Source organism: Chelonoidis abingdonii, chromosome 9, assembly GCF_003597395.2.
Source record: "Chelonoidis abingdonii isolate Lonesome George chromosome 9, CheloAbing_2.0, whole genome shotgun sequence".
NCBI lineage: Eukaryota > Metazoa > Chordata > Testudines > Testudinidae > Chelonoidis > Chelonoidis abingdonii.
This window is the reverse complement of record NC_133777.1, coordinates 37,379,984-37,524,162: the sequence shown is the minus strand read 5'-3', so window position 1 is coordinate 37,524,162 and position 144,179 is coordinate 37,379,984. Positions and strand designations below refer to the sequence as shown.

At 48.3% G+C, this 144,179-nt stretch overlaps 1 protein-coding gene across 2 annotated transcripts; it reads right to left on the bottom strand.

The window, feature by feature from the left end:
• Positions 1–39,379: 39,379 nt before the first annotated feature.
• On the bottom strand, positions 39,380–138,248 carry SRL (sarcalumenin). 2 transcript variants are annotated; one of them, XM_075069377.1, is made up of 9 exons: positions 138,095–138,248; positions 75,918–77,345; positions 75,570–75,857; positions 71,749–71,847; positions 70,094–70,189; positions 64,299–64,334; positions 44,668–44,784; positions 41,733–41,966; positions 39,380–40,464 (listed from the first exon to the last, which is right to left on the bottom strand). In XM_075069377.1, exons 1-9 carry the CDS (start codon positions 138,153–138,155, stop codon positions 39,653–39,655), a joined length of 3,171 nt encoding a protein of 1,056 aa, XP_074925478.1. In that variant the 5' UTR covers positions 138,156–138,248; the 3' UTR covers positions 39,380–39,652. The 2 variants fall into 2 exon arrangements, with proteins under 2 accessions (XP_074925478.1, XP_074925479.1); XM_075069378.1 differs by lacking the exon at positions 64,299–64,334.
• Between the last annotated feature and the right edge of the window lie 5,931 nt (positions 138,249–144,179).

The window sequence follows — 144,179 nt, the reverse complement described above, 5'->3', positions numbered from 1 at the left end:
TTTGGGCCAAAATAGCTCCTGCCATAGCTTGGAACAACCCCACCCTGGCCTGCCTTGACATGCTCCCTACATTGTTTTTCTTCTAGCCTAGGGAAATCCTGCTGACATATTTGCTGCCTCTACAATTTAATGTCTCACTACTTGACTTCATATTTCAGTCAGTTCACTTTTGGTTTGGGTTGACGTGTACCATGCCGTAAGTGAAACCATTTTAAAATGCTTCCTTAATACTTTGTTTTCTGCCTGACTGAAGAAACTGCACATTCCTTCTGGTGCTAGACTTGCCAGACACCAAATGTTTTGCCTTGTTCAAGCCATGATGAGAGACACAGTTACAGCTGGATGCAGCTTTTGATGGTTTTCTTCACTGTTATACCTCTGGAAGTTATTTGCGTGTGCCTCAATGTTTGCTTTCTTCTTGGTCAGGATGCTGAAGAACTTGGCTGCACGTTAATGAGAATCTCCATGCTGTTCAGAGTTGACATGCTCTCTTGCTGCTGCATTAAACTCCTTGGGAGAGAATTTCCGAGGCACATATTGTCTGCAATACCATCTCTGTTTCTGTTGAGCTGAATTGCTACAAATCTTCTGGTACAGAATCCTCGTGAATCAACCAGTCATTTGAAGCTTTTTGCTTCTTGGAGTAGCCAAATGGATAGGGGGAAGTGGTAGATGTGGTACAGTAACTCCTCACTTAAAGTCATCCCGGTTAATGTTGTTATGTTGCTGATCAATTAGAGAACATGCTTGTTTAAAGTTGAGCAATGTTCCCTTATAATGTTGTCCGGCAGCCACCTGCTTTGTCCACTGCTTGCAGAAAGAGCAGCCCATTGCAGCTAGCTGGTGGGGGCTTGGAACCAGGGTGGACCAGCGGCCCCCCCATCAGCTCCCCGCTTCCCTAAGTTCAGTGTGCGGCAGCCACCCAGTAGGCTATCAATTGCCAGCAGTTCAGCTGTCCTTCCCAACACTGCTGTGTGCTGCTCCTGCCCTCTGCCTTGGAGTTGCTCCCAGGAGCCTCCTGCTTGCTGTGCAGGGGGGTGCAGAGGGGAGGCTAATGTCAGGGTGTCCCCCTCCCCTCTACTCCTGCCCCCGCTTACCTCATCTCTACAGAGCAGGGGGGACACACAACAGGGTTCAGGACGGAGGGAGCTTTCTGGCAGCAGCTGCTGTCTCAACTTGCTGATCTACTTAAAAAGGCAGTGTACTTAAGAGTGGGGTCAGTGTACTTAAAGGGGCAATATGCATCTCTCTCTCTCTCTCTCTCTCTCTCACTCACACACACACACACACACAGTGTGTGTCTGTCTCTGCCTGCCATGCTGCCTCCCCTCCCCTTCCTCCATTTCTGCTGCCTTGTAGAGTGTGAGGCTACATTAACAATGTGTTAACCCTTGAGGCTCAGCAGAGTGCTATTTCATCATTTAGCAGTAAGGCATTCCCTGGAAAATCTCTCATCCTCTTCCACCCTCTGACTCCACCACCTCAACCAAGTTTCACAATCATCATTGCTGTGCACAGCATTAAATTGTTCATTTAAAATTTATACTGTGTGTATATATATGTCTTGTCTGGTGAAAAAAAATTTCCCTGGAACCTAAGCCCCCCTATTTACATTAATTCTTATGGGGAAATTGGATTTGCTTAACATTGTTTCACTTAAAGTCACATTTTTCAAGAACATAACTACAATGTTAAGCAAGGAGTTACTGTATATCTTGACTTTAGTAAGGCTTTTGATACTGTCTTGCATGACCTTCTCATAAACAAACTAGGGAAATAACCTAGATCAGGGGTCGGCAACCTTTGGCACGCGGCCCATCAGGGCTGCAAGACATTTTGTTTACACTGACTGCCTGCGGCCACGGCACCTCGCAGCTCCCAGTGGCCGGGAATGGTGTACCACGGCCAATGGGAGCTGTGGGAAGCGGTGGCCAGCATGTTCCTGTGGCCTGCACCACTTCCCGCAGCTCCCATTGGCTGGGAACGGTGAACCACGGCCACTAGGAGCTGCGGGGGGCCATGCCTGCGGGTGATCAACGTAAACAAAATGTCTCACGACCCGCCAGTGAATCACCCTGATGGTCCATGTGCCAAAGGTTGCTGACCCCTGAACTAGATGGAGCTACTATTAGATGGGTGCATAACTGGTTGGAAAACCATTCCAAGAGAGTAGTTATCAGTGGTTTACAGTCAAGCTGGAAGGGCATATCGAGTGGGATCCCGCAGGGATCTGTCCTGGTTCTAGTTCTGTTCAATATCTTCATCAATGATTTGGAGGATAGGATTATAATTCAAAATGACCTGCACAAAGTGGAGAAATGGTCTGAAGTAAACAGGCTGAAATTCAATAATGACAAATGCAAAGTACTCCACTTAGGAAGGAACAAACAACTGCACACATACAAAATGTGAAATGACTGCCTAGGAAGGAGAACTGTGGAAAGGAATCTGGGGTTCATAGTAGATCACAAGCTAAATATGCATCAACAGTGTACCACTGTTGCAAAAAAGGCAAACACCATTCTGGGATGTATTAGGAGTGTTTGTAAGCAAGACATGAGAAGTAATTCTTCCACTCTACCCTGCGCTGATACGGCCTTAACTGGGAGTACTGTATCCAGTTGTGGTCACTACATTTCAGGAAAGATGTGGACAAATTGAAGAAAGCCCACAGAAGAGCAACAAAAATTATTAAAGGTCTAGAAAACATGACCTATGAGGAAAGATTGGAAGAATTAGCTTTGTTTATTCTGGAGAAGAGAAGACTGAGGAGGGACATACCAGTTTTCAAGTACATAAAACAGGGACAGAGAAAAATTGTTCTCATTAACCTCTGAGGATAGGACAAGAAGCAATGGACTTAAATTGCATCAAGGGCAGTTTAGGTTGGACATTAGAAAAAACTTCCTAGCTGTCAGGGTGATTAAGCACTGGAATAAATAGTCTAGGGAGGGTGTGGAATCTCCATCACTGGAGGTTTTTAAGAGCAGGTTAGACAAACACCTGTCAGGGATGATCTAGAACTTAGTCATGCCATGAGTGCAGGGGACTGGACTGGACGACCTCTCAAAGTCCCTTCCAGCCTTACAACTCTATGATTCTTTGACTCTCCATGGTTAACCTGAGAGGAGAAAAATTAAAATATGCTTTAATTCTAAAAATGCAAATGGGCTCTTAATACTTTACATGTAATCCCAAGATCCATGGTGATGACCGATTGTCACAGTAGCAAGGCCTCTCCTCAAAAATCACAACTGAGGCACCATATATGGAATTTTTACACATGGTCAACTTCATTATTTCAAATGAACTCATACATTCAATTCATAGACTCATATGAAATATTACAAAATTATCCAGTCTTCTCCTTTCTGTTATCATCTTTCCATGAACACCCATTTCTGACTCCATATATGCCCCAGCCCATATGATCCCCTATCTCAAACAAATCCACTCTCAATAAAAGACGCCCACTGTTCAGGACCCTCTCCCATCTCTGCTCCTTCCACATATAAGAGTGGCCATACTGGGTCAGACCAAAAGTCCATCCAGCCCAGCATCCTTTCTTCAGACAGTGGTCAATGCCAGGTGTTTCACTGGGAATGAACAGAACAGGTAATCATCAAGTGATCCATCCCATCATCCATTCCCAGCTTCTGGCAAACTGATGCTAGAAACACCATCGCTGCCCATCCTGGCTAATAGCCACAATCTCCCAGTGTCCACTTTAACACATTGTAAGGCACAGAATCACAGTTTAAGGTCAGAAGAAACCAACCAACCATCTAGTCTGACCTCCTGTATGTCACAGGGCACCAACTCTATCCAGCATCCGCACAGTAAACCCAACAAGTGAAACTAGACCAAAACATAGGCGCCGACTTTCCAATGTGCCAGGGGGTGCTTGACCCCCAGCTCTGCCCCAGACCCCACCACCATTCACCCTGCCCCACCCTCTCCCCCAAGCTCGCCGCATCCTTGCTCCTCCCACCCCCCACCCCGAACCTCCTGCATGCTGCAAAACAGCTGATCACAGTAGGCAGGAAATGCTGGGAGGGAGGGGGAGGTGCTGATAGGAGGGCTGCCGGTGGCTGCTCAGAACACACCATTTTTTTCCCCCATGGGTGCTCCAGCCCCAGAGCACCAACAGAGTTGGCACCTATGAGACCAAAGTCTTCTGGCCCATAGGAGAATAAACCATTATGTACCACAGGCAGAGAATGGGAGCGACTAAGTAAGGGGTAGTGTCGTGTCTTCTGCTCTGTACACTGCATGGATAATATATATGAAGGAAGCACAAGGGCACAATGGGATCTCAATAACCAAGCTGACCTACTATAGACAACAGGCAAGGCCCAGCTACATATACAGGCAGCTACTTTGGCAGGGTTCTGGTAGCTTCTGAATCATAGAAGATTTTGAGAGCCACTAGAGGACTCCAGTTATTTAAAGGGCTACTATGTAATTCTTCTATATTATAGAGTGGGTAGAACAGCCACTCATTCAACAAAACAAATTGCTTTCGAGCAACTCTGTCTCATTCATGTCTTGTTGAAGACACTGCTCTAGGGCTCTTTGGCACATTACTGCATTGGTTTCCTTCTATGCTATGGTATTGGAGGCTGCTTCGGGGTAGAACTTGGCAAAAGGTTCATAGTGAACAATTTATTAAACTAATTTTGCCTTTTTCTATTCCTGAATAGTCCACAGACATATATGAATGTTGCAAAATTTATTTGTTAGTTTGCCAGATAATTTCTGCCAATAATTCTTGAAGCTTGTTTGTGGGCAGACTGTTGCAAATATTCTATATTCAAAATTTAAGCTGCTTTGGCTGGATACATAGGTTATCGAGTAGGTTTCTGATTTCTTACTACATGAGGATAACTCTTAAAATAAAATTTCTAGAATAAATACTCGCAATTACAAATTCATAATTCACTTTCAAATATTCGTGGAATATTTTCTTATAATTTGCCTCTTCCATGAGCATTCATGACCGTCAACTCATTCACCCGGGGTACTGATGGAAAAGGAACACAGTCAAAGCAATTTTGTTTAAACATGTGAATTCACTGATTTTTTGTCCCAGTGTTTGTCCAGTTCTTCCAGGTTACATACCCAAGATGAAGGAAAACATCTTTGAATCACTACTGCATAGACCAGGGGTAGGCAACCTATGGCACGGGTGCCGAAGGGGGCACGCAAGCTGATTTTCAGTGGCACTCACACTGCCCGGGGGGTCACCAGTCTGGGGGGCTCTGTATTTTAATTTAATTTTAAATGAAGTTTCTTAAACATTTTAAAAACCTTATTTACTTTACATACAACAATAGTTTAGTTATATATTGTAGACTTATAGAAAGAGATCTTCTAAAATCGTTCAAATGTATTACTGGCACTCGAAACCTTAAATCTGAGTGAATAAATGAAGACTCAGCACAGCACTTCCGAGAGGTTGCCGACCCCTGGCATAGACTGTTGAGAGTGATCTTTCTAATTCTTTCTACCAGTCATTTTTATATGCATTATTGCTCTGGTGAGTACACACAATGGTGTTGTAGCCATGTTGGTCCAGAATACTGGAGACATAGGTGCCGAATCCGTGGGTGCTCCAGGGCTGGAGCACCCACAGGGAAAAATTAGTGGATGCACTGCACCCACGGGCAGCCAAGCTCCCCCTTTCCCGCCTCCTTCTCTTCCCGCCCGTGTGCTGCATCCCCACTCCTCACCCTCCCTTCCAGTGCTTTCTGCCACCTAACAGCTGTTTGGCAGCATTTAGGACTTTCTGGGATGGAGGGGGAGGAATGGGGATGTGGCGCGCTCAGGGGAGGAGGTAGGGCAGGGGCAGGACTTGGGGAAGGGGGTGGAATGAGTGCAGGAAGGGGGCGGGGACTTTGGGGAAGGGGTGAAATGGGGGTGTGGCAAGGGCGGCACAGAGGCGGGGGGGAGGGGAGGGGTTGAACACCCATCAGGAAATGGGGAAGTTGGCGCCTATGATTGGAGAGAGAGTGGGGGTGAGGTAATATCTTTTATTGGACCAATTTCTGTTGGAGAGAGAGACAAACTTTTGAGCTGCACAGAGCTCTTCCTCAGGTCTGGGAAAAGTACTCAGTGTGCCACAGTTAAATACAAGATTGAACAGCTAGCTTAGCAGAAGTAGTTAGCACATATTGTAAGGGACCATTCCAGGTGAAGTAGCCTGCTAACACCCTGTAAATAGGACAAGAAGGGGCTTACTGGATTACAGATGGTTGTAATAAGCCATAAATCCAGTGTCTTTATTCAGACAATGATTTAGCAAAGTTCTGAATTTAAGCTCCCAGGCTCATCTTTTGAAAGTGCACTAGATGCTCCAATAACAACTCTGTGGGTGAAACCAGACACTCACTAGGCTCTCGAATGAACTCACACAAGAAAGAGATAAAAGACAAAAACATCACATTGTCCGTTGGCAGGGCCGGATTAACTTTTTGTGGGCCTAGCGCCAAACATATTTGTGGACCCCCATTGGGGAAATAGGGCATGTGACGGAGGGGGGCTCTGCAAAGTGAGGGGCTGGTTGGGGGCAATGAGGCGCAGCACAACAGCACTGTTTACAAACCCAAACCTGCTAGACGCACACTGGCCCACCCAGCCCTGTGCTACCAGCGTGCCCCTACCACATGGCCCCCCTACCCAGTGCCATGCCCTTATGCCCAGCACCCCCTCACCCAGAGACTTCCTCCACAGATCCCTATGCCCAGCACCCCCTGCCCAGAGACCCTCCTGCTGACCTGCACACCATACCACCTGTCAAGCTCCCCCAGCTACAGATCCCCTACTGTCCAGCACCACCTTCACAGTCCCATCATCACTGCTGTACAGTGCTCCATATTCCTGAGGGAATTCTGCATCAAATTCTGTGCACATTTAAAAAAAAAATTGCAGAATTTTAAAAAACACAAATAAATGTGGAACACTGGCTGCATGAAGGTGGGAGAATACCCTGCAGCCTCCCCCACCCCCCTGGGACAGGGTCTTGGCAGTGAGGCTGAAACTGACCCTGACACAGCACAAGGGCCATGCCTGCTGCAGAAACACCCTGGGACCCTGCCCCTTTTGCACCAGGCACACCAGCTGTGGGCAGGGAGGCTCAGCCTGGCAGCAGGATCCAACTGCAGAGGGACTTAGTGTGGGGGGGAATCCAGATGGGGGCAAGAGGGTTCTGTGTGAGGTAGTCTGGGCACAGGCAGCTCAGTGGGAGATCTGGATGCACAGGGAGGTTCCAGGTGCAGGTGCAATGAGAGTCTGCAGGGGGCACCAAGTGAAAGTGGTTGGAGCTCAGTGGGGAGGGATCTGGGTGCAGGGGAGGTGGGGTTCATTTGGGTAGGGGTGTAGGTGGCTGGGGCTCAGTGGGGAGGGTGTCGGGGGGGCTCATCAGGGTGGTACAGATGCAGGGGAGGTGGGGCTTGTCAGGGTGAGGGCTTGATGAGCCTGCTTAAACAGGGGAGCCCTAGCTGCTGCCAAAGGGATCTGCATGCTGGGCCCTCGCTTCCCCATCCCATGCCCCTGCCCCACCACTCTTCCTTCCCCACTCCCTCTTTCCCCCTGCCCTGTCCTACCGCAGGCACTCACTATTGTACAAAATGAAGGATGGCTGCCAGCACACAGAAGGGAGCACAACCAGCACTAGGACCGAGAGGGTGGTGTCAGCTTCAAAGTCCAGGGAGCTGAGCAGCACCTTCTTTCTTCAGCCAGGCTGTGCAGCTCTGCGTTCACAGAAATGGTGTGGGGCACACTGGCATGCGATCTTGCACCCCATGTGGCCCCCACCCCCTCATCTCTATTTGGCGGGCAATGCCCCCAAACTGTGCCATGAACATTCCCAATCACACACCCCTGTTCCTCCTTCACTTTCTGCAGAGAAGCAAAGAACGCTGAAGGAGGGGGACCTGGGCTGTTTTCATTCCCCCTGGGGCCCAGTGTACCCCACACAGACCCCCACTAGCCAGCGCCATCTCCAGAGACCCACTCCCCCCACTCTGCCTGCCCCCCAGCCACACTCACTAGCCCTCTGGGCGGGGCTATTTGCCTTGCCTGGACTGAGCAGCATCACAGCTAGGGCTCGTCAGGGATCAGAGGGGGAGGGGCCTGCCCAGGCCAGGCTCCCTCAGAAGCCCCTTGCCTGGGGCCCAGATGAGCCCCCTCCTCCCCACCCGCAAATGCTGGCCGAGAATGACCTGGCTCCCGCACTGGTCCCGGGCGGCTCAGCCCCAGGAGGTGACAGGCAGAGCAAGACTGCTCGAAGCCAGAGCTGCGCAGGCAGACCCCTGTGGGACGTGACTCCCAAGAGCCCTCCAGCCCAGCCAGCAGAGGAGCGAGTGGATGGAGGGGACAGGATGGGACGGGGATACCTGGGCTGGCCGGATAGTTGAGAGGAGGACGGGGGAGGAGCTGGAGAGGAGAGGAGCCAGCCTGCAGTGGCCCCTTGGCTGGCACCACAACTGAAGTGCAGCGCCTGCCCGGCTGATGGGCCCCTGTTGAGCATGGGCCTGGTGCCATTGTAAACCCAGTACTGTCCATGTGGGTGAATTCTTTTCACTAAGTGATCACTTTATATCTGAAATCTCACTCCTCATCTGCAAAGGAAACCTGCACAACACTTTCAGAAAACGAGCCTGGAACCTCAAATTCATAACTTTGCTAGACACCAACAATCATGGACTGAACAGACACATTGCTGTAATAAGCCATAAATCCAATCTGTAACCCACAACCACCACTGTTTGTCCTATGACTACAGGGGTGTTGATGGGCCACTTCACCTTGAATGGTGTCTTTGTTAGAATATGTGCTAGCTACTTACTCTAAACTATTTGTTTGATCTTGTATTTAGCTGGGAGCGGGGCCAACCCACAACATTTTGGCACCTGAGGTGGAGAGCTCAAATGACCTTCCAAGCCCTCTCGCTTGGGCCAAAATTTTGAAAGGTCTCAATTCTGCCTACTTCCTGTTCTATTTCTCTTATGCTACTGCTCTGCTACCAACCCCAATAAAGGAGAACAACTTAAAATGCCTTGTTCAAAAATTTTAAGTAATATTTAACTTTTCTTGTCTTCAGAGTAAACATTAGCATTTTTATCTGTTTGAATAATCAAAATGGTGCTTTCTGTTTCTTCTTGGTTGCAAAGATTTGAACTGCTTCCTGAAGGTCCACAGTCTGGGCCAGCTCATGCTCTACTGAGATAGTTGCAAGGCCAACCAGCCTCTCTTGTGTCATTGTGGAGCGTAGATGTGTTTTTATTAACTTCAGCTTGGAGAAGCTGCGTTCTCCACTGGCAACTGTTACAGGAAGTGTTAGAAGTATGAGCAGAGCCACAAAAGCATTTGGAAAGAGGGTGGTCATATTATTTGTGCACATATATTCCAGAACACCCTTTGGACTTGATCCTGCTGAAATGGGCTTTCAGTTCATCACCTAAACCACTCGCGTCAATATCGCGCATGTCATCATGCATCAACACTATCTCTAGCGCCCTGCATTGCTGATGTAGGTCTTCTTCAGGTATAGTGAGAAGTTTTGGAATATCATACAACATTCCAAATATACTGCTGTGTTCCTTGAGCTGCACAAAACGTTCAACTGACTGTATTGCACAATCTAGCACCTGGTTAAAGAATTCAACTTTGAATTGTTGTTTGGGGGTCTCTTATGGGATTATCATGTGCCTCATAATCAAAATGTCTTCTTCTTCAGTGACTCTTGTATTCTTGAATGGGTGGGAAAATAGCTTCAGTGTGAAGTTCCTCTGCCAACTTCTGTGCACTCTTCAAAACGTTTTGAAATCCCTCATCTGACCAGTAAGACTGTAGGTATGACTTTGCTTTGTCCAGTTGTTCCATTGCTCCACATATATCAAGATCAACACCTTGGAGTCTCTTGCTTACAACATTTATTTCAAACAGTATGTCATGCCACAACACTAAGCCACACAGAAATTTGAAGTTATGTATGCTTCTGGTGATTCCATTTCCCTCTGCCACTGTTCTCCCACGAACAGTTTCTGTCATAGCATTATCCTCCCTAATGGCAATTATGACATCTTCTATCTTCCCAATCTGATGTTTGATAGGCTTTATCGCCTCCACTTGACTTTCCCATCGTGTGGCACTCAGTGGTTTCAGGGTCAGAGAGGATATTCCCAGATGTTGCTTCAAAACTTGCCATTGATGAGCTGATGCAGAGAAAAAAATACATAGATGCTTTGAATTACATTAAAAAAATTCAGCAGTCTCACTAGAAGCTGATGTTGCATCATCGACCACCAAGTTCAATGATTGAGAACTGCATGGGATAAAAACGCTCAAGGGTTTAACTCTTGGATCCGTGTCTGCACTCCTCTGTTCTTTCCTTTCATGTTGGCACCATTATTGTAGCCCTGACCTCTCATGTCAGCTATCGCAATTCCAGTATCTTCTAGCTTTTTAAAAGCACATTTGTCATACTAGCTCCTGTAGTATCATCAATGTCAATAAATTCTAGAAAGTGCTCTCTGACAGTCACCATTGCTGGGATATTTTCATTAGGTTCTGTTGTTGTTACAAAAAGCACCATTAAAATCATTTGTTTCATATGGCTGATGTCAGGTGTGCAGTCCAGAATAACAGAGTAATATCTTGCTGACTTCAGATCTGCCACAATCTTCTGTTTGACTTTTGTTGCCAGTAACTGTATGATTTCATTTGGAATTGTTTTTCCAAGGTAGTGCTGTGTGTACATTTCTTGGGTGGTGACTCTTCTTGGAGGCTCCTGGAGTACAGCATCAGACTCAGCCATCAGCTCCACAGTTATAAGGAAGTTTCCATTGTTTGGCACATACAGCTGGTCTGAAGTGCCACGCAGTGCTAGGTTTTGGGTAGCAAGCATTCTCACAATGGCAACAAGCCAGCAGAGCTGGCTGGGGCAGTCATGGCACCAATGGGGAGAAATACCACTCCCCTTCTGGAATCTCAACCTGTGGGGGTCTTGGGTGGAGCCTCCCTCACCCCTCATCAGCACCGTGGCAAGTATCACCTCGGTCACTGGCGCGGAGGACTCCAGGGTAACAGGTGGGAATTTTTCCTCCATCTTTGAGGAGATTGAGGCCCTGGATCTGACCCTGGTTACCAAGGGGGAAAATGACCTTTTGCCAGCAGGTCTCTACATGTGTGGCAGTTCCATCATGCTGCCCTGTCTTCTCCTCTCTCCCCTCCCTTTGACTGCTGTCCCTGCTCTTACTTGCAAGGTGCCCCTTGTTTCGTCCATCTGCCTGGCCATAGGGGGCACCTTGATCATGGCCACTGAGACCACTGGGATGATGGCTGGTGGTGAGTGGCCAGGCTCCTAGCCATCGGGAGTGTCCCCTGTTGATGCAGGGCAGCTGCCACCCTATCTGGTTGGGGACCCTACCAGTGAAAACTCCCTCCCTCCTAATGCCATGGTTGCAGGTACTGAGTTGGTTATGGCATCAGAGTCTGGCATCATCAAGGGTCCCTTTCCTGCTCCTTCGACCCCTGTGCCTAGTCAAGAGATGCCTCATCCCTACTGCCGGGGTTCCCAATTCTGTCCCTGATCCTGGTTCTGCCCGTTCCCAGTCCTGTTCCTGACACTGCCCTTGCCTCCTCTCTCTCGTTGTTGCCGCCCCCGGGATCGTCTTGTTTCCCCTTCCATTGGGCAGCCCTTGGAAAGAGGTGTGGCTTTTGAGTTCCCTTCTCCTAACTCCTTAGGGGCTGCTGTCCTCCTTCTGCCACCTCACCCCATGCTAAGGTCTGAGATGGGCGATGCAGTACCGGTAGAAGGGGTACCAAGCTGATTGTCTGCCCCATTTGCCTGTCTCCTTAGGCCATCGCACAGTCCATGTACGAGATTTTACTGAAAAAAACTGGAACTGTTTAGAGAAGAGAAGAATAGGCAGCAATAATATAGGTTTATCAAATAATGAAAGGTATGGGGAAGATAAATCAGGCATTCCAGGCAATTCTTGACCGATTTCCCTTTGGGGCCATTACAAGTGATTTAGGCTCTGACTCAGGAAAGCACTTAAACACATGCTTAACTTTAATCATGTCTTAAGCAGTGGGATCCAGTGTTCTGCTGAATAGGGTAGTGTTCCTGCACTGGGGCTTGTATGAGCAATGATAACATCTACAGTCACATTCAGTAGGATAAAATGAAATAAATTAGGGATTTCGTGCTTCAGGACATGAACCAGCCTCTTACTGATAGGATCAGGAAGAAAACTACCCTACTGTAGATTATTCCTAATTGTTGATTATGGGTTTTCTCTGAAGTACCTGGTGCTGGACCGTGTAACACACAGGATACTGGATTATATGGGCCCTACTCTGTTCCAGCATGGTGAGTAGGGCCCATATAATCTGGGGATCCTTATTTTTTGTGATTGTGAGAATGGTGGAAATATAACACTGCAGTGTGCTTTTACAAGTGGGTTATAAAAGGGTATTTCCTAAGGCAAGGCTGGCAAAGGCCGTAAATTACTGCTGTGTTACTAGATGTGACTGTCTGTCATGACAGACATAAAACCATTCCAAACATTTTCTGTAATATTCTGCTTGGGAACGTGTCTCCTATGAATGTACTGAAAGTAACACAGGTATGCATGTGCTGAAACTCACTCTCAATACATTTTTAAATGCAAAAAAAAAAAATAGCAACTTGTGTGTTCAATTGGCACACCTCTGACTTTAAATATCTGGCTCTAGGAGACTGTGGGAACCTGCTCACAAACAAGCTGCAGACCAAAAATTATTAGTGAAAAATATTCAACAAATAATTTCACCCTCTTACAGAACAGGGCCCCTGGCCATTTCCATTGGGCAGCAATAACAGCCTCAATCTCTTCCCAAGTAACTCCATAAATAATTACAGGACACTCATGTGCCAGTCAAGATTTGCCATCAAACTTGTGTACCAAATATACAATGGTAGCTGCCGGCCTTTGTGTTCATGTGTCCCTTGAGGACTCTGTGTTTCAAAAACAGATCGCTAGATCCTCCGCTAAGGACACTCCAGTGAAGCAGTATAATGGTTTTAGGAGACAGAGACGCTTCCCTAGAGAGAGAGATGGCTCCAGGATAAAGTGAGGGTTGAGCTACTCCCAGAGAGGAGCAGCTTTACCGGACTTTTCCTGTCTAGCAATTTCTCTCCCTTATATAATTTGCAGTTCTTCCTTTCTAGGTTTTAGGCTCTATGGACAAGTATTGAACATGTTCTATACCTCTCAGCTGCCAGGTGTAATTGACACATATTGCTTTTATTAAGCCCCAAACACATGAGGGGTATGCTATATAGTTTTTCAATGTAACCATTCTTTTGTTGGACATACACTGGGCTGTAAGGGGTCCCCTGTCAGGCGAGGGGTCGCTCTTCGCCCTCCAGCATGCCTGGGAACCAGACTGCCTCACTACACAGCGAGCAGTTCGGTCTATAAATCTATAAAGCTCAAGCCCTGGCTCTCGGTGGGGCAACAAACACAGATACAGGGCTCAGACCCTCAGGCGGGGGCTGAGCAAGCAGTCCAGGTTGGTAGGTCTATAAAGCCCAAGCCCTGGCTCAGGGCAGGGCAACAAACACAGGTACAGGGCTCAGGCCCTCAGGCAGGACTGAGCAGCAGTTCATGTAGGTTTAAAGGCCTCCTCAGGCCAGGGAGAGGGGAAGCCTGCCACCCCTGGAAAGGTGGCAGGTTGGGATGCAGGCCCTCCCACTCCACTGCGTCCCAGCCCGGGGCCCTAACAGCGGCAGGCAGCCTGCTGCTGGGTCAGTGGGGATCCTGGCCGCAACACACTGACATCGGTTCTGCCAATGCTGCAGCCAGACTGGGGTCGGCTGCCCCTGGGCTACTTCCACTCTCCCCCTCCTCGAGTACCTGAGTCGTCGTGATACCAGCAGAGGGGTCAATCACCATCGGCTCCTCAGGGTAAGTGTCCATAGGTGGGCTCAGCGAGTCCTCCGGGTCAATGGCCCCTGTCCGGCTCGGCTCCTCCTCCAGGTAGCGGGAGCGGGGCAGGCTCGGCCAGTCCTCCTCCGTGTAGCGGGAGAGGGGCAGGCTTGGCCAGTCCTCCTCCGGGTAGCGAGCGAAGGGGAGGCTGGGTCGGCTGCTGCGTTCTGTGGCCTCCCCAGCGGGAGCTTGTTGTGGATGTCTGGCCTGGCTGACGGCTGAGGCCTCACTAAGCACGGAGGGCCCGCCTTTGTACTTCTGGGTCGGTGCTTGACCCTTTGTGGGGCAGGCCCAGAGCTCCATAGCTCCACCCAGTCCGGCCTCCAGCTGTGCTCCTGGTCCTCAGGGGCACCTGGGAACCAGGCCGCCTCACTACATGGGCATACAACATTCTGCACTGAACTGACCACTGGGGAGAAGAGGTGGTGGGAAGGATTAGGAAGCAATTGTGCTTCCACTTATATCCCAGTCCATAGAACTAAAAATCCTTTGCATATTTGCCACTGTGAATCCTATGGTGCCTGCCCGTTTTTCAGGGACTCTGTCTCTGAAACACTCTCAATAGGCTCCAGAGGGATGCAGTCCAGCAGTGAACTCTGACTGGAGTTCAGGGAGATCTGGGACTGAGCACAAGGCTATTCCCTGGGGACCACCTCAAGCCCTCCTCACCCCCTCTGGTTATCACTCCCTCCAGTTTTTGGTTTTAATCTTTTTATGTTGCATGTTTAGGAAGTAATAAGGAATTCCAAGACAGCACAGATGACTATGGCTGGAGAATATATGCGAGAAACATACCAGCAGTGCAGCATAAACAGGAAGGCCAGAGGCCAACTAACATCATAGCCTGAACCAGTTTATATTCTGTATTACACTCAAGGATTTGTACTTACTGAGTCTCTTGCTTCATTTTGATGTATCATTCTTCTCAAACCCTGGGAACTTGCAATATGACTTAGTTTGCTCCATCTTGATTTTTATTTGTTTTTCCAAATGACCCATCAGGCTTCATCCCACCACATGTCCTCTCTCTTACAGGATCAGGCTGGTAGTTCCTTTCTGTTTGCATAGAGAGAAACCACCTAGGTGCAACCTCAGTGTGTTACTTTTCCGTGGGTAGATCTGTTGCATGCATAATAAAAACATTCGTCCCTTGTGTGTAAATGCAAACAGAACCTTTATTCGAAACAAGAAATCTTGGCAAGGCCCTAGCAGAGACTAGCACAGGGGTCGGCAACCTTTCAGAAGCGGTGTGCTGAGTCTTCATTTATTCACTCTAATTTAAGGTTTTGCGTGCCGGCAATACATTTTAACGTTTTTTAGAAGGTCTCTCTCTCTGTCTATATATTATATAACTAAACTAGTGTTGTATTGTAAAATAAACAGGGTTTTCAAAATGTTTAAGAAGTTCCATTTAAAATGAAATTAAAATGTTGATCTTACCCTGCCGGCCCGCTCAGCCCGCTGCTGGTCTGGGGTTCTGTTCACCTAGGCTGGCAGCAGGCTAAGCAGGGCCTGCGGCCGGGACCCTGGCTGGCAAGGATCCATCAGCCAGAACCCCAGACCAGCAGTGGGCTGTGTGGGGCTGGTGGCCAGGACCCAGAGGGCTGGGGGCAGAGGGCTGGAGTCAGGGCTGGGGGCTGGGTATGCAAGAGGGTGTAGTGTCAGGGCAAGAGGGCAGGTGGGGGAGGAGAAGGTCAAGTAGAGGGCATGGGTATTATGAGGGAGATACAGGCTCAAGGGCAGGGCCTGAGAGGGTTGCGGGCTCAGGCAGAGGTTGGTGAGGGGGGTTGGGGCTCAGGGAGGCTGGTGTGATGCTTCCCTGAACTCCCCCCCTCCTTTCCCTGCCCCAACTGCCCCCCAGGACGCCACCCCTATCTAAGCCTCTCTCTGGACTCTACCTCCTACTTGTCCCCTGACTGCCCCGACCCTCATACACACTCCTGATCCGCCCGACCCTCCGGGACTCCCTTGCCATCCAAACCACTCCTGCCCCTGAGAGACCACGCAAACCAACCCATCCAACTACCCCCCTCCTGCCTGCCCCAACCCTTCCACACCCCCGCCCCCTGCAGGACCCCAGCACACCAACTCATACAACCCCCGCAGCTCCTTGTCCCCTGGACCACCCCCCCTCCCCATCTAACTCCCCCCGGACTTCCTTGCTCCCGGTCCCCTGACCCTTATTCACCCCTGCCCCCTCACCAACCCCGGTTTTCCATGCTCACTCACCCCCCTGGGATCCCACCCCTTATCCAACCCCCCACCCCTGGGCCCCTTACCATGAGGCTCCACACAGAGCTACATACGCTGCTCCGCGGGAGCACACAGCCCCGCCCCTCCGGGTGGGCGGGGAGCGTGTCCGCCTCCCCGCGGAGCCAAACGCTGCCCCGCGGGAGCGCGCAGCCCCGACCCCTAGAGCACTGCGCGTGGCGGCAGGGCTCCAGGGAGGGGATAAGGTGGGGGAGGGGCCGGCAGCTTGCTGCGCTCGGCCCAGCGTTCCAGCCCGGGAGCATGGGGCCATTTGCCCACCCCGTGCGCACGGCTATGCTTCTGCTCCCTGCCTCCGCGCGGGAAGTGGAGGGCAGAGGAGAGCGCGCCGGGCTGGGCAGGACTTTTAGTGGCATGCTGGAGTCCCGGCAGGCTCCAGTGTGCCGTCTTTGGCACGCGTGGCATAGGTTGCTGACCCCTGGACTAGCAGTTTCCTGACTGTATCCTGAACACTCACCTCTGAAAACTCCCATGACCAACCTCTCCCCTCCTCCTCCTACTTAAAAGCGAGAAAGCATCATTAATCGCACATGAACAGTCAGACACAGCCTCTAGTGAAACAACGGATGGACCTTACATAGCTCTATGCCAGTGATTTTCTCATACATGGCAACATAGATTAGCAATAATTAATCCTTAGTAATGAATGAATAGCCTTTCCTCTGACAGAGGGTGGCTGCACGTTGCTTCTGCTCCATCCATTAGAGGATATATATTTATATTATATACTTATATATTGTATATGATTGATATATTTATTATAGGTTTCAAAGCGACTCTGTTTAAAAAAAAAAAGCAGCACTTTTTTTTCAGTAAGAAGAGTGTATTTTTTGTTAGCCTGACACAATTCAAAAACAATTGGAGGGATTTTGCTTAAACTTCCAGCAAACAAAAAACAAACAAAACAAAAAAAAAATCACCTTTGGCTGAAACAAAAACATGAAGAATTTCAAACCCAAAGCAGATTTTTTGCAGAAAGTTTGGAACTAGTGAAAATGGGGGATTATAATTTAAATTATTTTGCACTCTTTGACCCTACTCTTGCAAACACTTTCACACATGCTGAATTGAATGGAATTATCCACACACGTAAAATTAAGTACAGGCCTAAGTGCTTACAGGAATGGTGCTTTCACCATAGCATTTGCTACCAAGAAAATGCTCTTGTGCCAACATCTCTATAAATGGAACATTAATTTTGAGATTCATTAAATCCAGAACAAACCAAGAAATTAAGGAATAAAGATTCCCAAAACAACCTTAATTTTCCCTCCTGTGTGAATAGGATCTTTTGTTAGGTGATCCCAGGCTTTGTGCAAGGGAACATACTTATTCAGCCGATATTAAAAACCACCTTAAAATAGCTTGAATCTATTTTATTGGAAGACGCTCTCAGGGTTTCTTTCCATTCTGAAGCATGAGCCTTTAATACAAACAGACTGATTCAAGCTGAGAAATTTTTTTCGCTGGTAGAAAGCAACTGTTCATGACCATTACGTCAGAGAAAAACATTCTAACTGCCATGAAACAACACACAGGGAGGTTTTCAAACTGTAATAAATCAACTCTCATTTTAACAAACATTTATCAGCTTGTTTTTATGTACTAGCTACACTGCCATTAAGATGACTCATATCTTGGCATTTCATGTTAATATACAAAGTGAGGTTTGCTAGTGATGTGAGGAGGGAGGGAAAGCTCAGCTCTCTTTAGTTTCTTCATCACTACTTCTGGGTGAAACTAGTGACGGTCTCCTGCAGCACAGGCTTACTGTACCAGCCTGCAAATCTGCAGCTATCTATGGAACATGTTTGCAGATCATGGATCGGATCCGGGTACAAATTTTGTATCTGCATAGGGCTCTATATATTGGCTAGAATCCAGGCATAATGCAGGCAGAAACCATTGTCATATACCTAGGCTGACCTACTGCACCCTTGTAATTCTGCGTGTTTGCACTCACACAGCTCTGCCCATGCCCCTCAATCCTGACCTGCAGCCCCCACTGCTATTGGAGTTCTGAGACACACGCCCCTCCCAACTCAGTGCACTTGTCGGAGGACCTGCATCACCACAGGGGCAGTGTTTTAAGCATAGAAATCTTGGAACCAGCAACTTTTTTGCTCTAACGTTAATTTTATTTTTTTCCTCCCCTTCCCTCCTGTCTCGTCCTCCTAAGTCCTTTTTCTCCCTGTACTGCTTTTCCCACTGTCATGTGACAATGGTAACAAATCAGAGAGTTACTAGCTTCTAAAACTGAACCAGGAACTCTATTAAAATAAGGTAACTGGTATAATTTCTAAGTCACTATCTCTCTCTTGCTCTCTCTGCCAAAAACCTGCTTAGCCCACATCCTGCTGGGCTGCCGGCTGCTAATTTAAAGAGCCGTATACACTTCCTCACACTTATCCTGCTAAAAGAACAGGAATACTTGTGGCACCTTAGAGACTAACAAATTTATTTGAGCATAAGCTTTCGTGGGCTAGAACCCACTTCATCGGATGCATAGACTGGAACATACAGCAAGAAGATATTTATACATACTTATCCTGCTATTTTTCTATGTGACACATATCCTGGGTGAATCACTCATGAGACCTTGTATCTTGTACAGGCTCTTCTTTCAGACCGTGCCTTCATGAAAGCGTCTCTGCTAGCTTCTGCATCACTATATCACATCACATGTGACATCAGCCAGCAGAGTTGAAGGATACTGACCCCTGCCGTGTCAAAGGGGTGTAAACTTTTGAAACCCTGATTTGTGTGATGTGACTGGGGCTAGGCAAGAAGACCAATCACTGGGGCTAGGCAAGGAGACCAATCACATACCAGCATTCCAATGTGTCGCATCGTTATCACAACAGGCAGAGTTTTGAAAGGACTTTGATGGATGCAGCTCACCAGAGTCCCTAATGAAGGTAACGGGAGCCGGAGTGTGGGAATGAAAATTATTTGTGGGACCTTTCATCCCCCTCCATTTGGCATTCATGCTCCCGTCCTTCCTTTGCCTCTCCTCCCGTCTTTTATTATCTCCTTGCCCTCTCTACCCTTTCCCCGCTCCCTGTTCTCCTTATCCTTCACACTGTTCTACTCTGCCCTATCAGAACCAGCAAGGAGAGCCCAAATTAAAACCACTCCATTGAGAAAGGACTGTCCAGCCTAGGATCACCATCAATCCAGGATTTTGTAGCAAAGTCTTGATTTCCTTGGGGCAACCTTGTGTCTTACCACTTGCTGGAAATTCAAATGAATTGATCTTTGACATGTTGTGTCGCCTTATGATGCTATTTTGACATACCATGATGATGTTGATGCAAGGTCATTATGTTAGGTCATTGTGGGATGTTTTGGTGGGATGTGATATTGTGCCAGGTTGTTACCATCTGGTACGCTGACTTCCTAATGTTGGGGTCATCGGGGAGACAAATACCAGAAGGTGACAATCGTAATTCAACTCCCTCTTCTTTTCTTTATAGATTACACCAACATAGGGCAAACCTGGTTTCCTAGGCCTGGGTTTATAAACTGGATTATGTCTCCCTTGATGCACCATGGTCTCCGCACTGGTTGAACTGCTGCAGTGCATCCTGGGAGATGTAGTACAGCCAGGGAGCCTGACCCATAGAGGAGAATGGGGGCATGAAGCACCCAAATTACAACTCCCATAAAGTACTACAGCAGCTTAAGCGGATGCAGGTGAGCCAACCCAAAGGCAAATATATTGACATTTCGGAATCATGTTTCTGAATTTATATTAAAAAAATTTACATATCTTCCCAATTGAGGCTCCCTGGTCAAAGCTGCAGCAGCTTCTAGCATGGACAAAGCTCCACACAAGCAATCTCAGCTCCTCTCCAAAATGGAGCCCACAACAAACTCTCCCAGCAGAGGAAGTCTCTCTCTCTCTCTCTCTCTCTCTCTCTCTCTCTCTCTCTCTCAAGGCATTCTGGGAGTTGTAGTCTCCAAGGGTGGATTGTAATGCTCAGGGTCTACCCAACTGGAACACTTCCAATTAAGTTCAGAGGCCCCAGCACAGTAAAGGGAGCCTACAGCACTGTACACAAATATAGACTAATAATAACCATGGAAGCTGAAACTGGGTGGATTGTGTGGTTCACTGTCTCCTAGACAAGTGACAGTCCCAGGACAGGGGATGGCCCCAGCACACCTGCCAGTAGCCTTCACGGCCGTGGAAGCCTAGATAGCCCAGCTCAGCACAGAAGGCCTTGCACTTTGTTCACTTTGGCACACGTAAACCTAATCTGCATAAGCAACACAAATAAGCCGTGGGACTTCAGCAAACACTAACCATTTTCTTGGCACCCCGCTATGAATGTTGACTCCTGTAATGCAAACACAGTCCATTCTGTTCAGAGAAGCAGACCTGAATCACCATTGCTGTCGAAACAGTAACAAGCAAGTGCGCCTAACCAGTGCTGAGAGGTCTCCAGCCACGCCCACATGTGTCAGAGCAGGCGTGTTTGTAATAGGGAGGGCAATGGGTGTCAGTTGGCATTCTCTCAAAAAGCAGCTGAAAACCAATCCCAAGCCCTCAGCAGTCCAAGGATCCCAACATGCTTTGCAGCGAAGCTGGCCAAGATCAAAGACTTCCTGCAGCTTTCACCAGGGGGATGGATGCTGACTCTGCTGAGATCACGGTGGAAGTTGTGAAATTCTAGGTGTGCTGTAGCAGGTGTGTGTGCAGAGCTGCCTGCCGAGGCAGGAGAGGAGCTGGAGTAAGGGAGAGCATGCTCAGAGAGCTGTCAGCAGCCTGTGCCTTCAGGCCCCTGCTGCAAAAGGGCTTGTCTCAGCCACATGTGCATGGAATGTTCCAAATTGCTCATAATTAGAAGAGAATCTGAACAGCAGCTTGCTGCTAAATCCCAGGATCTATCTGTGGTAAACTTAACTTCCTGTCTACGGAGCCTTGTAAGCACATTTATGGCACATCATTGATCACATCCCCTTATGCACATTAATGATCCAATTGAACTCAGTGAGATTACTTAGTGTGGATAACTGTTTGCAGGATTGGGGCCTAAACATGCAGGTAAAATAGACAGGGCTGACTATGCAAAAATGTTTGCAACGTGTCCTAATAGCTGCAAAAGAAAATAAGCAAAACGAGGTGAATAATTCATCAGATTATTTCATCTAATTTTCTCATTGTATCTTATCCTCAGGTTGGAATTTTCTCAAAAGACACTTATCTAAACTATTAGCTGACTAAACTCTGCAGATCATTCTTACTCCCAAGTGTGCTCCTGAGCTGTTTGAGGAATTCATATTTTGCTTGGACACATCGGTTACATGCACGGTTCTGTCTCAATCAGAAGAATGTACCTCTTTGGAGTCAGGTTCACAATGTGCACACGTGATTATCATCTAAAAATTCACTTTCTGAGAATATTTGGCAATATTTGCCACTGCTGCTGAGAACATTCCTGCTACTAAACTGGTGGCCAGTTCAGTCACTGGTATATTCCTGGAAAGTGAACAGTCAAAGCAAAGGTGTTTAGAAACCTCTAATATTTGTGGGAATGTTTTAATTCCTATGCCCACTAATAAATAACCAAATCTGAAGGATGCCCTAGGGTAAAACAAAGCCATAAAGGAGTTTGTGTGGTGTGGGTTTTCTGACAGCTCCTCTGATTCTAGTCAATAGACAGTTGTAGTTTTCATGTAACTTCAGCGGGCTCTGAAGAAGACAGCCAGAGTTCCTGCTGCTTTTGAACATTCTCCCTTACTCCATGGCATTGTCTACACTAAGGAAACTAATATCTGAGATCACCCCAGTGCAGGCCCTACGGGATGGCAGCAATGGTGAATGTGCTGGTATAGACAGAGCTCAGGGATGGAATCCCAGCTCCCCAGAAGTTAATGACAAGGGCAAAACCCCATGGGGCCAGGATGTCACTGCAAGAATTTAACCCTGTCATTGGGGCTTGATGGCTTAGTTGAAAAAACATTAAGGCCGCCCATGTTGGAGCAGCCCCGAGAGATTATGAATTGTGGCCTAGAACTGCCAGAACCAGCATGTTTCATTCCTGCAATTTCCTTCTGTCCTTGATATCAAGGCAACAGCTTATCGTGGGGATGTGCATGGCGGTGGATTTTGCTGGGTGTTTCAAGGAATCATTTACAGACATCCTTCCTCAGGCAGTCTCCCAGCAGCAATCCCTTTCTGCTTCCGCCCCAGGGGAGGCCAGCTGGCAAGACAACTCAGAAAGGTGATTCCTCCCCCCACCCCCAACCCTGTGTATAACTTGTACTTTAATATCCCTCCCCTCCCCTTGCACCCAACAAAATACCTTTGTGACGAGTCTATTGTCCAGCGGTCTGCTGCATTCGGGGTTTTCCTCTTCAGCTAGTTTGGGTGAACAAAAAGGAGTCCCAGGCCTCAGTCACCCCCTCTGCCCCTGACCGAAGCACTCTGCCTGCAGTGCTGTGTAATACTTGCCCTCTACTCTGGGGCCCTGCAGAGGCCAAAGACAGCAGAAGGACGTCCAAACCTCCAGTCCTAAGCTTTCTGCCTTCCGTGCCCACCTCCACAGGAGACTGAGGAGGTGCACAGTGGTAGGTCCATTGGCTACATCCTCACTCTAGTCCCACCCTTCTTGCAGGCTCCCCAAATTCTGCCTGCCACCATGTGCACTCATGCTGTGAGCAGTGCAACTGTCCTGATCTGTCAAATATGAGACAATGCCTGTGAAAATCTATTGCCTTGGATTTAGAAAGTGATTCTGGATGAGAGGTGCTTCCTGTCCGCAGCTGGGGACCAGGAAGCACTGGCACTGAGGGCAAATCTACACTACAAAATTAAGTTGACTTAAGTTACGTCACCATACAAGCCACATCCACACTGCGCTCCTTGTATCAGCGATGCACGTCCTCACCAGGAGTGCTTGCACCGATTTAACAGCCAATGTGGAGCATTGTGGGACAGTGTCTGAAAAGTAGCAATGGTTGAGGTGAGCAGCGCAGTGTCTATACTGACAGTGCATTGACCTAACTACATCGACCTAAGCACTACGCTTCTCACAGAGGTGGAGCTATTAAGTTGGTGTAGTGGGTGAGTTACAGGGGTGGGAGCTACATTTTAGTGTGGATGCTTCCAGAGTTAGGTAAACATAAGCTGCCTTATGTCGATCTAACTCTGTAGCGTCAACCAGGCCTGAGACAAAGAAGTCACATGGGTGGAACACGCACAAATGCACTTTGACTTCTAATGAAAATTGTGTGTGTGTCTGTGATTTGAAACCCAATAGCTGAGGGTATCATATGGTGAGTGTCAGCAACTCAGTGTGGAAGCCTGCACGGATCTAACTCCCACACATTAGTCATGATGACCCTTGCAGTCTGTGGTCATTTTCACATTGTTGGCTTTGCTCTCGGAGTGCAGGATCTGCCGGTAGCACTGCAGAATGCTGTTGTGCAGCAGAGACTTTTGGGACAGAGGTGTGCTTCCCGCATCAGAGAGGGGGTGGATTATCCCTGGCTGCATGGGGAGAGCTGGTAGGATCCAGTAATCAGTGTCCATAGAGGTTATTATCTTGAAAGATGTTGAACACTTACTTCTGTGTGGTGCTGAGCACCTCAACTCCCACTGACTTCAGTGAGAAGTAAGGGCACTTAGCAGGAGAGAGTTCACAGTTAAGAGCTGATGTAAAAAAGCAGCCAGAGGAAGTCATCTGCAGTGCACAGCATTGAGTCATCTGGAGCAGGGATTGAACCTCTGACCTCTTGATCCTAAAGCATGAGCCTCTAAAGTATGAGCAGAAAAGACCCAGCACTGTTAGCCAAGGCTGTAACAAGCTCATTGAGCACTGTGTCTTTGCCACCCTTAGAGGGGGACAGAGCACTAAGCGGGTGCCGATTACACCAGCATCTATTGGGCCTGAAAACCCCCAGGAACTCTGCTGTGTGTTCTTGACTGCCCCCACTGGCACCTCATCTATTAACTAACAAGGTACATAGATGCACAGAGCAAGCACTCTAACATTCAGCACACTGCAGGATTGAACCTAGACTGCCTGGTAAGTATACAATGCCAGGTATCATTGTTAAGTATTTTTATTTATTATCTACTGGGTTATTGAATAGGGCACTAACAAATAAACCAAATGACATTACAATCCTAAACAGTGGGCTATAATGTTTGCGTCCAGAGTATGTTATAAAAAAGCCTCCATCAGGGCAGCCCTGCCTGCCCCTGCCATTCCATATTTCAGGCCTCCTCTGCCTCCCACCTCCTCTCCTCTGCTAGCTCCACTCTGCTCAAGGCTTTCCATCCTTCCCAACCAGGTTTCCCTCTGCCCCCATCCACCTCCATATTTAAGGAGTGCCACTCTGTAAACTGGGCAACACGATGCCTTCTCTCCCCTGGGATTAAACACTGACTGCATCAGCAAATGCTCTGGGCCAGGCTGCGAAAGAGTGACCAGCCAAGAGTAGGAACCAAACTCAGGTTTTTCTGCTTGGCAGCATCATGTGCTCCAATGAGGTCTCATGTAGGTTGATTGGGAGGTAATCAAAGAGTCACAGCAAAGGCTGCAGCTCATGCGACACAATTCTGTCGCTTTCTCTTTTCAACTCACATTTGGGGTGTGTTGGGATTATGTGAAAACAACACGCCTTGGAGAGTGTTATGTAAGGAATAATGCACAACAGGGTGTGTGGTGGTTGTGAGATGTAACTACATGTCCCTGGTCTATAGTGATGGCACATGGCCAAAGCCTCCGGTGCCTGAAACCTGCTGTTATCCTGTGGCAATTGCTCTACCTCCTGTGAGTTATTCCACAAAGGAAAATAGCTTTATTGTTTTAAACTAGAGTAAAGTAATATGGGCTACTGAAAACGATTTTAAAATACCCAGCGGGCCAAATCAAGCCTTGGTGTAAGTGGGGTAACCCTGTAGCCCTCCCTAGTGTTACCCCAGGGCTGGATCTAGGCGTATATGTTTTGGATTTTTATTTTGCATACCCATTTGTGTACAGAGCATAAGTGAAAGGTCAATGGATTGCATTGCATTGCATTGCAGCATCGGCTCCATGCATGAAGTAAAGGTAGCAGGACCTGATTGGTCCAGAACAGAGTGAAGAGCATGTGGGGTATTAGCATGGTTAGTTCTTCCTGGGGGTACTTAGTGTGTGGGGAGGTCTCAGTCTGCCCTCTCTGGGACTTCCCTATGTCCCTCCCACTTTCTCTATATCTCTCCCTCTTACTTGCCCTGCAAAATAGTTCTAGGAAGTGCAGGAGACTCTAGGGCAGGGGTTGGCAACCTTTCAGAAGTGCTGTGCTGAGTCTTCATTTATTCATTCTAATTTAAAGTTTCACATGCCAGTAATACATTTTAACATTTTTAGAAGGTCTCTTTCTATAAGTCTATAATATATAACTAAACTATTGTTATATGTAAAGTAAATAAGGTTTTTAAAATGTTTAAGGAGCTTCATTTAAAATTAAATTAAAATGCAGAGCCCCCTGGACCGGTGGCCAGGACCAGGGTAGCGTGAGTGCCACTGAAAATCAACTTGTGTGCCGCCTTCGGCATACATGCCACAGGTTGCCTACCTCTGTTCTAGGGTGTAGCCTGGAAAATGAATGGCAAATTTATGTTTCAGGCTCATTTCTTTGCTAATCTGCTTCTCTACATTTCCTCTGTTTCAACTGGCTCTAGGATTCTCCCTCGCTGCCTGTCCTGACTTGGGGCTTGCTGCTGTCAGTCATTGCTCATGTAAATGAGCCCTTTAACAAGCAGTCCTCATTAGCACAGTTCCACTGGCTTCCCTAGGATCTATTGCCTGGGGAAGAGCTTGCAAGATCATGTCTCTGTTGTTTAGTGTGGCTGCGCATTGACATTGGCTTCTGTGGCTGACCCCCCAAAAAGCTGTGATTTTGCTGTGAATGAAGTGACTCTAGTGTTTAGTTTATTGTAGGCACTTTTGCAATGAAAAACATGAATACGTTATTCACCTTGTAATGAAAGCACATGGTTTTTATACAATATAGCTTGAGGTGGAGCATGTATCTTTCATCAGGAAGCATTGACTTGATGTTTCCAGTGAGAAAAAAAAATCAATAATCCACTCCCACATTTTCCCTCCTTGTCCTGCTCCCTGCAGCACCTTCCTCATCAGCCCTTAGCAGATTTGGAATTCTATCTACAGCTTCAAAATGAGCTGCTGGGATATTTGTGCCCTTAGAAATTAGAGACATTGACAAGACTGGTAAGGCTACACGTGTGACCTATTTTAACAGGCATAATAAAAACAGCTTGTCTTTAACTGTGTGAAACCCTAACTCCTAATTATCCCAGTTTCACAAGAGAATCTAACCTCATTGCATATTGGAATCAGGGCTCAGCAGAGCTGTTCAACACAAAGCCCATAGCACAGGATGTATTCCATAAAGGGGCATTTCCTACAATCCATAGACTTCTCTCCACTTAGGACTGCAAACTCTTTGAGGCAAGGACCCTGGCTGCTATTATGCTTGAAAGTGCCTGCTGCAGTGAAGGTGCTGCTAGAAACAAAGTGCTAACCACCAGCCAGAACTGTGTGTTCCGTGCCCAGCAGGATTATTAGCATTCATAACCCCTTTGCTCTGGGTGGAAGAAAGCTGAGACTTTCCAGTGTTGAACAACATAAGGATAAAACCTAATGTGGAATTATTCCTCTGCTCTATTCTGCAACCATATAACACTTCAGGGTGAGATCTCACTCGATTTCAAGGTTGTAACCAGTTAGAACCTGGCCAAGCCACAAGCATTATTAACCTCCAATGAAAAGTGCCAGGGCATCTTTAATGACCACAAGGGGTCAGTCCGTCAGTGTCATGTCTCTTCTGAAATATGGCACTCTCAGCTGCACAGTGCCATTGTCACCAAGTGGGGGCACTCGTTCAGTAATGACTTAGAGGAACAAATGCCACCTATTAAGTTACCAGCTTCATTGCTTTTACCATCCAGATCTTCCTTGGCGATTTCTCATCTAAGAAATGACCAGGTCTGCTGCTGCTGAGCTTGGGGTATGATGAGCTCTCAGCATAGATTGCAAGGGAGGCTGCCAGGACTGTTATCACACACACAGAGCTGAGCAGTCAACACTTCTGTCCTGAACAGTTCACAGTTCTCTTGAATTTATTTCATATTTGAAATCATTCACCCAGTGAGGTCAGTGCTAACTCTTGGCCTGTGGGTTGCTCACCAGAAGGCCTTGGCGAAGGCCCAGACTGTAGCTTTCCTGCTAGGTGTGTTCAGTTATATCTCCAAAGGCCCAGCCCTGCCTTGGAGGTGGTGTGGAGCTGCACAGACCTTCCTGAGTTTTCAGACATTCAGGACAACAGCACCTAGGGTGACCAGATGTCCTGATTTTATAGGGACAGTCCTGATTTTGGGGTCTTTTTCTTATATAGGCTTCTATTACCCCCCACCCTCACCCCCTGTCCCAATTTTTCACATTTGCTGTCTGGTCACCCTAATGGCACCTGTTGGCCTCTCCCTTAGGGTAGTGCTGCACTCAGGTTGTCATCTTTCTAATGGCTGGTAACCAGCCCCCTGAGGTCCTGCCCCCTGCCCTACCTCTTGTCCCAAGGCCCTATCCCCTGCTCCGCCTCTTCCCCCAAGATTTTGTCTCTGTTCCACCTCTTCCCGCTCAGATTAAAAAAAAAAACAGACATCAGGGCTTGTCAAATGGCACCTGGGCACATAAGCCGAAACCTGGACTGTCTGGATGAACAGTGGTGCAACACATCCTCTCTCTGTGCAAAGCCAATGCACAGGGAAGGGTTGTTGGCCTACCCTGTGCACGTCCCCTCTGGTGTGTCTTGTGCTCTCAGAGGCACTAATGTTCTTGTTTTTCAGAGGCACCCATCTCCGTCAGGCTGTCAGAACGCACTGTCGCTGCACTCGGGAGATGTCCAAGACCATTCCCAGCTGCTATGGGAGGCATGCACGGGCTAGAATGCTCACATCCGCTGCCCTCTTAGGCACCAATGCAGGGCCAGGTACAATCTGGTTCGAAGCCACTTGCATGAGGGCACATAGCTGAATGCACAGCATGGGGTAAACTGGCTGAATGGCCACTGAGGCCACCAGGTCTGATTAGGAAGTGGGAGAAACTGTGATTTAAAAAGGAGGTGGGAGGGAAGGAGCAAATCTCTCAGCCCCACTATGGGTAACCAAAGTGAAATCCCATTCTGCACACAGGTAAGCTGCTGTTGATTGATCTAACCAGCCCCCCGACTCTCTGCAGGGACTCTGAGTCATGACAAGCTGTCGTGCTTCCTGCAGAAGAATCTGTGGGCCTCTAGCAATGACTCAGCTCGAGTGAGATCATTGGGGTTATCAACCACCTGTGCTTTTCCCTGGAGTCTATTACCAGACCCTCAGTGGGGGATCTGAACCATCCATGGTAGCGCCCTGACTCACACTGGAACCCCAGGGAGGCAGTGGGAGAGTCTTCATCTTTCTCTCTCCATAGTCAGCGTCTGTGGGAAGTTCTGTCCAATGGGATAGCGAAGGGGAATCTTCTCTGTATCCTAACTAATGCACCAGATGGGCTTAAAGTAAATAGTGAAAACAGCGACTCACTGCCCTAGAGACTTGGTAATTCCTGAGAGGGAATTTGCTGGGCAGCTCCTGGGGGATTTTTCTTCCCAAGCATTTTTTCCTAACGGTAAGTACTGTACATAGAAGTGCTGCCCTCTGTTGGGGGAAGACCTGAACTGCGTAACTCTGTAGAACGGATTCCCATTTTTAATTTTATTCTTCTTTTTATTTCATTGTGTTATGGTAGTGCCTTGGGGCCCTTGTTATGGGCCCAGACCTCATTGCTCCAGGTGCCAGGGCTGGCTCCAGGCCACAGCATGCCAAGCGCGTGCTTGGGGCGGCACTCCGCGGGGGGCGCTCTGCCGGTTGCCTGGAGGGCGGCAGGCGGCTCTGGTGGACCTCCCGCAGGCGTGCCTGTGGAGGGTCCACTGGTCCCGTGGCTCTGGTGGAGCATCTTCAGGCATGCCTGCGGGAGGTCCACCGGAGCCACAAGACCAGTGGACCCTCCGCAGGAACGCCTGCGGGAGATCCACCGGAGCTGCGGGACCGGCGAGCGCAGAACGCCTCCCACGGCATGCCGCCGTGCTTGGGGCAGCGAAATGGCTAGAGCCGGCCCTGCCAGGTGCTGTACAAACACACGCCAGAAAGGCAGGCCTTGCCCCAAAGAGCTAATACACCCTCTGGGTAGAGGTGGATGCTGCGGAAGGAAAGGAGCCCAGAGGCCACTTGATTAGAAATGAATCCGAGAAACCTTGCACTCTTCATTTGCTTGTAAAGGAAGCCCCCAGCTTTATTTCCTAGGGCCTGCCTTTAGCATCTGGATGGGCTTTGTGATCAACAGCCCCAAATGAGGCTGTGACTCTCAGGGAACTAGCTAATATTGATCACTATTTCCACATATTGTGGTTCCGCTGGGCTTCCAGGGAATTACTGAGGTGTGTAAGTTCATACAGCTACCTGTGGTAAGTGGGCAGCCACTGTAGCAGTGAGAGAGTCCCAGTATGCCTGGGCTATCCTATCTTGCTCCAGAAGGATGACTTTGGGCTGTCTGTACCACTCCTCTCTCCATGGGTAAGGGTGAGACTGCGCCCTAAGCAAGGTCTTGCCCAGTCCGTATTGGATGGGAGAAAACCCAGCTGGTGAAGGAAATGGTGCTAGCATCTCTGTAGGTGCTGCTTTTCCTGCTGAGTCGTACTGAAGTAATGAAGGGGAGGTCTTTCAGAAGAAATGTAAAACTGAGGTCCTGGTGGCTAGGGGCACTTTAGGTCTCAGGGTACTTTTAACAGGAGTCAGAAGTTAACCTGCATGTCCTGGTCAAACTCCAGCATTGGTAATTATATTCTGCCTCCTTAAAATTTCCCCTGTAGCTTCTATTGGTTTCTGTATCCTTCATTTCCTGTCCTAAACAGTTGTGTACTGTTCCCATGCACTGTTGAAGAGTTATTGCCTTCCATCCCAGAGGTGGCTGCATTTCGGTGGGAGGGGCATGTGAAGTGGTCTATTCCTGTCACAGTGTGCTGGCATGCTGCCGGATAACTGAATTCTGATGTGTGTGCATTGTTCCTGGTGTTACTGAACTAATGATGCCGTTGTTCTAAGGATCCAGGAACAACTGCAGGACTGACCTGCTTCCACAAGGCCAGCAAAAAGCCCAAGGAAAATTTGCATGACATTTATATAAGCAAATTTCATACAAAATTTACAGTGAACTCCACACCATGCAACCATCATTTCTCCCCAGATCCATTAATTATTCCTACACAAACACATCAGTTTCCTCACCTCTACCCTTCCTCAATTCTCCCCCTCCTCTCCCTCCCCTTCATTTCCCTCCCCTTCATTTTCCACCTCCCCTGCTGGTTGTCTCTTTGGCAGAGAAGGAAGGAATTGAGGGCAGGGAGGCAGCATGATTGGCTAGCAGAGAAGGAGGTGGGGGCTAATGTGAGCAACCTGCCTCGCTCCCTTTGGCAGCTGGCCAAACATCAAAATCTCTGCAAGGATGGCTGGGAAGCTAGAGAAGGGGCCTGGAAGCTGGTGGCACCAGACAAAAGCCAGGCAGGGCTGCTGAAGTGTGGATGGCTAGCTGCTTTCCTCAGCCATCTACTATACTGAATGACATACACAGCACCCAGGCATGTGTAGCGTTTCTGTCAAGAATTATTGCTTCTGAGCTTGGAGAGAAAAGTTCCCTATGACGCTGGACTTAAGTGCTACCATAGGGACCTACATCAAGGTTGCCCTTTGGGCTGAAAGGGGCTATGGAAACCTACATTCCCATTGTGACTTCTGACAGCACTGGTGGGGGTGGCACTTGCAGACTCTGTGCGCCACGGCAGCAGTGAGCCGGCCTCATCATCTGCAGAATGGCTCTGCCATCCATGAACAGAATAGTGCAAATTCACTCACACGTGGAAATGGAGACGGTGAAGGAACAACGTCCACAAAGCCCTGGGCATTTGTCTTTGAGATTCCCCACTCTCATCATGATAGGGATTCCTGCTCTAAGGGAGCGGGAAATCCCCAGGATCCTTGACAATCTGCCCCAGGCGGGACAGGGAATCCTTCCTGCCTCCTAATCTGGTGACCAGTTTAATTCTGTGCATGTGACTAAGAGTCACAGCCGTGATGCATCTAATCCTGCATAGACCCGGAGATATTACTAGGCTCTCAGCAATTGCTCGCCGCCTTACTTCAGGTCTTCGGTTGCAATTCTGGGCCCCATGTCCCTGCATCCTCTGGTATCAGGGCTTTCAGTCACCTTTATCGCCTTCTTGGGGCCTCATGCCCTATTCCCCCATGGCTGGTAAGGACCCCAGGCCCTCCCTCTCCACCAGGCTCCAGGCCTGAGACTCTACAGCCAGCAGCCACGATCTGCTCTGTGAGACACCTTGCTGCTACCTGCCTGGACTGCTTCCTACCACAGCCTTTTTTACAGGCCTTCCCCACACAGTTTTTCTATGTTCATCCTTCCTTCAAGGTCAGGACATGATGCCCCATCCCCCCTGGTGTCCCTCAACACAATCCCAAATTGAAAGTACAAACTGTCCCCCTCTGCTGCCCTCCTTAGACCTGAAGTGCCATCCTCGGAGGTGGGCCTCACTCGTTTCCTCAGTGAAGCCCCCTCCCACCCTGGCTCTCTCTCATTGGAAGTCCAGATCCTGCCCTTTTATCAAGGCTTCTCACCACCTGAGCTTGCTCCAGCCCAGAAGCAGCTCCGTGTCTCTCCTGGCCTCCTCCCAGACTCCTCTACCCAGGTGAGGATCCCAGGGCCAACTCTGGCCTGGGCTTCCTCCCTCACACTTCACCCTCTAGTACCAAGAGCAGAGTCCTTCCCTCTCCCCACCACCTCCTTCTGCGCCAGACTCCTATAGCACCACCTCTCTCCTCCTCCACCAGGCCTGGGTGTAATCAGGGGGTTAATTGGCCTCTGAAGCCTTCCTTAATCTTTCCCCACCTGTGTGACCATCACAGCCCCTTTCTAGGATTACAGCCTGACATTTCTCACGAGGCAGACTGCAGTAACAAGATTCACACTCCAGCCAAAGGGCCATTCAACTACTCATCAGCTGGACATCAAAGGGGGCGGGGACCAGTCTCACCGTGTCAGGCAGAACTGGTGCCTCTGATAGACACACCCTGTGTCACATTTCCTACGTCCAGGCCAGTGCACAGTCCGCATGACAAAGGGGCTTGCTGGGTCGCCATGGCATGCCTGCGATTACCTTAGTGTGCTCTTTTAGGACCAGATGGATGGGGGACCAGCCCTTCCTTTTTGCAAAGGCAGATTTCTGTGTCTGCAGCAGCCCATACTCTGCTTGTGATAAGCACCTGAACCTGTTCAGTATCATGGCAGTGGGTGGAGAAAAACTGCAGTGTGGCCTGCTTTTTGTGTGCTAACCACAGCCCCAGGAACAGTCAGACCTCTTCCTCTCCTCCCACCAACCCCCAAGAGAGCTCAGAGGCACTGATGAGTCTGATTCGAGGCACAGATGTATTCACAGACTAGGTGCCTCTGCTTTTCATGCAGGGCGTGATCCTCCTCTTGCACAGTGGGTATGTCTGCACTTGGAGATGGGGCGGGGGCGAGTCCCAGCTCATGCAGACATATTCACGCTAGTTCTCATGGAGCTAACATGCTAAAAATGCTAGTGTAGCCACAGTAGCACAGGCAGCAGTGGTATGGGCTAGCAGCTGATTCGAGTACAAATCTATCTGAACCCTGTGGGTAGTGCAGGGTTCCTCGGGCTCAGGTTCAGATGGAGACCAATCTGTGTGTGTCAAGGCATCAGGCAACAGTCAATTAGTGATCTGGCGGGCACAGCAGGGAGCAGACTTTTAGCCTAAGCTTCCTGGGTCAGGCAGCCCACAAACACACAGTCTGGGCCACAGTCTCCTGACTGGCGCAAGCCACAAACAAAGCACAGACCTTTTGGCTTAGGGGTGATAGGTTGCCACCCCAGGGGTGGGGTTGGTGGCAGGAGGTAGGGTCCCAGCCCAGAGCCCTAAGTCAGGGCCGGCGCTACCATTTAGGCAGCCTAGGCAATCGCCTAGGGCGCCAGGATTATTGAGGGGGCGGCATTTTGCCGGGGGCGGGGGCAGCAGGCGGCTCTGGTGGAGCTGCCACAGTCATGCCTGCGGACGGTCGGCTGCTCCCACGGCTCTGGTGGACCTCCCACAGACATGGCTGCGGTAGCTCCACCAGAGCCACGGACCAACGGACCCTCCACAGGAATGCCTGCAGCAGTTCCACCAGAGCCGCGGGATCAGCACGGGGTGCGGCGAAATGGCCGTGTGCCTAGGGCGCGAGAAACCCTGGCGCCGGTCCTGCTAACAGTGGGAGATGATTTCACCACTGGGTCAGTGGGGATCCCTCCAAAACGTGCTGGGGGCTCTAGTAACAAAACTGGACTAAAGTCTGGCTTGCCTGGGCTACTTCCTATGACAGTCCAGGTTGAGGGTTCCGTAGTCCAGGAGTCCTCAATCTTCTTGGGGTACACTGCGGACAGCAGACCCAGGAGCTCCTCTCCCAGGTTGATTTGCAGGGCACTGCAGAGTTCTGCAGCAGTGGAAACACCTATCTCCTTCCCTGGCTCCTGCTCAACTGAGTTGCAGGGCCCTGTCTTTATACTTCCTGCCCTGCCTCATAATCCCAGCATGGGGGGCAAGGCTGGCCCAGCTCGACACATCAGGAGAGTGTAATGGTCCCTCGAGCTCAGGCTCAGAGGGAGGTCACTCTGCCTCACTACAGTACATACGCTACTACTTTCTATGCAACCGCAACTACACCTACTATTTTCAGCACCCTAGTTCGATATGAGCCAGTGTATGTCTACACAAGCTGGGAATCGCACCCCTTGCTCCCAGTGTAGATGTAGCCGGAGTAGATTAGGAAGAATCCACATAAAATTGGAATAAGCAAAGGACGAGGCCCCCAATTTGGCAGCTAAATCTTTAGAGCAATGTAGGACCAGCCAGGCTGGATCAGAGCCGAGGGTCATCCACACCAGGACACTCTCTCCTACCATGGCCAGCATTTAAGGTGCAAGAGCCCCACAGTAGCAGATGTGAGATCATCTGTGACCCACCCCAGCTGCGTCTCAACCTGGTCTCTGCTAGTTAGCAATTGACCTAAACTCTGTAGTGTGAGGTTTAATAGCCCTTCCAGAATTTGTCATAATTAATTACAATAACTGGATATTCATGGCCTGCATATCAATATCCAGTCCCCTTTACAATCTTGTTAAATTCTTGGGCTGAGTGACTTCCTGCGGCCACGAGTGCTACAGTGTAATCACATGTTGTGTGGGGAAAGTATTTCCTTTTCTGGAGTTTGAATTTCTCACCTTTTAATCTCCCGACTGTCCTCTTGCTCTCGTGTTAGAGGACAGGGAGAACAGAAGTTCCTCATCTCCCTTGTCTAGCCCTTCCATTATTTCATAGATTTTTATGATGATTTGTCTCTTTTCTAAGGTAACAATCTCAGACTTTCCAACCTCTCTTGATGAGAGTTTTTCCAGGCCCCTGGTCATTCTCATCGCCCTGCTTTGAACCCCTTTAGTTCTGCCGTGTTGTGTGAGAGATGGGGTGACCAATGCTGCATGAAGCCACATCATTGATTGAAGGCATTTTCCATGTTATTTTCCATCCTGTTCCTTATGCATCCTGATACCATTCGCTGCTTTGATCGCAGCTGTACACTGAGCAGAAGTTTCATTAAACTGCCTCCAGTGATGCCCTTGCCCTTCCTTTGCAGACTCTACAGCTCCCAGAAGTGTCCAGAGCAAACCTTAACTGGAAAAGTGTGGGTTGAATTTGTCCTTAAAGAATGCCTCTTATTCCTAACCAATGGGCCTGTACTGGAGCGGTACCAGGTGAGCCATGTCCTGCATGAGCCATTTTTTCTGTGAGGCCCCAAAAGGGAAAGGAGGCCTGGCAGTGGGTTCTTGGATGAGGGAGAGTGAAAAGATGATGGAGGAGCTCTCCCCTGGTGAGCGTGGGGCACTGTGCAGGCTGGATTGTGTTTAGGTGAGATGCCCTTTTTAGCACATCCTGAGACAGTTGCAGGAGAGGTGAGGCAGCAGAAGCTGAGTTTGGAGGAGTGCCTCACCCCTAATGCCAAGACGCTCCACTATGCCATGTGTGGGGAACTATGAAGAGAGCTTTCCCCTTCTCTATGGCTCACTGGGAGGGTGTGGGTCCCCAAACATCCTTCTTTTGTAACATGGGATCATAGTATGGGAAAGGCTGAAAGCTGGGCATTGTGCTGCTTCCTATTCCACCATCATTTCCCTGTCCGGCTTGGGCGCTGCTCTGTGTTTTCTGCTAGCAGCATGGACATCAACCAGAGCCACCTGTGTGCATCTGAGGACAACGTTTCACTTCCCTTTCGAGCTCAGGGGCGCAATCTGGGATTTTCTTCTTCCCTTCCCGGGTTTTGTATAAGCACCGTTCTCCTGCATGGGGCCCAATCCTGCTCCCTTTGAAGCCAATTGCTAAACTCCCATTGACTTCAATAGAAGCAAGCCCATGGTTTCAGCATCTCTGTGGACAGGCAAACAAAGCAAATGTAGCTGTGGAACGTGTTTGAAAAATATTGATTTTATTAGACGGGTTGATGTACAGGACCAACAATTTTATCCAAATGCACATTATCATGAACATCTACTTTGGAATATATTACAGCATGTAACTCCTTATATGCTGTCTGCCAGATTCCTGTTAAAAAAGAAGCACACAAAAGTGGGTATAGGGATGTTGGGTTTTTTAGCAAAATTAAAAAATCTTCAGGCTCCCTGTTTTCATTCCCCTTGCATTTCCTGTAACTCAGAGACATATCGCTCATGTCACACTTTATATTTTGTTTCTAATCAAGTTCATTTTGTTTCATAAAACAAGAGACAGTCAGATTGATGGTAGGAGCCTGCTGTGTCATCAGACTGTGACAGATGAGATGGGCTTTGAACTACAGTCCTTCTTAGACTAACAATCATTTGCTGTGGCCATGCAAGTCATTTCAAGTGTCAAGGGGCTTGGGAAGAAAGGCCATCAGAAATGTGTCAGATTCCCAACAAGGGCTGTGGTAGCCAACCAGAGCAAAAAGTGGGCCCAGCTTAATGTGCAATTAACAAACAAATGCACTTCTTAGGTCTACTGTTTCTTAAGGGTCACCTGATATCAGGCCACAGGGAGGTTAAACTTGGAGCGCCAGGAGTGCTTTTAAGAAGAGAATCCTAGTGTAAATTTTCAGATGGGAAGGTGGTTATGATCAATGGATGAGCCTCTATGCTGAGCTTTTGAGCCACTACTATGCTTTTGTCAGTCACATGTTAAAAGGTGAACTCATCTGATTACAGGAGATTTTCTTGAGTATATGCAGAGATCTTCATTGTCAATGAATGCTTACCCAACAGGACGTCAACCAACAAGCCCAGTACCTGTAGACAACCATGCTTTACATCCTCCATCCTCCTCAATGCTGCCAATGTTCCTCGTTCTATATTGTGTTGGTAACACCAGCCACACCACAATCATCACCTCCACCAACACCCAAAAGGAGAGCAGTAGCTTTATGACCAGCAGGATGCTAGTGAGCAAGAGGGAGCTAGGAAGGAATGATCTGGGTATAGTGAAAAGAGGATGACAAGAAATGGAGGAAAGAAAATGTAGGAGAAAGACTGAAGAAAAGGGGAAGAGAACATGAACAGGAGAAAGACAAAAAGAAGATGACAGCACAGTGAAGAGAAACAAAAAGACAAAGAACAAGCAGGAAGAATAAGGCACAGAGAATTAGAAAAGTTTAACAGGCATTTGCTTATAGTGACAATAAAACAGAATGTGATGGCAGAAGCAGTGGCAAAATTAGCACAGTTCTGACAGTGTTTCTTTTCCATTTGCTCCTACGAACACCATGCAAACTAGGCCAAGTGACAGGAGCAGCAGGTAAGCTTAATGGAGGACAATGAGAAGTGAGAAAGAGTGCCAGTTTAGTTCTGCCGTGTCGTGTGAGAGATGGGATGACCAGTGCTGCATGAAGCCACATCATTGATTGAAGGCAAGGTGACCAAGACAAAGAAGGATGATGAGGAGGAATGGGGTAACATAAAAGAAAGAGAGGAGAAGAACAGAAGTGAATGGAAGAAGCAGCTCCAAGGCAGTCTGAGACCTCACTCAGTATTGACTCACCAGCATGTCACTTCTCTTTGTGCTATTTCAGATGCCAGTTTCTCTGACACCTCTTCTTGCCTTCATTAGCTGCCCCTGTTCCTTTCAGTGCTGTGCACAAAATCCCTTGGCATGTAACCTGCCCTCTTGGAGTACTCATTGATATACTTGTTTCTTCTCCGGCACCCAGCCTTTGGAGACTCATTACCCATCGGCTGTGTCCTCCAGGGTGACACATTTGGACCAAGTCAAGCACCCATGAAACAATGCCCACTAGAACTAACCCGGATTGCTTTAAAAGACCGTTTATTTTAAACTCAAGGTTTTGGCACCAAGGAAGCTGAATCCCAGACCAGTGCTAGATATGTTTGATTCTTCTGTAGCCACAGCTCCATCTCTATTCACAGATGTGGATCAGAGATGTGCTTCCTTTCAGACCCAATGCCATGCTCCCAACAGGCTCTGGTCAGCACCTTCCACTTTCTCATCTGCTCAAATTTCTTCTTTAAAAAGCCAACATATGGCTTTCTTATTTCCTTTTGTCTTTCTATCTTTGTCTTGCTTTGCTTGGCATTTCATTAAATTCTTGACCTCGGGCAGATAAGGCCCACAGGTATGTTACAGTGAGTACTTCTGCTCAGAAGGTTCTCTGAAGACCAGCCTCAGCTCTGGTCCATTTGACAGGGAGAAATGAAGAAAGGCTATTTAACAGGTCTCGAACACCATTCACCGTTCAGGGCAACATCCACCTTCTTCTTCAGTTAATGCTTAGCTCAACCACCAGCCATGCTAGGTTATTGCAACCAAACAATGCTTGCTTAGTGAAGAGGGCTCCCATACTTTCTCTGTTCTTTAGTTGCCATCTGCAATGAACTATGTCCACAGAGAGGCTGGCACTGGTTCCAATGGCATCATTTCCTGCAACTCACAATTTTGGCTGTTGGTGTGTTGGGGCAAGTGAACAACATGGCAACACCAACAAATAAATATGACTGCTTGGCTCAGCCCAAATAAGATAGGGCCCAGACACCTTCGACTTCCTAACCTACAGCAAAAAGATTGGAAGAGAAAACAGGCAACAGCTGTGAAATGGAGGGTATTCCTGTCTTCCTCCAAACTGCACAACAACGCAGGGATCTGACTCGGAGAAAACATGCAACACTGGCAAAAACAAGGTCAAAATGCAAATCGATTAACCCTCTGAGCCCTACTAAGGTTTGTGCTTGACTTGCCAACAACTGCGTGACGCTAACAGCAAATGCATACACTAAGCTCCCTGCCTCTTCTGAGGCACAGGGACAGACTGATGCTTTCAAATGCTTTCTTCTGAGCTTTCTTGAGTTACAGCCACTGTCTCTCAAATGTAACCTAAGTGCCTTTGCTCTTTCAGCTCCAGTCCATTTCTCTTTATGAGCCAGACTTCCAAGTCCCACCTGGGACATGCATTTGGTGCTAACAATGCCAGATGTTCCCAGAGATTGGACTGAATCCAGTCTAAACACAGACATGGGGTCTTTCTTTCCCTACCCCTGGGGATAGGAGAGGGCTAATACCTGGGTGAATGCTAAAGATTCTGAGTTACAGCTCAACTGTCATCCAAATGGAGCTCAAAAAGAACTGAACCTGATGGCCTACAAGTCTTGAAAAGAAAAAAACAGATTATTATTTATTTATAGGCATTTCTGTGGTCCTTGTACCTATATACAGCCACCAAAAGCTGACATGTACTCTGCTGGATCTCTCTCTCCCCAGGGGTGACCCTCTCCAGTTCTCCAGGTCAAGGCGTTGGAGCCTTCCTCCAGGTTATCATTCCAGAGTCTGCGTTTCCTACTCCCCGCCTGCTTAGTGTATGCAAAGGCTGAACTTCTTGTTCCACACTCATGAACTTCAGTACCAATGAAAAAGCAGCTAAAGCTTTAGGTCACCATTTGTTGCTTTTACTTACAGCTTAAACATTGCTTTCTATTTCAAATAACAAAGATAAAATGTCAGGAATTCACAGTTCTTTATTCTCTTTTCTATGCCCACCCCACTTTCCCTGCCATTAATGTCAATGACTCAAAGTCCTCCTTGTACAGTAGCTCTTGCCAGTGTGGCACTCAAAGGGTTAATAAACCATGGCTTCTTGGACAGATAAGACATAAGCTCATTCACCAATAGGAACACATGAATGGTTATGTTAGTACATAGCATGTTATGGTTTCCTATAGCGGTTCCTTGGGGTTTCACCACAGCCAGTTGTGTCACAGGAGAGAACACTGGGCTTCTTCCCCAAGCCAATACTCCCTAAGAGATCAGGAAGCTCATGAGTAATGGCCCTTTCGATCTTCTCCAGGTAACATCCTCCCATGTAGGAGCACTGCTGAGCTAGCAGCTTGAAGCTGCTGATGGGATTGATGCCAAAGAAGTCCTTATAAGCCTCGCGGTTGGGGAGATCAAACTTGCTGACATTGGTCTTTGCCAGGATGGACTTGAAGATGTAGAACTTGTCAGGGTCTTCCACAATGTCCTTGAATACCAGCTCCCCATCACTGAAGAAGGTCATTTTGTCCTTGTAGGTTTGCAGATAGCGGTCGACCAGGAGGGCGTGGATGCGAACCCGGATGGCATGTTGGCGGATGAAGGCAATCTTATTCTCCAGCCTGTTTTCAATCACCTGGTTAAGGTCTTCCAGGAGAGAGATCTCTTCTTTAAGGAACAGATCCTTGTGGGTTTCAGGGTGATACTCTGGGGGCCAGAAGGAACTGACATAGACCCTGGGAGGTTCAGTGACATTGATCAGAGGAGCCAAGCTCCAGAACAAGGCGCCGTAGACTCTCATAAGCTCCTGGGTGGCGAGACTGTCCGCTTTGTTCAAAATTATTCTTATCTGAGACTCTCGGCCCTTCAGCTGGCGAAACAGCATCTCCAGCTCCAGCCCCACATCCAGCTTTGTAGGGTCAAAGACAACAAAGATGAGGTCAGCTCTGTCGATGAACCACTGGCACACATCATTGAATGGGTAACCTTTGGGAGAGGAGAGAGAAAAATCAAACAGAAATGTCCCGCTCCCCACATCTAACACAGGACCAATCCATTCAGTCATCGGCATAGATACGACACAAGCCCACAATGTCTCAGACCCCTTCAGACTTAGACCTCATGCAGTGGGAAATCTCGTTTCTCAGCTACTAAAGCCATCGCAGAACACCTTGGCACCAATATCCACAATCAGTCTATATTCAGTTGGCACTAGTGCCTTAGCTGGCGTTCTCTGATAAAATCCTGGCCCCAGTAAAGTCAGCGGGAGTTTTGCCATTGGGCTAGATTTCCCCCTGGATTTAAGGTAGATATTGGGAGAACTAAGGTGGGGATGCTGTGTAATTAATGCACTGATAAGCATATAGGTAAATAACAGATTTTAGTAGACACTTCAAACATTAATATGGTGGTACTGCCTTCTGCCTCTTGGCCCATTCTGACGTACACTCTGCTACCTCCTAGTGGTTGGGGGTGTGTTTTGCTTCTTCTGGAATTAAATTCCTTCCAAGTCACTTCCAAATTTTCCTTTTCTCTGTAGCCTGTTGTTGATTATCTGTGCTCTGATTGTTTTCTAAGGCCATGGTTTGGCCACTCCAATGCTGTCTAATGTATCTAGTATATGGGTTGACAAACCCCAGCAGTGCTACCCCAGTTGTGAGATATGTTATACTGGAAGTACTGGTGTTCCAGCATTCCATCGTGTCCTGCTCTAGCACAGAGACTTTGGCAGGGGCCTGCATCAAAGAACATGATAGAAACATGAAAGAAAATGATGGGTAAAGTGCAGCCCATAGGCTAAATACAGCCCAAAGGCCACAAACATCCCCATCTTGCTTAAGTCTCTGAACATTGCCCCTCCATATGAAAGAGGAAGTGTGCTGCATCTGCTCTATTTTATGAGTATTGTGTGTGTCCCTGAGGCCCCTGCCAGGTGGCCTTTACAAACACAGGCAGGCAAAATTTTGGTGCTTCTGCAATATAAAAATAAACACCCTGCAACACCTCCTGACTGGCCCTTTGTTGTGTGTGACCTAATGAATACAGCACTCAGCTGGGCCTCTGGAGATCTTGGTTCTCTTCCTGGATCAGTCACTGTCACCTTTTTTCCCATCTGTAAAACAGGGAAAATGCTACAGTGCTTTGAGATCTACTGATGAACAGCACTGCAGAAGAGCAAGGGACTGTTATTATCTCACATTTATAATGCTCCTTCTTTTCTGGTCTCTCTTACAATGAACAAAGCAGGTTACTACCTCGTTCCTGTTGCTTGCGGTTTTCAATGATGCCCGGTGTGTCTACAAAGGTGACCCGCTCTAAAAGCTTATGAGGCACCTCTATCCCAATCAGCTTCTCCAGGAAGTTCTGCCCAAACTTTTCGAGGGGCGAAAAGGAGCGTGCACTGTCAGCAGCCATCACGATGCCCTCGATGGTCTTCAGCTTTGGGCCGTGCATGATGACCGTGAACTCAGAGGTGGTGGGTTCGGCCCCTGTCCAGTAACAAGAGAAGCAGAGCAGGTCAGCCGTAAAGTCTAAGCTGTCCTGCTGGAAATGAGTCAGACTCTGTGTCTGAGACTATCTGCCGAGGATACTGCTAACTCATGAATATACAGAGGGTGATCCAAAGCAACAGGTATGGTCAGAGAGCATCTTGTAATATCATGTACCTTATGCCTTGTAGAATGTCTTGAGGAAAGGTAAGGCAAATCTACACTACAAAATTAAGTCAACCTAAGTTAGTTCGATGTACAGCCACCACAGTAATTAAATTGCTTTGCATGTCCACACTACACTCCTTGTGTCAGCGGAGCACGTCCTCACCAGGACCAGGGTCGGCTTTAGGGCAATTCGACCGATTCGGGGGAATCGGGCCCCATGCCTAAGAGGGTCCCGCGCCTTAGGCACCTTTTTAATTTTTTTTTTTTTACTTACCCCAGTCCCCGGCTGCGGTCTGCTCCGGGGTCTTCCATGGTCCCGCTCCTTTGAGCGAAGCGCCGGCAGGAGCGCGGCGCGACCCCGCTCTCCCAGCTAGAGCTCCAGCTGGGGCAGCGGGGCTTGCCACGCTCCAGCCAGGAGAGCGGGGTCTCGGGGCTTGCCGCACTCCAGCCGGAGTGCGGCAAGCCCGTCTGGGTCCGGCTGGAGCGCGGCAAGCCCCGCTCTCCCGTCTGGAGCTCCAGCCAGAGCACGGCAAGCCCCGCGACCCTGGCTGCAGCTCTGGGCCCTTTAAATAGCCCCCAGAGCCCTGGGGCAATGAGGGGCTCTGGGGGCTATTTAAAGGGCCCAGGGCTCCAGCTGCCTCTGCCACCCCGGTCCTTTAAATAGCTGCCGGAGCCCCGCCTCCCCCATGCATTCCCCAGCGCTCCCGCGGCTATTTAAAAGATCCAGGGCGGGGTAAAAGGGGGTTTGGGGGCTACTTAAAGGGTTGGGGTTCCAGCAGCCTCTGCTGCACCCCCTAACCTGCCCACACTAGTCTGGCCCCCCCTGCCTGCAGCCAGCTCTGCACCCCGTGCCCACAGCCGGCCCCTGCCAAACCCCCTGTCCTGTCTCCAGCCAACCCTTGCCACACACCCCTGCAGCCCTGCCCAAAGCCAGCCAGCCCCACACACACTGCTGCCCACACCAGCCCTGCACACCATGCCCAGCCTGCACCCCTTGCCCTGTCTCCAGTCAACCCCTGCTGCACCCCACTGCCTGAAGCCAGCCAGTCCCACACTCCTCTGTCTCCAGCCCTGAAAACCTCTGCTGCACCCCCCTGCGGCCCTGCCTGAAGCCAGCCCTCCCCACACCGCCTGTCTCCAACCAGCCCCACACCCCTTGCCTTGCCTGCAGCCAGACCTTACCTCCAGTCAGCCCCTGCCCTGCCTCCAGCCAGCCCCATTCCACCTGCTCTCTGCAGTTCCAGGGCATAACCTGCACACCTGCTTCAGTGAGGGGAGGGAGCACTGGACCTTAACACATGTCACACCCCAGAGTGGTGGGGCACCACACTGTTGAAATGTGGTCATATACCAATCACCATACAAGACAATTATATAATATATAATTTTATTATTCATATAGTTATGGAAAGTAAATAATACATGAAAGAAATGAAAGGCTTTTTTTTCCACTTTTTTTTTTAAGTCATCCCTGCCAGGGCCCCGCCGAAAATGTTCGAATTGGGCCCCGCACTTCCTAAAGCCAGCCCTGACCAGGACTGTCAGTGTGGGGCATTGTGGTACGGCATCTGAAAGGCAGCAAGTGTCGATGGAAGTGACGTAGTGTCTACACTGACACTGCATCGACCTAAATACATCAACCTATGGGCTATGCCTCTCACGGAGGTGGAGTTATTAAGTCGGTGTAGTGGGCAGATTACACTGGTGGCAGCTACATTTTAGTGTAGACACTTACAGAATTAGGTTGATATAGGCTGCCTTATGTCGACCTAACTCTGTAGACCAGATTGTAGCTATTCCATAGATGCACAAGTGCAGTTCTTCCTGTAGTGATTAATCTACACTGAGATATCACGAATGTGAAAAGCACTATAAAGGACCAGCTCCTGCTCTGCTTTCTAGTTCCTTGATTCTCCCTATGCCCAGAGCTCAGAACGGTTTTTAATTCAGCAGTGCTATGCTCAGCTGTGTGCAAGGATAAAAGGGAGTGGGAGCTGAGAAGAGGAGATGGGAAATGTCACGCCTGTTGTTAAAGTAAATTAATTGGCTCCATGCATGGAGGGGAAGAATAGAAGAAAAGGGCAAGTTCCCCTTGTTAGAGGATTGTTACTCTGCTGGCCTGGAAGGTGACCTGCAGTGCGATGCCCTATCGGGCTGGAAGATCTCAGTCCTGAGCCTCTGGACTGCAGGAAGTGGGAATGCTGCGGAGGCAGATGCACAGCTTGATCCTGGGAGGTGAAGAGGGGAAGAGGAATCTCATCTGTCTCTCTCTGCATCAACTCCTCTGACTCTTATAGGAGCAGGGTTACAAGGATTCAAGCCCTCCCTGACCAGAGAGATGGCTGTCACCTAACAGCCTGGGGGAGTTAAATGAATAAAAAGAGAGGTTCAAAGAGCAGCTGGGGACAATGTTTACCAGCCAAGCTCTGGCTGGAATTGACTTGAGAAGTGAATCTATGAGTGACAATGCCTGCTTGTACCCTTTGCACAGCACATTAAGCAGAAACAATGGGCAAGCCAGAGTGCATGTTACCTGTGTACAGCTGGTAGGGTGTGTCGTCCAGTCCTAGGAGGTAGTTTATCATGGTGGATTTGCCAACGCTCCATGGTCCCAAGAACAGCACCATTGGCTTGGATGTAATCTCCCCATCTGCAGAGAGGAAATAACAAAAGGAAGTGAACAAGCACTAGAATTTGAACTCTCTGCTGTAACAAATGTCCCAGCTGAAGAGTGAACAAGAGCTGCCCCATCCCACACCCTTAGCTAAATGTTCCAAGCTCAGGGAAATGGTCTGAAGTTCCTTCAGCTGTTTGCAAGAGCAAGGCATAGCGACTGACTCGTGCAGGGCCAGGGTCACGGATACGCGGATGCGCACATGCTACTTATGCTGCTAGGGTTGTTCATAGCTTCAGAACGCTGGTACTGGGACTGAATATGTGGAACAAAACAGTCCAGTCTGTGAGTGACCCAGGTGCCCAATGTTAGCTAAGTCTGTGCTGGTGCTAAACAGTCAGGAGACTCCTTCAGTCTGATCATTCATCTGTGAGATGGAAGAAATGATACAAACTTGATTTCTGTCCTCCTGACTATATTCAGAGTGGAACAAGCCTCACCCTTTGGCTGTCTGATGATGTACAGCCCTACAGCTGGATCTCTGTCTACATGCTGCAGTGAGCGACCTCACCAAATGTGCATTGCTTGTGGTGCGCAATAGGGTTAAAGTCCTGATCCAGCTTCCACCGAAGTCAATGGAAAGATGCCCATTGACTACAGTAGGAGTTGGGGCAGACCTCACTGAACAGTAGTTCTGTAGGAGCTGACCACACATGTCCCAATAGTTATTGTGCTTTAGAATTCTATTAAGTGGAGATGGACAAATTCAGGGTAATTCCAGGATCTCCTAGTACCTCAAATTCAAAGCACCACCCGACCCAGTCATAGGTATTTAACTGATTCCACCCCTCCTGGCCATCTTGGATTATTGCATAAAAGTCCCCTCAGGCTGACCTTACCCGAATTATGCAAGATCTTGAAAGGAATGTTTTTCTACTCCATTTTTGAAGACGGATTTGCTTAATGAATTTTGAGTTTGTTTTTGCAGGCATCTTTTTGCAGGCAGCAGTGCATTCCCAAAAATATGCATGCACCTGCAAAAACATGCCCTCGTGCATGCCAAGCAGGCCATTGTGACTGCAATTATATCTTTTGTGGAAGCAAATTGGCAATTTGTGTGGACACAGGCATTTTTTGCACGTGGAACGGACATGCATGCATTTTTGCAGGTGTCCTTTTTACAGCTTCTTTTAGAACACAAATCAGTTGGAGATTTTGCCATGATCCCCATGATACAAGAGGTGCAAGGCCAGGCTCAGAGGCTGGGCAGACTGACACAATGGGGCTGGCAGCTGGGGAACATTACATGCCCCAACTGGTAGGGCCAGTAGGAAACTCATCAAGGGCCTGATCTTGCACCTTTACAATCAATGGGAGTTTTGCTGTGAACTTTCATGGGATCGGGGGATAAGGATCTGATCCTGCAGCCCCTTACTCAGGTGAGGAGTACTTCAAGTGAGGCTACTCATGTAACTAACCTTACTGAAGTCAATGGCAAGGATTACTGAGGTGAGGTTCTGCAGGATCAAACCTGGAGCCATCTGCTGAGAAGCATGGACAACTAACATCACCAAGGGGCCACAGGGAATTGCTATGTTCAGCACATCCCAGGATTCAGGCCTGATCCACCTGGCACTTAAAAAGAGACAAGCAAAGGAGGACTGCTGAGGATGCTGCAGAGGATGTTGCACAAAGAGCCCATGAAGAGACCCATGGAGAGTCTGGGCCTCAGGACAACCACAGCGAGGGAAAGAGATGTGTGGGAGACATCTCCGGACCAGCAATCAGGCACACTACCAGCATAACCTACTCAGTGCAGTGCTCTGTCACCCTCCAGTGGTGGTTGGGCCACAGACACACAAAGGTTGATGAGCCTGCCACAGTCTGGTCCCTTATTGCTGTGTTTCAATTGCCAGAAGCTGGGACTGAACAACAGGAGATGGATCACTTGATGATTGCCCTGTGCTATTCATTCCCTCCCAAGCATCTGGCACCGCCACTGTCAGAAAACGGGAGACCGGGCTAGATGGACCATTGGCCTGACCCAGTATGGCTGTTCTTATGTTCTTATGTTAGCTCGGGCAGTAAAGGATCATGTTCTGAGAGCTACCCATCCCAAGTTTGGTCGTGGCTCCTGATGAGCTGCTCAGGGGCGCAGTGTAACACTAACATTTAAAGAATTGCTTCCATGTTCTAAAACTGAAACCATTGCCTACGACGGGAAAGGGAGGGCATATGCTGAAAACAACCATGTAGTTTATAGCATTTACTCTGCATAATAATTTATTATACCTATTGCTTTACACTAACTTAAATCATATATCATATACTGTATAACAAATGTCATTATAGAAATAAAGTAAAATGTATAACTGATACAAATATATAATACGGGCAATATGTTCATATGGAAATAATATATTATTGTATCTACAAATAATGTATTATCCATATATAAAGCAAAACACATCGCTAGCAATATGGGTTATACTTTTGCACTAGGGTCTCTGAATGCTTTACAAATAAGAATGAATTAATCCCTGCAATCTCTCTGGCTCCGACTTAGGGTAGCACTTACACATCTGCTTAAAATCAGTGGGGCTTAGAGCTGGGCAGGAAGTGATTTTCCCATTCTAGGAAGATATTTGAGATTTTTTTGAAAAATGGTTTGGATCAACTGAAACATTTTGCTTCAATTTCAACTATTTTTTAATTTTAAAAGTGGTGTCCCTAGCCTCTGTTCATCAGAGGATGGAGATGGATGGCAGGAGAGAGATCATTTGATCATTGCCTGTTAGTTTCACTCCCTCTGGGGCACTAGGCATTGGCCACTGTCGGTAGACAGATACTGGGCTGGATGGACCTTTGGTCTGACCCAGTACGGCTGTTCTTATGTTCAAACTTCCTCCCAGACCCCTCACCTCCTCCTGCACCCCAATCCGCTGCACCAGCCAGAGCCACCTCCTGCACCAAACTCCCTCCCAGAGCCGCACCCCTCACCCCCTTCTCTAGTGCCGGGTTTACAATGGCACCAGTGGCACCATGAAGCTAGGCCCATGCTCAGAAGGGGCCCAGGCCTGCCCTGCTTGCACTGCACCCCAAGATTTTGCCAGCCCACTGGCTCCCCACTCCCATCACTTGCTCCTCTTGGCCCCCTGATCCCACCCACTGTCTCCTCTCTGCCCCCTGACCGGACCCAAGTGCACCTCCAGCTCCTGACAGTCTCTGCTTCCTACTATCTGTGGGGCCCAGCCTGTCTCCCTGGAGTTGAGACACCTAGGACTAGTGCAGAAGCCTGGCCAGTCTTGGCCAGCTGGGATGAGGGAAAGTATGGGGGGGGGCTAGGCTGGGTCCCTTCAGGCAAGTGGGGCAGGGTGTCGCCTGGCTGATTGCGCCACTCCCAAAGGGCCTGAGCAATTCCTCATCCCAGGACCAGCTCTGGCTGCACTGCTGGCTCAGCTTGGCAGACACAGTGACCTCACAGAAGGACTGGTGAGTGCAGCTGGGAGGCAGTGCATGGGGGAGTGGGTCTCTGGGAGGTCTAGTGGTGTGTGTTCTGGGCTGTGAGGGGGAGGGGAAGATCTGTGTGTGTTGGAGCATCAGGGAGTGGGGGTTCTGTGTGGAGTGCTAGGCAGTTGTTGTGGGGCTGTGGGCAGGGGACACTGGGCAGGGGTGGTGGTGTGCAGGATACTGTGCATTTGTGGGAGGCCTGGGGGGGTAATGGGCATAGCGGGTTGGGGGGGCACTGGGCATTGGGAGTCAAGGGAGTATTGCAGAGGTGCTGAATTTCTGATTTCCCTGGGGGTGCTTCACCCTGCTCTGCCCCATGACCCACCCCTACTCCACCCTTTCCCCCAAGCCCCATCCCCACACCATCTCTTCTTGCTCCTGTTCCATGCCTGCCCCACCTCTTCCTGCCCCATTCTGCACTCTCCCCAGAGTGTCCCCAGCCCTTCTCCACCTGCCCCCCCAGCATCTCCTGCCTGTTGCTAAACAGCTGATCAGCGGTGGGTGGGAGGTGCTGGGGGCAAGGGGGAGGAGCTGGTTGGCAGGGCTGCTGGTGGGTGCTCAGCACACACAATTTTTTTCTTGTGGGTGCTCCAGCCCCAAAGCACCCATGGAGCTGGTGCCTATGAGGTGTTGGCGGGGGGTCTGTGTGACGTGGTATGGACCCACCCCCGAGGGGAAGGGACATGCTGGCAGGATATAAATAGAGCCCTCGCACTGGGCTGAGTGGAGTGGGGCTGCCTCTGCCATGCCATGCTCCATTACCCCTGGCTGGCCCCTTGCTCTAGGAACTGACCTCCCTGCACCATGCTCCATTGCCTCCATGGGGGCCCACAAATATGTTTGGTGACAGGCCCACAAAAGGTTACTCTGTCCCTGCCTCCTGTACCCCAACCCCGACAGAGCCAGCGCCTGCACCCAAACTCCCTCTCAAAGCCCACACCCCTCACACCAATTCCCTGCATCAGCCCAGAGCCCCCTCCTGCACCAAACTCCCTCACAGAACTCGCACCCCTCACCCTCTCCTGCACCCCAACACTCTGCCCCAGCCCAGAGCCCCCCCTGCACCCAAACTTCCTCTCAGAGCTTGCACCCCTCACTCCTGCACCCCAAACCCCTGCCCCAGGCTCAGCCCAGAGCCCCCTCCTACACTCCAAACCTCTCAGCCCCAGACCAAAGCCTGCACCCCCTCCTGCACCCCAACTGCCTGCCCCAGCCCATGAAAGTGAGTGAGAGTGGGGGACAGCAAGCGATGGAGGGAGGGGGGAATGGAGTGAGTAGGGAGGGGCCTCAGGGAAGGGGCAAGGTAGATCCTGGGTTGATCTTAAATTCAAAAAGTGATCTTGTGCATAAAAAGGTTGGAGACTATTGGGCTAGGGACACCATCCCTGCCCATCCTGACTAATAGCCATTGATGGACCTATCCTCCATTAACTTACCTAGTTCTTTTTTAACCCTGTTATAGTCTTGGCCTTCACAACATCCTCTGGCAAGGAGTTCCACAGGTTGACTGTGTGTTGTGTGAAAAAATACTTCTTTTTGTTTGTTTTAAACTTGCTGCCTATTAATTTCATTTGGTGACTGTTAGTTCTTGTGTTATGAGGAGGAGGAAATAAAACCTTATTTACTTTCTCCACACCACACATGATTTTATAGACCTCTGTCATATTCCCCCAGCCCCTTAGTCACCTCTTTTCCAAGCTGAAAAGTCCCAGTTTTATCAATCTCTCCACATATGGCAGCCATTCCATACATCTAATCGTTTTTGTTGCCCATGTCTGGATCTGTTCCTATTCCAATATTTCTTTTTTGAGATGGGGCAACCATGTCTGCACACAGCATTCACAATGTGGGTGTACCATGGATTTATACAGAGGCAATGAGATATTTTCTGTTTTATTATCTATCCCTTTCTTAATGATTCCCAACATTCTGTTCACTTTTTTGACTGCCGCTGCATATTGAGTGGATGTTTTCAGAGAACTATCCACAGTGATTCCAAGATTTCTTTCTTGAGTGGTAACAGCTAATTTAGACCCCATCACTTTGTATGTATAGTTTGGATTATCCTTTCCACTGTGCATTACTTTGCATTTATCAACATTGAATTTCATCTGCCATTTTGTTGTCCACCCAGTTTTGAGGGATCCTTTTGTAGCGCTTCACAGTTTGCCTGGGATTTAACTATCTTGAGCAATTTTGTATCATCTGCAAATTTTGCCATCTCACTGTTTGCCCCTTTTTCCAGATAATTTATGAATATATTGAATAGGACTGGTTCCAGTACAGACCCCTAGGAGACACTACTATTTATCTCTCTCCTTCTGAAAACTGACCATTTATTCCTATCATTTGTTTCCTATTTTTTAACCAGTTGTCAATCCATGAGAGGAGCTGCTCTCTTATCCCATGACAGCTTACTTTACTTAAGAATCTTTGGTGAGGGGCCTTGTCAAAGGCTTTCTGAAAATCTAAGTACACTATATCCACTGGATCCCCCTTGTCCACATGCTTGTTGACCCCCATCAAAGAATTCTAGTAGATTGGTGAGGCATGATTTCCCTTTACAAAAACCATGTTGACTCTTCCCCAACAATTCATGTTCAACAAGACTTCTGACAATTTTGTTTCAACCAGTTTACCTGGTACGGAAGTCAGGCTTACTGGCCTGTAATTGCTGGGATCACCTCTGGAACTCTTTTTAAAAATTGGCATCACATTAGCTATCCTCCAGTCATTTGGTGACTGGTGTGCGAACAATGCACATGTGACAACAAGGAACCTTTAAACAGCAGATCTGGAGCTCCAGCACCAAGGGAGAGATTTTGTCCTTAACCCATTGCCAGTGGGTTACAGAGAAACAACATTTCTCATACCAAGATGCCCAGCCAGGACATCTGTGGGAGTGCTCAGCTGGTGCTCCAGACCTGCTACTGCTCACCTGCAATTAGCACAGCAGGTGCACCCTGGGTCTTCCATGACACCATGGGATTGCAGCTGGACAGACATTTTAGGCCTGGTTTTCAGAAGTGCTGAGTATCTGCAGCTCCATCTGAAGGCATGGGTGCCACTGAACGTCGGGCAATAAAACTCTCCTGCTTCCCAGTCTTACCTTTCTGCTCTCTCGTATCCATCTCCTAGCTCAGCACCTTCCACCCCGCCTCTCTCTCACTGATCTCTTTCCCTTCCCCTTCCTTAGGGGATGTCTACATTGCCTCCTGGGGTGTGATCTGCAGTTCCTATAGACATTCCTGCGCTCCAGCTAGCTCATTACAAAGAGCAGCGAGGACGCTGCAGTGCTGGCATCAGTATTGGCTGTAGAATGTACCGGGGGGTCAGGTGGGCTTGTGAAACCCATGCTGAAGCCCACGCGGCTGCCTTGTCACTGCTAGGTTCAGTGAGCTAGCTAGAGTACAGCTAGTGCGGGTACGTCTGCACCAGTGGCCAGTCACACCCTGCCCACAGTGGATGCACGAGGAAGTGAGAGAAACAGCCAGTGTCACTCAAATATTTGGTGTCCTCTACTCGAGTAGCTGTGAATTCCTAGAAGCCACACGTGGGGATTTTTACTCTTCACTAACCATAGCTGTTAAACAAATCTTAGCAAACAAAGAGAGCATTTCAGTTTACAGGCCCTCTGAGCTGGTTCTCTGCTGATCACCATGTAGAGTTGAGGGCAACTTGTTTGGGGTCTGGCATTTCCTCTCTCTGTTCCCATGGTTTTGCGCTGTGGGCCTACCAAAGCTAGAGGTTTTCACAAGATGAACAGGGCACTAGAGCATTGCTATTGTCTCTTCTCTTGTCAACATTTAACAAAGCTAACCAGTGGGATTCAGAGCCTCTCCAGTTACAGGTCCGACGTCAGCAAGCAAGAGAAATGAACCCTATCCAGCCAGAAGCAGGAACAGCAGGGGAGCAGACAGACCAACGGGTGCTCATAAGCAAAAATTGCCCCCTTTTCCCCAGCAGAGCAATAAGACTTTTCAGTTCAACCGAAAACCCTTTTCAGAAGTGCAGCATCACCAATCAGGAGTCCCCTGGTGTTTCATTTAGTTCAGTGCTGTAAATGTGCGACCCTTTGGATAGTCTCTGTACTGGCTTGTGCTGTGGGAGCTTCAGCTCAAAGGCTTAGACATTGGAGCGTTATGGTTCCCAGTGAATAACAATCTGTAGAGGGGGCAGGGCCGGCTGGCCACAGATGACCTATATTGCATGCATGTGAGAGAGATCTATTAGCCCTGAGAAACTCTGATTGGTGGACACTGAACTTTGGAGGCTGACCCCTTGCCAACAAGAGGGGTGTTGCATCTTATGAGAGAAAAGGTTCATTCCAGACTGAAGCAGCATTCATAAGCAACTGCACAGTTCAGGCCCTGAGACCTGTTCACTGCCTTCACACCTCGCCACGGGACAGGGCGGACTGAGGCTTAAAGGAACCAGCAGGTGCAGGGTGTGATGTATGTTGTTTTAGTAATTGTGGTGTTTGCATGGAGGAGGGGTGAAACAAGAGTGCTCATCTCCAGAACAGAAGGAGGGGGGTGACTGGAGTGAGAACTTTCCTGGAGAAGGGAGAATGGGATTTTCTATAGTCATACCTTTGCATATGCAAAGGGGCAGCATTTCTCCCCCACCCTTTGAAGAGACCATAAGTGCTGCAGAAGCGTTTCTCACAGCAGGATTCTTTGTGATGTTCTAGGACATGGGAAGGCGAGATCATACAAACGGAGGGGGACATGATTGTGTGATGGCAGACAGATAGTCCCTCTCACTGCTTTCCTCACAGCCTCCCTAGCTTGGTGTCTTTCCTTACTTAAGAGATCCAGGTTAACAGTCAGGTTCTCAGGCCACGTCTCCCAGTCCAGCTGAGATATAAGTGTTTAAACACAGAGGCCAAGTTCTAGGATCCCACCACATGCTCATCGGAGGTCAGAATTTGGCCCTTGGATTAGAACCTTGAAATGGGAATTTCAAAGAAGGGGACACATAAGAAGATAAGAACAGCTGTAGTGGGTAGGACCAATGGTTCATCTAGCCCAGTATCTTGTCTTCTGACAGTGGCCAGTGATTGAAACTTCAGCGGGAGTGTAGAGAACAGGGCAATTTTGAGTGATTGTCCATAGCTGTCTACTCCCAGCTTCTGGCAGTTGGAGGTTTAGGGACACCCAAGCATCCCGGACCAGCTGGGCTAATAGCCATTGATAGATCTATCCACCAATAACTTAGTTAGTTCTTTTTTTAACCCAATTATTACTTTTGGCCTTCACAACATCCCCTGCTTACGAGTTCCACAGGTTGACGGTGTGTTGTGTGAACAAATGCTTCCTTTTGTTTGTTTTAAACCTGCTGCCTATTAAGTTAATCGGGTGACCTATAGTTCTTGTGTTAAGTGAAGGGTAAATAACACTTCCCTATTCACTTTCTCCACACCATTCATGATTTCATAAACCTCTATCATAACCGGCCCGCCCCCTTAGTCATCTCGTTTCGAAATTGAACAATCTCAGTCTTTTTAATCTCTCCTCAGATGGAGAGATATTCCATCCCCCTAATCATTTTTGTTTCCCCTTCTCTGTACTTTTTCCAATTCTCATATACATTTTTTTGAGATACGGTTGACCAGAACTATATGCAGTATTCAAGGTGTGGGCATGCCATGGGTTTATATAGAGGTGTTACGATATTTTCTGTTTTATTATCTGTCCCTTTCCTAATGCTTGCTAACATTCTTAGCCTTTTTTTTTTTTTACTGCTGCTGCACATTGAGTGGATGTTTTCAGAGGACTATCTATGAGGACTCCACAGAAATGAAGTAAGTTCACTATTTGTCACTGGCAGCTCCCTTCCATAGACAGAAACAAACACCCACAATAACCCAGACCAAAGGTAACTCAGCTCTATAGGTAGTTCAGCCCTGGAGCTTGGGTGAGACCCAAATTCATGTCCTGTCAGTGTCTCCTCACCCACACAGATCATGTGGCAAGAGTCTGGCCATCTCCAGAGTAACCTCTCCACCCTTAGCATCTCAGGATGCATCTCCAGGGGATTTAAGGCATGTGGTTATGATCCAAAAGTGGCAAGAAGATACTGTGCCTGCTGCTGTTCCTCTCAGCCCATGAGATGTATTCACTGAGCTTACTGGTAAAATACAATTTTATTCCTGCCAGCCCTGCAGAGCCAATAAAGCTGTGGGAGAGCAAAGTGTGTTCCATTCTGCTCTGCCCCATGCATCATCAACAGAATCAAAAGCTCAGTGCCAAAAATTTCAGCTGAGAATTTGGCTTTGAACAGACATTTGGTGCTGAACTACAGCTACAAGTCTCATACTTGGGTTCAGGGGCGGCTCCAGGCACCAGCGCAGCAAGCATGTCCCTGGGGCAGCAAGCCGCAAGGGGTGGCGTGCTGGTCGCCATGAGGGGGAGAGTCAGGCGGCCTTTGGCAGCATTTCTCTGGAAGGTCCGCCGGTCCTGCAGCTTCAGCGGTAATTCAGCGGCGGGTACGCCGAACACACGGGGTCATCAGATCACCTGCAGAAACACTGCCAAATCCGCATGACCAGCGGACCGCCCGCAGGCACGCTGCTGAAGGCCGCCTTGCGGTCGCTTGGGTTTGTCCAAATATTGTTTAAGTTGCTGCTTGAAGCTCAATAGCTCAAAGGAAACTGCAGCTCCCACATGATGGTGCCTGCAGCGTGGCTAGTTTGCAGCCTTCTCATCCTCAAGGCCTGTGCTGATCATGGCTCAGAATGAACCAGCAAACAGGAGAGAAGTGGAGGGTTTGAAGAGGTTCCGTTGCATTCTGATGGCTTCCTACAGCACTGGCTGCTTCTTGTCCTCTCATTATATCAGAGCCTGTATCTACTGATTTTCCCATCCCTTCCTCCTTGAGTATGAACTCAAACCGTGTCAGGATGCTGGTTTGAGGGCTGGGGATAAGAGCTGTAGAGCTGGCTAAAAAAAAACAAAAAAAAAACCCGCACGGATGGATGCCTTTAGGATGGAAATTCAAAAGCCAAAAAATTTTGGTCAAAACTGACCAAAAAAAAAAAAAAATCAGTTTGGAAATGCTGCAGTGCTTCATGGGAGTTGCAGTATGGGTGCCCCATGCTCCCATTCTCCTCTATAGGCTATGTTCCCTGGTCTGATTATATCCTCCATGATGCCCCATACTCTTCCTGCTTGGGGAAGGAAGGCAGTGCATCATGGGAATGCCTTGTGTGGTGGATCATGGGAGATGTAGTCTGGGCATGGAGACTGGCCCCTAAAGGAGAATGGGAACTTGAGGTAACTGAACTACAAATCCCAGGAGCCACCACAGGAGCACTTCCAAATTGAAATATTTTGGTTTTCAAGTGTTTGGTTTTTCAATGAAAAATTTAAATTTTCCATGGAGAGCACACACTTCTCATAAAAGAGTCCATTGAGTCAAAATAAATTTCCATCAAAAAGCAATTTCTGTGAGAAATTTTTGCATAGTGCTAGTTTATATTATGTAGAGAAGCCATTTGTTTCACTTCTCACCTGTGAAATCTCAGCTAAATCCTCTGCTGGTATAACTCTACAGCCTGCTTGACTTAAACTGAGTTTACCCAATTTACACTAGTCATAGATCTGACCCCATATACTTAAAACAACCATTTTGTCACTATTATCTGCCTCCTAAGCAAAGACTGCTATTACTTTGAACTCTCTACCAAATCAATAATAAAAGCATGAAGCATTCACCGTAAGGTCTTTAACTGTTCACGAACGTATCAGTCCCATTTATTTATTTGAAACAAATTAATAAATCTTTTTTGAAAAGTTAAAATTATTGTTTCCAGGATAGATTATTGCTAAAATGATCAGCATTGGAATTCCTGAATAATAACTTTACAAGGGGTTATGGTAACAATAGCAAGTTATTAAAACATATAATCTGAAGAGTGTTCTATTCTAATGTGTTCTGGTTTTGTGGGGCTAAGTGTTTGATTAGACAATGGTATTGGTTCTTATTCATAGCAATAAATGATCACATATAATACATGCAAATAGAGTTGGTTGGAAAATTTCAAACAAAACATTTTCCCATTGGAAAATATGATTTTGTGTAAATTTCCCAGGAGAAAATATGGATTTTGGTGTTTTTCCATCAAGAAAATAAAAATGAAATGTTTCATTTTGAATGGGTTGACATTGCTCTCTGCATCTGCCTCAGCCACCATGATGCCTCATGGGCGTTGTAGTTCCGGCTTCTCCACAACCCCATTTTCTCCTATGGGCCCTAAACTGTGTCTGACAGTCTCTCTATATGACTGATCTGCCACAGTGCCTCATAGAAGCTGTAGCCCAGCCAGTTTTGTTCCATAAAAAGTTTTGATACTTTGATTTTTTATCCTCACGGGATAAAAGCAAATATTGAAATATTGGTATTTCCTGCAGGACAGGAGTTCTGGTTTTGATCAGCTCTGCATACAACTGCTTCATCTAGTGCTCTATTCACTTTCAGTCTGGTTTTGTATTAATACTATTTCTAATTATTTAGTATTTGACTGAATCTACATATTAGATACTCAATAGTGGGACCAGAATATTGATGAGGATGGCGAAAGAATAAGCAGCTTGACTCTCAGATCCCACTTGCAGAGCTGGCAGCTAGGGGGGAAAAATCTGTACACTGAGTTCATTAGATCTAGACATTAGAGAGGGACATTGAACATGGAAGGGTAGAGAATCTCTTTTCTAAGCATAAATGCTTTCTGAGCTAGAAGATAAAGCCTGAGTTTCCAGCAGTCAGAAGTCTCATTAGGTGGAAGGTAAGAACAGGGTTGCCACCCAATCCAAATTTTCCAGGTTTGCTTCTGGCTTTGTGGGTCTTTCTTCTGGCCTGCAAAACTAGTTAACAAACAGCCTGTATGTCCAGGCATAATCACAACTCCACCTGACAAGGTCACCAAGTTGCTGTGCAATGAAGATTGATTCTCTTTTGTCCATGAGGAGCCTTTCCCAAAGATTACAGCGTCAGCTGAAATAGCAGCACCTAAAGCCATCAGAGTAACTTCATCCTTCCTACATAAATTCTCCCTGGGATTTCAATAGGGCATAATTTACTTCTTCACTTCCTGTCCTAAACTACTGAGTAGTGTTACTGCGCATTAATACACTGACATGTTCCTCTCCAGAACTGGCCATTTAATAGCAGGGCCCAAGGTGATCCCTGTAGTTCTAGGTTCATAAAGCACTTTGGGATTTTGTCATGATGACAAGGGCCATATTTACTTCCAGTTACAGTCTCTGACTGTGTCATGTGACAGTGGGGAGAGTTTGCATTTCCTTGCTCCCAGCTTCAGGGCCTCTGCAGACACAATCAGCATCCACAGCTCTCAGAGGGATCCTGGCTCTTTGGCTCCAGAGTGTGTTCTGCTACACCAGTCTCTCTCTGCTGTCTAGCTCTTCCCTTGCTCTGGGGAGCAGTGGGACTGGCACCTCAGGGCTGGTGCTGAGCACCCAGGGCAGCAGGACCCTTACTGTTTCTTCATTAAGCAGACTATTTTGCTTCCCTTGTGTGTTTCAAGAGGCCCATCTCACTGATATGACTCCAGCCAGGAGGCCCATGCACACAGTCCTTACTTCTGTAGCCAGTGCAAGCTATGCATTCACCTGATCCTGCAGGGTAATCTACCTGACCCTGCAGAGCTAATGAGTGCTATCCTGGGCTTCTCTAGCTTCGGGTGATGGCCTATCTCCTTAAAAGCCTCTTTACAAACTGCAGTCATCTCTGCCCACAGTCTGAATCTGACCCTATTGCCAGTGCTGAGATGAGTACCCCACAGTTGTGGCTAACACTGCTTGGCTCTCGTTTGAGCCCTGGGCTATCACAGGCTTGCCCCCAGCATCCTTCCTCCTTACATTTCCTGCATGGGCTTCCAGACCCAGCAGACCTCAGCTGCCCTGTGTTCTCCCATGCCGCATCTGTAGGGCCCTACCAAATCCACGGCCATGAAAAAACGCATCATGGGCCATGAAGTCTGGTCTCCTCCCATGAGATCAGGTCTTTTGTGGGCTTTTACATTATACTATACAGATTTCACAGAGAAGACCAGCATTTCTCAAATTGGAAGTCATGACCCAAAAGGGAGTTGCAAGAGGAGGCCACAAGGTTATTTTAGAGGGGGTTGCAGTATTGCCACCCTTACTTCTGTGCTGCCTTCAGATCTGGGTGGCTGGAGAGTGGTGGTTGCTGACTGAGGGCCCAGCTCTGCAGGTAGCAGCACAGAAGTAGGGGTGGCAATACCGTACCACCTTTACTTCTGCGCTGCTACTGGTGGGGGCTCTGCCTTCAGACCTGGGATCCCAACCAGCAGCCGCCGCTCTCTAGGGTGATCAAATAAGAGACATGAAAAATCGAGATGCCGGAGGGGGAGGTGCTGGTGGAGCAACCAATACAAAAAAAAAAAAGAGCCAGCGACGGAGAAAAAAAACAAACAATAACCGAAAGCCGCAGGAGCACAGGAAAAATTGGTGGGAGCTGAGCACCCACCGGCAGCTCCACACCCCGTCCCCCATGCACCAGCTCGCCTTCACTCTGCCTCCACCTCCCCTGAGCTGGCTGCTGCATGCTCCTTCTCCCCCCTCCTTCCAGCGCTTGCACCGCCATACAGCTGATTAGCACAAGCCTGGGAGGGAGGGGTGAGGAGGAGAAAAGTGACGTGCTTGGGGAAGAGGTGAGGCCAGGGCGGGGATTTGGGGAGGGATCCAATGGGGGAGGGGAGGCGGAGTTGAGGCAGGGCCTGGGGTAGAGTTGGGGAGGGGAGGCACAAGCCCCCTCTGCCTATGCGCCAGAGGGCAAAATATTGGGACAATTCGCGTCCCGACTGATGTTCGGTCGGGACGCAGGACAAACAAGTAAATATTGGGATAGTCCCAATAAAATCGGGACATCTGGTCACCCTACAGCTCTCTGGCTGCCCAGCTCTGAAGGCAGCGCCATCACCAGCAGCAGTAACCCCCCTACAATAACCCTGCGACCACCCCACAGCTCCCGTTTGGGTCAGGACCCCTACAATTACAATACCATGAAATTTCAGATTTAAATAGCTGAAATAATGAAATTTATTATTTTTAAAATCCTATGGCTGTGAAGTTGACCAAGATGGATTGTGAATTTGGTAGGGCCCTACTCATCTGCCACATCTGCCCACAGAACCCCAGGCTCCTAGGAGGGATTTTAATGGGGCTTCCCTGTTCTGCGGGGGAAGCCCCATTACTGGCTCTTGCTCCTTTACTGGCTCTTGCTCCAGCTCCCTTGCTGGGTGATTTCCATTTCCATAGGCTCACTGTGGTGCTTGCCCCTTGTGTTCCAGGGATGAAGCGATCATTCAGCAGTACCTTACTCTGGGTGTAGTCCATGTGTGGGGTAAGGCAGCATGAGTAAGGATGGCGGAGTGTGGCCCTTTGGCAACAGCATGCCCATGCCTGTGTTGCATCCCTGTTTGCAATGAAATGCTCATCAGACACCACGGTTATCTGCTTCCTCTGCATGGGAAATTATTTAAAAAGGTTTTCAGCTTTGCTCCCCACTGCAGGACTGTGCTGACCTGTCTTCGCAGCTGGCTGTGTGATGGTTCATTGCTGTTCAGCATCTGGGGAGGGGGTCCTTCCACTCCACCACCCCATGCCTCAGCAAGCTGAAATGCTGCACTCTGGCATTTTCCTTGCCTCTTATTTCTGTGGGCTCAGAATGCGTCCACACCTGATGCCATGTGACAGTGGTAGCACCTCACAGAAAGAGTCACTTTCTTCTAGCCCTGCTCCAGAGACTTTTCTCCAGGCAGGGAAGCTGGGCTATCCCTACATTCCCTCCGTCCCCAGAGCAGAGCATCTGGCTGGGACCTTACTCTGGTCCCCTGGGTGGCTTCTTGCTACAGATTTAAAGCAGCAAAGGGGAAGTAACTTGCCCATGGTCATCCAGCAGGCCAATAGCAGAGCTGGAAATAGACCCCAGTGCTAGTTCAGTGCCCTAACCACTAGGCAATGCTGCCTCCTGAAGTATGTTTGAGTGCATTGTGTTGCATGGCGGGACTTATACATACACCCATCAAAACGGGCAGCAAGCTGCAAAATATCTTACATGGTCATGCTGTGGAACATACTTAGGCTGTAGTTTGGCAACAAGGTCTCCACCTGCAACAGGGCCATTGCTGTGTGGCAGGATTCTAAGGATATATGAATGGGCACGCTCACCCAGAGAGGTGCCCTTGTTGCACTGGGTTAACGTGGGTGGTGCCATTTTGTTTCTAAAATCAAAGCTCTCCTTAGAGGTTGCTTATTTCCAGAGCTCGATCTAGCCATTGGGTAGAGATGTTTGTGGTTAGGTCCATGGTGTATATGGTACGTGCCAGGTCTGCCCCACAGCTTGCCCCACAGCTGCTTCGGCTCCATTCATTTGAGACAAAAATTCCTTCGTTCAGTGTTTGATTTCAAAAAGTGACTGTCTCCAAAAAAACACATTACAACCTGACGAGTGGGGGGTAACAGCACAGCAAAGACCACAGATTGACTGTAATGGGGTGCACTCACCTCTTGCAAGTGACCCTGTCTCAGTGCATGTGCCTGTTCTCTCTCTCTTGGTTTGTGGTGGGGCCTGGTGACTCAGCCTTCTGGTTGAGTCACACACAGTCAGTATGTGAAATAAAAACAAAGCAAATGCTTTAGGGTACAAATCCAACAGGGACCTCTCTCAGGGCCCTCTGTATCATTTCTCTTAAGCTGTCCCTGCTCAGGTATAGAGTGGTGCCCCAGGGCTCCCTCCCTGGGGGCAATGTCTATGCCCTCTCAAGGCCTTTCTGGCTACAGTTCTCCAGCTATATATCTATAGCTATATGCACTGTATATGCACACACACATTTGTATTATATATATATACACACACATTTATAGATCTACGTCTGTAAACATACACATTTATACAGCCGGTATGTATATATACATAGGCTGTGTTTATAGATAAATACACGTAACTCTAGCTAGCTGAATATGTATTGTGACAAAGTTCCTCCTCTACCTTGGGGGGTCCTGTGCTTTTTTGGCAGATTTGCTCACCTCAATGACCTTCCCCACAGTCTGGGTCAACTTCTCCTGTGTCTGATCAGAAGTTGGGAGGTTTGGGGGGAACCCGGGCCCGCCCTCTACTCCAGGTTCCAGCTCAGGGCCCTGTGGATTGCAGCTGTCTATAGTGCCTCCTGTAACAGCTGCATGACAGCTACAACTCCCTGGGCTACTTCCCCATGGCTTCCTCCAAAAACCTACTTTATCCTCACCACAGGACCTTCCTCCTGGTGTCTGATAACGCTTGTACTCCTTAGTTCTCCAGCAGCCCTCGCCCCCTTGTGCCTCTTGCTCCCAGCTCCTCACACACACTTCCTCTCCTCTGGCTCCCTCCTCCCTGACTGGAGTGAACTCCTTTTTAAACCCAGGTGCCCTGATTAGCCTGCCTTGATTGGCTACAGGTGTTTCTGATCAGCCTGTCTGCCTTAATTGGTTCTAGCAGGTTCCTGAATACTCTAGTGCAGCCCCTGCTCTGGTCACTGAGGGAACAGAAAACTACTCAGCCAGTGACCAGTATATTTGCCCTCTACCAGACTCCTGTACCCCACTGGTCTGGGTCTGTCACAGTATACAGCTATCTCCCCAGTTTCCAGAGGGTTAAATAAAATTCAGTTGGAAAGCCAGTGTGTGTCTGGCAGGCATGTTAGTGTAAGGGTGTGTGTGTGAGGTGCACAGTGCACTGGTGCTATGATGCCGTTGTGCAGTCAAGAACCAGTGACTCTGGAAGGACGGCTGCTCTTCCAGCAGCAGCCCCCTGTGCTTTGGCTGTGCTGTGAGGGACAGGCTTAAAGGAATGGCAGCAATTTTTTAACATTTTGCTGGCTGATCATGTGGCTGTGACCTTGCCAATGGCACCAACCCAGCCACCACTGCTGTTACCTGTATGGATTTTTCACCTGCACCTGTATGGCTGGCCAGCTGGGAGAGACTCAGGAACCTCCAAGCACCAGGATTTCCTGCCAGTCCAACTGGGAGTGTGCTGTACTGGGTAGCCATGCCCTTACCTTTCTCTGGGACACCATCCTGGAGGGACCCTATTTCAATTTAACTCCCATCACCCAAATATGGTCCTCATGGGAGTGATACAGGTACCCTGGCAACACCATTCAAAGCAGAACACATTAGGGCTAGAGCCAGTTCTACCTCCTGAAGGGGCCGAGCAGGGCCAGTGCAACCATTTAGGCGACATAGGCAGTCGCCTAGGGTGCTAGGATTTGGGGGGGCACCATTTTCTTTGGCAGCGACCTTGGCGGCGGGATCTTCGGCCGCCCCGGTCACCCCCGGCATTTAGGCGGAGGGAGCTGGGGCAGGGGAGCGCGGGGAGGGCCACCTGCAGCAAGTAAATGGGGGGGGCGGCATGCAGGGGAACTCCCCGCCCCAGCTCACCTCGCCCCGCCTCCTCCCTGAGCACGCCGTGGCTGCTTCACTTCTCCCGCCTCCCAGGCTTGCGGCGCCTAAGCTGTTTGGCCCTGCAAGCCTGGGAGGTGGAAGAAGTGAAGCGGTCATGACATGCTCGGGGAGGAGGTGGAGCAGGGGTGAGCTGCTTCACTTCTTCCCCCTCCCAGGCTTGAGGTGCCAATCAGCTTAGGCACCGCAAGGCTGGGAGGCGGGAGAAGTGAAGCAGCAATGGCGTGCTCGGGGCGCTCGTGTGCGGAGCAAGGGTGAGCTGGGACGGGGAGACAGCTCAGGGCAAGGGTGCGAGGGGGTAGAGCGCAAGGTTGAAGTTTTGCCTAGGGCGTGAAACACCCTTGCACCGGCCCTGGGGCCGAGGGCAGGCTGTGTTCCTGGGAGGGTGCTGCTGGGCACTGGAGGGGCCAATACCATCCGTTCCCATCAAACGGGGTGGAACTGTAGCTACTGTCACTCGCACTGCTGACCCTCAGATTTCATTGAAACGGGCAGCCTTGCAATGTTCACTCTGCAGGCCTGTGCAAAGTGGGGGACTGCAGCCATCTGTGACTGACCGGGGCCGATTCTCTTGTCACACAGGCTGTGCCTTTGCTGCAAAGCAGTGCTGTGATTGTAGTATAGACACTGACTCCATGGGCACTCTGGGCAGGGGTAGAGTTAGGACGGGGCCAGGGGCAGAGGGAGGTGGAGCACCCACTGGCACGAATAGAAGTCGGCGCCTACGGATGTAGTGTGAGTAGGCTAGCATTAACCTAGCACAGGCACCAACAGCAGTGACAATGTGGTGGCCCAGGGTAGTCCTTGGGCTAGTTTCTGAGTACAAGCCAACTGTGGATCTTTGGTATAGAGTGGTAGTTGTTATTCATTCTAGCTATATTGACCCCAGACAGAAATGCCTACCCGTGCTGCAACCGCACCTTCACTTGCAAATACGATGTACCCGGAGACTACAGATGTTTATCTGAGGATACCATGAATGTGTGGCCTGCTGGACAAAGCCAGCCACTGCAAAATAATAAAGACAACTATGTATATAACTAGCACTGGCTAGTGCACAGGGACACTGGGTGTGAGGCAGTGGCTAGTGCACGGTGGGACTGGGTGTATTTCTCTTGGTATTGCACAGGGGCACTGGGTGTATGGCTGTGGCTAATGCACAGGGGGCACTGGGGGTATGGCTGTGGCTAGTGTACGGGGGCACTGGGCATATAGCTCTAGCTAGTGCACAGGAGGCACTGAATGCGTGGCTGTGGCTACGACACAGGGGGTACTGGGCTTGTGGCTGTGGATAGTGTATGGGGGGACTGGGCATATGGCTGTGGCTAGTGCATAGGGGCACTGGGTGCGTGGCGTTGGCTAATGCTCAGGGGCACTGGGAGTATTGCTGTGACTAGTGCCCAGGGGGCACTGGGAGTACTGTTCTGGCTAGCAGCTGTCTGAAAAGAGGAAGAATGCTGGGATTTTCAGTACCTTTGACCAATGACAGCTGAGAGGCAGTGAAGAGGTTATCTGGCTGCTAGTAGCATGCAGATGGCAGACAGCAATACCAACCTGTGGCTGAGGAGCCCAAGGTACGTCCATGGTAAGCTGTTAGCAGGGAGAGGGCAGGGGGAGAGAGAAAAGGCAACATGAGTAGAAGGAAGGAAAGGAGGTGATTGGTTGGGTAGGACCCACAGAGAGAGCTGATGGTTGGTTCAGCCTTCTCCAAGACAGAGAGCAGAACCAATGAGCAATGCAAACACTGCAGGAAGAATGACACAATGAATGACCTGCAGGAACAGAGGGCGCATGCACTAAGAGAGTTATAATTACTGGGTCTTAGATTAAAATCCCAGGTCTTAACCAGTCTTTTGGAAGTGGCCCAAGGACAGGTTTCCTCCTTCACTGACATCCTTCTGTGCCCCTAGGATACTGGAATTCGACTCCAGCAGCAGGTTCAGCAAGGGCCAGCTAGGAGCCCCTTGAATAGTAACAACTTCACGCTAAGGAATTGTTTTCTCCTACAGAGCAAATGAGTCAGCTGAATTGCCTGTAACAAGCCATATTAATTAGGGTCTGTTCAGTTGAACTGCAGGAACAGTCACAAACACAATGTCCCATACCCCTTCCATCAGGCTATGATTACCTGTTTCCCCTCCTACAATGACAGATTGTGGAAGATACTTTAATTAGGACCAAGGCAGTCCCCGGTGCAGGCATGTTAGTCTGCATGTACACATACATGGTTTAGGGTTGCCAGCATGTACCGCAATTTGGTGTGACATCTCTTCAGGCCCCTGCCGTTGGACCAGGACATTCCCCAACCAGGCAGAAGTTCTTCTGAGGATGGAACCAGGAGAACAATCCCAGCATGCTAGAGAGAAAACTGGCACCCCAACTCAGAGAGAGCGCATACGTATACCATGGACATATACACACCCACATGCATTGAGACATCCATTGCTCTGCAGCCTGCAGGCCTCCATATGGGATGTGTAAACACAGTATCTTTGTGTACACACCGGAGGGGTGTCCAGCATGGAGATGGCACAGCTCATACTGAAACACGAGCACATTTTAAAGAGAGGGTTTCTATCTGCAAACACATTCCAGAGGAGTTGTACACAGCCCAAATAAGGAGCCTCCAGACATTTTGGAAAGAGACTTCAGGCCAGTCAGTTGTAAATAAAATCTGCTACATGCCAGGAGTTTCTGAGTGACCTAGGATCCTGATGAGCTACAGCAGAGAGAGCAAATAATACTACAATACTCAAATGACCCTAGCATTGGTATTAGGCATAGCAATGGAGCTCAGCTCCGCTATCAATGTACATGGGAGCAAGCTGCAGCCATGTAATCAGGGGCAGAACTGGCCCATGGATACAAACCCCCGGAGGGCTGCTGTATAATGGAGAGGGAAAGAAGTAGCTTGCTAGGAACAGATAGAGAACTTACCATTGCATATTGGTTTGACCCTTGGAACATAATTCCTGTTTCTTGACACTCCTGTTGTTCCACATTTTCCCTAACCTGTATGATCCATCATGAGTCCTGTCAGACTGGGGCCCCGCCTGGGCCTGCTATTGAGCTAACGGCCACCAGCGGGGTCAGAGACAACTCCATATATCCTCCCCACCCCTTTCTAGAGAAGAGCTGCGATGGCATTCAGGACACACCAGGGACGTATTCAGACCTTCCGTGCTCAGGGAAGTCACCATCAGGTTATTAATGTGGGAGAGGGAAATGGACCCAGTTGATGCAGCGTGTACCATCCACAGCAGCAGCAGCTTGCCATGCAGAGAAACTCTGGCAGTGAAGCCAAAGCCAGAGCCAGGTGTGACCACTCAATCAAGACTGCAGTGTGCTCACCTGGGCTGCTGAGTTACAGGGGCTCCCTGGCACATGGTGCTACACAGTCATCACCACCCCTCTAACTACTTGACAGATTGCTCTATTTACTCTTCCACTGGGCTTCCAGTGGGCATGATGGGAGATGTATTCCAGGCAAACATCACTCATTCTGCTCAGTCCAGGAGCCTGAAGGTGCACAGAGGAAGGAGCATTTGGCATCAGGTATATTGGTTTAAATGCTGGCATTGCTGAGTCAGGCATGGGAGAGAGCCGGTGGTCTGAGAAGTGGTGGCAGGGGGCAGCACTGGAGCCTGAGGAGTGACTGCAAAGCAGCTACAGAAATGGCCCTTTACTACGTGTTGTAGAAAAGGCAATGGTGGAGATGCTATTTTCCAAACGGAACAGGGTGTGGCCATGGACACATGACTCAAGAGATAGTGGTGCCAAATGGAACACTGAGATGACCCATCTTCCGTGCCAAGCCCTCCTGGGAATGGGGACTGTGTGCACAAGGCACCAGCTATCTGTTAGGCCCAGGCTATCAATGGAAGAGCGTCTGAAATTGTGGCACCGAGAACCAAGAGTGAGGTGGATAAACTGTCATTTTGACTGAGCATGTCTGCACTGCCTGGATATCTAAAAGACACGGGCTACACTCCCAGAGCCCTGACCCAGCATGCACTGGGGTTGGTGTAAAACCTGGGTTGGTGTCTCTGGTCGTTTCAGCTATTCTATAGTCCAGGCTAGAAACTTGGAAGGGCTGTCCCCAGGACATTACATCATCCACAAAGAAGTCCCTGAAAGGATGCCCTGATGCCAAAGTGAGCATTCAGGTTAGTTCCTGGGAAGCCATGTGGCTCCTATCCCTACCCTCCATGTCAGTGCCTGGGGGTGCCATTGCTCCATCACACTAGGACTATCACCCTAGGGGTCACTGCCATGGCATTGGTATGGCTGGGGGCAAAGCCCTCTGCAGAGACTGGTGAAAGGTGCAGGGTGAGCATTTCACCATTCTCCTTGGCAATATCAATTCCGTGGGTTCACGCATACGAGGCCAGAATGCTACCCAAGGGTGTAGTCTGGAGAGCAAACCCACAGGATGGAAAATGGTAACCCTCACAGAGCCAGCTCCCGATCCACTCAAGCCAAGTCAGGCCCTGGTACAGGTAACGCGCATTGCGGTCAGCCAAGTGGCAGGCTTGGCACTCCCCTCAGAAGAGAAGAGATAGGGCTGGATTTCTGTGCCCTCACTTGCTGAACCCCACCCACGATGGGTCTGCCTGGGGAGGGATTAGCTGTGTGTTTGGGAGGCAGGGGAGGGCGAAATCCCTGTTTGGCGAGTCTGAGGCCTAGTCTATACCTAAAATGTAGGTTGATTTAGCTACATGACTCAGTGCTGTGAATAATTCCAGGCCCTGTATGACCTGCCCCCTGTCCCCGCCACTGTTGATGCAGCTAGGTTGACGGAAGAATTCTTGTGTTGACGTAACTACTGCCTCTCAAGGGGATGTAAAAATCCCTTCTGTTGCTGCACCATGTGTCTACACTACTGTGCCCAGTGGCCTTAGCCGTGTTGACATTCCCTGAACAACACTCCCCACCCACCTTTGCTGTTCTGTGGCTCTTTTGGAATTTGTGTTAAATTTTCTGGCTTGGAAATGACAACCTGATAGTGTCAATAACAAAGAGACTTGTCCGTGCATAATCAAGCATGTTCCTCTACCTGCTAAACTGGAATTCCACTTCCCGCTCCCCTGGCCCCAGCTCCAGGCAATGCCAAAGTGAGGATCACATCGCTGTCACAAGCATCCTGCAATGCTGCATGCCTTTCTACACCTTGTAAAGGACTGTTGTGCCAAGACTGCAGAACCCACACATGGGCGTGCACACACTCCCATGCATGCACACAGAGGCGAAGTGAAAAGTCAGAGAACAAAGGCTGGGAATTATTAAAGTTCAGGTGATTTCAGAGCAAACCATCTGCAATGCCCAAATATTAATCAGAGCCGAGCACAAGCACCGGCTATGCAGCATTTGCAAAAAGAAGCAGCTTTGACGGAACTGAAATGGAGTCACTGATTGGAGCCACCATGCTTCAGGGGGAGGAGTGGAGGAGGAATGGGGCATGGATGCAGGGAGTTCCTAGCATGTGGTTATGATGGGTAGAAGTGTGTCTTTCTGCTACAGCCCACGGAGCACTGAGTATGCACTGAAGTGTTTTGTGGTTGGTCTTTTTTGCACTGGCAGTTTTGAAATATCAAAGATCCAACCAAGACTATCTCAAAGAGCATAAAGAGGAGACGCTGCCGAGGGGCTGGAGATATGGCCCCGTTTGGAGGCAGGAGCTCTGGAAGGACTTGCTGGATGATGACCCTTTTCATCGCTTCGCAAAATCGAGTTATACAAAAATAATGTTGCAGATACAAGGTGCTGAGCTTGGTGTAGACTCCTACCAGGCCCGTAAAGCTATAGCTTCTGAGGGAACCGGCATGTCTGATTGGCTCTCTAAAGGCAAAATATGGATAATGGGCTGTTTAAATTGCTGGGCTATAGTAGCTCAGCTGAGAACAGCTGCAATGGCAGATATGTGTGGAATAGAGAGTAATGCTGAACCAAGTGAGGGGACGGTAGCACCTGGAGGAGGGGCAGATATACCATAGTAATGGGGGAACCTACAATGTGGTGAGTGGAATTTGCATCCTGAGTGGGATTGAGGGTGTGGGGAGCAGGGAAGGCATAAGCCACAGATCAGCTCCTTGCAATAAGGATAAACTCCAGGACTCTGCTATGGAGTGATCCTCTACATCCCCAGAGGCTAATTATCTTTTTTGTAGCATGAGTAAAAGGCCCAGAGGGCAGGTGTAGCATAGGTAGCAGCAGGGCAAGCATCGCCGGCCCACCCCAACTGATGTGCCTCACCCCAATCTAGTACGGCCGGCTCTAGAGCAGAGAGGAGCATTTCGTCTCCACGGTTCCGTCCAGGCCCCAGTTCAGCAAGGTACATGTGCCTAACTTTGAGCATGTGAGTTTTCCCGTTGAATTGGGACCTCAGACCTTGGCTCCTCTGTTGAGGCTGCCAACAGGGTTTTGTGATGTTGACACTAATGCATTAGAAATGGGGCCATGCGGCTGCCATGTCACGCAGATTGCAAGGGCCTAGTGTAGTCTGCAAGCTCCTTGGAGCAGCGGCCGTTCTTACCTCCTTTGGAGTGGACCAAGCACACCATTAGGGCTTAGCAATTACTAGCAGGCCCTAGCACAGCCATCAGAGGACCAGCCTTTGATCACGACTGGCCTAGGCCGAATTTCCATTACTAATGACCTGGAGCTAAAAAGCTCCACGTTCCATCACACCCGCTGAGTCATCCACTCCCCTGGAAAGAGAAGTTAGGCCAAAATCTTGCACCCAGAAGAAGAGATGCAGGAGAAGCAGCTCACCCATCTGTGTCTGGTTCTTAACAGGACAGAGTGTTACAGAATTATTACTCCTTAGAGGGTTCAGACACCCTAAGCCTCCTTGTGAGCCAGCTGTCCTGTGCCTTCTTGAGGGCTGGTTCTCTGGGCCTTGTGCAGTGATTCACACCCATGCAGCATGGGAAGAAAGCACCCCTGTTGGGTGAGTGGAGGGTCCTAATCGGACAGCGTTTCACATGCACATGGCACAGGTGCCCCTGACTGCGCAGGTGCCGGCAGTGCAGAGCCAGGCCCTTGAGGCTCATCAGCTCAGTGCACTGATGCACTGCACCAGGGAAAAGGAGGAATTGTTCCCACTGATTGAGGTGACGTTATACAGGGATCTAAAAAGCCAATGTGCACACACAGAATTCCCACACACTGAAACCCGCTGCGCTGGGCTGCTTGGGACCCAGGTAACAACACTCTCTGGATCTCTTTGTCTGCTGCAAAGGAAGACTCAACATTTGAGGTCTTCCACAGATCCAGTGTTTGTACTCTGAAGCTATGCACAGCAGAACACTGACTGAGCCCGATGCATCCCTACTGCCCCTCAGCTTTACCTGTGATCTCATGTTGCCTGAGCTCGTTGTATCTGTAGGACTGCTCCAGGGGTTTGATGGAGGAGTGATAGATCTTCCTCAACCGCTGCAGTGTTGCTACAGGTTCAAGGGGTGATAAAATAGAAACAAATCAAACTTAAAGCTACTCCCAAGATGCCTCTGGTGTTCTGACCATCTTCTTTACCTCCCTGGCTCTCTTTCATGTACACACACAGAGGCAGTGCAGATAAACAAGCAAACAAATCTCCATTTGGCTGTTGGAATAGGAGGCCTCTCGTGGATAGAGATTTCTGGTTGGGACAGGTATTAAGAACGGGCACGAAATCTCATGATAGCAGGGGACCTGAGTCAACGACCAGGGAGATGCCCTAGTCCTATGTTCCCGTCTTTAGAAAATACAGTACCACAGAATAAAACCCTTTGAGATGCTCCAGATTAAGAGCTGTAGTTAGAGAAGGGCTGGCAGATTCCAGGCCTGTCCCATGAGCTGTTCTGGTGGCATTAACCTCTGTTCACTGGGAGGTAGCTGCTGCCTGGCTGTAGCCGTTCAGTTTTGATTTGCTTCTCTGGAAGCACCCATAAAAGACACAGAGGAAGCAATCCTGTGGTTCTGGCATGATTCCACTCCCACCTCCCACCCCTCTTAAGCCTTAGAACTTTCTCTAGTTTTCCATTAGTGATGGGAGAAGGTCAATAGGTTTAAAGGGTTGGTTCAAATAAGTACCCAGAAGTTCAGGTGTGAAATCCTGGCAGAAGTCTCATTGGCATCATTATGGCCAGGATTTCACTCCAGATGCTTTCCCCAGCCTTCTCCAAACCTGTAAATGTATTGGTACGTTGGGTAAGAAATCACAAGATTCATTACTATTTAATATTTGAAATACAAATTCCTAAAAGGCCCTTCATTGTAGTGTCTGGGTGCCAGTGAGAACAGGCTTTCTATGACATGCCCAGTACATCTTCATTTCTACAGGCCAGAAGAGTGGCAGAAACAGCTCTTCCCACAGTATTTTGGTGCTTCTTCATCTAGTCTCAGCAGACACTGGGGAGTGCAGCAGCAAATGATAAGTTTCAAAAATGAAAAATAAAACTTTAAAAGTTGCTCAAAACTTTTTTGCCCCTCAGTAAATGTTCAGGGCTGGGCTGGATTGGGTGGGCTTTGAGGGGAGCTTATGTCTGTTCTTATTTTTGTGGCTCTCTAGACTTATCTGAGCTTCCTTCTTACGCACACCATGTGTACATCTTAGAACTATCGGAACAATGGAAATCCAGGGGAAAGATAAGCATTTAAGAGGCAAGAAACTGAAGGAGAACGTGAAAAGTTACCAGCTTTGTAAGAAACAAGATTTAAGACAACAACAACAAAAAAGACATTCCTCTAGTGCTTTTTGTTTAACTACATGATTCTGTCTTTCAGAGATGGGAGTATGGGCTCTTCTCCTCTTGTTATGCATGTGTAACAAGTCTGTGCTTAGAGGCTGCTGGATAAATGGCCATCTCCCACGACCTGGGCCCAGAAGCCACAGAATCTCCCCAAATCCCAGGCTCTATGTCTGCAATAGATTGGGGCCCCCACTGCACCCAACCACCTACTTGCTTCCTGAGTGTACTTCCTACCCCGCCCCCTTTGTGCACACCTGTTGCCAGGCTCCTACCTGAGTAGTCGTCTGCAGGTTTAGCCTCACCCAGTTTAAGGGTGCTCTCTATATGGGACCGGTCCCTCTTGGCAGTCTCCCCAACATCTTCTGTCTCTTCTGGAGAAAAAGGAAAACAGCCCATTAGGCATGTCTGAAAACAAGGCTAAGAAGAACACACAAACCACAGCATGACATGGTGAGTGACTCCCTGGCCACAGAGGGGGCTGAGAAGCATCTTTAACCCCCTTGCCAGGGAAGAATCTTTGAATGGCTAAGTCATTAATGGGTTTGGCTCATTGCTTGGTTCTTACTGCAGAGACTCGTTTCCCCCTCCCTCCCCTCTCTCCCTCTCTTGCAAAACTTTGCTGAGGCTCCCAACAGAGGTGTCTGTTGGTGCCAGTTGTAATTACGGCTTTGCAATGTGGTGATCTTTCTATGTGGTTCTGGAGAGAGACCAGCAACTGACCCACTTAGTCCTGTTGGCATGTTCCTCCTGATTTGGAAAGTCACAGATTCATAGATTCCAAGGCCAGAAAGGAACATTCTGATCATCTCGTCTGTATCACACCTGCCCAGAGAATTTTCCCAGAATAACTCCCTCTCAACTACAGCACAGCTTTAAAAAACATCCAATCCTGATATAAAAATGGCCAATGATGGAGACTCCACCATGCCTGTCGGCAAACTAAGAAATAAGAGCTTGACATCAATCCTTTGAATGCAAAATATTCATCTGAAAGGGATGCTTGATAATAAAGAAAACCATTAAGCAATATGTTCAGCTGATCAACTTGCACATGCCAGCTTGCTGGATAGCAGTTCCTGCCCTGGTGCTGATATGGGCAGAAAGATTTCAATATGTCTTCACCTGCAGCTGGTCAGACCCGAACTACAACTCCTGCATAGCAATAGTGCTAACGCCTGGCTTTAGTCTGGTATCCCCTCTGTCTCTCCACCCAGGCATCTATCTGCAGAAGAGTTAAACACCTCCCACGTCCACTCTTTACAAACCAAAAGTGAAAATGAAATGTGCTGATATTGACAACGGAGGCTGCTGGATGAGGCAACATGGCCCTGCCAGACAGCCCCGGCCTGCCGCTCGCCACACCCAGGTTCAACTCCTGGCTGTGCCACAGAATCCGTGGGTGACCCTGGACAAGTCACTTTACATCACTGGGCCTCAGTTTCTCCATCTCTCAAATGGGGAGAATAATCTTTCCCTTCACCTACCATTTGTGTGTTTTGGCCATTTAGACTATCAGCTCATTGGGAAAGGGTCTGGCCCTGCCTATGTGTTTGTACAGCACCTGGCATAACGGGGGCACTGCTTTTGGTTAGAGCCTCTAGCTGCTACTGTAATAACACCACCACTAGATCAGCGTAGGGGAAGAGGGCTGTAGCACGAGACAAACTGCTTGGAACAGAGTAGGGCTATATAGCTAAACCTCCACTTAATGTCAATATGAACATTAGTGCTCAAAGCGTTTGCAGCATGATGTATCACACAGGGGTGTGTGCCTGGCCTTGTAGGTATGTTGACCTCTATAGATGCATTAGTTGCTATTAGTGTCAGTGGCAAAGCTCGCTCTGAAAGCAGCAAGTGCAAGATTGGGCCCTAGGCTCAAGAATGGTTTGCAAACAGCTCTGTGACCAAACATCTTCCCAGCCCATCCTGTTGGGTTGGGAATAGAGCCACCACTCACCACATGGGCAGCTCTTGTTCTCACGCTCCTCACTAGCCTGAGAACCTGAACTGAAGTGCATACGTCATGCAAAGAAAGGTCGTTTGGATTTGCCAAAAAAAGCCACAGAGACTCAGCTCTGGTTACTTCTGGGCACCAGCAGCTCGCTCAGTAGGTCCGTATGTTACAGCGCAGCACTAAGCAAAGGGAAGGGAGGAGAGGGGAGCTGGGGCTCGTCATGCTAATCAGTGACAAAGGCTGAAAAATTTATGTGACAGATTTCATGAGTAGGTCCAAAGAAAACATGGGACAGATAATTATTCATTGTTCACCCACAAACTCACCTGTGACTGACTGGCGTGTGCAGGCTGTGCAATTTAGAATTTTACCAGCTTTCTGCCGGCTTCTTGGGAAAATCTAGGGCCCCGATCCTGCACTATGTAGTGTGAGAGCGGGTGGCTATGACCACACCAAACGCCGCTGAAGTCAATGAGGTTCTGCCTGGGTTTGCATTCTGCCCATGAGCTGCACGTTGCAGGAGCAGGACATAGGCCTCCTTTTTTCATGATCTGGCATTAATCTGAATGCCCAGTTCATCCATCCACCTTTCCCTTCCCAGCGCTCTGGGGAAAACAATCCCAGCACTGCTCAGAGAGCGCCTTCTGAAACAATAATGCAATCTGGGAAGAACTGGGACTGTGTTTAAGACTTATCTAAGACTTCCCTTGGAATTCACATCTTTGGAAGGGATTATCACTAAGGGGCATCATGAGTGACTCGCAAGCGAAGTATCAGGGGGTAGCCATGTTAGTCTGTATCCACAAAAACAACAAGGAGTCTGGTGGCACCTTAAAGACTAACAGATTTATTTGGGCATAAGCTTTCGTGGGTAAAAAACCACTTCTTCAGATGCATGGCCATGCATCTGAAGAAGTGTTCTTTTACCCACAAAAGCTTATGCCCAAATAAATCAGTTAGTCTTTAAAGTGCCATTGGACTCCTTGTTGTTTTCCCAGCTGAAAGCTCAGGGTTCTAACCTGCTATTCCCAGGATAGCTCATTCACCTTAATTTGATTCTGATAGCTTTGCAAACTGGTGTACACTGGACACATCACTCAGTCTAGATCCAATTCTCTTGTATTGTCTGTGCCGACTCTTAAATTGCCTTGTTGTGTGAAAGGTGTGGAGTATTTTAGAGTGTCTGTATTCCTTGGACCTGGCTCTCTGCTGCTCATGGCCTGTGTAATCATCTATGCCAGTGCAAAGCACTGGTGCATTAGGACCGGACTGCAGCGGAACAGTGTCCTGGTCCATTTGCTGCATGGAGCATGCCATTTTGTTCCGTGAGGTCACACTGGCAGGGGCATTCCGCTAGCTGTCCATTCTGGACTACCCCACTGGTACAAAGTGGTGTCAATCACTATCACAGCAGAATGTTAACACTCACTTTGCACTGGTATCAATGACTGCACAAAGCACGGAGCTGTGAAAAACCAGGGTCCTTTGCCTTTAGAAGTATTAGGACATGAATCCAATGCTGGTGAAAGTGGCCATGTTGGCTCCTGGACATGGATTTCTGTTTTTATCCACAGAACAAATCCAGGGCAACCTTTGCCCAGTTCACTCCCTGCCAATGTGCCCCATCCTGAAGGGACCACCAGTAGTGCTGAGAGAGGAGTTCAGTTGCCATGGCCCGGAGTCCTTGGCATCTCTATTGAGGCTCTCAACAGATGCTAACTGGGGTGGAGCTAGACAACCTGTTCCTGGGAAACGGGGAAGGAACATAACACTTCATTTCATGCAGGCCATGGCAGAACTGTCAGACGGCAATGGATATTCGCCGCTGTTGACCTTGTACTAATTCAACCTAATGCCCAAGGGATGAAAGCCTTCATCTCCCATTACCAAGTACTAACCGCAGCCCATTACCACCCCATATCACCAGTGCCACCCCTCCTGGCTGTGGCAGGACAGGGATTTCCGGTCTGAGCAGCTGGTTGGGGTCACACACTGAAAGCACAAGCGTTAGAACAAGGGCCGTGCACTGGGTGCATTTTAAAGTCTGCCAAGCTCAGCAGCGCTCTGGGTTTGATACTAACCAATGCCCTTGCTGTTAGGCTGTTACTACTAGCACACCTAGTAACAAAAAAGTCAGACCTATTTGTCTGGGGTCAGGCACAGCAGCAGCAGGAAGACGGTTGTTGCCTGGTGGGCTCTCTGTCTCTGCCACTAACTGCGCATCCATGGAAAGGCTTCCTGCTACAGCTGGGTTACTCTTGTGAGAGTGAGCTTTGTCCTGCTCCATGTCTCTGTGGGGTGCATTCTTCTGGCCTGCAGAATCAGACTTAGCTTCCACTCCACTGATCTCTTCCTCTTTGACATGGCCGTGGTCTTCCATGTCACTAGCAGCCACTCGGACATCTGGGGCAATGACTTCTTCAGGCTCTGCCTCTGCCGGATCACCACCCTCTTCCTCTGCCAGGCCAGCCCCCTCTGCCTCATCACCACCCTCTGCCTCTGCCAGATGACCACTCTCTTCTTCTGCCAGGTCAGCCCCCTCTACGAGGCCAGTCCCCTCTTCCTCTTCCTCTGCTGGGCCAGCCCTCTCTTCCTCTGTCTCTGTCGGATCACCACCCTTTTCCTCTGCCAAGCCAGCCGCCTCTTTCTCTTCCTCTGCCGAGTCATCACTCTCTTCCTCTGCTGAGTCATCACTCTCTTCCTCAGACTCTTCCTGGTCATCATCCTCTTCCTCTGAACTTTCTTCAGACTCCTCTGCTTCCAAGTTAGGGTTTTCTCCTACTGCCTCAGCAGAGGCAGTGCTTGGTTCCTCTCGGTCCCTTTCCGCTGCCTGGCCATCAGTGGTGGTCTCTCCCACAGGACTGTCACCAGTTCTGTTGCCTGAATCAGGTTCCTTCTCTTTTGCAGCTAGTCCATTGCCCCCAAGAGGGTCCCCAGAGACATGACTGGTCTCTGAGGCAGAGACTTCTTTGTCTTGCTTGTTTGCATGATTCCCACCTTGCATGTGAGATTCGGCACCTTGGTTAGCATGTGGAATACGGCTCTTGTCTTCTTTAGAGCCTTCTTCCAGCTGTGTCCCCTCTTCCTCAAGAGTTCCTGGCTCTGCTAGAACAGGTTCAGCCCTATGTGCATCTCCCTGAGGAGGCGATTCCCCGTTGGCTGGCGAAGGCGGCATGCTCCTCTGGGAGGCCTCACCGACTTCGCTTTCCTTGTTGGCAGCATCTTTCCCATCGTCAGGCCCTGAGTGGCGCTCTGCTGCTGCTACCTCCTCTCTAGCCAGAGCCTTTGTACCATGCTGGAAAACCTGCCTCTCTTCTGCAGGGAGGTGGGTGCTCTCTTCAAAACTCCCTGCTGTGGCAGGAGGAGAGTTTTGCCTGTCCTCTTTCCTCCCAGCCTCTTCCAGCCTGATTTCTACCCCTGCCACATGGAGCTCCTTCTCCTCCTTGCTCTCCTTTGCAGCTTCACTCCTGCTGCCTCCGGGCTGTTCTTTGGCCAGCAGCTCTTCCATGTCTTCCCCTGGGAGAGGAGTCCCTTCTGCTGGCTCCGTCTCTCTCGCCACAATCTCGCTTCCATCAGCATTGCTGCCTGTGGCAGCATCATGTTCTGAAACCGATGAAAAAGCATTAGCAATGTTCATGTCATTGTCCTCCTCTTGGCTGTCATTGTTCAAGCCATCAACAGGGATATTTATATCAGCACCTGTCTTGGAACCACAGTCATGTGGCATTCCGCTCCTTTCCTGGGCTGCTGCCTCATTGCTGTCTGCAGGCTGGAGGAGAACAGTCTTCTCTGGAGGTACAGAGTTTGGGCAAAGTACCCCTTCGTTCCCCTCTAGGCTCTGGTCTCCAGCTGATAAGTGATTCTCAACAAAATTGGCAACATCTTCAGTGCCCCCCGAGGCAGAAACTTGCAATTCTAAATGATTAGAACATTAGCAGTCAGTTTTATCTGAGGCTGATTCTGTTCTTCTCCTCAAAAGAGCCTACATGTGCCTACACAATATGTGTGTGTGCTCACAGTCACACATGCATGTGTCCGTGTGATGTGGGGGTAAAACTCAGTTGCTTACTAAAAGGAAGCTGCATATGGAGTCCCAGAATGTTACAAAATCTCTATTTTGAGGCTGTTATAAATGAATTTTAATACTATTCCTGTTGATCCATGGGCATCAAAAACCATCTTTGGTGCCATTTTGCTTTTAATACTCCTATCAATAAATCGGATGCAAACAGGTGTTTGTTGGGGAGAATATCTTATATTACATGGACAGTATTTAGGAGATTACTGCCAAAAAGCTCTTAGCCCCAGTAAGTCATACCAGCAATTGTTCCCTCTGGGTCTTGCCTTTTGCTAGAACCCTTCTGCCCCTTGTGGTCCACCTCAGCAGAAGCAGTGTTTGGAACAAATGTGAACAGTAGAAAATTCTCAAGGAAAGTGACCTTTTATACATATACTGGATGGGATGGGGGGTGGGTAGAGGGAAGCTTAGCCCAGAACGTTTATATTTGAAAAGCCACTTGTGTGTGGCAAATTATAAACGGTTATTTCCACATCCTGTTTCTTGCATACCAATTGGAGTTTAGCTGGATTGATAGTAGAGGTGAGGGTGAGAGCTGAAGGAAGGGGGATGCAGAATGTACTAACCACAAGAGGAGCGGACCCCTGTGAATAGATTTGAGGGTGCAGCTGACCCAGAGTCCATGCTAGAGTGCTATTTATTGTGAGTGGCCTTTCATTAGGAAAACATTTGCCGCTCTTTGAAACTGACTGGAATGCAATGAATTCATTCTGCATTCCGGGAGATGTTACCTGCGTTTTCCATGGGCCCCCCTCTGTAATTCAACATTAGTCAACAGATACTTAAAATAAAGCATTACTGGCTATAGTGTCTCTGTCACAAACAGTTGCTACTAATCTGAATAATCCCCTGAAAAGTCTAATGTCCACATACCAGGGACGCATTTCAAAAGGGAATAATTCCTTTGTACTCCAGCTGGCAAGCAGATGCCAACCAGAAAGTACCATCCTCAGGGAGGAAAAAGGGGTAGCACTGTCAGGCTCTCTCAGATAGCAACCAGAGCTTGACATGGGCCATTCCTGTAGTCTTCTCCCGTGACCCTTTGATGGTCCTCCCACTGGCCATGTTCCTAAATGCTGTGTTGGAGAAAGTGTGGGAAGTGCCCCGCTGCCCTCCAGCCCAGCACTGTCCAGTCTCACCCAGCACAGTGCTTCGCACTACTATTAACAGCAATGCTTGGCATGCTAGCACTTTGTATCCAAGGATCTCAAAGCATTGCCCTGCCCAGCCAGTCAGGCCATACACAGAGCTCAGTTCAGCCCAGCAGACCTCATCCTGCAGGCACTAGCACCTGCACTTAGGAGAGCGCAGTCTCTGTTCATACTGCTACCGGAGAGAGAAGCATGGTCAAACCTAGGACCTGAATGCTCCTGGCCTTTATGATCATTCGGACCCAGATCCTGCACTGTGCGACTTGACCCTGATAGATCAGTTTCTTTCCCCAGGCCTCCCTGTTCAGGGGCTATCCTGCAGTTTCCCCTGAGCAGTAGAGATGGTTGCTCAGTGACTGATTCCCTGTACACTGAACCCTTGTAACGGGCACTCAGAGCAGCCAGGTGCTGGATTAGAAGAGCAAAGCACCAGAAAAAATAACCTGCTTTTAAAAGATTCCAATCACTGCGTTTGGTTTGGCCTGTAGTGTAAATAACAGCAAGGGCAAGCCACTCCTGCAACACTCCAGCACATGGACATGAGCAGCAGCGAGCTGGTCACAGCAACAGGACAGAACAGCCGCAGAGGGTCTGTCCACACTGCAGTGGGGAGGTGCAGTTTCCAGATCAGGTGGACGTACACACACTAGCTTGGATCACTGCAGTATGACAAAAATAGCAGTGTAACCATGGTAGCCTGGGCAGTAGCTCAGACTAGCTGCCCGCGTACTGTGCCATCTGCATCCCTAAGTCCTCAGGTGGCTTGCCTGTGCTGCCCTGTTTGTGCTGCTATTTTTAGTGTGCTAGCTCAGCCAAAGCTAGCCTGTGTATGTCTACCCAAACTGAGAATCACACCTCCTGCTGCAGTACAGACATATCCAAAGATGGTCAGACAGTGCGTGAGTCTGCAGGGTCTCTGCAGGAGGGGTGCTGTGGGCTAATGCCTCTGCTGTGGTTTGCTTGGCCACCTTCAGTAGCTCACCAAAGTCAGTCCCGTGGGGAGAGCTGTGGTACCCACTCTCTCACTCTTGTATGGGGTTTCAATTCAGAAGTGGGAAGGCTATGAAGTGGGAGGTGGCTGAGGGGGGTCCAGTGCAGAATGCATGCAGAGCAATGGAGATGGGAAGTGGGGAGTGGCACAGGAGAGCTGGGAAGTTGGCAAGGAGAGATGGGACAGGACCCTGCAGATGGAACAGGTGGAGAAGAGCAGAGCTGTGAAGGGGATGGTGGTGAGAGAGAAGGACGAAGAGAAACAGGCCAGAGGTGGGAGGGAGTCAGAGCAGAGGGTCAGAGAGTCCAAGGCCAGAAGGGCCCTTTTGACCATCTAGTCTGACCTCTAGTAGAACACAGACCATTGAACTTCCCCAAAATAATTCCCAGAGAAGATCTTTTAGATAAACATTCAGTCTTGATTTAAAAATGGCCATTCATAGAGAATCCACCGCAACTCTTGGTCAGTTGTTACAATGATTAATGTCGCTCACCATTAAACATTTGCATCTTATTTCCATTCTGAATTTGTCTAGTTTCAACTTCCAGCCGTTGGGTTGTGTTAGACCTTTCTCTGCTAGATTGATGAGCCCATCAAGTATTCCTCATGTAGGTACTTACAGACTGTAATCAAGTCACCCCTTAACCTTCTCTTTGTTATGCTAAATAGATTGAGCTCCTTAACTCTGTCACTGTAAGGGAGGTTTTCTAATCCTTTAATCATTCTTGTGGCTCTTCTTGGACCCCTCTCCAATTTATCAACATCCTTCTTGAGTTGTGGACACCTGAACTAAACCCAGTAGTCCAGCAGCGGTCACACCAGTGCCAAATACAGAGGCAAAATAATATCGCTGCTCTTACTTGATATTCCCCTGTTAATGCACCCAGGATCCCATTAGCCCTTTTGGCCAGTGTTGCACTAGGAGCTCATGTTCAGCTGATTATACACCGTGACCTCCAAATCTTTTTCAGTCACTGCTTCCTAGGATAGAGTTCCCCATCCTATAAGTACGGCCTACATTTCCCCTCCAGATGTATACATTTACACTTAGTCATATTAAAATGCACATTATTTGCATGACCCCAGGTTACAAAGCAATCCAGCTCGCTTGTATCAGTGACCTGTCTTCTTCAGTATTTACCATCATTCCCCCAGTTTTTGTGTCTGCACTCTGTATCAGTGGTGATTTTAGGTTTTCTTCCAGGCCATTAATAAAAATGTTAATTAGCATAGGGGCTAAGAACCGATCCCACCAGAAACAGACCAGTTTGATAATGATTCCCCACTTACAGTTACATTTTGAGACATGTCAGTTAGCCAGCTTTTAATCCATTTAATGAATACCATGCTAATTTTATATCTTTCTAGGGGTTTTTTTTAATCAAAATGTCATACACTATTAAGTCAAATGCCTTACAGAAGTCTAAGTACCTTACAGTAACACTGTTACCTTTTGTGACCCTGGGAACCCCACAGTGCACACCATACCATAACCCACATCAGGCCTTCTACACTCATTGCCCCAACACCGTGTTGTCATAATCTGTATCTAACAGGTGTCATCTAAGGAACCATATGCAAACTGGTACCATGTTGGTCATTAATACTATACTGTCATGTATGTAAGAGTCAGGGCAGTGGGCAGAGGTGGGAGGGAGTTGGGGCAGTGGGTGGGTGAGAAAAGGAAGAGAGAGTGTTGGGCTGCAGGGCAGAGGTCGGAGGGAGTTGGGGAAGGAGGCAGGAGGGCAGCGGGCAAAGGTGGGAGGGAGGCGGGGCGGGAGGGCATCAGGGCTGCACAGCAGTGGCGGGAGGGACTCAGGGCATGGATTGGAGGCATGTAGGTAGGGAGGAGGAGCAGGGCTGGGGGAGGAGATGCAGGAGGGGAACAAGGAGAGGCTGAGCAGCCTAGTGGTGAGAGCCAGGAGGAGGGAGGGAAGGGTCAGGCTTGTGGGGGGACCCAGCTGGATGCCGTGTGGGTGGGTGAGCCACAAGGGAGCTGAGCCTGGGCACTGGGGTATGCTGCTGTGGCTGCCAGGCAGTGCAGGGAGGAGCGCATAGAGCTGACAGCCTGCGAGCATGGAGGGGGGCTGAGAAGAGGGAGGGGGTGACGCTGGTCTCCGGTGATTCAGGGGTTCAGTATTGCTGGGAGTCTCATTGCTCTTTGATCTCAGCGCTCGCCTGGGGACACTGGGGCTGGAGCAAAGGGGTCAGTCGCACAAACTGAGCATGAAGTTCATAGCGTCACCAACCCAGGAGCTGGGGCCTGCCCTCCAAGAGCCCCTTCCCCTTTCACAGCAATTCCCAGACATTCCTGACTGAAGCCCAAAGCCTCCCTCTAATGCGAACATTGGGACACAGCAGAGACGAGCCATTGCCCTTGTCATAAACAGATGGTTAAGGGTCAATGTCTCTTTTACCTGTAAAGGGTTAAGAAGCTCAGTAAACCCCGGCTGACACCTGACCAGAGGACCAACAGGGGGACAAGATACTTCCAAATCTTGGTGGGGGGAACTATTTTGTTTGTGCTTTTTGTTTTGGGGGTTGTTCGCTCTTGGGACTAAGAGGGATCGGACATCAATCCAGGCTCTCCAAATCTTTCTGAACCAGTCTCTCATGTCTCAAACTTGTAAGTAACAGCCAGGCAAGGCGTGTTAGTCTTATTTTTGTTTTCTCCACTTGTAAATGTTCCTTTTTGCTGAGAGGATTTTACTTCTGTTTGCTGTAACTTTGAACCTAAGGCTAGAGGGGGTTCCCCTAGACTATATGAATCTGATTACTCTGTAAAGTGTTTTCCATCCTTATTTTACAGAGATTATTTTTACCTTTCTTTTCTTTGATTAAAAGCCTTTTTTTCTTAATACCTGATTGATTTTTCCTTGTTTTTAGATCCAAGGGGATTGGATCTGGACTCACCAGGGACTGGTGGGGGGAAAAAAGGGGGAAGGGTTAATTTTTCCTTGTTTTAAGATCCAAGGGGTTTGGATCTGTGTTCACCAGGGAATTGGTGAAGTCCCTCAAGGCTACTCAGAGAGGGGAAAGTTTTGGGGGGACAGGGATTGATCCAGACACTGAAAATTCTGGATGGTGGCAGTGATACCAGATCTAAACTAGTAATTAAGCTTAGAAGTGTGCATGCAGGTCCCCACATCTGTACCCTAAAGTTCAGAGTGGGGAAGGAACCTTGACAGCCCTACATTCACACATCCAGTCAGTGGGATCAGGGAACGGCAACATGCTGCTCTGACTCCAAATCTCCTGCTCTCCAACACCTGGCTTCCAGCTATGAAGCTGGTCCTGTCCCAACACCCAGGCCTGCCATTCAGGATTGCTCCTGCAGCATAGTCCAGTCCCCTCTAAAATACCCTTTCCTTGGGGAGGGTGTTTCATGGCCTAACAGATCTCACCCTCAAGGGATTTCTTCTGCGAGCCACCCTGACCGCTCAGTTCCACCTCATTGCTTCTAGTTATACTTGTTTGCACCACCCAAAACAGTCCCCACCCACCCCTTGGCATTCACACCCTCCGATCATGGAACACAGTCACTGCATCCCCAGGGACCCTCCATCCTGACACTACAGAGCAGGCTAGAAGGCTGAAAGGTAAGTTTGCCCCAATCTGTTCCCCAGCCCTGCCTCTCCTGAGCAAAGCCCCAACCAAGCGGCTGCCTGTCAGAGCAGAACGTCCCATGGGCAGCCATGCTGCTCGCCTTGAGTCAAGTGACACAGACACACCCAGGGGAGAAGACTGACATGGCAGCCTGAGTGAATTGCAAGAGAACTACTCTGCAGGGTTGACCTGTATCTCAATGTGGATTCTCACCCACTGGCCAGCGTGTCGCTTGCAGCCAGCCCTCCCAGCACATCAGCTCTGTATAGCCCTAAGAGAACGCAACTCACCCACGCAGGGGCCAGAAATGCTTGTCGGAGAGATGTAACTACCGGTAAAGCAGCCTCTACCCTCCTGCACCTCATGCTTCTTCCACACCACCCCGACCCTCCCATCCACATCAGGGAGCGGTGTAAGCAGGCCTAAGGGAGCCTAATGTACAGTGACACATCACCTCTAAAGGCAGGCGCTGCACGGACTGAGCGTCTGGGTGGGAGCTGAACGTGCTGCTTCTGACCCACACAGCCCTACATGGCCTGGAGCCAACCTACTTGAGAGAGCACATGACACTGCTGCCGTTGAGATCAGTGCAGCTTCTCAGAGTTCCTGGCAGCGTGCTCTCCAGGACACCAGAACTTGGGAATTCACTCCCTCCTTTGGTCCAAAACAGCTAGGATCCAGCAACCTCAGCTTCAGGGCATGCTGCGAAGCTTGTCTCTTCTGCCAGGCATTTGAGGAGTGCTGCAGCATGCAAGGAGAGGGCTGAAGGGCACACAGTGTGTTTTCAAGATGGGCTGGGCGCTGTGGGACCTGCTGCTGCTTCTCTTTCGTGTTTAATGCTTTGTCATGGCACCTGGAGCCGGCGCTTGTTGATTTTAATGCTAAATATGCATGCAACATAAAGACCTGTAAGACCGTAACGTGCTACAGCTGCTTGAAATGTTGGGTGGCATTGGACCAGCCTAAAAAATTCCTTGAACAGATCAAATCAGCCTCCATGCTTTGGACTCTTCTGCTGCTGTTTCAGACGTGTACATGATTTCCCATGACCTTTGAGGTGTTATGTAAGGTTCCTGAGGTCCTCCCCATCTCCTTCTCCCTTTTTCCCTCTCCATGTTTTTTAAGTACATCGAGTGTAAATTGTGCTGATCTGCAGACGGTCAACTGATGATCACTTGGCAGCCAAAGGGGCCAAGGTTACGGGTTCAGCGCCCTCTGGCCTTCCTCCTAAGGCTAAAAATATGTCCATCAACTGGATGGCAGAAACTGAAGAAGTGGCTCCTTCAAACTCAAAAAAGAAAGGAACTACCTGGGAAGCCATTATCCGACCGACTGGTGTGCGTCTCCCTACCCAAGGCCACAATTTCAATTATAGAACGTAACCAATGTGGGACATCAGATGTGGGAAAAGTCCACCTCCTCTGGGTGGATGAGGTTGGGGGAGGAAGGGACAGAGAGGGGAACAAGTAAAAGCATTTATCAAACATGTCCTATAAGTGCATTGTAAAATGACACTTGGTGCAGCCCAGGACTTGGAGCCCTGTGCTGTAGGTACCAGGCTGAGACAGCCGGGTGCAGTTACAGCAGTGGAAAGTTATGTAAGACAATATACCTTGCTCAGCACGCCTTGGGGACTAGATTACAGCAGAATGGAATGGGTGCCAGAACACCATTATAGTTTCCACCCACGTCATCGGGCTATTCCCCAGGACCACAGCAGAGCCTGGGGCATTCCTCATCTCAGCATAGCTTTGGGCTCCAGGTCAGGGCTCCTCTTACAATATTACCTTCCTCTTCAAGTGTGGAGGAGGGTCAGGGCCCTGTTCATTAGTATCTGTCTGTCTAATCTCTCAGCAGTTACACTTTACTCATCACCATGATAGCTGAGCCCCTTGCTACCTCACAGCCACACAACAGTTAGATGGGGGTCCTCTGACTTTTCCACAACTACCACAAAAACCATCAGGCATGACAGTCGCTATGGCAGACATTCTGCAGGGCACACTGGGAAATCAGAGTGGGAATTAGCTCAGAGGCTAGGCAGTAGAAAGTCAGCTCTTTGTGGGGGGGTCTCCTTCCCCATTCTGAGGAGGGCACGAAGCTCAGGTCTGTCTCACCGGAAGGGGCTGGCCCAGCGTGGTGTCTCAGTGACAATAGCTGAGTAGCCTGTCATCTGCATCTAGTTTCTAGAGCTGGCTGGGGATTTTCTACCTACCTATTTTTTCCATTGGGAAATGGGGAAAATGTCCTGAGGAAAATGACAATTTTGCTGAAATTTTTCAGTATTTTGTCAGGAAAATCATAATATTTCAGATGGAGTCCAGTAATCTCTGTGTTTACCTGATCTGCTGCGGTGCCTCATGGAAGTTGTAGTTCAGATGGCTCAGACTCCTAATTTCCCCTATGGACTCCACCTCCACTTACACACTGTTGTCATTACTCCATGCCTCAGTTTCCCCATCCATAAAGTGGGGAGAATGATACTTCTCTATGGTAGTTTGCAGACAGCTTTACCTCCTACAGCAATAGCACCGTGTGGAGATTATTTCTCCTTCTCTGGTGGTGGAAGAACACCATTCTCACAACAGACCATGCCAAACAGAGGATCTAGCCCTAGCAGCATATAGTCCCTCAAACCAGAGCAAGTAACTCTGCCATCTATGTATTTATTTCTAATGCCAATAGCTTTAAGGTTATAGATGGAGTTTTCCTTCAGATCCCAGCTGCAGTTTGAAAGCACTGAGGAAGGAGGGGGCACAATGGGACAGACTGAAACAGGTGTCTGGGCTGGAGAGGCACCTCCACCAACAGAAATAGAAGCATGGAGCATAGGGCAGGGGATACACAGCAGAGAAGAGACAAAGGCTTTTGTGCCCTGCTTTGCTCGGCAGCAAACTGGGTGCTCTCGCTGCGACCAGAGAGATATTCCTGTCAACGGCAGCTGATTTAGGGATCAGCGTTCCTGCAATGCGTTGTCATTGGCACAAAATACAGGGGAGAGGAAGAAACTGTTATTTAATATTGATAAAGGCATTCACAGAGGCAGTACTGCGGTGTCTGGGCCAAACCACACTGCTTTCTTCTGATGCCTAAGGAAAGGAAAGCTCTAGCAGGCTGCGAGCAGGGGTAAGCTGCAGGGAAACTGCCTTCGCTTCCACAAAACTTCATCAGCTGGATTTAGTTTGGCAAATCCAAATCCAGGGTTGCCTCAGCAGTGAGACCCATTGCATTTGACCTCCCAGAGCTAGGGCATTGGGGAGTTGGCACCAGTTTACATCTGTTTTTAGCTAGGGGCTATTATATTTCCCAATATTCACAAAGCAGCGGCAATTTGTTGTGGATTAAGGGAAGCAAACAAGAAAGAACAAAAGTCAAGTCTCCATGAGGGACAGCAGCGTGTGTGTCTCCTCTGCCATTGCACACCCAGCTACACCCAAAAGAACTGTCTGCAGAGACCTTAGAAATTTAAAGGTCCAGGACACAGAAAATTAAATAGATGGAAAGGAGGCTTAAAATGATTAATCTACATCTGCCTTAAGGTGACTTTCCACTGACAACCCTCGCCTATGCTAAGAACACTGCAATGAAAAACAGTGTCTCAGTTTGAGGTTTGCTCAGGTCCTGCTGTAGGGATACAGGCCAGTCAGATGCCTCCTAAACACGAGAGGAAGCCTAGGACCTAATTCAGAGAGCAGCACAGGAGTCATGGAGCAGAGATTAACAGGACAAGAAGACAATATGAAAGAGACTGAGACAATGATGGTGGAATTGGCTTGGTTTACAAAAACACCTGCAGGCCAGATTCCTGTGCTGGTTACACAGAAATGCAGAGACAGGGAAGGAGGCAAAAGAGTGAGTTTCAGGAGTGTTCACTGGAATGGAGATACCTCAGTCAGTCGCTATGGTGGAGAAGAAACTGCTCCAGCATTAGAGCCTACAGGCCAGATTCTGATCTGTTACGTGACTGTAAATATGCAAAATTGAGCCATTCTGGATTTACACTGGTGTAAACAGGATCAGAAACTGGCCATTCAAACAAAGGAGACTTTTGTGGTGTTTAGATGTGCTTGTAATTATTAGAACTGGGAGCACTGGCTGTTGGGAGTCTGAAAGGACAGGAAACAGGAAGGAGGGGGGAGGAGTTGAGGAGGCAGAGTGAGAGTTACAGAGGGTGCAGCAGCAGCTAGGTAAAGAAGTTTCCACTATAAAAAATATAGTCCTGTTGAAGTTTGTTATTACCTTGCCTGGTTGATACAACATTTTGGTGACAAGGGTGGGATCTTCTGCCTCTGAACCCACCTGCACCCTTTCTGCAAAGCCCAGGTGAGCCTCCAATTGCTTTTACTGCCTGGATCCATATGTTTGAGACATATCTGCTTGCAATCAGTGCTACAGAGATTTCTGAGGTAAGAAAGCATGCTCTGCTAATCCACTGCCTTGGAGCAGAAGGGCAGCATATATGTTACACTTTTCCCCTTGCAGATGATTAATGCAGTGAGTGCAGTCTCATATTTAAGAACTTTTTTGTGCCAAAAGTGAATGTAGTAGCTAATCACTACAGATTTCACCAGCGTGAGCAGAAACCAGGGGAGACTATAATGCAGTATATTGCTTCCATGAGGAGTCTGATTGTAACTTGTGACTTTGGGAATATGGCCAATGAGATGATTAGAGACCAGCTCATTGAGAAAACAACCATTCTTGGTATATGAGAACGCTTACTTCTAGCACCACAACTTACACTAAAAAAAGCAATAACCATTGCTACTCAGATTGAGTCAGCTACAGCTGAAGCCAAAATAATGAGCAGGGATACAGGAGGCACAGTCCAGGCTGTGACTCCTTTGCAGAAAACTTCACTATTGCTGCAGACAAACAACTGCAGGAGGAAAACTAATGAAAAGCCACTGAATCAGCAAATTCAAAATACAGTAAAAGCTTTTATTTTACACAGAAGGTCATCCCTATATTACCCTCAAGCCAATGGGGAAATCGAACAGTTTAACAGAAGTTTAAAAGAGAGTTTGCAAACGGCTAAACTGGAAGGGCAATTGTGGATACCCTTCACTACTGATTTCTTGCAAGCATATCAGGCTACATGACATGCCACAATGCAAAGATCACCTGCAGAGTTACTGCATGGGAAACAGAGGAACACTAAACTGAACATTGCTGGATTGTTAAAGGCACGACCTGAGGCCCCAACCGAGGATGATGTGAGAAAAACAGTTGAACAGAACCAAGCAAAAGTATAAGGCTTTCACGGACAAGCAGCGGGGTGCTAGGGAACCAAAGTTTGAGTGTGGTTCCTTCGTTAGAATACAAAAACCTGGAATTTTATGCAAAGGGGACCATAAATTCACAGTTTCTCTTAAAATCATAGAGAAGAAGGGTCCTTACACCTATCGACTTTCTGATGGGCGGATATGGAATGCTTCTTATCTTGCACCTGCCTATGCACCATGAGGAGATTATGCCAACACCCAGTCTGCATTGGATGACTTCACCTAGTATCAACACAACAAGACATTGCATTGGAACCAGAACTTGAGGGACCACCTGTCTGGACTAGAGACTATGTTATGTAGTATCTACAGTGTTTTCAGTGTAATATTTCTGCCAATAGTATAGTGTCTTGTTTCCTATTTGTTCCTGTGGTTAGAACAATGTTTATTTTAATTAGGAGAGTTTCTTAAAAGAGGAGGGAATGTGGTGTTTAGATGTTGCTTGTAATTATTAGAACTGGGAGCACTGGCTGTTGGGAGTCTGAAAGGACAGGAAGGAGGGGGGAGGAATTGAGGCAGAGTGAGAGTTACAGAGGTTGCACCAGCAGCTAGGTAAAGAGGTTTCCACTTTAAAAATAAAGTCCTGTTGAAGTTCATTAGTACCTTGCCTGGTTGATACAACAAACTTGCCCAAAAAGAACATGCCTCAAGTACTCCACCGGCTGAGCGGGTCTGTGAGAATGCCGTCGTAGTACGGCCAGGCCAGCGAGATGGGAAAGCAGTACTTCGTGTGACACGATAGGTTAGAGACCTGCATATAGTCACGCCAGCATCCTCAGGTCACCATCTCTGCTCCTGGCAGCCCAACAAAGAAGAATGAATCGCAGGCCTGTTTAATCTGCTTTCATTGACCAAAATGTATCTCAATCTGAGTCCCAGGAAGCTTGTGGGATACGTGTCAAGATACCTCTTAAACAGGTTAGCTCTCTGGGCTGCTCCAGTGGCACATAACATGGGTGCAGCAAGGACATTTTTACCGTCGTTTGCTTGATTTGTTAGAGCCAAGTTTAACACAAGCTGTCTGGACTGTTCAAAGCAAAATGGAAGTAATGCTGATGGGAAGGGAGCATGGACTCTGGATGCCAGCAATTCCCCTTTTTCCATTATTTTAGTTGCTGGAAACAGACATCAAAGAAGGCAGACTGGCCTGAGGATCCTTTTGCAAATGTGCAAGGACCTGAACTGGTGCTTTGCATCTAATCTTGCTTGATCTTGTCTTCCCCTGTTTGTAACATGGCATTGAGCCCTCTGGCACTGTATGAACAATTGATAAGAGTTTGTGCTTGTTGCTTCTGTGCTGAGAAATGTTGTTGACAAAAATAATTTCAATTTGGCTTTTGATGATAATTTAGGGTGGGGTTTTCTTGTTTCAAACCCCCTTGCTGCCTCCTGAGCTTGTGTTAGAATAAGAACTGCCTCAATTTCTTTCATATTAACCATTCTATGGGTAATGCAAAATCCCTCTGACCCACCCACACACTACCCACGGACAGCAAAACCTAAAAATTGCACTTATAATTAATCCTGATTTTCACAGCAACCTTGCCAAGCAGTTAGAAGCACAAGCTCGCCATTAAATATAAGGAGCAGGTTTTAAAATGGACAATTTTAGAAAGACATAACTTCTCCTAAGGGAGTTTAGTTTTGTAAATGATTAAAATAATGGTGAATCTACCCCAAGCTGGCTGGCTATGTTTTCTGTTTCTTATTTATAAGGGACTATGTGTCCCTGTCTGTGTGTTGTATATGTGGATGTGCCTAATATATGGTGGGACCTACTATATTACAAACATACTCATGAAGAAATAATAGAATCAAGATTGTGAATGATTCATAACACTGCAATCACAGGTTAATTTAGGGGACATGACCACCCCCTTTGAGTCCTAAGTATCTCAGATGTGCTCAAGGCTCATGCAGTTTCACCCATGAGACTACTCATGTGATATTGGTTTACTAAATGTTTAAACTGCTGGATATGTGCAAACTATTGCTTCGCTCTCATACACTAGTGCCGTGAGACATTCAGCAGTCTTTATTTGCAAGAGTCCATGCAAATTTTGAGTCTAGTTTCACTCAACTCGGATTCACATCCCCTAGTTTGACTTGGGTTCAAAGAAACCCAAGAATTCAGGGTGAAAACCAAGCTGCACTGGAAACTGGCCTCGTTTCATGGTGAAATGATTAGATGTTACAGAGCTTTGCAAAATCATAGATCAACTGAAGTTCACTGGAAACTTGTCCCTCGATTGCTTGGACAATTGGCTCTGGGCTCATTGAGAAGATCACAAGCTCCACTGAACTTTCCAGCAACCATGTTTCAAAACTGGACTAGAGAGAAGTCTTGAGAACAGGTGCCCTGGTAGAGAAGTTTCTGTATGATTGGCCCAGATCCTTTCTGGCAATACTCATAATTTCTAATGCTTCATTGAATGGGATCCAAGCCTGCCCTCTTGGGACAGGGAAGCTGCTTCAGCTGACTCATAGAGCTCTGCAACTAAGATTTATGAGGACTCAAGGAACACAAGGCCAAATCCCAGTTTGTCAGCGACAATGTATTAATTACTACTAGTATTTAGAATTGGTCAAAATGGTTTAATCAAAAAGGCTTTTGTTATGAACAATGTCTGACACGCATTTGAAATTTTTCTGCAAAAATATTCATTTTTCATCAAAACAAAATGTATCAAAACTAAACATTTTCTGTTTTCACCGTTTTAGAGTTTTTCTCCCCGTTCCCCATCCATTTTTTAAGAAGGGGGAAGGGAAGAACCATGGAATGAAGCCAAAATTTTTCTTTGCACTTTGACAAAAAAAACAACAAAACTTCAAGATGTTTAAAAAAAATTTTTTTAAATTAACATTTTTCATTTTTTCCCTAGATTTTTTCATGGAAAAGTTTCAGTTCATTATTTTAACGTTCTAATTTATTTTTATTATTATTAGAAGAATCAGGTACAGCTCATTACTCTGAAATGGGCTCCCTTCCTAGGCCATTCACTGTGTGCCTACCTGAGACAGAGTGATCAGGGGAAGGCAATTTATATTCTACAGGTGGTTTCCAGCCTGCCTGCTTCTTAAGGGGACAGCACTTTATCAGAGAGCTCATATTTATTTATTATGTTGTATGGAAACATCTCTTCCTCTCACCTTTGGGTACTTTTAATTCTAGATCTTATAACTACATTACAGTAGAATGCTACAGGGTCATTGGATGTTCTGGCTGGAATCAAATATCCATAGCAGGAGCTAAGGAAGGTGGGCAATGGTCATGCCTATGGAGTAAGCCCATGCCCAGATGGGCACCACCTCAGCCTCTCTCTTTGGAAGAGAGAGGTCCTGTCCCAATGCACTCTGACACCAGGCAGGAGGAAGGTCCCTGCACTTTTCTTCTGGCACTGTTTGCAACCACCCTCCCATTACACCTGGCTTCTCATGCTCCTGCTGATCAGCAGAGCAACCTGGAGAGCTGACTTAAATCCCCCAAGTCATCAGATTTTTGATGCACCAGTCTACCTCCTTTCTGGTCTCGAGGCAGTCAGCAGCTCAGAAGGATGGAGATGATGAATAAACATCTCACGCTAGTGTAACCCACTGGTCAGTGAGAGCTAAAAGTCCCCCTCAGTGACCAACCCACCCAGATTATGGATGCAGCACAGCTCTTAGCCACACAGCCTGGCCCATTAGCTCCAGCTGTAGAGAGTCATGTTTTCAGGTCTCCTTGGCCCCAGATCAAGTCCTGCTATCAGCCAAGATGGCAGCCATCATACCAGGTCTCTACTTCCCTCTCTACCTGTCCTTCAAGGGCCCTGTCCCCAGCCTGCCACCTCAAGACCCACCTCAGTCCTGGGGCTGCTGCTTCTCCTAAACCTAGAGCCCAGCTGGAACAATGTGTTTTAAATGCACCAGGAGACCCTGGGTGAGAGGGTTGGGGGCAGATGAATTGGTGGGTGCCTGTGAGCAAAGGCTGCCCCAGGCTGAAGAGCTGGTCAGTTTCATTCACAGGGCTCACAAGACACTTCAGGAGGTTGGGGAAAAGAAAAAAAAAAAAATCACCGGATGCAGCCAGGAGCTCCTGGCCCAGGATACACAGCACTCTTATGTTACACAGATGGGGTAAAGGGGTCACTTGGGTACAGGGCTGGCTCCAGAGCTTTTGCCACCCCAAGCAGTGAAAGAACAAACAAACAAACAAACGCCGCAATCGCGATTGGTGGCAGCTCCACTGCGCCGCTTTCTTCTTCGGCAGCAGATCCTTCCCCCCGAGAGGGACCTGCTGCTGAATTGCCACCGCAAAGCCCGACTTGCTGCCCCCTCCTCTTGGCATCCCCAAGCACCTGCTTGCTGAGCTGATGCCTGGAGCCGGCCCTGCTTGGGTAAAAGGAAGGTGATTGCCCAATGGTAGGTGATTGAAAGGCAAAGAGATTTAGCAAAAATCCAGCTTGGCTAATAGCCTGGGTCAGTCATGCCAGGGGCTGGTTTGGCATCTGCAAGGAGTTTATTACCAGCTCTCCTCCCTTCAGGGTTAGCTGGAGACACTTGCCTCTATTCTACAGTTCACTTTTGGTGCTGCTTGGGCTCTAAACTGGAGGCCCAAACATGGCTTGCTGTGGCATGCATGCCAGCGAGGCTATTTTACAGGCTGCAGATTACAATAATCCAGGCTGCTGCCAGCCATCAATCTGGCTGTTGGAAAAAGTCAGTCAAGGAGGATTAGTCTTATGTTCCTGACCTTTCTGGAATATTGTAACTGTTCCCAGCAGGTCTTCTGGGGAACGGGTGTCATGAGCTGGCACATGAAGAGGGAGGTGGGGAGGGCAGGAAGGTGGAGTGGAGATGTACCAGTCACGCCTCAGTCAGCTGTGTGTCATGGAGCATCTCGGCATTGTTATACCACTTGGAACACCATGACTTTCCTTGGGCAGCAGCACCCCTCCAGGGCCTCCCCCCCCCACTGTCCAGGGACAATACGGAAATACTAGTTGAGGCAGAAGCAAATGCAAGGTTTGAAGGATTCGTGGGGTGGAGAACAAGGGAATGCTATTCTAGGACAGCCAAGATGGCAAGCTAGTGAGCAGGGACTGAGCAGAGGCCAGGGCTGGGAGAGAAGGCCTGGGGAGTGGGCTGGAGTAAGCCCGCAGGAGGTTGTAAAGAAGAGGGAGGTTTTGAACAGAAAGGCATAGGGAGCCAGTGAAGTTGTATGAGCCGGGGAGAGCTCTGTTTCCCAGAGCAGTGCATGTGAAGAACCAGTACATGTGCACATGGCAAGACGTGTGCACGATGTCGGTGGGCAGGACTGCACCACAGAACAGGCGAGCTGTTTGCATGTGCAGGGTGACATGGCAGCCCCGCTGAAGTCAACTACAGTTCTGCTATTCATTTCGGGGGAGCCGGGATCTCACCCTTAGGCCTTCACCAGGGAGAGGGGAAGCTGTTTCTCATTGTTATTCCTACAAGTGACCCCTCCAGAAGCTGGTGCTCCACAGAATGACATCTCAGCCACAGTAACATCACTGCAGGAAGTCTGGCCTCTGAGTAGTTTGAGGATACCCCATGTGCATAGCTCCCTTCTAAGGGTGCCCCTTACGTCAGAGCCAGAGTGTGGGGGAGAGGGAAGGCACACAGCACAGATCTCACCTTCACGCAGAACAAAGCCACAGCTCTGCTGGCACAGAGAGCAAGGAAAGAATCCCCCAGTGACCTTTCTAATGCTGGCAAGAATATCTGCAGCAATTACAGCTGGACATTGGGTTTCGGTGCCTGTAACCCTCCTCTGCACTTGAGGCATGTGACAGGTGATATAAACCACCCAAGCTATCTCTGCGAGGTGAGCTGAACTCACTGCAGCTGCATGTCTGGAATGGGAGGACGTGAAGTCTGCAGTGAACAATCCACGACATTTGTACTGGATAAAGCGCTTCAATCCACTTTAGCTGCCATTATGTGTCAGGATTGTATTTGCCTTGCAATAGGGAGAGGGCAGCACTCAGGTAGGTGCATAAAGACATTTGTCTAGTTTCCCTCCTGGCTTCTGCAAGTACCTCTCTAGCCTGCTGAAGAGCTAGTTGGTAATGTCTCACAGCAGCTCCTCTCATTGAAAATGGGCTGATATTCCTTAGCCTCAGCCAGCAGTAGCCCAGTAGACGTGATTATCGGCTGGAAGCAATAGTGGCCACACTCAGGAGAAAGAATGATGGTGCTAGGCCAGGGGTTTCAAACTTAATTTATCTTAGGGCTAGTGACAGTCCTCAAATCCTCCCAGTAGGCCAATAATGTCACTCATGCTGTCTAGAACCCTTCTCCCAGAACTCCCCCCACCTAAAAAAGAACTCCATCCCCCACCTACCTAAGGCTCTTGGAGGGAGTTCAGGTGGGGGAGGAGGTCTGGGGTAGGGGATTGGGGTGCAGGCTCTGGGATGGAGTTTGGGTGCTGGGTGCAGGCTCTGAGCTTGGACAGGAGGTGGGGATGCAGGAGGAGGGGGTGGGGTTGCAGGCTCTGGGAGGGAGGAGAGGTGCAAGTTCTTGGAGAGAGTTTGGGGGTGGGAGGGGGTGCAGGCTCTGGTAGGGAGTGTGGGGGTGTGGTGCTTACCTGGGCCTTCAAGGCAGGGCGGGCCAGGGTCCCTTTGCACACTGCTACCCCCAGGCACCACCCCTTCAGCTTCCCATTGGCCACAGGGGTGCTTGGGGTGGGGGTAGCATGCGGAGGCACAGCCCTGCCCCGGGGCCTCAGGGAGGAGCCAGCGGCCATGCAGAGTGAGCAGGCAGATGCCACTCAGCTCCAGTGTGCTGCCAGGGCCCCTGGCCATTGTAAATCATGCCAAAGGAGAGACCTGACCCCAGAACTGCTGGACCCCCATGGTCCACATTGGGGAGGTTCACGGGCTGCAGATGGCCCATGGGCCGGGAGTTTGAGACCCCTGTGCTAGGCAAAGGGCTGGCTCTCAGGCACAGGAAAGGGTGGCAGGAGATCAGGGATCTCTTTCCAGTTCTGCCACTGCCTTCCTGGGACTTCTCTGGCACCTCTTTCACGGTAGCTTAGTTTCCTTCTCTGTACAAACATTACGATGCACAAAAATGAGGAAATTAAAAAAAGGTACAAATGCAAAAGTGAAATCTCTGCAAGCTGCATGGAAATGTTTTACAGACACCATAATAGAAGCCCAATTTAAATATATACCCCAAATTTTAAAAAATAGTAGGAGGATCAAAAAAGTGCCACCGGGGCTAAACAACAAAGTGAAAAAAGCAGCTAGAGGTAAAAAGGCATCCTTTGAAAAGCGGAAGCTAAATCCTATTGAGAAAATATGAAGGAGCATAAACTCTGGCAAGTAAAAGGTAAAACTATAATTAGGCAGTCCAAAAAAAGAATTTGAAGAACAGCTAGACAAAGTCACAAAATAATAGCAACATTGGTTTTAAATACATCAGTAGCAGCCTTCTTGCGTAACAACCAGTGGAACCACAGGATGATCAAGATGCTAAAGGAGCACTTAAGGATAAGGCCATTGTGGAGAAACTAAATGAATTATTTGCATCAGTCATCACAGTTGAGGATATGAGGGAGATTCCCACACCTGAGCCATTCTTTTTAATCTGAGGAAGTGTCCCAGATTGAGGTGTCAATAGAGGTGATTTTGAAACAAATTGATAAATTAACAGTAATACGTCACCAGGACCAGATGGCATTCACCCAAGAGCTCTGAAGGGATTCAAATGTGAAATTGCAGAACTACTAACTGTGGTATGTAACCTATCACTTAAATCAGCTTCTGTACCAGGTGATTGGAGGATAGCTAATGTGATGCCAATTTTAAAAAAGGCTCCAGAGGCCATCCTGGCAATTGCAGGCTGGCAAGCCTAACTTCAGAACCAGGCAAACTGGTTGAACCAATACAGGGCTGGCCTTACCATGAAGCGAACTGAGGCAGCTGCCTCAAGTGCCAGACTTGTGGGGGGGGCACCACTAGGACCCAGAGTGTAGAAAATTGTGTCTGCTCCTGGTACATATGTATTTCTCTGCTCTAGATGCACAGAGATGGCAGAGTGCTGTGCTGGAGGAAGGAGGGCACAAGAGACCTAAGATGCAGGCAGGAGAAAAGGTGAGAGGGAATAACAGAAAGCAGCAGGAACTGCAGGAAGTGAGAGGAGGTCTCTAGCATCTCCAGGAGCCTGGACTGATTAACACCAGCTTCTCAGGGAGCTTCCTGTTTCCTGTTGCTTCCTGAACCTGCTTGAGGAGAACATGCAGTCAACTGAAGTATTAGGAGTCAGTTAGGCCCTTAAGACACTGATATCTTCCCTCACTCAGGCCCTGCTACCACCCTGCTTACTTGTCCCCTTCAACTGAGTGTTAAGAGCCACTACAGCTGGCACAGAACAGCAGTCATGAGTGAAAGAAGAAAACGCCCCTCTTGGGCAGCATTCAGAGAAAGAAAGAAAGTGAAGGAAGGAATCAGGAAGGAGCTCTCCTGAGATACATAGACAAATGTTCACAGTGAGCCTTCTGACCCCAGTGAGGATGTGAGTGGTGAGGAGATGCCTGATCTTCCAGTTAGTCAGACTGCAGGTGACCTGACAGCTATTGCATCATCCATATCTCCATCTCAAATGGATGTAACCATGCACATTCCTGAAGAAAAGTGTAGATCAGAGAAGAATGTGGTGGAGGGGCAAGAAACAGCTGCTGCTGAGTTTATTTACTTAAGTCTAGATGATCCAGGACTGTGGACCCACTTGAGCAGTAGCCTGAGGGATTTCCTTGTACTGCATGGGCCACAGCAAGTGAAAAACTTCTATTTTCATTGTCCTTTAGGAATATGAAGTTTCCATCCAACACACTACTGGTGTGAAATCCCCAATAGTGACAAAGTGAAGAGGCCATGGCTTATGTACTCAAATATCCAGAATGCGACATACTGTTTTTGTTGCAAATTCTTGCAGTCTAATGTTCCAGCCACATTGGGTTCTACACAAACAAAGGACTGGAAAAATCTGGCATGCCATGAGAAGGCAGCAAATAGCTAGAGAGCATTCCACAGAGTTTGGGATGAGACTAAGGTTAAAGGTCACCATAGATGATCAGCATCAAGCAAAGATTGCATCAGAGTCTCCTTACTGGCAATATGTTCCAAAAAGGCTCACTGCCATTGTGAGAATGCTTGCTACCCAAAACCTAGCACTGCATGGCACTTCAGATCACATGTATGTGCCAAATGGTGGAAGCTTCCTTAAAACTATGAAGCTGATGGCCGAGTTTGATGCTGTACTCCAGGAGCATCTAAGAGTCACCACCCAAGAAATGTACACACATTACTACCATGGAAAAACAATTCAAAATGAGATCACACAGTTACTGGCAACAAAAGTCAAACAGAAGATTGTGGCAGATCTGAAGACAGCAAGATATTACTCTGTTATTCTGGACTGCACACCTGACATCAGCCATATGGAACAAGTGACTTTGATGGTGTGTTTTGTAACAGGACCTAGTGAAAATGTCCCTGCAGTGGTGACTGTTGGAGCATTTTCTAGAATTTATGGACATTGATACTACAGGAACTGGTATGACAAATGTCCTTCTTAAAAAGCTGGAAGATATGGGAATTGCGATAGTTGACATGAGAAGTCAGGGCTACAATAATGGTGACAACATGATAGGAAAGAACAGAGGAGTGCAGACACGGATCCGAGAGTTAAACCCTCAAGTGTTTTTTGTCCCATGCAGTTCTCATTTATTGAACTTGGTGGTCAGTGATGCAGCATCAGCTTCTAGTGAGGTTGCTGAATTTTTTAATGTAATTCCAAGAATTTATGTATTTTTCTCTGCATCAACTCATTGATGGCAAATTTTGAAGGAACATCTGGGAACATCCTCTCTGACACTGAAACCACTGAGTGCCATACAATGGGAAAGTCGAGTGGAAGTGAGAAAGCCTATCAAACACCAAAGTGGGAAGATAGATGATGCCATAGTTGCCCTTATGGAGGATAATGCTATGACAGGAACTGTTTGTGGGAGAACAGCGACAGAGGGAAACAGAATCACCAGAAACCTACGTAACTTCAAATTTCTGTGTGGCTTAGTGTTGTGGCATGACATACTGTTTGAAATAAATGTGGTAAGCAAGAGACTCCAAGGTGTTGACCTTGATATATGTGGAGCAATGGAACAACTGGACAAAGCAAAGTCAGACCTACAGTCTTACTGGTCAGATGAGGGATTTCAAAACGTTCTGAAGAGTGCACAGAAGTTGGCAGGGGAACTTCACACTGAAGCTATTTTCCCACCCATTCAAGAATACAAGAGTCACCGAAGAAGACGACATTTTGATTACGAGGCACAGGATAATCCCATAAGAGACCCCCAAACAATTCAAAGTTGAATTCTTTAACCAGGTGCTAGATTGTGCAATACAGTCAGTTGAACGTTTCATACAGCTCAAGGAACACGGCAGTATATCGGGGATGTTGTATGATATTCCAAAACTCCTCACTATACCTGAAGACCTACAACAGCAATGCAGGGCACTAGAGACAGTGTTGACACATGATGACATGCGCGATTTTGATGCAAGTGATTTAGGTGATGAACTGAAAGCCCTTTCAAGGTACATTTCAGCAGGATCAACTTCAAAGGCTGTCTGGAATATATGTGCATAAATAAGATGACCACCCTCTTTCCAAATACTTTTGTTGCTCTGTGCATACTTCTAACACTTCCTGTAACAGTTACCAGTGGAGAACTCAGCTTCTCCAAGCTGAAGTTAATAAAAACACATCTACACTCCACAATGACACAAGAGAGGCTGGTCAGCCTTGCAACCATCTCAACAGAGCATGAGCTGGCCCAGACTGTGGACCTTCAGGAAGTAGTTCAAATCTTTGCAACCAAGAAGGCATAGGAAGCACCACTTTGATTATTCAAACAGATAAAAATGCCAGCATTTACTATGAAGACAAGGAAAGTTAACTTTCAAATGGATGAACAGCAAATGTAAGTGTTACTTAACATTTTTGAAGAAGGCATTTTAAGATGTTAGTTCTTCTTTATTGGGGTAGGTAGAAGAGCAGTACCATGAGAGTAGAAGAACAGGAAGGTGGCAGAATTGAGACCTTTTGAAGTTTTGGCCCAAGCAAGGGGGTATGGGAGTGTCATTTGAGCTCCCCACCTCAGGTGCCAAAATGTAGTGGGCTGGCCCTGAACCTATAGTAAAGAACAGAATTATCAGACACATAGATGAATGCAATTTGTTGGGGAAAGTCAACATGTGTTTTTGTAAAGGGAAATCATGCCTCATCAATCTACTAGAATTTTTTGAGGTCAACAAGCATGTAGACAAGAGTGATCCAGTGAATATAGTGTACCTAGATTTTCAGAAATCCTTTGACAAGGTCCCTCACCAAAGGCTTTTAAGCAAAGTAAGCTATTACGGGATAAGAGGGAAGGTTCTTTCATGGATCAGGAACTGGTTAAAAGACAGGAAACTAAGAATAGGAATAAATGGTCAGTTTTCAGAATCAAGAGAGGTAAATAGTGGCGTCCCCCAGGGGTCTATACTGGGACCAGTGCTGTTCAACATATTCATAAATGATCTGGAAAAAGGGGTAAACAGTCAGGTGGCAAAATTTGCAGACAATACAAAACTAGTTAAGTTCCAACCAGTTTGTGAACAGTTACAAGGGGATCACACTAAACTCGGTGACCAGGCAACAAAATGGCAGATGAAATTCAATGTCGATAAATGCAAGGTAATGCACATTGAGAAAACATAATCCAAACTATACATACAAAGTGATGGGGTCTAAATTAGCTGTTACCACTCAAAAAAAATCTTGGAGTCATTGTGGATAATTCTCTGTAAACATCCACTCAATGTGCAATGGCAGTCAAAAAAGTGACCAGAATGTAGGGAATCATTAAGAAAGAGATAGATAATAAGACAGAAAATATCATATTGCCTCTACGTAAATCCATGATACACCCACATCTTGAATACTGAGTTCAGATGGCTGCCCTATCTCAAAAAAGATCTATTGGAATTGGAAAAGGTACAGAAAAGGGCAACAAAAATGATTAGGACATTAGAGCAGCTTCTGTATGAGGAAAGATTAATAAGACTGGAACTTTTCAGCTTGGAAAAGAGGTGACTAAAGGGGGATATGATAGAGGTCTATAAAATCATGACTGGTGTATAAGAAAGTAAATAAGGAAGTGTTATTTACTCCTTTTCATAACACAAGAACTAGGGGTCACCAAATGAAATTAATATGCAGCAGGTTTTAAAGAAACAAAAGGAAGTATTTTTTTCACACAACACAGTCAACCTGTGGAACTCTTTACCAGAGGATGTTGTGAAGGCCAAGACTATAACAGGGTTCAAAAAAGAACTAGATAAATTCATGAAGGATAGGTCCATCAATGGCTATTGGCCAGGATGGGCAGGGATGATGTCTCTAGCCTCTATTTGCCAGAAGTACGGAATGGGCGACCAGGGATGGATCACTTGACCATTACCTGTTCTGTTCATTCCTTCTGAAGCACCTAGCATTGTCAACTCTCAGAAGACATGATACTGACCTAGATGGACAATTGATCTGACCTAGTATGGCCGTTCTTAAGTGCTGAGAGTGTCCCTGGCTCTATCTGAGACACTCGGCCCAGACAGCACATACTGTGTAAACACAACAGAGCCAGCAGACACGGCACATGCTGGGGAGCTTGGAGGAGGCAATGGCTGTTTTGTTTTTTTTTTAATGTACATTTATCATTATTATTGTTAAACTGATGGAAATGCCTGGCTCATTCCTTGTGGGCTTCTAGGGAGCCGTGCATCTGTAGCAAGGATTCAGAGCAAGAGAGGGCAGTATCTCTGTGCAGCAGGCATGTTCCAAAATGGGGATTCTGAATCTAAACACTGGGAGGCTCAGTTCATTAATGGCTGCAAAGCATGGTGAGAGCCTGGCACAGAAGGCATTAAGGCTACGCACAATCGCTTTGGCAGTTCTGAAAAGACCAATGTTATTACAGAGGCGGCATTCAACAGTCACGCAGTTCACCCAGACCCAGCCCAGGCAAAGGGAATCAACTGGTGAATGTGCAAATGGAGTTGTTGGCTTTTCTGATCACTAGCAGGGATGTAGATGGGGACGAGGGGCTAAGCTGGTGGTGAGCAGGGGAGTTCTCGTGTCCCAGTGTGGTGGGAGGCTCTCTGCCATGCGTCTGGCCCATCAACGCATGAGAAAGGATGGTTTCTAAAGGGAGGAGGCAGTGGAATAGTGCAACAGGGGAAGGGGGGAGAGGGATGGTCCCACTGTCCAGGGGTTCATGGCCCACAGCCCACCCTCCTCTGGAGCAGCCCCTCAGGAAATTCTGTTTCCACCCTCAGTGTTCACTGGCTGTTTTCATTTCTCTCTCCCATCTGATCCACAGGCTTTTTATACCTATGAAGATAGCTAACCACCCTGACCCAATACCCCATTTGGGGCAAGTGACCTGCACCCACATGCTGCAGGGGAAGGTGAGAAACTGCAGGTCACTACCAACCTAGCCTGGGGGAAAATTCCTTCCCAATGCCACATATGCAATCAGTTAGTGATACCAGTCAGCTCCGTGTTTTTAGGGAACCAGGGTGCAGTGTCTGGCCTGTCTGACTCATGGGGGACTGGTCTCTGCTTGAATCAAGACCGATCAAAGAAAAGGCTTGAAGAGAGCAGTGAAGTGCATTGAGAGCACACTTAGGCCATGGCTACACTGGCGCTTTACAGCGCTGCAACTTTCACGCTCAGGGGTGTGAAAAAAAACACCCCCCCGAGCGCTGCAAGATACAGCGGTGTAAAACCTTAGTGTAAACAGTGCCGCAGCGCTGGGAGCACGGCTCCCATCACTGCAAGCTACACCCGTAGAGGATGTAGAGTACGTGCAGCGCTGGGAAAGCTCTCTCCCAGTGCTGGCACTGCGACCACACTCGAAACTTCAAAGTGCAAGTGTAGCCATACCCTTAATCTTGTCACACTTGTCAGGAGGGGTCTAAGACATCTCCATTTGCATACAGAAGGGAGAGCAGAGATAAGTGCCCTAGCCTCATCTGCATGAAAGATGGGACAGGGATTAGCATACAGAATGAACAGAGAACTGCCCTGGGACCAGAAAAGCAGGGAAGCCCTGCATCATGGGAATCTCTGGTCCAGATGTTAATGAACCTAGGCCTGCCCACACCCAGCTCAGCAGTTATCAGACCAGTTCTAGTAATGAATCCTTGATTGATATCCAAAATACTGAAGCAGCCTAGTTGCATTGTGAGCTCCCTGGAAGAAAACACCACCCATAGCCAAGAGTGATCAGCTCCTATTGTCTAGCCTAAAGAAAACCCTTAAGTCATCAGTTTACCCATACACAAATCGAGTGTTCTCCCTTGAACCATTGTTTTTTCTCTACAAAAACCCCTACGTATGTTCAACTAAGTGCTCCGATGCTTAGATCCAAACTATGCCTCAGTTCCACTGGGACTCCATCTTCTCCTGACTGATCGTGTTGGGGGCTCTGTCTGTCTCCAGCACTGAGGACCCTGAGCTACCATCAACACCCGAACCCCAACCAGTTCAAGCCTCATGGAGTGGGTGAGATCCCCCTCTTTCTCTGTTTTCCTTTCTACATTAGGTATTAACCTTTAATAATTTATGTTATGTTGGTTTAGCCCTCTTTGTGTAGTTATCACTAGTATTCAATAAATAACTTATGATTAAGCTGGTCACTTCTCTCTCTCTTGCTAAACTTTACTCTTTTGTGGTTTTGCTTCCCCCATTTACTCTGCAGTAACGCTTCTTTTACCTAAGCTAAAGATCCCTGCAGCACCCAAAATACTGTGGGGTTTACTCATCAAGTAGGTTACTACCAGTACAATTGTGATGTGAGAGTGGGGATAGGGACATGCTGAATCCGAGACGCATAAGGGTGGCAGCTTGAAAGTGCTGCTTGACCCAGTCTGCTCAGACTTGTGTGTTCTCATCCGGTTCTGGGGCTAGAGAAACCAAGCCCTAGAGAACCTAGGTCCTGCAGGATAGTTCCATTGGGAGGGGAGTTGCATAAGGGAGAAGTAGAGCTCCATATGATAAAACACGTGACACAAGCAGTACATTGGTAGAATTACAGAACACCTATGCTTCCCCAGAAGAGTAACCCAAATAAATGAGCATACACCGAAGTAACGGGCAGATCTGGTAACATTAGACCCTGAGCATATGAGCAAGAACCAGCCAGCCACGTACCTGAGAGAGAGAGAGAATGCTCAGTGCTACTGCAGAGCCCTGCCCCCATCCATCCAGTGTCCCATCTCCAGCCTTTGGCATCCCTGACGCTTCAGAGGAAGGCGATTAAAAAACCCTCCCAGAATACACTGAAGGTGGGTGGTGGGAATTATTTCCTGATCCCTGCCAGTGGCTGGCTGAAATGCTGAAGAATGAGCTTCAGGAATATAGAACATAAGCTGGGAGTGAGTGCCAGGGCTGCTGAGTCCTGCTCTCCCCACCCAAAAATCAAAACAACCTCATTATACAACTGCATGCATCAGTTTGTCCGGATCTTTCTCAAAGCTAAGTTATTGCCCCGACAACTCCTGTTGGGAGGTTGCTCCAGAACCTTGCCCCTCTGGTGGTTAGAAACCTAATTTCCAACCTGAATTTGTTCATGGCTAGTCTATATCCATTTGTTTTTGTGCCAACACTGTCCTTTAGCTTAAATAGGAATTCACCCTGGTATTTACCCCCTAGTGTATTTATAGAGAGGACCGTATGTATCCCCTCTCAGCTTTCTGTTTGCTAGACTAAACAAGCCAAGTTCTTCTAGTCTCCTTTCATAAGATAGGCCCTCCATTCACCTGACCAGCCTAGTAGCTCCCTCTGCACTGGTTTCAGTTTAAGTTAATTTTTCTTGCACATGAATGACCAGAATTGCACACAGCGTTCCAAAAGAGGTCTTACCAGTGCCTTGTACAATGGCATTACTACATCTCTATCTCTACTGGAAATGCCTTGCCTGATACATCCTAGGATGTGTTTGCCTTTTTCCCAGTCAAATCACATCAGTGGCTCGGAGTTATCTTGTGATCGACACACACATCCAAATCTCTCTCCTCCTCTGTTGCTTTCAACTGAGGACCCCTCCAGCTTGCAGCAGAAATTCTTGTTACTAGACTCTAAGTGCCTGACCTTGACTTTGTTCTACTGAACGTCATCTCATTTCTGTCACTCCCGTCTGCACAGCCATCCACGTCTTCCTGTGTCGTGTTCCAATCTTCCTCTGTACCGATGAGACCTTCCAACTTTGTCACCAGCAAATTTCATAAGCACAGTCCCACTGTTTGTAGGAAGGTCATTAATAGCAATATTGAATAAGATGGGTCCAAAGTCTGAGGAACTCCACTAGTTACCTCCTTCCAGTCTGATAATTCACTTTTCAGCACAACCCATTGCCTTCTTCCCTTTAGCCAATTCTTTATCCACCTTACCATAGGCGCTGACTTTCTAATGTACCAGGGGGTGCTGGACCCCTGCTCTGCCCCAGGCCCTGCTCCCACTCCATCCCTTTCCCCAAGGCCCCAGCCCACCTCTTCTCACTCTTACCCTGGCCCTTCCAATCTCATTCTGCCTCCTCCCCTGAGTGCGCCCCACCCTCTCTCCTCCCCCACCCCCCAGCACCTCATGGGACAGGTGAATGCAGGGCTGGGAAGGGGGAGGCGCTGATCAGTGGGACCGCCAGCAAGTGGGAGGTGCTGGGGGGAAGAGGGAAGAGCCAATTTGGGGGGCTGCTGGTGACCATTTTTTTTCCCATATGGGTGCTCCAGCTCCAGAGAACCCTCAGCGTCAGCACCTATGCACCTTACAATGCTTATACTGATCATCATCTTCTCTAATGTAACTAATACTTGCCCATGTGGCACTGTATCAAATGCTTTGCTAAAGTCCAAGTAAGTTAGATCTACTGCACCTCCCTTATCTAAAAAAAAATTTTTATTTTCTCAAAGAAGGAAATCAGGTTAATCTGGCATGATCTGTCTTTGGTAAACCAGTGCTGCATTGCATCCCCTTTACCTGTATTCATTTAATTATTCTTTCCTTCCTTTTGTTCTGAAACCTGGTGTACTACTGAGGTCAGACTAGCAGGTCTGTAATTGCCCGGATCACTTTCTCCCACCCCCTTTCTTAAATATAAATATATCATTAGCTATTCTCCACTCATATGGTACTACCCCTGAATGGAGTGCTCATTAAGTAGCAAAGATTTTTAATAAATCAATCTCATGTGCCAATTCTTTCAATATTCTGGGGTGGAAGTTATCCAGTCCCCCTGATTTGAGCACATTAAGCACTTTAAGTTTTAATTCCACCGCAGAGTTGGTCGCTTCCATTTCTAGACACTCATTCCCCATCAGCTAGACTGCCTTCATGTACATTTTCTATATTATCACTCATAACTGAAAACCAAGGCAAACTATTAGTTTAGTTTTGGGGCCATACCTAGATTATCTTTAATCTCCCTCCCATCCACTCATCCTTCCTTACTCTTTTTATCATATAACTTAAAATAAGAGGTTTTTTATTTCCTTGGCAAGAGCTAACTCAGCTTGAATTTTAACAAATCTCACTTTATTTGTACATTTCATAAGCATCACAATGTAGTGGTTTTTGTTCTGTTTTTTGCTGATCATCCCCTTTTCCAACTCTCTGTAGGCTCTCTGCTTACTCCTAAAAACCTTTTTGAGGTGGTTATTCATCCTGCTAGGTCTGGAACTTTTCCCTACAAGTTCCCCCCACCCCAATTACTTAGGGTTCAAATTTCAGATAGATTGTACAATTGATTTGAAGAAATTCCAAGCCTCCTCCACATTTAAGTCCTTGAACTTTTCAGTCCAGCTGATTTTTGTAACTAATTCCTTTAATTTCCCAAAGTCTTTCCTTTTGAAATAAAAAACATAGTTGATGACTTAGTTTTGATTATCCTTCTATTTAAATTTAATCTGAATCAATTCACGTAAGCAAGTATTGTAAGCAAGATGAGAAGTAATTCTTCCCCTCTACTCCACACTGATTAGGCCTCAACTGGAGTATTGTGTTCAGTTCAGGGTGCCACATTTCAGGAAAGATGTGGACAAATTGGAGAAAGTCCAGAGAAGAGCAACAAAAATGATTAAAGGTCTAGAAAACATGACCTATGAAGGAAGATTGAAAAAATTGAGTTTGTTTAGTCTGGAGAAGAGAAGACTGAGAGGGGACACGATAATAGGTTTCATGTACATAATAGGTTGTTACAAGAAGGAGGGAGAAAAATTGTTCTTCTTAACCTCTGAGGATAAGACAAGCAGCAATAGTCTTAAATTGCAGCAAGGGCAGTTTAGGTTGGACATTAGGAAAAATTTCCTAACTAACTGTCAGAGTGGTTAAACACTGGAATAAATTGCCCAGGGAGGTTTTGGAATCTCCATCATTGGTGATTTTTAAGAGCAGATTGGACAAACACTTGTCAGGGATTGTCTAGATAATACTTTGTCCTGCCTTGAGTGCTGGGGACTGGACTAGATGACCTCTCGAGGTCCCTTCCAGTTCTTTGATTCTATGATCACGCGATCCAAGGTAATTTCCTACGATCAACTCTTCTGTGATGTCCTCACTACTTAGTAAAGCCAAGTCTAAAATTGCATCACCTCTTGTTGGTTCAGTGACGATTTGATGAAGAAAACTGTCATTTATCACAGCCAGAAATAACTGGGCCCTACCAGTACTGGTAGCATTTATTCTCCAATCTATAGCCAAGAAGTTAAAGTCTCCCATTATGACAGTTCCCCAAAGTGTCTCTCTCTCTCTAATAATATTAAGGAGATTACTGCCTATAACAGGGCTGCTAAAATCATCCTAACAGAACCTCTTTTACAACCCTTCCCCAAAGTGATTTTGACCCACCTATGCTTCAGTAACTGTATTCCAGCCATGAGTGCTATTCCACCAGTTCTGTACTCCCTATAATGGCTAGTTTAACTTCCCACTCCAGTAGCTCCAGTTCCTCCATTTCATCGCCCAGACTTCTTGCATTAGTGTACAGGCATTTCATTTTTTTTCCTTGGACCTTATCCAGTTTTCCAACTTGTGGTGTTCCATTATCCCTTACTATAGCTTCCTTTAGGTGCTTTCCTGCTCCTGATTATTGAAGCCAAGCAATACAGCTGCCTTTGGGTGCAAACAAATGAGTTTCCCACCGGTCTCTTTCCCCTCTCGGTTCCTTCCTGCAACACAAGCTCTCATTATTATTACTGAACTTGTGAGGCTACCCTGCTGTCCCAAGGACACTGTGAGGCAGGTCACAAGTTCCTCAGAGCTAGGTTCATTACAGCACTAGCTGCTCATGACAGCACCCTTGTGGTTAATCACTGTATTGGCTTTGCAGCTTCTGGCTAAGGTGAAGGTCTGGGGAGTAGAGGCTGTGGGGTCTATTCCTGGCTCTGCTACAGACTCACTGAATGACTAAGGGCAATACAGCCACTTTTTAAAGGTGGCTACTGATTTGGGGTATCATGCTTTTTAGGTATTCAACTCAGTCCCTTGGGGTTGAGGTACTAACCCCCCAATTCCAGTGACTCCAGTAGGAGTCTCAGTCCCTCTGCAAATTAGACCCAGCAAGCCTCAGTTTGGGAAGCCAAACACCGCGGTACCCAATCATGGCTCCGTTCATGCACCTTGATACCACATGAGGACAGCCAGGAGCAAAAGGGCTGGAGAAGTGCCAGTACTGAGCAGCGTCTCTATGGAAACAAGCTGGTACATCACAATCCGTGCCAAAGGGAACAGCATGAAGCAGTCTCAGGGAGAGGGACTGCAAGGCACAACTCCGGTGGGGAAACAGCCAGCTCTGCCTCAGGACACAGGGACAGGCCTGCAGCTCCCCCTCCACTGCATGGAACCCCAGTGACACTCATACAGTCCCCACCCTTAACACACATGCAACGCCGCCCCCCCCACGTCATCAGTGACATGCATGCAGTGTAGCTCCTCCTCCCACCCCCTGTGACATGCAAGCACCCCCCCCCAAGCCATCAGTGACATGCACACAGTGCTGCTCCCCCACCCCCGCTTCCTCCCATCTCTCAGTGACATTGACGTGGTTGGGTTTACTTTGAGAGGAGCGAGGATACTCCCTAGAGGATTTCCGTCCCTTTGTTTATTTCCCCTCCATCTCAGCAACCTTCCTTTGGCAAAGAGAACCAAACCCTGCCCTTCTCTCTGCTGCCTGCCTCCATCACCTCTCCCCTTGGCAGTGCCCACTGGGTGCTGCAGGCAGAGATTCCCAGGTACAGTTTAGACAAACAAACAATTTTGACTCGGCAAAGGTCAACAATCTTGCCTGAGCCAGGCAGAGCATGGAGGGAACCACAGTATGAATCTCCAGCCTCACTCTTGCCAGCCCCTGAACCTCCAGACCCCTTAATGCTGCCAGTTCATTTGCTGACTCATTTTAGCAGAGGCTTAAAATAATCCACCACCCTAGGCATAACTGCAGCATGCGCCTCTCCCTAGCCCACCTACAAACACACCCTGGAGTGCACCAGACCGCAACGCCACCCAGTCCAACTCCCTTGTGGCAAATATGCTGAGTGGAAAGAAACCCAGTTCGAATAATGATACATAAAACAGTGCTCCTAACAGGAGATTGAATTGGTCAGAAGTGGTCAAATGGATAATTTTCATTCACTGGGTCTGCTGGAACAGATGTTGCTGAATCACTCATTTGAATGGCCTCAATCCATCCCATTTAAGAACCCAATATTACACAGATGATTATCAAGGTTTTCTTGCGCTGCTTAGCTTACTTTTAACCAACTTACAAACCATTACAAAATATGTACTCCACACACAGCAAAATGGGCACAGACACTAACAGATACATAGTTGGAATCAGTTTAGCTTACTTGTGGATTAACATTGATAAAACAGGTATTAGAATTCTCAGGGTACGTCTAGACTACCCACCGTATTGGGTAGTGATCAATTTCTCGGGGACCGATATATCGCATCTCATCTAGATGCGATATATCGATCCCTGAACGTGCTCCCATTGACTCCGGAACTCCATCAGCGCAAACGGCGGTAGCGGAGTCGACAGGGGAAGCCGCGGATGTTGATCCCGCGCTGTGAAGACGAGAGGTAAATCGATCTAAGATACGCAACTTCAGCTATGTGAATAGCATAGCTGAAGTCGAAGTATCTTAGGCTGGCCTACAGTAGGGGAGGGATCGATCTAAGTGTTCAGACTATCGAATGCTTCAGAGTTGCTGCATGAACTGATCTCACTTATAACATCTGCATTCCAAATTGTACTGTAAGATCTGAACAGGTGTATTGTGAGCCTCTGTGACTGTACGAATCACCATGTAGGAGAGGGACATTAGTGTGACAAGCTGCTTCTCTACAGACATTGTTCTGCCCCTGCCTCAAAAGAGGGGACCTGCTGATACCAGATGGGTGAGGGTTGGATCTTACAACTGGAAACTGGCTACATCAGGATTGAGAAACTGTCAGCAAAAGGACTAAAGACCCTTACTGTTGTTCTACTCTTCTCCCGGTGAGGATGAGTCATGAAACTGGATCCTCCCATCAGTGGAGTTTGCAACTCAGAGCACAGGAGTGGGTTAAAAACCTCAAACCAAAAGGAACTAAGGATCTCTATGCTGCTCCGGGGAGGGTGAGAGGGGACAAGGTGTTCTAGGCATAAGCAAGAAATCCCCAGCTGGTTAGCCCAGGATAGCCCTAAAGGTCAAATAGAGTTTGCTGAATATAGAAGCCTGTTACCTTTTGAAACCTAATACTGTAACTTATTTGTGTGTCTACTTGCTTTAACCTTGTAAATCTCTCTAATTTCCTTTTCCTATTTAATACATTTTCCTATAGTTTATTATAGGACTGGCTACACGTGATGTCCTTGGTCTGAGACCTAAGGCGCAACTGACCTGGGGTAAGTGACTGGTTCTTTGGGACTAGGAGCAACCTGAATAGTGCTTTGATTCTTGGCTTAAGGGGCTATCTACAACAGAGATATGCTCACCTGGGTGGCAAGACAGACCAGAGTACCCAAGGGAACTATCTGTGACTCTGTTTAAGGCTGTTAATGTACCTGAGGAGTTTGCACTTGGTGCAGTTTGTTGGTGAAATCTAAGTTTAGAATGCACAACCTGTTTGGTGTTTGTGCCCTGGTTTTCAGTAGCCTGCCCTGAGGCTGGTACTCACACTCTGGCGTCACTCTTGGGAGCATCACAAGACCTGCTATTCTGCTGCCAAACAGCTGTGCATATTGAAAAGGTTTCAATTACATTTTATTCTGAACATAGATAATTGATCCAGTGTGGGGAATGTCATCATTGGTAGGTCAATCTTTTTTTACCATTTTAAGTAAAATCACTCCATTAGAAAAATTTTAAATATAAACCTGACATATAAATCGTTCTGGAAACTTTGTTTACTTGTTTTATCCCGCCAAGCCTGGAGGGGTTGCAAGCACTTTGGAGGGCAGGATTGGAAGTCAACACTACCGTGATAAGTTAGAGCATTAGTCAGGAATCAATAATATGAAACTCAGTAAAGACAAGTGAAAAGTACTTTGCATAGGAAGGAAAATCAAATGCACAACTACAAAATGGGGAATCATTGGCTAGGCAGTAGTACTGCTGAAAAGGATCTGGGAACTATAAGGGATCATAAATTGGATATGAGTCACCAATGTGTTGTAAAAAAGACTAAAATCGGGAGGTAATTGTACGGGCTGGTAACTGTATGGGCTGTACTTGGCACTGGTGAGGCCTCAGCTGGAGTATGGTGCCCAATTCTGGGTGCCAAGTTGTGGATTGATTGGAGCGAGTCCAGAGGAGAGCAACAAAAAGAATAAAAAAGACTTAGAAAACCTGACCCAGGGCCATCCATAGGCATATGTGGCTACACAGGGCACCTAAAAATTTGGCGCACCCCTGAGCCTTAGTAACCACCCTTCTGCCTCTTCCTATCACTGTTCTGACCCTTCCTGCAGGCACCCAAAACTAGCTGCTGCAGCCTGGTGAGTCTTCCTCCAGATGGGATCTAGTAACTTAAAAGTGAAAAAGCCATAGAGCCTGCCAGACCTCTTAGCACAACATTGGAACTGTTAAAGAGCCATTCAACAGGCATTTGCCAACCCCAGGTATATATACTGTCAGTTTCTAAATTTACTGACAAAAAACAGTTGTGCATCAGTATAATATTTACTCAGAACACATTAGTCAACAGGACCTTAGTTTAAAAGTTGCTTTAAAAATATTTCGTTAGTGAGTTGCTGAAGATTATAAAAATCACATCTCTAAAAAAAATCCTCGCACAGATTTTTAGGTGCAAAATCTGAGTATTCATCTTTAGCCTTAAATGCTTGGATCTTCAGATATATAGTTTTTTAAATAAATCCTTCAAAAGACCACCTTTATCTAAAATACACATTTTAATTTCAATTACTATAATAGAAAAATCTTACGTGCAAAGTCTTCCTGTCCTTTCTGTCTATCCCTTTCTCCCTTCACACACACACACACACAAACGTTTTTGCAAATAAATCTCTGGGTATGGCTACACTTGCAGCCGTACAGCGCTGCCACAGGAGCGCTCCCACAGCAGCGCTTTGAAGTGCAAGTGTGGTCGCAGTGCCAGCGCTGGGAGAGAGCTCTCCCAGCGCTGCAGGTACTTCACCTCCCTGTGGGGATTAGCTTGCAGCGCTGGGAGCCGGGCTCCCAGTGCTGCGGCACTGTTTACACTGGCACTTTGCAACACTGAAACTTGCTGCGCTCAGGGGTGTGTTTTTTCACACCCCTGAGCGAGAACGTTGCACAGCTGTAAAGCACCAGTGTAGCCAAGGCCTCTGACAAACTTCAGGGTATATCAAAAAAGCTGTGACTGACATTTTTTATTCCCAAGTTTAGTGCTTTTAATTAGTTGTTTTCACCATCTGGCATGCAATGGAAAACATGCTCCATTTTCTTAAGGCCTTGTCTACACTTCCATTTTACAGTGCTGCAACTTTCTTGCTCAAGGGTGTGAAAACACCCCCCTGAGCACAGCAAGTTTCAGTACTATAAAGTAGCAGTGTAGACTGCGCTTCCAGCGCTGGTAGCTGGCTTTTTTTTTGTTTGTTTGTTTTTAACTACACAGAGCTGGGAGAGCTCTCCCAGTGCTGGTGCTGCGACTGCACAGCCACATTGAAGTGCTGCCGCAGCAGCACTTTAATGTTGTTAGTGAAGACATGCCATAGATGCCGACTCCATGGGTGCTCTGCTCTGCACCCACCGGCCCTCAAGCTCTCCGCCCCAGCTCACCTCACCTCCGCCTCCTCCCCTGAGCACGCTGCATCCCTGATTCTCCTCCCAGCACATGCCCTGCAAAACAGCTGTTTCATGGCGTAACAAGCTGTGGGAGGTGTAGGGGGGAGTAGCAGGAATGTGGTGCACTCAGGGGAGGAGGCAGGGAAGAGGCAGGGCCAGGGCAGGGATTTGGGGAAGGTACCCAATGGGACAGAGTCAGGGCAGGACCTGGGGCGGGAAGGGGTCCGGCACCCCCCAGCACCAGGAGAAGCTGGCGCCTATGCATCGTGGTAGGCAGGCTATGGGGGATTATGGGACAGCACCCCGGACTCCCAGTTGAAAATGTGCACCTTGGTGTTGGGCTGGCTGGCTGGCCCATCTCTTTCCCCATGACAGTGACTAGTTTATCTAAACCCTTCCGTGACATGCACTTTTCCCTCTGTGGCAATCTGACAGGCTGTGGGCCAAAGTCTGAGCCAAAGTCCATTGAAACCCTTGAGGGCCTCCTAGGCAGCAGAAGGAAGGGCTTTAGTGAGGAGAGACATTGCATTGAAGAGAAAGACACAGTCAAGGCATTTCCATCATTGTAACAGGGCAATCCCACCTTCCTCCCTGTTTCTAACCATTGTCGAGGAGCTGGGTGCTGAGGAAAACAAACCATTGTGCTTGGTTTCAAGATGCACGGACTGCAGTGATGCTGATGCACTAGGGAGGGTTGTTACACAGCATCACCCTAAAGCATTCAAGTCAGATCCCCCATTAACATTTCCAGCACCTCTGACGCTGGGATTGAGCCACTGCTGCTCATTCATGTCCCAGTGCACCTGCTGGTCTCATAATGGCAACAGCTGCTCTAAGAGAACCACAGCCCTCTAGCGGAGTCCCTACACCAGCCCTGGGAGAGCTGCTCCACCTAACTCAACCCTCCACTCCTTACTGGCAAGGGGAGACTCACTCACCCAACAACCAAACAGCCCCTTCTCCAACCAACCGCCCAGCCCACCTCCAGACAGGACCCCCCTCCACTCAGAGAAGCACTCCACAGGCAGAGGCTGCAGGATGGCTCACATTGTGAGGAGGAGCTTCCGTGAGACACTGGGAAAGGAAACTCATGGGGGACTGAGAGGGATGAAGGTGAAGGATTGATGGGTCGGAGGGAAGACTAGGGAACCGAGCTGAGGAAGGTAGAGTGTATCGCTATCAGTGTCATTGATACAATTATGGCTGCACAGTGAGTAACTGCAACTTCCCCAGTGCAGCACCTGATGGGGAACACCCACTCCCTCCGCCCAAATGCCCTTCTGGAGGCTTTGCTTAATGCTTCCTCTGGACAGCATGCCAGAGCTATGTACAAACATGTGCAGACCAATGAGGTTCTGATAGCTTGTGCTTGTTGGTGGTAGCCAGAGTCACAGTGCTGGGTCCCCCTCACCTGACTTTCATGCTGCTGAAAGATGCCAGAGTGAGAGACCTTGCCTGCCAACATCTGCTCACTATCACCAAGACTGTCACATTGGCTGATTACCACCAAGACTACTCCCCCATAGCACACCTCAGTGATGGGTGGGAAGGGCAAGCTGCAGCCAGTAGGGGGGGCCCTCCAGTGGCTTCTTTGGCCTTTCTGCTGAGTGTGCCAGGGAAGGGGCCAGTTAAGGTGGTGTTCTGCAGTGTGGTCCCCTAGCCACAAGGAACAGAATGGAGGCAATCAACTCAGTTCACATGGGCCCCCAAAGTGAGGTGCAGATGTCCCTGATGCAGTCAACACGATCTGGGCTGGATTTGAACGAGTGACATGAGCACAAAAAACTGTAGTACAACAGCCCTTGAGATATCCAGCCCTAGGTCATAGCTGTTTCATGCCATAAAAGCCTTCTTGGTGTATTTTGCAATGAGATGCCATGAAGAAAAATGCAGCCGGAAGGAGGCACTTCAAGCCACTGGCAACACCTCCTCTGCCCTGCTAAAGAGTGACACTGAGATACATGCTTAGGAAGCCTGACCCCATTGAAGCTAGTGGGAGTTTTGCTGCTGATGTCAATGGGGCCAGGCTTTCACCTACAGCCTGCAGTTCCCTGCAAAGTGGAGTCTGTTGTCCTTTGCTCAGTGAAGAGTTATTTTCTTCCTCCCTTAGACACTATCATGCACCTGTATCAGATATGGCCTCTCTACAGAGCATACTTCTGAGCAATATACATACCAGATGTGTTCATCGTACGATCCTTTAATGCGCTGCTAGGTATGGCTCAAGTTAACTTTTATTTTAAGCTATGTCATACACTTAGTGGCTAAACAGTATAATACAGTTTAGCATCCATTACATCTCTCCATTAAAGTTCTACATTCCTACCACCTATGCAATATACACTATCACACAGTCTTTGAAGTTCAGTACATAGTGTTAATTGTCTCTGAATCATACTGGTTTTCTAATTACACAACCAAAACACGTAACAACTTGGTCACCTGACTGTCCATTAGTTGCAACATCTGGCTGTGGCCAGTCTAGCATTCTCAATTATTCTTCTCCTCCTCATTGTTCTGCATCTACCATCTGTAAAGTTTGCTCTGTTGGTTGTTCTTCCTGAGGAACAAACTGTAGGATGTCAGCTGTTGAACTCTCCACTGTTGGTCTCAATCACATATGATCTGGGCACCGAATAGTTTTGTCTTTACGACAGCTGAAGTTGTCCATCCTTTTTCTCCCTCCAAGTTGACATGAACTTGGTCACCAGGCTCCAGACCTGGCAGTTTTCTAACTGAGTGACATCTGTGGTAAAACAAGTCTTCATAAGCTCTTTTATCTGATTTGGCTACTCTTTGTTCTGGCCACTTTGGAAATGGAATTATGGTTCCAACTCTGGAAACGAATCTGAGTTGTCTTCCCATCAGGCGTTGTGCTGACTTATATCCAGTAGCTCCTATTGGTATTCTGTAACTCAGAAGAGTAAGGAATGAATCTTCTTGCTGTAGGATTTTCTTGATTGTCTGTATAGGTCTCTTAGCCTCTCCATTTGCTTGTGGGTAATGTGGGCTGCTAATAAAGTGACCAAAATCATATTTCATTCAGAATGACAAATTCTGCTGCATTAAATTGTGGTCCGTAGCCTATCACTAGTTATTCTGGAATATTAAAGTGAGCAAAAGTGCACTTCAGTTTTTTGATAACACTGTAACATCTCTTTCAAATACATGATTGCTGCACACCTGGAAAAATAATCCACTACAAACAGGTAATGATGTCCTCAGAATTCACACTGTATTGTTTCTTTAAGTTGATTTGTACTGGAGCTCCTTTCAGAAGTCCAAAAACAAACATCAAATCCTCTGTTAAGTTCTTCTGCTTTTCTCACTAGGCCCATCATGGCTGCCACACTGCAAATGAGAAGTCTTTTGGTCTGTGGTCCTTTGATCACATGCACTCTGAATGCAAAGCTTTTATCTTTGTAAGTTGTTTCTGTGGTGAAGGGCCCATATAGTTCTGGATACCTCCAGGGCTAGTCAGAGCTGTGTCAGGCGGCTTCAGCTCTGGGTGGGGTTTACGGTGATTATAAGTCCCATCTGAGATGAATGTGACATTATCTCCCGAGTCAATTTTAAAGTCAGTCTTGCTATGAATGTTCAATTTCACTCTCCAGGCAGGTTCTGGGTTGTTACAAGTGATAGATCCCAGAAACAATGGTTCTTGATTGTCTATGATACAAGTCAACTCCCTGACTGCTTTGGTGCAGCAATCAGCGGCAAAATGTCCATATTTTGTGCATTTATTACACTTTTTTCCTCTGGCTGGTCATGCATTATCTTTTGGGATGTGACTTTTTCCACACTTTGTGCACATAAGCTGGAATTTGTCCCTCTTAGCCACAGGGGTCTTAAGATAATGATTTTTAACAGACATGCTGAGTCTATTTACTACTTCTAAGCTAGTGTCTTGGTTTTCAAGTTGCTCTTAGTTTTGCTGTCCCACCAGTTCAGACTGCTTTGCAATCTGAATAGCCATGTGTAGGCTTAAATCTGTTTTAAACTGTAGCTGCTGTGAAAGGTATTTATCTGTCGACCCAATAACCAGTCTGTCTCTGGTATTTTCATGTTCCAAGATCCCAGTTTTCAGCCCAGGCATGCAGAGCTCTTATAAAAAACATTCAATATTTTCCCCTGGTTCTTTAATTCCTGATGGAAACAGGCTCTTTCATAAGTCACATTTCACTGAGGTATAAAGTTATGCATTAAGAAAGAATCCTTTCATAGTCATCTTTCTGACTGTCTTCAGCAAAGTCAAAGGATTTAAGGATGTACTCTGCTTGCTTCCCCACAGCATACAATTAAAGAAGATACCTTTACATCTCCAGTTTCTTGGTGGACCTTATTTTGCTCTTTGAAAATCTTGCAAAATTCTGCTTCCTGTCTGTCCATTGTGAAGGTTTGTCAAAGCTGAAGTTCTCTGGGGCATCGAAGAGCAACAAGTTGATGAGATCTTTCAGCCTTTATCTCTTTTTCTTTCTGTCTGCAACCTTTGTTATTTTCCTGCTATTTTTGTTCTCCTTTGGCACTGTTTACTTCTAACATCATGTCATGCTTCTGTATTGGATATAGGCTGGCTACAGAGCTATTACTTCTGAGCAAGATACACACCAGATGTGTTCCTCATAAAATTCTTTAATGCATTGCCAGGTATTGCTGTTAGCTTAAATAAAAGGTATTTTATACACAGTGGCTGAACAGTGTAATCCAGTTTAGCATTCCGTTACAGACTCCAATATGAGAAAACACCCATGCTCTAAACACTATTGCTAGGGAGCAGAATAAAAGCAGAGCTCCCTCACCATGGAACAGGAATATCTCGTGCAAGGAGATTACACTTCAGAAATTGAGTCCTACAAGACTGGAATTTATTCTTGTAATTTAATATAATTTTAGCTTAGCTACCCAAACATCATACATGTGCCTGCCTGAATATTACCACTCTGGAGTCAGGGCATCGGAGCCTCTTGAAAGCAAGGTCAGCCTGGAGGTCAAATAGAAGACCTTGTGACAAAACTACAGGAAATTATCTTTCCAGTGGCAGACAGCCAGATCTGCTGCTCTCAATAGTTCACAGGAGTTGAACTCCAGTCATTCATTCAGAGCACTTACGTACAAGATACTACTAAAGCAGAGCCAGTCAGAAAATGGGATTCCTCCTATCCCCACAGAATATTTCATTGAAAATGGAAAAAGTATATTTTTGTTGAAACATTCAGCACAGAATATTGAGTTTTCATTGAGCCAAAAACTGAAAAAAAATAAATAAATGGGGTTTTCAGATAAGGAAAAAAAAAATCAAAGTTTCAAGGGATGCAGATACTCTCTAAGAAAGTTTTCATTCAGTCTAGAACCCAATTTTCCATCAAAACTTTTTTTTTATGGAAAAATTTCAACCAGTCCTACTGCTAAGGTACCTCTCAAAGATTTATTCAGCACTTTATAAAATCCACATAGAAAGATGCAGTTGGCCACTAATGAAATGCAGCCATCTCTGCAGTGAAAAACTGGGAACTACGTTCTAGTCTAATAGGATATTACAAACATCACACTTTGCACCTTAGCGAAAGTTTTTCCTGTGGTTAAATATATGGCTGGAGTGGATGACAGGGATGCATCAACTGGATTGTCACATGGAAGATCTGACTCCCAATCCAGCCAAGATACAATATTATGTGAATTGGACCTGGAGGTACCAGACAACACAAAACGACCACCCAACTTGGCACTTGACAAACTGTACTTGGTAGAAAAAGGGGGCTGCAAGTCAAAGGTGAGATGCATTGGCAGAACTGTGGGAGCTCGTGACTGATATAGGAGGAGGAGCTGTGATCAGGCCTGAAATGCACTGGCTGAGAATGGAGTAGGACAGTGGTACAATGATGCACAGGGCAGACTGGGTGTGGGCCAGAGTTGTGGGAGGTTCCATCTCAATGAATATGCTCTCTTGGTGACTAAAGCAGGCGATTACAAACACAGATCCATTCTGGAAGGAAAGACCAGGTGGAAGGTGTTCAGCTGGTGCAAACTTTATCTAATGCTGAGCAGAGAAGAGGGGAAATAGAACAAAAAAAAATTCCTATGGCCATGTCTTCACTGGACATGCTGCAGTTGCACTACTGTATGCTTCAGTGTAGACACTCACTACAGCGAGGCAAGGGTTAATCCACAAGAGCTGGGAGCTAGATTGATGGAAAAATTCTAGTGCGGTGGACTCCAAGGGTTACGTCAGATTAACAACGTCACTCAAGGGTGTGGATTTTTCACACCCCTGAGCCTGCGTAGATCCAGCTTTTCACCATAGACCTGGCCTCAGGCACATTTGCCTCTCCGTTTTCAGCACCACTTTGGGGAGGGATGACAGCTCCCTTCCCTTGTGCCTCTAAGATGAATGTAGGAAAGGACATGAAAAATCAAGTTCATTCTTATTAAACTCTGCCCTCCATGAGCCATGACAGCAGGGCAGTGACTACAGGAATGCAGCAAGCCTCAGGAGAGGTACTATCTGCCTCCTGCTGCTGCTGCACTGCTCCTTTCTAGCTATTCCATCTTTATAGAGTAACATCTCCAAAGATCCTATCACCACAGTATCCTGGTGCTGTACCATCAGGTTCTGAGCCTTCTCTGCCCACTCCTTTATGGAGATGAGCCATGATGCACAAGGCTGAAGGCAGAGAGAGCAAAGCTTCCAGGGCTGAAGGGGTCCAAGCTAAGGTCTCATCAGATGCACTGGGAATTGGCAGATTCCAACCTAAATAAACCATCTGCTCCTCTGATCTGTCAGTGGCAGTGACGCCCTGCACAGTGATCAGAATGACAAACTCCCTCTCCAGAGCCAGAGCTCTACAAAAGGCCCTAGGGGAGCACAGAGGAATGTTTGGGGGTGGGGAGCTTGGCAGGGCTTGTGCCAGTCCCCACAGAGGGGTGGGGAGGGAGTGCCACCCAGCTTAGCTCCACCCACAGGCCCAGCTCCGCCCACAGCCTTGGCCGTGCAGTGATTGAGGGAGCCGCAGATTCCATTACTGGTAAGGGGAAAGTGTGACAGGAGAAATTTAGGCACCACTGTCCTGGACTAACTGCCGGAGCAGTGAGAGCTCGGGGATTTGGAGTCACAGACATACCAAGAATTCATGGAAAGCGATCACTAACTGTCTGCATGAGATCGGACGGGGAGGAAGCTCCCTCAGGCTGGAATCCCGGAGCCTGTGCCGGGGTCAGATGGGGAGCAGCTCCTTTGGGCTGGGAGCAATCGTCTGCACTAGTACTCATTGGGAGAGGGCTCTCCCAGTCTACAAGCATGGCTTGAATTTGAGGAGGAGCGCATGCAGTCTCAGGGCTTTCCTGAACTTTCTGCTGTCCAGGTTCCAGTTTGGAGGCGAATCAGGTGCTCAGGAGCATTCTTTCCCATTGGAATTTGCCATGCTGTCTTCAGTTCATACAAGTGTCAAGCTTAAGCCCTTTGGACTGATGGTGCCACATGACACAGCTGGGAGCTGCCCTCCAGCCAGCCGAGCCCCCAATGTCCCATTCATTGTGCTCAAGGGGGGCTGCAGCTGGCCCGACACACCCATGGGCTCCAGCAGCAAGTAACGGGTTAAAATAAGGGGTGTAGAAGCAGAGAGCCCGTGTGCGTGTCCCCCTGCTGTCGTTTCCTGCCCTGCCTCAGGGAGGGGCCTGTCCAGGTGGCCAGCGGACTGGAAAGTGCGAATGATTTAAGGCTGGGCCCATCTCCCCAAAATAGCTCTCCATGCAGGCATGAGGTTTGGGCGGTGACAGCTCCATTTCGTGGCCTTGCACCCTCCCCCCGCCCCCAATCAGTGATTTCCCTACACACACACACACACACACCCCCCAGTTTTGTGAGCTAGTTACATACCAATTCAGTGACTGTTTGGAAATCTGAATTTAAACAAACATTACACACTGTATAAGCTTTTAAAGTGTGTATCATAAAATATGTGTATCTGAAAAAGTATAATAGATTTGAAAAGTATTAACATAGACTAGCTTCCTTATACAGCTGTTTTTTTATGAGCCAGTGCATTCATTTCGGTGATGGTGGCCAACTTCAGTGGGGCAGACTGCCCCACTCCCTGGGAGGATGGGCTGTGGCAGGCCAGGGAGCCTGCGCAGCCCGGGAGCCAATCAGAAAAGGGCTTATGGGGAGCCAATCAGGACCAGGCTCACCCATATATAAAGGCTGCCCAGAGCAGGAGTGGTCAGTCTGTCCCAAGCCTTCAACAGGGGAAGGCCAGTCTCCAAGGGGGAGACTGGCACGGCACGCTACGCTCAGGGAGGCTAGAAGGCTCTAGCCCATAGCTGCAGGCCCTGAAGGGAAGGGCCTAGTGGGTGCAAGGGGCTGTAAGGGAAGCTGCCCAGGGAAACAGAGAAAGGAGGGGAAAGAGAGGACAGCGAGGCTGATGCCAGAGGGTCCCTGGGCCAGGACCCAGAGTAGAGGGTGGGCCTGGGTCCTCCCCCTTCCTCCTTGCAGTACATCCAGCCATTGGCCGTAGGGAGCGGCCATTATAGACTATGCCCAATCCCTGATGAGGGATTAGACATTGGGGTGTGTGGTTGCATATGGTGGCTGGAGTGGAGGACTGCTGATCACCAATCCCTGGAAGGGGGCCCAGATGGACTAAGGGACACTGCCGGAGGGTAGTGGCCTCGAAGAGGACGCCGCCACGTAGGGAGCAATGCGGGTCCAGCGACAGCAGCAGAGAGAGAAGGCAGAACAACAGACAGGACGCCACCAGGAGGGGGCGCTCCACTGGAATCAAGCTAATTCCTGAAATCACCAGCAGGAGGTGCCGTGGGTGGTGAGTCCCAACCTGTTTACACCAACCTAATAATTTCAAATGATGATTTGTAAGCAAAGTCTAAGTGAGCTCTCCCTGACAGCTAGTGATGAGCTGGGGCTGTGGGGAAAGGCTTTAGGACCAGATTATATTCACATTCACACCTAATCTACCTAGGTATCCACCAAACAAAGTTGTGTTGTCCAAGTGATAGATTTTGGCTGGGGTTGGGTTACAAACCACTTGAATATGGAGGGAATGGGGGATGAAATGTTGTTCTTACTGTATGAGTAAAGGGCAGAAGAACTGTAGCCTGTCTTGATTTAAAGACATCAAGAGAGAGGGTGGAGACCTGGCCCTCTCCACTGTTTAAAGACAGAGCTGATTAGGCTCCATAGATAGTCTTTTGTTCTGTTAAGTGACCACTGCAGCTGAAATCACTGACAATCGGGTCTAAGTGCTTAGTCCTGTTGTGGGGACAGTGTTTTTTGTGTAAGAGACAACTCAGACCACACTAGCAGCAAGCAAGGTTCCTGCACTGAGAGCTCAGCTGAAATCAGAGTTGGTGGAACTTCAGAGACCAACTCGCAGAGGTCACAGTGGCAGGTGGCAGCCGAAGGTGACTGTGCAGGGCCATTGGCAACAGAGCGGTGGAGTGAACGGTGGCACAACGAACAGACATGGCCAGAGCAAACAGTGAGCAGCTGGAGAAACAAGCAAAGTGCCTTCTTGTCCCCCACCTGGAAGGTGTACTCACGTGAAAGCACTTCTGAACTCAGTCTCCACTGACCAAGGACAACACCAGTGAGTGGAGTGCAGTGGACAGAACAGGGAGGGGCATGTTAAATAAATGTTGTTTGGACAATATTTTAGTTACTTTGCTCCAGAATGCTAGATTTGTGACGGGGAATGAAAACTTATATAAACGTTTCCTAGTAGGCCAAGATTTTTAAAATGCATTTGCCAAGGTTGTTATCTCATTGTTGCGTCTTGGGAGGTCATTATATTGGGCAGTTTCTGTACTAAACACTTATTAATTTTTACATAAGAATGGTCTGACCAATGATCCATATAGCCCAGTACCCTGTCTTACAACAGTGGTCAAGACCAGGTGCTTCAAGAGGCACATGAACGACAGGTAATCATCAAGTGACCATCCCCTGTTGCCCATTCCCAGCTTCTGGCAAAACAGGTTAGGACACTCAGAGCATGGTGTTATGTTATCCCTCCCCATCCTGGCTAACAGCCACTGATGGCCTGTTCTCAGGATTTATCTAGTCTTTATAATCCTGTTATAGTTTTGGTCTTCACAGCATACCCTGCAGAGTTTCCTGGTGACTTTATATTGTGAAGTACTTCCTTTCTTTTTTAAAAATCTGCGCCTATTAATTTCTTTAGATGACGCTAGTTCTTCTGTTATGTGAAGATTAATATAATTTCTCTATCTATCTTCTTCCACACCATCAAGATTTTGTAGACCTCTACATATCCCCATTAGTCATCTCTTTCTATAAGCTGAAAATTCCCAGTCATTTAATCTCCTCTACCTGTTTATACCCCTGATTTTAGTTGTCCATCTCTGTACCTTTTCCAATTCCAATATATATTATTTTAGGATGGGTGACAGATCTGCACACAATATTCAAGATGTGGGCATACCAGTGATTATATAAGCGCAGCAATGTGATATTTTCTGTCTGCTATCCTTCATTAATGATTCCAATTTTATTTATTGGCTTTTGTGACTGCTGCTGCAACATATGATGGATGTTTCGGAGAACACTATCCACATGACTCCAAATCTTTCATGAGTGTTACAGCTTAATTCAGATGCATCATGTGTGTATAGTTGATTGCTCCTATGTTGCATACTTGCAGTGATCACATTGTAATTGTATCTTGCCATTATTGCATTTTATTCTTATCCTCAGTTTGTGAGGTCCCTTTGTAGCTCTTCAGTCTGCCTGGGACTTAACATCTTGAATAGTTTCTATCATCGGCAAGTTTGCCACCCTCACTGGTTTACCATTTTCCAGATGAATATTGTGACAAAGTTCCTCCTCTACCTTGGTGGGCCCTGTGCTTACTGGCGGATTTTTCACCTCAGTGATCTTCCCCTCTGGTGGAACCCCACAGTCTGGGTCAGCACCTCCTGTGTCTGATCGAGACGTTGGGAGGTTTGGGGCAGAACCGCATGGCCTGCCTCTACTCTGGGTTCCATACTGCCCAGGGCCCTGTGTGAATTGTCAGCTGTCTATAGTGCCTCCTGTAACAAGCTGCATGACAGCTACAACTCCCTGGGCTACTTCCCCATGGCCTCCTTCCAAACACCTTCTTTATCCTCACCACAGACCTTCTCCTGTGTGTCTGATAACGCTTGTCCTCCTCAATCCTCCAGCAGTACATCTCTCCTCTCAGCTCTTGCTCCCAGCCCTCACATGCTCCTTCTCCTCTGGTTCCTCCCACCTGACTGGAGTTGAGCTCCTTTTTAAACCCAGGTGCCCTGATTAGCCTGCCTTGATTGGCTGCAGGTGTTCTAATTAAAGTAGCTCTACCTACCTTCTAAGAAAGATCTTAATTGGCTCCAGGTGCCTTGATTAACCTGGAGCAACTGCCATTTGGTTACCAGGGTACTAGGGATTTGTTTAGCCTGGGGCTAACATACCTATTTCTGAGTACTTCACTGTAGCCATCTGGCCTTGCCCCATCACAATATGTTGAACAGTACTGGTCCCAGTACTGACCCCTCAAGGATACCACTATTTATCTCTCCATTCTGAAAACTGATAATTTATTCCTATCCTTTGTTTCCCATCTTTTAACCAGTTATTGATCCATGAGAGGACTGCCCTCTTAACCCATGATTGCTTACTTTTCAAAAGTTAATTTAATTTTTTAATCTTATTTTAGAAATCTAGATCTGTTGTTTTGGTGTAACTTGCATTTTCCTTGTGTTTAAATTTGCATAATCCTAACAAAACATTGACTTTATTCATATCTTTTATATCTCATTAGACCTGACACCCCCCCTCTTAATTTCAATTCCTGGGGAAACCACTGCCTCCCATGCAGAGCACGGATCCCAGCTGGCAGCCCCAGTTTCCAAATGGAGCCAGGAAACTCAGTGGCTAGGGCAAGTTCAGCACTTCAGACCCAGCTGTCCACCCTGCTGCTGATGCAGTTGCTGGGACTCTCCTCAAGCAGGGGCTTTCCCTGACTGACAAGCAAACCTGTTCTCCTCTGCGGGGTCAGTGGGGTGTCCTACATGCCAAGAGCTGAGCCTGGGGGCAAAGCCCAATTGGCTCCCTGCACAAGGGGCTGTGCCACAGCTGGGGTAGTGAGCACACATGCCCCAGCTCCCCCCTGCCCTCGCCGCAGGGCACAGCTGGCAGAAGCACAGGGGACAGTTCAGTGTCAAGGTGCAGGCAGAGCATTCCATGCAGGTGCAGAGAAGAACTGGGGCAGACTGTGGGGGAGGGAGCCAAGGTCTGGTTGGGGGTAGGAAGAAGGCAGGAAAGCCTGAAGCAGTTAGGGGAGAGGCAGGGCTGGATCAGCCTCCACCATTCTGCCCTGGCTTTCCATTTGCCTCCCTCTGCCTGCAGCCCCTCACCCCCAGCCAGCCACTGCTGCTGCCTCCTGCACCCTGGCTGGGCACCAGCAGGGGAAGCTGAGAGCGCAGAGGCTGGCAGCCTCCCTGCAAGGGATTCCCTGCTCCGCCCCTGCAGCCCAGCTAGAGCTGGGGGTGTCCTCACTCCCAGAAACCCTGGAGCTGTGCCACCCTACAGGAGCCCATGTGCCACATTTGCCTTGCAGAGTGCAGGAAGGCAGCCCTACTACAGCCATCACGCTCTAGGAGGGGCACCTCCTCCCCTCCAGGCCCCAAAGCCAGACTTCAGTAGGCCCACTCTGTATGGCCATTAACATTCTCTCCACCGCCCCAGCTAGAGTGGCCGCAGCTTGCTGTGCTGGGGTGAGCTGCCGCCGCACCCCGCCCCGGGCAGCTGCAGTAGGGAGGAGGATGCTGTCGGCATGCAGAATATTTTCCACATGGCAGCAGGCAGACATGAACTGCTGCTTCTTGAATCTTGGTTTCCTGTTTCACTGGTGTGAAAGACAAGTGCAAAGTACTTCACTTAAGAAGGAAAAACCAAAGGCACAACTACAAAGTGGGGAATCACTGGCTAGGTGGTAGCACTGCTGAAAAGCATCTCCGGGTTACAGTGGATCATAAGTTGAATATGAATCAGCAGTGTGATGCAGACGCCAAAGGCTAATAGCAGGCTGGGTGTATTAATAGGAGTGTTCTATGTAAGACACAGGAGGTAACTGTCCCGCTCTACTCAGCACTGGCAAGGCCTCAGCTGGAGTCCTGTGTCCTTTTCTGGGCACCACACTTTAGGAAAGATGTGGACAGACTGGAGACAGTCCAGAGGAGAGCAACAAAAATTATCAAAAGTATTGAAAACCTGATCTATGAGAAATGTTATTGTAGATGAGCAGACTCACCCCTGCAGCGCCTCCTGTTGGTGACTCCTGGAAATTAGCTCATTCCAGCTCGGGAGGACCCTCTGCACGCTTGTGATCCGCCTTCCAGCTACTGGCCCCTGTGATCCTCCCAGGACTCCAGTGCCCTTTTACCTGGGGTGCTGCTCCCTAGCAGTAATCCCCTCAGGCTTAGGGTCTCCCCTCCATGGGGAACTCCCACCCACTATTCCCACCTCACCTCAGTATAAGGACAATGACTGGCAGTAGCTAGCCCCACAGTCAGGGGCAGACTGCAGTATCAGCCTACTCCTCACTGGCAATGTTGGGTTTGGACCTGGTACCTTGGCCTACCCATGGGCTGCCCTCTGCAACCCCCAGTACCTGTTGGCCCAATGCTAGGTTGCAGCCTGGGGCTTTCCAGGCTGGACATCCCTAGGCTTTCCCCAGCCCTGCTTCACTCAGGTACCCTGCATCCAGGCCTATCTCACTCTACAGTGAAAGAGACTGTTTGCTCCTGGGTTCCCTGGCCTCTTTATACAGGCCAGCTGTGGCCTGATTAGGGTGTGGCCTAGCTGCAGCCACTTCCCAATCAGCCCAGCTTAGTAGCTCCCAGCCACAACCTTCCCCCAGGGTTGTGCCGCACAACCTTGCCCCTTCAGGGCAGGAGCAGGGTAAGCACCTGCTATAGTTATTAAAAAAACTGAGCATGTTTATTCTTGAGGAAAAGAAGAAAAAAAAAAAAGACTGGAGGTGGGGGGCGGGGAGATGTGACAGAGCAGCACTCACCTCCTGAGTGCTTCCTAGCAGCTGGGTGTGGTGTTGCAGTCTTTTTCCTGCCCCGGCACTTCCTATAGCAATAGTTCTCAAACTTTTATATTGGTGACCCCTTTCACATAGCAAGCCTCTGAGTGCAACCCCCCTTATACATTAAAAACACTTCTTAAATATATTTAACACCTTTATAAATGGTGGGTGCAAAGCAGGGTTTGAAGAGGAGGCTGACAACTTGCAGCCCCCTATGTAATCAGGGCTGACTCCAGGCACCAGCATAGCAAGCAGGTGCTTGGGGTGGCCAACAGCAAGGGGCAGCATATCTGGCTCTTGGGCAGCAATTCAGCAGCGGGTCCCTCAGTCCCTCTCTGAGGGAAGGACCTGCTGCTGACTTGCCGCCGAAGACTGGAGCAGTAGCGGGTAGAAGTACCGATCGCAGCTTTTTTTTTTACCCCTGTCACTTGGGGCAGCAAACACACTGGAGCTGGCCCTGCATGTAATAACCTCATGACCCCCTGAAGCATCTCAACCCCTAGTTTGAGAACCCCAGTCCTATAGGTTGCTGACCTCACCAGATGGGTCTTCAGTGGGTCAACCCTCTGGCCAAATCACATAGTAAAAAAATGGAGCCTTTCCAGGTTAGCAGAAGTCCAGCAAATCAGTTGGCCCTTACTTGGTCTTTAGCCCCATCTTGGCCCCATTAAATCCAGCCCTTTGCTTGGGCTTCTAAACAGCCTTGTCCCTTTCTCAGGGCTTCAGCCACTTTGCCAGTGGGTGTGGGGAACCCAGCCCACCAGCTACACTGGGTGCCAACCCAGGGACCCTACACACAGCAGCCACACACTGCTCACTGCAATCCTCTGCTGCTACCTCCCTGAGCCTCTTCCCACCTGGTCCCGTTATCCTCCCCTCACCTTAGGATCACAGTTCTCCAGTCTCCTTTCTCCCAGTTTAAGTAAACACAACACATCCAGCTCCTGCCACTGGCTGACCAGGCACCCCCTTCCTCACCCCTCTGATCCCAACCAGGGACTGATCTGCACAGACCCTGCAGTTCCTTTTATCTGAGCCTGCTGGACTCTGATTGGCTGCTTCCCCAAGGCCTCTCTAAGCATGCCTGGAGGACCTACCTCCACTGTTCCTTCCCGAGCAGGGGATGTGGTAGGACTGCAGGCAGGACCGGCGCTAGGGTTTCTCATGCCCTAGGCACACGGCCATTTTGCCGCCCCCCCGCGCTGATCCCGCGGCTCCAGTGGAGCTGCCGCAGTCATTCCTGCGGAGGATCCGTTGGTCTGCGGCTCCGGTGGAGCTGCCGCAGGCATGCCTGCGGGAGGTCCACCGGAGCCGCACGAGCAGCTGACCGCCCACAGGCATGACTGCGGCAGCTCCACCGGAGCCGCGGAGCAACAGACCCTCCACAGACATACCTGCGGCAGGTCAACCGGAGCCACCTGCCGCCTCCCCGGCAAAATGCCGCCCCCTGAATAATCCTGGCGCCCTAGGCGATTGCCTATGCTGCCTAAATGGTAGCGCCGGCCCTGACTGCAGGGCCTTGAAAAGCCAGGTGCACTCTGTCACCGGGGGCCAGACAACTGTCCACAAATATGTTAAGGGCTGTTATAAAAAAGGCAGTGATCAATTGTTCTTATGTCCTCTAAAGGTAGGACAAGATGTAATGGGCTTAATCTTCAGCATAGGAAGTTTAGGTTAGATGTTATGAAAAACTTTCTAGCCATAAGGATAGTTAAGCTCCGGAACCGGCTTCCAAGGGAGGGTGCAGAATCCCCATCACAGGAGGTTTCTGTGACCAGGCTGGACAAACGCCTGTCAGGGACGGTCCAGGTTTACTTGGCCCTGACTCAGCTCAAGGGGCTTGACTTGATGACCTCTCAAGGTTCCTTCCAGCCTTACCTTGCTATCATTCTGTGAACTGTTGGCTAGCACAGCAGTACCATCGGCTCCCCACATGGACCCTCCACTAAGGCAAGGTCTCCCACCTATCTAACAAATACCCCACTAGTCCAGTAGATCTCTAATTTATGGCACTCGCCCTTTCTGCAGCACTCTGTTCTCAGTCAACAGGCCTGCAGGCTTTAGTCCTTCACATGCAGTGGCTCTCAGCAGTGTGTTCAGGGCTACTGGCGAACCACTGTCTTCACACCTGAGCCCCCACCACTCCCACGTTGCACCACGCTATGGTTCTGAGAAAAGCCAGTTCTCAGTCTCAACTTAACACATGGCTGCGAGGTGCAGAGAATCACAGCAGAGAGGAGGGAGGTCAGAGACATGCTTCCTGCAATCCACTTCTCTTCATCTTTCAATGGTGTATCTACGACAAAAAACGATTTCACTTCCGAGGGAAGGGGAGCATGGCCAGTGAAAGCTGTTTGGAAGCTTGCCCATCTCTAGCGCCTGTCTGGGATAAGGGCTGGGGGGTCAGTTCAGCACTGCCCACCATCTCCTACTGGCCACCTTTTCTGACAGAAGTAACTTGGAGCAAACCGGTTTTAGAGTGACTTTCCAGCAAGCCAATCCATACCTCAAACAAGCAGAATGCCAATGCTGAAACAGTCGATCCTGTCTGTGCCATAGGCTGGGAAGGGAGTGTATAGATGTGACCAGGATAGCAGCAAGCCCTGTTTTTTAGCACAGGCGTTCTGTTTGCCCTACTTCACCCTCATCCTGTCACCTCTCAGTGCAAAAGCAGATAAGCTACAATCCCAAGCAGGGATCCTTCAAATGCTCCAAGGTTTGTTATGTCTCTCTTCAGACCTGTCCTCATCAGCCTTTGAAGCATTTGAAGCTTCCAAATTAAGCCATTTTTTAATCATCTAAGCATAAAAAAGTGTCTGGACAATGTAACTGAGGGGTGGGAAATGTGCTGTCACGCTTACCTGCCTCAAAACGGCCAAGCAAACGGCCACCAAAAACATCACCTGTCTGCTGATAACAAGCTGGTGACATTTTAGCCCAAAGGGTTGTCTTTCTGCAGCACCAGAAACTATGAGAACTTAGCTCCAATGTAGAAATAGCACTTCTATAATGCCCCTGGTGCTAGTCCACAGGGCCTGTACAACAGTCCACCCAACGTTACCAAACACGTCTGTTTGAAACACCCCCACTCTCCTATTCAGGTGGTAGGTATGGACTGGGGGAAGGGGCAGGGCAAGCAAGCTATGCCTTTGTGAAGCTGCTGGAAGCCCGCCAAGACACCTACTGTGGGCTCTGAACAGCTGGTCAGTAGGGGCCCTGGCCCCTTTTCTGAAGGCCCCACACCCAGCTCCTGCCAAGACAGACCCTTCTTCCCATCAGCAACTCACTTCCCCAATGGACAGTCCACTAGGTTCCACAATAGTCATCACCATAGAGGTCAAGGCCAGAAGAGATCACCAGATCCTCTAGTCTGACCTGCTGCATAGCACAAGCCACCCCCACCACCCAGTGTGAGTGGAGTTGTGACCTGGCTTATAGGGTTGCAGTGCCACTCACTCAGATTTGGCTGGGTGGAGTTGAAACACTTAATGATCTTAACTGCAATTTCAGCGGGAGTTTCCATTAGGGCCTGTCTGTGCCCCCCTCGTTTCCCCCCACAAGCTCCCCACTAGCATGCCATGGCTGAGTCGTGCCACCGTGCATTGACAGCCTAGAATGGGGTGACCAGACAGCAAATGTGAAAAATTGGGACAGAGGGTGGGGGTAATAGGAGCCTATATAAGAAAAAGACCCAAAAGTCAGGACTGTCCCTATAAAATCGGGCCATCTGGTCACCCTAGCCTAGAAAAGCCATGATTCACTGTTCAGTTGCTGGCATGATGCAGCAGAGACAGCCGGCAACACCCCACCCATCTGATCAGTTCTGACAGAGAGGAACAGCCCCATCAGTGAGCGGGTATGTAGGTCCTTGACTTCTCTGCCACTGGAATAACTAATGAGAGGCCCCTGGTGAGATGGAGACATGTACATTAGGAGCTGGACTCACAATGATCCTGTTTGCATTCTGGCCTGGCCTCTCCGCCAACCACCCACCAGCTCGTTGGGCTATATCATTCCTGTGTCTACAGCACAAGTGTTATGCTATAGGTACCTGTCTCATCTTTAGAGTTGTCAATTTGCCCTCCTCTGACATTTCAATAGGGGCATGTTGCAACCTCCTGGCAACCTTGCATCTGTTTTCAGTTCCTCCCTAGAACATTTGGTTCAGTGATGGCCTTCACACTTATCTCTTAACATACATTCCTTATTCACACGCAACACAGAATTGATATACACAGAACATTTGAACAGAAACATCAAATTGCAACATGAGAGAAAAACAACTATTGCATTCTTTTACTTATTTTAAAATGCTAAACCTACAACTAAGTGATGATCCTAAAGGGTCTGAATTCAGCACCGACACAGATTCAGGCTAATGCATCTCTACCATTGGCCAATTAGGCCATTCCTTTCTGCTTTTCGAAAGGATGGCCGGCAGGATATGGTCAAGTCATACACCAATACATTTAATACATGCCACATTGTTATTCTTTAGCCTTCATTTTAAATTATACAAAACACTAACATAAAATCCTACTATTACTCAAGTACAGACCACATTAGGCACAAAACACCCAGAAAAGCTGAGAGAGGTGGCCTCGCACCCAAGGAGATCTCAAGAACTGAGCCCAGCAGCACTTGTGATCACAGCCACAGACAGGACCGGCCCATGTATGGATTTGCATACTGTAGCGTTACTGTGTGATGTAATCTCACACCTGTTGGTCTATCCCAAGGAGATAAAATTGCAACAGCTGCTGCACAATAATATCAGATCTGAACATGTGATTCTTAGGGATTATTAGCTGATGAATTTCATGCCTAGGGGGAGTAGGTTGGGGGGTTCTTTCTTGTTTGGGAACTGTGAACAAGCACCTTACAATTTTCCAGCATCCCGTTCCTCTGGAATCTCCCCCACCCCCGTCTTGGGTGAATAATTCTTGCTCTGTTGAGTGTGAGCAGCTCTTTTGCTAGCACTCCAGCATTCAACATTTAGTTCATTTTGACAGCACGCATCGGTCACATGGTATTATTTCCTTACTCTGACTGGATGAGGAGCATAACCCTTGGAATCAGGTGTTAGGCACAAATACTCCCATTTACACCTTTGAAAGTTGATCTCTGGGAATATTCTCTAAAGGTCACTGTTGCCCTGAGTTTTCCTGCCTGTGAGCTCGTTCATTGAAAGAGCATTACAGGGGTGCACAGCAGCTCCAATTAATGAAAATATTTTCTCAGGTATAATATGGAGTGTTTCAACACAAGGTTTGGATACCAGTGGATCTGTGGCTTTCAACCTTTTTTCATTTGCAGACCCCTAAAAATTTCTAATAGAGGTCTGGACCCCTTTGGCAATCTTAGACATAGTTTGCGGAGCCCCAGGGGTCTGTGGACCACAGGTTGAAAACCACTGCAGTACAGTAACCCACTCAAAAATGGCATGGCTCTGTCCCCCTCTAGTGGCAAGACCATATAGAGAAGTCTATGAGTCTGCTCCTGCCTCTGAACTAACATACCTGGTACTTCAGCTCAAGCAAAAGACACTCAGGTTTTAGATCCAGTTAATTCATCGCAGATGACCTGTCCAGGGGTTCTGCTGGATTCCCACTAGGTTTTCCAACAAAGCTCTACAGGTACCCAGTTCAGACTGCAACATGCATCAGCCAATATTTTACATAGTGTAAAATGTCACTTATGTTCTATAAATGTCTCCAGTCTTATGAATCAACAATCAATCTGTATCACCGAAGACAACTGATTCTAATTTTAAAACACTAATAGTCTGCTGCTGCCCACACCCAGGCAATCTCCTTGGCATTAATGGGGCTGCAGGGCTGTAGCTGAGAGAAGAATTGGCTCTCAGCATTCTTAGTTTGACATCTGTCACAATGACATGGCATGTAATTGCAGTTTAATCAGAGACTCACAGAAGAAAAGACCATTTTGGTCATACCTGAATTGTACAGAATTCTCTCTCTTGCTTGCTAACACTTTATTCAGCCTGCTCTTAAATACTACCAGTGAAAGTGTCTCAACCCTTTTCCTTTGAGAGCAAAGCTGATGATAAAATAAAATAATAAATAAAAAATTGAAAAACAAAGTTGACATTATGACATTCTTTCCATTTTGCAGGGTTCAAACGTGACCCATTTTTTCCTGATTTTTTTTTTTTTGCCAAGTCTTTTAAATTGAATGTTTCATCAAAAAGGTTCTCAAAATGGAGACTGAAATGTTTCTGTTACTGACAAGTCAGTTTTTGGAAAAATAAAAACTAGCAATAAAAAATTCAGTGAATATTCAATGAAAATTCAGTGAAAATAGCAATTTTTTTATTTATTTATTTATATACTTTTTTTTTTTTGCAAATCAATAGAGATTTTTGAAAAAACCAACCAACCACACATGCAAACATTTCTGGGAAAAAACCTCAGCATTTTTCACAGATTCCCCTACCCCTCTTTGTAGAAAAAAATTGTTACCATCTTTATTTGCTGTCTGGGCCTTGCTATTAAAAACCCTGTTCCTGGTTTCTACACTAGTTGTATCCTTCCTTAGATTCAAGTCATAGCTTCTTATGCTGCCATTGGTTATGTCTGAACAATTCTCTTCTTTCATTTATACTGTTACTCAGTTGTGTTTATTTTTAATCATAAATTATGTTATTCCTTAAATGCTTCATTACATGGTAAGAAGCATAGGGAATAATCTTCCCTGGAAGCCAAAATAAATAAAAAATATACAGTTGGTGATGTCATAGCAAGGAGAATATATTTCTACTATAAGCCATCAAATATAGACCTAAAACCTGGAGAATTAGACAAAATTCCCATAAACTAAAATTAGAAAAAGAAAGAAAACAGGAAAAACGTGATGTGAAAGACACCGAGAGATACAGGCTGAAAAGTGACTCACGGAATGCTGCTCTGATGCCGAAAGCACCATGAAGACACCCACGTAGCCTCTCTGTTACTAGGCCCATCGTGAACTCCTAACTGGACGTGACCTGAACATAGGTTCATAGATTCGAAGACCAGAGGGAACCATTTTGATCATCTAGCGTGACCTCCTTTAGAACATGGAACAGGGAACATCCCCAAAATAATTCCTAGAGCAGATCTTTTGGAAAAACATTCAGTCTTGATTTTAAAATTGTCATTGATGGAGAATCCATCCTCCTCCCTTGGTAACTTGTTCCAATAGTTTGTGGGGGATGCTGCTCTTACTTCCACCAGTGTAAATAGGGAGTAGCTGCACTGCACTCAGCAGGTCATAACGCCACCAGTAAGGCCAAAGGCAGAGCCAGAGAGCTTTTGCAATAAGTTTTGTAAATGGCCCCACAGCATAATTCTCAGGTTGTGCTGCAATATCTAAGCCCTTGCAGGTATTTTTATAGGCTGGAACCCCATGTCCCCTGAGCCGCCTTCTTTCCAGACTATATATTTTTAGCTGATTTGCTCATTTCTCCTCATACATCTGATCTTCCATTCCTGCAGGACACCAGCTTCTGGGTGGAGGTCATGTGAAAACACACCATCTCCTGGGATGTTGCCATTTTCTCTTGCTGCCAAGGGATCCATGTCTCTTTAAATCTATAGCAGGAACCTAACAGGGCTGGAGAGGGTTCGAGGCAGCAGCTCTGCAGAGCAGGTTCAGGAATGACACCGTTTCCTGTAGTCCATTAAAGTTCCTTGTTCCATGCTAGAAGAAAGTGTCTCTCTCTTGTGATTTGTTACCACTGTCACATGACACAAAGCAAAATGAGGAAGTGCACAAAAGAGCAGCACAGAAATAGGTGAGGAAGAGGGAAAAACTATGCTGTAGCTCCACAAAGGCACTGGCTGTGGCTGGCCTATTTTATCCTAGCCCATCTGTGCCCTCCAGCAAGAGACGCTGCCCAGGTCTAGTCCCTGGCATCACAATGGCTCAGTCCTGTATATGCTACACGTACATGGGAACCCTAAAAACAATGTAGAGCCATGGAAAACCAGCAACAATGCAACCTGGGGCCCCTGATGAAAACACTTATCACTGCAGAACAAGGCACAATTTCCAGCTGTGATAGTGAGGTGCACACATAAGGGATGATACAATCTATAGTAACAGGACTGCAAAAGGCATTGATCTGATTATGGGGATTGACTGGTATGGGACAGGTTTGCAGAAAGTGCACAAGACGCCTTATGCAGCATCTCTGTGACTTCCCCATGGTATTCCTGCCACACACGCAGTTAGAGCAATGGGACGGGCAACCAGCAAGGAACTCAGAGTTGGACAGGTGCATGCTGCATAGCAGGGGGTGTATATGTGTATTTGCATGGGGGGGGTCATTTATTTAAAAGGAGAAAACTGAATTGCTTTTTAAAAGTGAGTAAGGCAGATTATTTGAGGCCCCATGTGTGCAGACAAAAGTAACGCTTCCCTTGCATAGCTGCTACAGTCACTAACACAAAGCGAGAAGTGCCGCTCCTGTTTGAGGGGTTGGTGGGCTCAGCAGTAGTTGCTGGAGAAACCAGCTGTCTTTCTAGATACTTGTGTGACTCCAGTGAGGGGAGCATCTGAGTGTCTCCTAAGTACATAAAAATAGAAATGCTAATCTTTCCACTTCCTTCCCAGCCCAGCGGAGAAACCCTTCCCTGCATCTGTGGCTGCTAGGAGGAACGGGAGGAGCAAAACACGCATCCCTGACCTCAAGTCTTGGTAGGTGCCATGGCTTTCCCATCCCTCTGTAAAGGCTACAGCCCAGATGGCATAAGGGCAAACCTCCCCTGACTGACATTTGGTGTAAACTTTAATTCACGGTTGTGACATCGTAATGATGAAACCAATAGGATTCCAGTATGCAAATGATTCAAATAGGACTGACCGTGTGTGTTGCACGGCACATTACCTTGGGATGGGAAATGGGCAAGGCATGAGGAGGCAGGTAGCTGGTGCGGTGGCAGCAGAGCATCAGTGTCTGGCCAAGGATGGGAGCTAGGGACACAGCTGAGCAGACTTGGCAGGCTGGAGGGAGGGTGTGGGGAGAGATGGGCGGATTTGTGTAGGCAACAGCGGGGGATGAGTTCCAGGTGTCCCTGTGTTGGAATGTGAGGGAGGGCTGCCACCCAGCAGTCTCAGCGGAGGAAGTGGCACATGCAGGGTGGTACCTGCACATGCAGTGTGTTGCATAGTGAGATACACAGGAGAGCTGGGCTCAGGGACAGCTGTGAGGTTATGGACCAGAGAAGCAGATGGGAGGTCAGAGCTGAGAAGGGATCCAGGATGTGTCTGACAGTTCCCAGACAGCTCCCTGCCAGCCCCCTTGGGGTGCCACTTGTGCCCTCCCCACCCATGGATTGTGAGGCAGTGGAATTCTGTGCTCTGTGCATCCCACCATGACATGGTCCCAGTTTCTCTCTGAGCACCCATGCTGAGAACATGGGGGACTCCTGCCATTCTGGCTCAGGCTCTGGTGGGCCCTGCCAGCGATGGTGTCACATGGCCTGGGCATGCCCAAGCAGGCGCTGATGGCACCAAATCCCGCCCAGATGGTCCGTATAGACGCAGCCTTGGAAAGGACCTTGACTGTCCAAATGCTCCTTTCCACTCCAGAGTGCAGTGCAGCCAAGTTGATGTGATTCAGGACACCAGAAGCCCGTGCAGGGCTCCACCCCTCCTGAGCGTCAATGGGCACAGGGGAGAGGCTGATGGATGCCCCAGCACATGGCTCCACGGCAGGGGCCATTCTCCTTGCCCCAGCCCTGAGGCTGCAGTAGCAGCTACCGAACCATTCCACAGCCAAGGGGGGCTGAATCCTCTCCTGGCCCTCCCAGTGCCAAGCCCTTCCACATTCATGCTCAGCTTGGGGAATAATCTTCTGAGCCCAGGACACACTGGAGGGAGAGCTGGGATCTGTCAGCCCCTCTCCCCTCTTGTTCTTGTGAATGATAAAGGATGTCCTTAAAAGGACAAAACTCCTGCTGCCAGTCCCCTGTGTGACAATGCGAGAAGGCAGCAGCTGGGCATGGCCTTGGTGGGAGAGGCTGGGGAAGCGGAGGGGGAGGAGGGGCGGGAGGGCTGTGGGGAGCTCAGCGTCCAGTTACAAGGCTGTTTCCATACTTAGCCACCTTACAGCCGCCTGGGATACGCAGCCCCAGCCAGTGTAGCACAGAGACCAAATTAACTCAAGGGCAAGCAAGGGTAATGCTGATTTGCTTGCCCCACTGCTCTGACAGCATCTCAAAGGAGAGAAACCTGCAGGAAGCAGCCACATACAGCCCAGGAATCCTTGGAGCTGGGCCCCATGGCAGCATGGGGTCACTGCCCTATGCATGGGGAGAAAGAGGGGGTGCCGAGGGGAGGTCCTGGGGATATGACTCAAAATACTGAACTACACCTACATTTTTCCTGGCACATCTGCAACATCAGAGCAAGGAAATGGAGAGGAACCCCACACACACCACCACCGCCACGCCTCATGGTAAAATCTAGCCCAGCCTCCCCCAGTGCAGCCCAGAAAAAAAATCAGGCATCGGATAGTCGCTGTGCTCCTGCACTGCCTCCCATGGCTGGGACATCCACAGAGTCCCCAACTCCGGAGTGACTCCAGCACAAGGGCAGGCCCAACATAATGCTCAGCCGCAGCACAAAAATAACCCACCCACTGCATCAAAGTCTGCCCTTCTCATGCAACATGGACACAGCAAAAGAATACACATCCCCACATGCCTGCCTGCTGCAGGACAGCCTCACTGCATCATGGCAGCTGCCCCCAAAAGGCATGGGGGGCTCCCCGGGTCAGTTCAAGCCAAGATACCCGCCGGGGGCCTCCGAGCTCAACAGCTCCCCACAGGGTTCTACTCATGCCATGCCCAGTGCTTTCTAGGCATCACGCCCCAGACCTGCATGGCTTGCACACCCCAGCTGCAGGCTGGGGGTACATTCACTGCCCTGGAGCAGGGGACAGGCCAGACAATCCCCCTGTTGTGCCCCCACAGAACAGGGGAGCTGGCAGAGGGAAGGGCCCCGGAACTGCAGCACACACAATGCACAACCCCTGACAGTCCGGGGAGCTCCAGCCCCCTAGGCAGTGGGGAGCAGAGCCGGGCCTTACCTGCAGCCCCGAGGAGCAGGAGAGACGCCACGCAGCAGCACAGCAGCCTGAGTCCCTGCATGGTGGCTGCCAGGAGCTCTCTGCTGCTCGGCACCTCTATTTATACAGCAGCTGGGAGAAGGGGACAGGCCACAGTCACTAGGGCAACTGGGCGGCAGAACAGCCCTGCACAGATAGAGTCTGCCCGATATGCACTCTCCCTAGTGTGGGTCTTGGGCCCTGCCCCGCCCCCCCCCCCCCGAGTGTGCTGGAGGATTTTCACAGGGTTACACTCAGCTCTGTCACAAACACCATGAAACGGGCTCCTGGCGGTGACAGCACAACTGCAGAGAGAAGGTTATGGGGGAGGGGGGGGCGGCCCTGGGGGACACTAGTCTGTTCCATACAGCTCCTTACACCATGCCCATCACTGTAATATCTGAGCCCCTTCAGCAGTGCATTAGACGGGGGGTGGGGCATCCCCAGGGCAAGAGCACAGCTGGGGAGGGAGGGGCTGCAGGGCATTCCCGGGGTGAAAGCACGGCTGGGAAGGGTGTGTGGGGAGTCCCTAGGGTGAGAGCACAGCCGGGGTGGGGGATGCAGGGTGTCCCTAGGACAAGAGAATGGCTGGGGGAGGGATGCTGGGTGGGGTGTTCCCAGGGGTGAGAGCACGGCCAGGGGTGTAGTGCATTAGCGCTCATTCCTCCTCTGGTTCAGTGGGAGGCCACTTGGCCTCACTACGGCACTGGGCAGCAAGCGTCTCAGGGAATTAGCACCAGAACTCTAGGCCCCTTTGGCAGGAAAGGGCGGAGTCCCACAGCAGGTGAACACAGGCCATTTGGCCTACGTTGGGAAGGCTGCCATCACAGGGGTGGAGTTGGCAGCAGGAGGACCAAAGTCTGGTTTTCCTGGAACTGCTTCTTACCACCATCTGGCTAAGGGGTTCCATAGTCCAAGGATCCTTCCTCTGTCTCATCGAGGTATTGGGCCACTGGCAATCCTAGTCACTCAGCTCCACTCTCGGCTTCCTCTGGGGTCAGGGTGCTCCATGGCTTGGTGCAGAGCCCAGGGCCTGCAACAGATTTGGGATAGCCATCTCCTTCCCTGGCTCCGGCTCAACTGGGCTAGAGGTCCCACCTCTTATACTTCCAGTACTGCCCCTTACCTTCCAGCATGTGGGGCAGGCCTGCCCTGGCTGTACCCACCAGGGAGCTCAGTGATCCCTACTCCTATGACTCAGTGGGCGGCCCCCTCCGCCCCACTACAGGGGGCTATAGAGCAGGAGGCAGTGTGTTGCTGGGGTCAGTGCACAGCAGAGGGGCTTATAGGTTGGGGGTGGGGTGTGTTTCTGGGATGGCAGCACAGCAGGGGTTGGTTATAGGGCCAGGATGGGATGTTACTGGGGTCAGCACACAACACGGAGGGTTGTAGGTTGGAGGGGCAGGATGTTACTGGAGTGAGAGCACAACAGTGGAGCTATAGTGTGCGGTTGATGATATCACAGTATGTGCGGTGAAGGAACAGATGACATCGCCAGAAGAGGGGGAGGTTTGTCAAGGAGACAGTGTGTGGGGATCTTGGGGAGGGAGCTCTGGGAATGGCGACAGGGGGTCCCATGAACAGGTGGCTCGAGGGTCAGCCAGGAGGTCTGGCTGGCACTGCCTGGAGAGCAGGATGACTGAGGAAGGATTGTAGAGCTGTGAGGAGGGAGGCTGAAGAGAGTTCAGCTTGGTGTCCCCAACCTCAGGAGTTCCCCACATTGGCAGATCCTGGTGAGCTTGGGAGGGGGGGAGATTTCTCAGGCCTAGTCTACACTACGCATTTAAACCAAATTTAGCAGCGTTAAACCGATCTAACCTTGCACCCGTCCACACAACGAGGCCCTTTATATCGATATAAAGGGCTCTTTAAACCGATTCTGTACTGCTCCCCGACGAGAGGTGTAGCGCTGAAATCGGTATTGCCATGTTGGATTAGGGTTAGTGTGGCCGCAAATTGATGGTATTGGCCTCCGGGCGGTATCCCACAGTGCATCATTGTGACCGCTCTGGAAAGCGATCTAAACTCAGATGCACTGGCCAGGTAGACAGGAAAAGCCTCGCAAAGTTTTGAATTTAATTTCCTGTTTGCCCAGTATGGAGCTCTGAGCAGCACGGGTGGCGCCAGCCACCCATGAATTGCATTGCAGGGCCACACCAGCAAACTCCCAGTCCCAGACTTGTCCCCAGAAATGTGTGTCTTGTTCTACGAAGCTCTCTCCTGGACAATACAAACTCATAGAAAGTCTGACATTTTATTAATAGAAGATGATGTGCACAAACCCTGCTATCTCAAATGGGAGTTCCCAGACACACTGGTTTAGATAAATCAATAAAAACCAGAATATTAACTATAGAAAGATAGATTTTAAATAATTACAAGTAATGAGGCGTAGAAGTCAGAACTGGTTACAAAGAAACAAAAAGTAAAATGCAAACTAATACCTAACTTAACAAGCTAAGTGAACTTAAAGCAAAAGGGTCTCTCTCCGCACACATTCTTCTGCAGACTGGCTGGATCTTTCAGCCAGGATCTCTTCCCAGTCTAATGATGCTTCCTTTGCCTTTCAAGAGTTGTCAGTGCCATGAGTAGAGATGAAGAGAGAGATGATTTGTGTCCTCTGTTCCTCATTTTTATATCTTTTCCTGCTCTTTGAGAATCATTTCCAGCTGGGGTTCCGGAGACTGCAAGTCTGTGAGACAGGAACTTCCAGCTGTTCCTTTGCCAGCATGTAACTTTCTTGCAACACCGTTGTTCCTGCCAAAGAATGGCGGCTTAATCAGGTAATAATTCATTTGATTATACTGACACCTGGCTGAGATGCTGCCTAGCCTTTTATTTCTGGAGAATTGGTTTGAAACTGTTTCCCTAGGCTTGGAAGATGTCTTACACAGTAGAATTTTATAATGGCACATATGACGTTGCCACACATTTTACCAGGACAATAATGTTTAGCAGATTATGAATTTTCAAATGATACCTCACAAGACATACTTCGTACAAAAATAATCATAATCTTGTAAAAAGGGTGAACATAAGGATACAAGCTATTATAGACACCTGATTGCCACTTCTCAAAATGACTCACATAATAATTACCACAAGCAAGTGTGTACTTGGTGCATTTGCTACTTTCACCTCCCTCTTCTCCTGGTGATATGGAAACAAAGTCCTTTGTTAATCTCAATCCTAGAGGGAGTCAGAAATTTGTCATCAGAACTGTTTCTCATTGAAAAACAGTTTTCATCACAATGTTTTGAAAAACATGTGGCTTTCGATGAAATTTCATTGAGGGGAAAAATAAACCAAACCATTTTGATATTTTCAGAACAGAATGTTTTTGATTTTTTTGTTTCAAAATAACTTTTTGAAACAAATCTCTTTTTTTACATATAAACTTTTTTTAAACGGCCAAAATTGGAACAGAATGTTTTGATTGTATTGAAATGAAATGTTTTGACACAAAGTAGATTTTTTTTTTCCTTTTTGAAATTTTTTTTCAGGAGAAATTTTTGAATTTTTTTTGTTTTGGTTCCATTTCAGAATGGAAAAAAAATCAAAATTGTGGAATTTCCCATCAACTGAAAAATCCCAGTCCTGCCTAGCTCTAGTCAATACATTTGTAAACGGTGATATTCTACAACTGATTGCTTTGTGACACTGAAAATAAACTACCGCAAAGATTCTCCAAACAGGTCCTGGAGCACAAGGATCACAGCTAGTGTGTACAAAATAATTAGCACCCACCCATTCTGAATGTCAAAGATACTTTCAAGAGCACCTAGTTGGTGCTGGAAGAGGCGTGTGAAGCAAACATGGCTCAAGTATTACCTAGTTTTGAAAGGAAGGGCTTGTCAACATTATAGAGCCTTTTCAGGTATAGTGGTGGAGGCAAAGCCCCCTAGTGGAGATGTACAGTATGCCCACAAAAGAAGTTCCACCGGCATAGCTACACCGTCTCCCCAAATGACAATAAATATGCTGATAAAAGTACTAGGTAGATGATCAGCTGAAAATGCCCAGCCACCTCCAAGCATAAAAACATATTGGATCAAAGGAGATAAAATTATTTCAGATGACGGGCTTCTGTACAAAGGACATGGCAGCTAATGGATGATCCCATCGTTTGGGCAATAACCTTGTCCTCTGGAGATCTGGGTTCAAAAAATCCCCACCCTGTGTGCCTCTGGGCGAGTTCCTTAGCCTCTCTGGTCCTGAGTTTCCCATCTGTAAAATGGGGATAACAGCATGCCCCTGCATTAGCGGGATATGTAAGGATAAATGTATGTAAAGACAGTGAGATGCTCAGATGGGGGCCAGATCAGAACCTTACACAGTATAATTACTCACAGAATGAACTGAGGTAGCTGTACGGGTCCCAGGGTATGAGAAACAAGGTGTGGGAGGTCATATCTTTTATTGGCCCAACCTTCTGTTGGTTAAAGAGAAGATTTAGCGCTCCACAGAGCTCTTCTTCAGGTCTTCCTTGGCAAATGCAAGAAACAAAACAAAGCATCATCCCCAGAGGACTCGCCATCTATAACCTTCTGACCACTACATGCAACTCCAAGGCAGACCTGAAGAAGGACTCCGCAGCGCTCAGAACCTTGTCTCTTTCACCAGCAAAAGAGATTATCTCACCCACATTGTCTCGGTCACAGAACCAGCAATGCTAAGCTTAACCTAGAGCCTATCTGACTATTCAGAAGTGTAAGAACAGCCCTGCAATGTTCTCCTCTGGTCAGGCCTGAGAGTTGCCATTGAAGATAAGGTATCTGAGTATGAACTCTATCATCTATACAAGAAGGAGATTGCAAAGCAGGACTAGGAATCTTACCAAGTTCGTGAGCGTGCTTGGCTCTAGACTGACACTGGTCTATTTGAATTAAACAGGAGCGATCACCTCTTTCTAGTGCACTAATGCCCACATGTTTTGGGAAATTGAGCTGCTATTGAGTAGCAACATAACGGCACTTTGCAGATCAATGTCTGATCTGCTGGATGGGTTAATACAGTATTCACGCGTGGCTCATTTCAGCAATGCCTTTGATACTTCAGGGCAAGCACCCCGTCGCATACCCTGACGATGTACTCCGGTGAGTCAGCAAGCGGGTCAGTGCAAACAGCAAAGAGCTTGGTTTTAAGAACGTGATCCGTGTGCAGCACTGTTACAGTATTGCCAGCTCTTGTGATTTGATCCCAAGGACTCTGGAGCCTGTCTCACAATGAGGCAAGAAGCTCCATCCCTTCCTGAAATTCAGCCCTGCTGGAGGCTGGCAGAGCCTCTGCCCTCTGCTCACTGCTCTCACAGGACCGGAGGCTGGGATGGGGAGAGCAAAGAGCCCAGCAGCCCACCATGGCTCCAACCTTCCTCCCTCCTCCCCTCCTGTGAGAAACTTGGACAGAATAGTGCCTGTGTAGCTTCTCCTCCCTCCTCCAGCACCCAGCTGGGAAGTAGGAGACAGCAGAATGGAGTGAAGAACCCCAGGAGGACAGGTGAGGCCTGGGGGGGCTGAACTGGAGGGTAGGGTTGATGGAGGGGCTGAGCTGATGGTTGGATCTTAGGGTGCTGCTGAGCTTGAGGTAGGGAGAAGCCCCAGAGGCTGCTGGAGGGAAGAATGATTAAAATAAAAATGAATTAATTTTTAGCTGTTTGGATAATTAATTATGAGATTAAAATACCAAGCTACATTTCTGATGACTACTGGATGATGTAGATATTTATGTAGTTATCAACATTATACAGAGAAAAATAAATGATTTAAAATCATTTTTGAACTGCTTTGAAAGGGACTGAACTGATTATTTTAAAAAGGAATATTTAGGGGTTATATAATATAATTAGTGCACTCACATGCAGAAAGCTCTGAAAGGTGGTGGATGGAACAAAGATAGACTTGCACATCAAGATCCTTGCATGGCACATAAATCTTTACTGAAAAATATTGGAAAACTTGATACACAGAGACAGCACTTTATGCTTCTCAGCAGTTCATTTACACCCACTTTACAGGCCTTGTACAGTATATTTTAAAATATGGTGGGAAAACCTAATCACACATTTAGA

Coding starts and splice junctions, on each gene's coding strand:
- SRL (XM_075069377.1), bottom strand. CDS start 138,155: ATGCAGGGACTCAGGCTGCTGTGCTGCTGCGTGGCGTCTCTCCTGCTC. Junction 77,346..138,094: donor CCTGCTCCTCGGGGCTGCAG/GTAAGGCCCGGC, acceptor CTAATCATTTAG/AATTGCAAGTTTCTGCCTCG. Junction 40,465..41,732: donor CCGCAAGCAACAGGAACGAG/GTAGTAACCTGC, acceptor CCTCTCCCAAAG/GTTACCCATTCAATGATGTG.